Consider the following 144,179-nt stretch of genomic DNA (forward strand, 5'->3'; position numbering starts at 1 on the left):
GATTTTTTGGGGTCCGTTTACTTACCGTACCACGTACCTTTTATTTTTCACGATTCTGGAGTGTTCCGGAAGGTCTCTTTTATGTGTTCTTCCGGTGTCATAGTTTGAATAATATTACTTTCAACATTAATGGGCGTACCTGAGATGTAATGTTTTATTCATTACCCATTAACAACCTTCGGGTTAGTACCTTCGGCATTATTTATATTGATAGCTCCAGACCGATAAACCTCCTCGAAAACATATGGTCCTTCCCATTTAGAGAGTTGTTTTGCTGCAAACAATCTAAAACGAGAGTTGTACAAAAGAACATATTCTACAACTTTGAACTCACGCTTTTGGATTCTTTTGTCGTGCCATCTTTTAACTTTTTCTTTAAATAACTTAGCATTTTCATAAGCTTGGGTTCTCCATTCATCTAATGAGCTAATATCAAATAACCTCTTTTCACCGGCAAGTTTAAAATCATAGTTGAGTTCTTTGATTGCCCAATAAGCTATATGTTCTAACTCAAGAGGCAAATGACAAGCTTTTCCATAAACCATTTTATAAGGAGACATACCCATAGGATTTTTATATGCTGTTCTATAGGCCCAAAGTGCATAATCTAATTTCTTAGACCAATTCTTCCGGGACCTATTGACAGTATTTTGCACAATTAATTTTATTTCTCTATTGCTAAGTTCAACTTGACCACTAGACTGAGCATGGTAGGGTGATGCAATTCTATGGTTAACATTATACTTAGCAAGCATTTTACGGAAAGCACCATGAATAAAGTGTGAACCACCATCAGTCATTAAATACCTAGGGACTCCAAACCTTGGGAAAATAACTTCCTTAAGCATTTTAATAGAGGTGGTGTGAACAGCACTACTAGTTGGATTAGCTTCTACCCACTTAGTAACATAATCAACAGCAACTAAAATATGTGTATAGCCGTTAGAGGTGTTGGGGAACGTAGTAATTTCAAAAAAAATCCTACGCACACGCAAGATCATGGTGATACATAGCAACAAGAGGGGAGAGTGTCGTCCAGGTACCCTCGTAGACCGTAAGCAGAAGCGTTATGAGAACGCGGTTGATGTAGTCGTACGTCTTCACGATCCGACCGATCCAAGTACCGAACGCACGACACCTCCGAGTTCAGCACACGTTCAGCTCGATGACGTCCCACGAACTCCGATCCAGCAGAGCTTCGCGGGAGAGTTCCGTCAGCACGACGGCTTGATGACGGTGATGATGTTGCTATCGACGCAGGGCTTCGCCTAAGCACCGCTACGATATGATCGAGGTGGATTATGGTGGAGGGGGGCACCACACACGGCTTGGAACAATCAACTTGTGTGTCCTAGGGTGCCCCCCTGCCCCCGTATATAAAGGAGCAAGGGGGAGGCTGGCCTGGCCTTGGGGCCCGCCAAGGAGAGGGGGAGTCCTCCTAGTGGGAGTAGGACTCCCCTTTCCTAGTCCAACTAGCAGGAGGAAGGGGGAAGGAAGGAGAGGGAGAGAGGGAGGAAAGAGGGGGCGCCCCCCTCCTTGTCCAATTCAGACTCCCAAGGGGGGGCGTGGCCAGCCCTAGGCCCTCTCCTCTCTCTCCCACAAGGCCCATGTTGGCCCATTATATCCCCCGGGGGTTCCGATAACCCCCCCGCAATCCGATAAATATCCGGTGACCCCCGGAACTCATCCGGTGTCCGAATATAGTCGTCCAATATATCAATCTTTATGTCTCGACCATTTCGAGACTCCTCGTCATGTCTATGATCATATCCGGGACTCTAAACTACCTTCGGTACATCAAAACACATAAACTCATAATACCGATCGTCACCGAACGTTAAGCGTGCGGACCCTACGGGTTCGAGAACTATGTATACATGACCGAGACTCGTTTCCGGTCAATAACCAATAGCGGAACCTGGATGCTCATATTGGCTCCTACATATTCTACGAAGATCTTTTTCGGTCAAACCGCATAACAACATACGTTGTTCCCTTTGTCATCGGTATGTTACTTGCCCGAGACTCAATCATCGGTATCTCAATACCTAGTTCAATCTCGTTACCGGCAAGTCTCTTTACTCGTTCCGTAATACATCATCCCGCAACTAACTCATTAGTCGCATTGCTTGCAAGGCTTATAGTGATGTGCATTACCGAGAGGGCCCAGAGATACCTCTCCGACAATCGGAGTGACAAATCCTAATCTTGATTTATGCCAACTCAACAAGTACCATCGGAGACACCTGTAGAGCACCTTTATAATCACCCAGTTATGTTGTGACGTTTGGTAGCACACAAAGTGTTCCTCCGATATTCGGGAGTTGCATAATCTCATAGTCATAGGAACATGTATAACTCATGAAGAAAGCAATAGCAATATACTAAACGATCGTATGCTAAGCTAACGGAATGGGTCAAGTCAATCACATCATTCTCTAATGATGTGATCCCGTTAATCAAATGACAACTCATGTCTATGGCTAGGAAACTTAACCATCTTTGATTCAACGAGCTAGTCAAGTAGAGGCATACTAGTGACACTTAGTTTGTCTATGTATTCACACATGTACTAAGTTTCCAGTTAATACAATTCTAGCATGAATAATAAACATTTATCATGACATTAGGAAATATAAATAACAACTTTATTATTGCCTCTAGGGCATATTTCCTTCAAGAGGAAGGAAAAGGTCCCATGTAATCAAAACCCCAAACATCAAATGGTTCAACAGCAAGTGAATAATTCATAGGCATTTCTTGATGCTTACCGATATTACCTATTTTTTGACATTCATCACAAGATAAGACGAACTTACAAGCATCCTTGAAGAAAGTAGGCCAATAAAACCCAGATTGCAATACCTTGTGAGGAGTTCTGTCTTCCGCACGATGTCCTCCGTAAGCTTCAGAGTGACATTTCCGTAGGATTTGTCCCTGTTCATGCTCAGGTACACGACGTCTAATAATACCATCTACTCCTTCTTCATAAAGATGTGGGTCATCCCAAAAGTAATGTCTTAAATCATAGAAGATTTTTTTTGTTGGTATGTGAAACTAGGTGGTAAATATTTAGCAACAATGTAATTAGCATAGTCAGCATACCAAGGAGTGTTATGAGAAACATTTATTGCAGCTAGCTGCTCATCAGGAAAACTATCATCAATAGGTAGTGGGTCATACAGGACATTCTCCAAGCTAGACAAGTTATCAGCTACGGGGTTCTCTGCTCCTTTTCTAATAGTGATATGTAAATCAAATTCTTGTAGCAAGAGAACCCATCAAATAAGTCGAGGTATAGCATCTTTCTTTTCCATAAGATATTTTATAGCAGCATGATCATTGTGAACGACAACTTTAGAGTCAACAATGTAAGATCTAAATTTATCACAAGCAAACACCACTGCTAGAAATTCTTTTTCAGTAGTAGCATAATTTCTTTGAGCACTGTCTAGAGTTTTACTAGCATAATGAATAACATTTAGTTTCTTATCAACTCTTTGTCCTAGAACAGCACCAACAACATAATCACTAGCATCACACATAATTTTAAAAGGCAAGTTCCAGTCAGGTGGTTCAACAATAGGTGCAGAAATTAAGGCTTTCTTGAGTGTTTTAAAGGCTTCTAAACAATCATCATCAAAAACAGAAGGAACATCCTTTTGCAAAAGATTTGTAAGGGGCCTAGAAATTTTAGAAAAGTCTTTGATAAATCTCCTATAGAAACCAGCATGACCTAAGAAACTACGAATACCTTTGATATCGTTAGGACATGGCATTTTCTCAATTGCATCAACCTTAGCTTTGTCCACCTCAATACCTCTTTCAGAAATTTTATGGCCCAAAACAATACCTTTGTTTACCATAAAGTGGCACTTCTCCCAATTCAAGACAAGATTTGTTTGCTCACATCTCTGCAGAACACGATCAAGATTGCTTAAACAATCATCAAAAGACTTCCCATAAACAGAAAAGTCATCCATGAAAACCTCAACAATCTTTTCACAAAAGTCAGAGAATATAGCAGTCATACATCTTTGAAAGGTAGCAGGTGCATTGCATAAACCAAAAGGCATAGTCTATAAGCATAAGTTCCAAAGGGACAAGTGAAAGTGGTCTTTTCTTGATCAGGTTGAGAAACAGGTTTTTATGAAAAACCAGAGTATCCATCAAGGAAGCAAAAATGTGTGTGCTTAGACAATCTTTCTAGCATTTGATCAATAAAAGGCAGAGGGTAATGATCTTTTCTAGTTGCTTTGTTTAATTTTCTAAAATCAATTACCATTCGATAGTCTGTAACAATTCTTTGTGGAATAAGTTCATTCTTATCATTAGGAACAACATTAAAACCTCCTTTCTTAGGGACACAATGAATAGGACTTACCCATCTACTATCAGCTATAGGATAGATTATACCTGCTTCCAGAAGTTTTAATATTTCCATTCTTACCACCTCTTTCATCTTTGGATTTAACCGTCGTTGGTGATCAACAACGGGTTTCGTATCAGGTTCCATATTAATCTTGTGCTGACATAGAACGAGACTAATGCCCTTTAAATCATCAAGAGTATATCCAATAGCAGCTCGGTGCTTCCTTAGAACTTTCAATAATCTTTCTTCTTCATGTTCTGAAAGGTTAGCACTAATAATAACATGATATATATTATTCTCATCAAGATAAGCATATTTCAGAGTGTCTGGCAATTGTTTTAGTTCAAACACAGGATCACCTTTAGGTGGAGGAGGACCCCCTAGAGTTTCAATAGGCAAATTGTGTTTAAGCAGAGGACGTTGTTCAAAGAAAATCTTATCTATTTCATTTCTTTCATGCATATGTAAATCATTTTCATCGTCTAGCAGATATTATTCTATAGGATTAGTAGGAGGTACAACAATAGAAGCAAGACCAATTATTTCATCCTTACTAGGCAATTATTTTTTACGAAGTTTTCTACCAAACTTGGAAAAATTAAACTCATGAGACTCATCACCAAAGCTAACACCGACAGTTTGTTTCTCACAATCTATTTTAGCATTGACGGTGTTCAAGAAAGGTCTACCAAAGATAATGGGACAGAAATCATCTTGAGGGGAACCAAGAACAAGAAAATCAGTAGGGTGTTTTATTTTCCCACACAAGACTTCAACATCTCTAACAATCCCAATTGGTGAAATAGTATCTCTATTAGCAAGTTTAATAGTAACATCTATGTCTTCTATCTCTGCGGGTGCTATGTCATTCATAATTTCTTGGTATAAGGTAAAAGGAATAGCACTCACGCTAGCACCTATGTCACATAAACCATGATAACAGTGATCTCCTATCTTAACTGAGACAACAGGCATGCCAACAACGGGTCTATGTTTATCTTTTCCATCGAGTTTGGCAATTCTAGCAGCTTCTTCACAGAACTAAATAACATGCCCATCTAAATTTTCTTCCAGGAGATCCTTAACCATAGCAACACTAGGTTCTACTTTGATTTGTTCATCAGGTTTAGGTGTTCTAATATAAATTTTGTTGACCACAGTTGAAACTTTAGCATGTTCCTTCATCCTAACAGGGAAAGGTGGTTTTTCAATATAAGCAGTAGGAACAACTGGATCAACATTATAAATAACAGTTTCCTCTTTAGCTAGTACCGGTTCTTTAATTTCTTCTTTAATAGGTGGGTGATATTTAAAACACTTCTCCTTAGGGAGATCAACATGAGTAGAAAATGATTCACAAAAGGAGGCTACTATCTCAGAGTCAAGTCCATATTTAGTGCTAAACTTTTGAAAAGCATCGGTATTCATAAAAGATTAACACAATCAAACTTGAGCTTTATACCTCACTCTTTACCTTCTCGAGTTCCCAATCTTCAGAGTTGCATTTAATTCTTTCCAAAAGATCCCACCGGAATTCAATAGTCTTCTTCATAAAAGAACCAGCACAAGAAGTATCGAGCATGGATCGATCATTATGAGAAAGCCGAGCATAAAAATTCTGGATAATAATTTCTCTTGAGATCTCATGATTGGGGCATGAATATAACATTGACTTAAGCCTCCCCCAAGCTAGAGCGATACTTTCTCCTTCACGTTCCAAAAAATTGTATATATAATTTCGATCTTGATGAACTAGATGCATAGGATAAATTTTTGGTGAAACTCCAATTTCGATCGATTCCAATTCCAAGATCCAATATCATCGCATAGCCTATACCATGCCAACGATTTTCCCTTCAAAGATAAAGGGAAAACCTTCTTCTTAACTTCATCTCCGGGTAAGCCTGCAAGCTTAAACAATCCACAAATTTCTTCCACATATATCAAGTGCATATCAGGATGTTCGGTTCCATCTCCTGCATAAGGATTAGCTAGCAGTTGTTCTATCATACCCGAAGGAATTTCATATTCACTATTTCAGTAGGTGCAGTAGGTTGAGGGGTAACTAATTGTGGTTCCGGTGAAGGTGAAGATACCCCGAACAAACCCCTCAAAGGATTGTTTTCCATAGTAACAAGTGACAATAAATTTCAGCACGTAGTAATAATTTTCCTTACCAATTTCCACTTACCAAGAGCGCTTTGTCAGTGTCAAAACCGGCCGATCTCGGGTAGGGGGTCCCGAACCGTGCGTCTGAAGATCGAAGGTAACAGGAGGCAGGGGACACGATGTTTACCCAGGTTCGGGCCCTCTCGATGGAGGTAATACCCTACTTCCTGCTTGATTTACTTTGATGAGTATAGGGGTTACAAGAGTTGATCTACCTCGAGATCGTAATGGCTAAACCCTAGATGTCTAGCCTGTATGATTGTCCTTGCCTCTACGGACTAAACCCTCTGATTTATATAGACAACGGAGGGGCCTAAGGTTGTACAGAGTCGGTTTACAGAGAAAGGAATCTTCATATACGAACGCCAAGCTTGCCATCCACTCAAAGGAGAGTCCCATCCGGACACGGGGGAAAGCCTTCTATCTTGTATCTTCACGACCCACCAGTTCGGCCCACGTCACATAGCCCGGACGCCCGGGGACCCCCTAATCCAGGACTCCCTTAGTAGCCCCTGAACCAGGCTTCAATGACGATGTGTCCGGCGCGCAGATTGTCTTCAGCACTGCAAGGCGGGTTCCTCCTCCGAATATTCCAAAGTAGTTGAACAAAAGAACTATATCCGGTTCTGTATAATAGTTACAACCATGAACCACAAGGGCGAAATACTTAAACAAAAAATAGGTTATGTCTTCTGACAGCTTTTCCGGCGAGGCGTTATGTCCCGGCCTTATTATTATTTCGAACCATTTTTAGCCTCCTGCTTTGTGTTTCAAGGTGCGGTTTTCATCGACACGTCTTGTCAAAGCAGAGATCGTGTCCCCTTATTGCGGGATTCTCATCAATACGGGTTTGGGTAATCCAACCGTGCCGTTTGCATGACCCCTTGGGAATAGGCGAGTTTTAAGGCTCGTGGGGGGACACTCGATATTCACTGCCTTTATAAGAAGATAAGGATCCATCTTTTCACCCCACGCCTTCTTCCTCCTCAGCCCATCCACCCTTGAGCTCCAGCGCCCAAGTCTCAGTCCTTTCCATCCCCAGCGAACACTCCAGCCATGTCCAGATCTGGAGCGCAGGGCGAGTGGATGGCCTCCTCCGTCACAGAGGGGAACATCAATGAACTCCGGGAAGCGGGGTACTTAGCTACGGAAATCGCCCATCGGCTCCCTGCCAAAAAGCAGATCATATCCACCCCGGAGCCTAATGAGAGGGTAGTGTTCATCCCCCACTTCCTTCGCGGACTTGGGTTTCCCCTCCACCCCTTCGTCCACGGGATCATGTTCTATTACAGGCTAGATTTCCACGATCTAGCCCTAAATTCCTTCCTCAACATCTCGGCGTTCATCGTCGTGTGTGAGGTGTTCCTCTGCATTCCCCCCACTTTGGCCTGTGGCTCAAGGTCTTCAACGTGAAGCTTAAAGTGGTCGAGGGTCAACACACAGAGTGTGGCAGTGCCATGGTGAGCAAGCTCCCCAACGTCACCTGGCCCAAGGGGACCTTCGTAGAGACCTTGAAGGGATGGCAACAGGAGCGGTTCTACATCACGGAACCCCTTGACGCCACATGGGCCGCCACTCTTGAGTTCAAATCCGGTCCTCCAATGCGGCTTACATCATGGATTAACAAGGGCCTGGATTGGGCGTCGTCCGACGACGTGATGATGCTGTAGAAGCGCATCAAGAGCATGATGGAGAAGAACACCAGTCTTGCCAACATGATCCAGGTGATGCTTTTTCGCCGGATTCTCCCCTGCCAACGTCGGACTCTCCAAATGTGGGGGTTTGATCCGGCCAGTCCCCGGACCTTGCAGCGGTTCTTTGGCACAACACACGAAGATATATGGAAGCTGCTTTTCAAGGCCCAGAAGTCATGGCCGGAAACGACCGAAGACCTCGGCCTTGACTGCGCTCATCCGGCTACTCCAGTAAGTTTTTTAGATTTCTGAACATATCCTCAACTTGTAGATCTAAGGAGTATGCTAAGCCTTACCCTCCTCGTTCAGGGCTGGACTAAGAAGGCGGAGCGGATCAAGTGCCCGGCTCTACTGCCCGAAGACCCAGCTATTCCTCTTCTGACGAAGATGCTGGTTCCGGCGCCGTACCAGGCACCGGAGAAGAAGGCCAAGAAGAAGGGCAAGGAGGCCAGAAGTGGCCTTCGCCGTAAAGGTACTTCGGACGTAGCATCCGAAGATACCGGAGCTCTCTCCTCCCACGAGGGAGATGAAGACGAAGAGGAAGAGGAGGAGAGCAATTCTCCCCTTAAGGGGGGAAAGAAGAAAAAGGGGGCTTCCATAGACCTAGAGGCGGAGGCGCCCAAGAAGGGGAAGATCTCCCTTTCGGACGATTCGGAATCGGACGCTGAAGCCGTCCTTGAGTGGCACCCCAGGCCGAAGCCACTGGCCGAATCGTAAGTATTCAAAGATACTGTATATATCCAGTTTTTCATAAATTGTAGGATGACCCGTGATCTCCCTCAACAATCATCGTCCTCGGGGAATTTTCTAGCGCCGGAGATGATGGAGAATGAAACACCTCCACGAGCCTCTCCGCCTCATGCTGCGGATGATACCGAGGTGTTGTCCCAAAGGACCTCTCCGGGCCAGCGAGAGGTGCGGAAGGCCGCAGAAATGGTGCCAGAGGGTAATGCCTCGGTTGCCGAAAACATGGGGGGCACAACCTCCATGGAAACTGATGACAGGGGCCCGGACCAGTCCGCCCCCCAGCCGAATACGACTCCGGAAACCCACGTGGCTCCGGAATCGAGTGAGCAGCCCCCTTTGAAGGAGGAGGGAGCTCCGGCTCCACCGACGACCTCCATCAATCCGGAGGCGCCGGATACATTGAGGGAAGCACTTCGACGTGCTTCCATCGTGGAAGTGCACCGTACCCTAATGGGTACGGTGGTTGAGAAGGTTCAGGCCGCAAAAAGTGGGCTGAACGAAGCTTTTACCAGCCTGCTAACAGGCTTTGAGGTATGCGATTTAATATTCTTAGCCGCTTATGCATGTGTAATAATATGCCTGTGTATAGATAGTAGCCCCTGAGACTGTTTGGCTTTTTGACAAAAGGGGCCGGACAGAGGATAAAATATTTCAGAGATAACATACTTGTCTATTTTGGTGAACAGGCTTTGCTGCTAGGAGCTTCAGCCAAGGACGCGGAAGTTTCCGAACTCCAGCGGAAACTGAAGCTGGCTGATGATGAGATCGGCCGTATTAACAAGCAGTTCGATGAGGCCCAAGGTATGCTTTAAAAAGACCCCTTACAAGCCTAAATTGTAATGCAAACTCAGAGTTTAAGCTCATGCGCAACTATGTAAATGATTGTAGGCAACGGGACCGAGGTCGAGGCCCTCAAGAGTGCCCTTGCCGAAGCCAAAGAGGAGGCGAGGGCAAGCAAAGCGGCCGCAGAGAAAGCGGCTGCGGATACGGAGGCCGAAAAGGCCGCCCGCCTTCAGTATGAGGCGAGGGTGACCGAAGTAGAGCAAGCACTCCAGGAGGCCGCCAACAAGTGTGAGTCCTTGGAGGAGAGTAACAAGGCTCAAGCGGCCGAACTCTCCAAGGCTCTTCAAGAGGCGAAGGAGGCGCGGTTCCAGTCCCGGGCAGCTCGTGAGGAGATCAAGCAAGCTGAACAGATAGCGGCTGGTAAGCCTTTTCTTTTACAGAGTATATTCGGTGGTCGAAGATATGCTTTGGTAAATCGACTGTAGAGTGCTCCGGACGCTTTTGCGGATCTCCCGAGGAGTGCTCCTAATGCCGCGTAATATTTCTGGGCCCAAGACGGGAATGCGACGGAGAAGCTCTTCTGGTCGCAGTACTTGGCGCCGGAGCGACCAGCACTACTGAACAATCAGATGATGAAGCGGGCGGAGCTGCATAGGATGTCTGGTTTGGCCATGAAGGACATCATAGTCCGGCTATGGCCGGCCGGACCCATTCTGAGCAGTTACTTTGGCCTGGTTAAGCGGCTTGGCGATGCCTTGCCCCGAGTAGAGGCGGTGAACCGCTCGGCATGCATAGAAGGTGCGCGGATGGCTTTTTCCCGTGTCAAAATGCACTGGGCGAAAATGAAGGCCGCCACCGTGGCGGTTGAGGGTCTGCCTGGAGGCAAAGACCACCGCAATCCGGAGTGCTATTTCGAAGACGTCCTCGAGGGTGCCCGTTTGATAGAGGGTCAATGCTCGAAGGACATCATGTTTGAGTAGATGTATTCGGACTACCCGGACAATGTATTATAAACCAAGGCTGCGTAATATATTTTATGCATTTATCTGAGCTACTTCACTCCTGTGTGGCCGTATATTATTATTCTGAAAGTTTGCGAGTCGTCGGCTTCAGCCCCCATGTAGATACCATGGGGGTGTTCGGGATAACGTGTAGTCACTCTTGACCCAACGTCTTGGTCCGTGAAGGAGGTGATTTACGTAGTGAACCAAGAAATCAGACTATGCGGCTTTAGCACTTTCTCTTAGCCATAGGAGTGTAACAATGAGACTGTAAGGTAGCCCCTGGTATGTATGCGGCTATCCGGACTTGGATGCCTTAAGCGCGTGACTGGAAAGAGCCAGTCCTTCATGTAGTACGAAAAAAATCGCTAGAGATTTAGTAAGTCGCCGAATTGCTGACCAGCTCTCGCCGCATCATGACAGTCAGTTTTCGGCTTTCTCTATTGAGGTGCTTAACCGGACGAACCAGAAACACAATCGCAGTAGTTCTCCCATTACTATCTTAGCCGAACTAGCGGAACGTAAGGTAGCAAACACAGGAGTCGGGCAACCCTACTGTTGACCAAAGACATGATTCGGAGCCGATGCATATACTGCAGTATTCGGGACGCCGAAGTCTACTCTGAGAGTATTCGAACTTTTCTGTTTTTGCAAGTATGTATGGCTGAATAGAGCCCCTGGCGATTTAAGTCGTACCAAGGTGTATATGCCAATCTGACGTAAAAAAGGGGAAAACAGATTAAGAAATAAGCCGATACTTAAAAAGGTTGGGCGGAATTGTTTCCATTGTAGTCTGATTGATACGTCAAGACGTATTTTTACACAAGATGCCATAAGCATCGAGGCCACGTCTGCGCCCCTTTTTGCCTTGGTGTATAATCCTTCGAGAGGCTCAACAATCAAGTATGCATGAGGGGCCTAGAAAGGGGCCCTTGTTACCACCAGAAATTGATGTGGGTTGTAAAGAGTCCTGAAAAATAAAAACAAGAAGAAAAAGGTGGAAAATTATGAAGGTCCGGATGGGGTCGAACCATACCGTGGACCTTATGTTTAGCCTGCCTCCGACCTTGCCCATGGTATCTTTAGTGTGTAGTTATGTACGCGCGGTACATATGCCGCTATCAGGTTGGGGCTTTGTCGGAGGCCGAATTGGTAATCTAGCTCTGGACGAGCCGGACTGTCAATCTGCAGGGTAGACCGGACCCGTTTGACAGTGTCCGGGGGCTTGGCTGCCGATTTAGTTTTTGGCTCAATAAGGCCACCCTGTACTTCAACTGCAAGGGTCGTGGTATGCTCCTCAGTACGGAGGGAGCGCTCTGTGTTTCCATTTACTGTAATAACGCCACGGGTTCCAGGCATTTCGAGCTTTAAGTAAGCATAATGCAGGACCGCATTAAAGTGGGTGAAGGCGGTTCTTTCCCCTCGGGATCATTAAACCGTTTTGACCTTGGGGGGAATTTGTTCTGTCCTTCTGTGTTCAATGGGCGAGGCTCTTCATCATTTTCCTCGCTGGGCGGCCCTTTCCCCTTGTGTTCGGCGTTGAGCTTGTCGGCCCGCTTAAAGACCCAACAGTTCCTGTTGGTATGATTGGCAGGTTTATCGAGGGTGCCATGAATCTAGCAAAGTCGATCGAGTATTCTGTCCAAACTAGACAGACCATCTCTGTTTACTTTGAATGGCCTCTTCCGCTGACCGGGTTTAGAGCCACTGAATCCGGCGTGGACCACCGTGTCTGCAGTATCTTCGTCCTTGCTTCGACGCTTGTGCTTGTTGCGTCGTGGCTTGCCATTGTCGTCCCTGGCTTCGGAAGTGCCAGGGTCGCTGGTGCTATTGCTTCTACGAGCTAGCCAGATGTCTTCTCCCGCGCAAAAGCGGGTCATAAGTGCGGTGAGGGCTGCCATGGACTTCGGCTTTTCTTGGCCGAGGTGTCGGGCGAGCCACTCGTCTCGGACGCTGTGTTTAAAGATAGCGAGGGCTTCGGCGTCTGGACAATCCACAATTTTGTTCTTTTTTTATTAAGAACCTGGTCCAGAGTTTCCGGGCTGATTCTCCGGGTTGCTGGACTATGTGACTAAGGTCATCGGCGTCTAGAGGCCGAACATAGGTACCTTGGAAGTTGTCTCTAAAGGCATCCTCCAAGTCTTCCCAGCTGCCAATAGAATTTTCTGGGAGGCTGTTTAACCAGTGCAGTGCTGGTCCCTTTAATTTGAGCGAGAGGTATTTGATGGCATGGAGATCATCACCGTGAGCCATGTGAATGTGGAGAAGAAAATCTTCGATCCATACTGCGGGATTCGTTGTACCATCGTATGATTCTAGGTTCACGGGTTTAAACCCTTCTGGGAACTGGTGTTCCATCACCTCATCGGTGAAGCATAAGGGGTGTGCGGCGCCTCTGTATCGGGCGATGTCGCGGCGCAGTTCGGATGAAGTCCGGATGCGGTTTTCGGCCCGGGTGAGGTTGTGCTTGTTTCGCCAGGCCTGATGGCCGTCCTCTCGCGTTGGAGTGTGCCCACTTGATCCATAGATTGATCTTGTCTGACCGGCTCTATTGTTCAGGTCCTTGCGTAGGTCGTAGGTATAGCCCGGGGCCATTGCCTCCTTGCCTTGACGGCGGGGTGGCGCGGGCTTGTGTTCGACATGAGTAGCCGGTCTGTCCCGTCCGCGTGGTAGGCGGTCGGGTTCGTCAGCAGTTTTATGCTTTGGCGGTATTGGCTCAAGGGCCTCGTCGTCAAATTGTGGTAGTATCTTGCGCTTCTGGTAACTCTTAGTTGGGCGTTCGAGGCCGTATTCCTCTGCTGGCAGGACATTAGTCCATCTATCATTGAGTAAATCATGTTCAGCTTGAAGCTGTTGTCGGTGTCAAAACCGGCGGATCTCGGGTAGGGGGTCCCGAACTGTGCATCTAAGGTCGATGGTAACAGGAGACATGGGACACAATGTTTACCCAGGTTCGGGCCCTCTCTATGGAGGTAATACCCTACTTCCTGCTTGATTGATCATGATGAATATGAGTATTACAAGAGTTGATCTACCACGAGATCGTATGGCTAAACCCTAGAGGTCTAGCTTGTATGACTGTGGTAATGAGTATTTGGTCCTATAGACCTAACCCTCCGGTTTATATAGACACCGGAGGGATCTAGGGTTACATAAGGCTGGTTACAGAGAAAGGAATCTTCATGTTCGATCGCCAAGCTTTCCTTCCACGCCAAGGAGAGTCCCATCCGGACACGGGTAGAGTCTTCGGTCTTCGTATCTACACAGCCCATCAGTCCGACCCATGGCTAACAGGCCGGACGCCCGAGGACCCCTTAGTCCAGGACTCCCTCAGTAGCCCCCAAACCAGGCTTCAATGACGAGGTGCCCGGCGCGTAGATTGTCTTCGGCATTGCAAGGCGGGTTCCTCCTCCGATGACTTCAAAGTAATGTACCCGGCCTTCCATTTAATGTCGTACCCCTCGGCTTCTATGCGTCAACAGCTTCAGCTTCCACGTGTTGAGCAAATGCGAGAGGTCAGAATATTTTTGCATATAACACCCTAGCCACGATAAAAGAGCATCTATTTAAAGAGATTGGATCCCAGATCCATTCGGCACCACGCGGAAAAAATCCTCAGAGATTGCTACAAAAGGCCACCCCAACATGGCAAGCGCTCCCAGCTCCTCCTCCCGTCCTTGAAGACCAGAAAAAGGCGAGTGGGAGAGGTGCTCCATATCCCATGATCAGCTGGAGAAGCTGCAAACAGAGGGATTTCTTCCCCCCGCAGATCTAGTCCTTGTTTGAGCAGGATTGACCGTCTTCAATGGCGGGGCTTAGGCTAAAGATTTCCCCAATCCCTCCGGGGGGAACGAGTGTGTTTTGTCCCTTATCTGCTAAGAGGTGTCGGATTTCCAATTCATCCATTCCTCCGCGGGCTTCTGGAGTATTATGGCCTCCAACTGCACAACTTTACTCCGGCTTCCATCCTGCACATCGCGGGCTACATTGCCCCTTTGCGAGCTATTCCTGGGTTGTGAGGCCCATTTTGAATTATGGAGAAAGTTGTTCTGTCTCGTCCCACGCAACCACAAGGGATCAATATTTGAAGTGGGCAGAGCCGAAATATGGCGCATCGCCGGGACCGGATACCTATCCGGCACACCAAAGAAGGCACCCAAAGAGTGGTCGTCCAAATGGATCTATATTGAGGACGTCGCACTTCCAGACCCAGTTCGGAGGGGTCTCCCTGAGTTTGCAAGAGTTCCTTTGAAGAAGCGCCACAGTTGGTGAGGGAGTCCTGGATTAGGGGGGTCCTCGGACAGCCGGACTATATCCTTTGGCCGGACTGTTGGACTATGAAGATACAAGATTGAAGACTTCGTCCCGTGTCCGGATGGGACTCACCTTGGCGTGGAAGGCAAGCTTGGTGATACGGATATGTAGATCTCCTCCCTTGTAACCGACTCTCTGTAACCCTAGCCCCCTCCGGTGTCCATATAAACCGGAGGGCTTAGTCCGTAGGACAACAAGAATCATGCCATAGGCTAGCTTCTAGGGTTTAGCCTCCACGATCTCGTGGTAGATCAACTCTTGTAATACTCATATCATCAAGATCAATCAAGCAGGAAGTAGGGTATTACCTCCATCGAGAGGGCCCGAACCTGGGTAAACATTGTGTCCCCCGCCTCCTGTTACCATCCGACTTAGACGCACAGTTCGGGACGCCCTACCCGAGATCCGCCGGTTTTGACACCGACATTGGTGCTTTCATTGAGAGTTCCACAGTTCCGTCACCATAAGGTTTGATGGCTCCTTCGATCATCGGCAATGATGCGATCCAGGGTGAGGTTTTCCTCCCCGGACAGATCTTCGTATTCGGCGGCTTTGTACTGCGGGCTAACTCTCTTGGCCATCTAGAGCAGATCGATAGCTACGCCCCTGGCCATCAGGTCAGGTTTGGAAACTTGAACTATACTGCCGACATCCGCAGAGACTTGATCTTCGACGGATTCGAGCCCATGTCAGGTGCGCCGCACGATCACGACAAGCATGATTTAGCTCTACCGTCGGACAGTGTTCGGGAGATCACACCTGCAACTACTCCGGCCCTCAATCCAGAACAAATTGCGCCATCTGTGGACGGGTGGATGGACCCCGGCACGGAGGCCGCACACTCAGTGGCGATAGCGCCGAATACTGACTTCACCTCCTACGAGACCCGTGTTGCCGAATCGTTGGATTTGTCCCCGGCCACGGACTCCGAGCCGCTTGTGTCCGTGCCCATCAAATCCGATTGGGCACCGATCATGGAGTTTACCTCCGCGGATATCTTTCAGCACTCGCCTCTTGGCGACGTACTAAACTCGTTGAAGTCTCTCTCCCTGTCGGGAGATCCTTGGCCGAACTATGTCCGGCTAGAATGGGATGCGGACGACAGAGAAATTCACTCCCCACCCACCACCCACTTAGTTGCCACTGTCGACGATTTAACCGACATGCTCGACTTCGGCTCCGAAGACATCGACGGTATGGACGACGATGCAGGAGACGAACAAGAACCACCACCCATAGGGCACTGGACTGCCACCTCATCGTATGACATATACATGGTGGACACCCCCAAAGAAGGGGATGGCGATAAGACAACGGAGAATAATCACTCCAAGAAGCAACCCAAGCACCGACGTCAGCGGCGCCGCTCTAAGTCTCGCCATAGCAAAAGCAGCCATACCGGCACAAGAGACAATAACGCTCCGGATAGTGTCGAAGACGACGATAATCCCCTCCAGCCAGACCTCGAGCGGGAGGATGAACAAGCTAGCCCTCCGGAACAGGCAGTAAACGGAGAATCAGAGGATGACAATCACTTGCCTCTCTCCGAAGAGGAAGTGAGCCTCGACGACGAAGAATTTGTCGTGCCTGAGGATCCCGTCGAGCAGGACCGCTTGAAGCGCTGGCTTATAGCCACAGCAAACAGCCTGAAGAAAAAGCAACAACAGCTTCGAGCCGATCAAGATCGGCTAGCGGATAGATGGACTGAAGTCCTGGCAGCCGAGGAATACGAACTCGAGCGCCCAACCAAGAGTTACCCAGAGCGCAGGTTGCTACCTCAACTCGAGGAGGAAGCATTGAAACCTACATCACCAGCGTATGATGCGGCTGATCGGCCACCTCGTGGCCGAGATAGAGAGGCATTTCAGCCCGAAGTCCAGCCCGCACCCCGCCGCCATTCAAACAAAAATACCAAGGCCCGGGGCAACACGCGGGACCTGCGAGACGTAATGGAAAACAAAACAAAACATGCAAGGTCGATATACGAATCACGGGGTCGCACCCCAACACGTGACGATGATCGTCACGCCGGATACACTAAAAACAAATCCGGCCGGGCCGAACATAGCAGACAAGAACTGCGTCGTGATATAGCCCGGCACAGAGCCGCCGCACACCCCCTATGCTTCACTGATGAAGTAATGGACCACGAATTCCCAGAAGGGTTTAAACCCGTAAACATTGAATCATATGATGGTACTACAGACCCCGCGGTATGGATAGAAGACTTCTTCCTCCACATTCACATGGCCCGCGGGGATGACCTACATGCCATCAAGTATCTCCCGCTAAAACTCAAAGGGCCGGCTCGGCATTGGCTTAATAGCTTGCCGGCAAACTCCATCGGAAATTGGGAGAGCCTGGCAGATGCATTCTTGGACAATTTCCAGGGCACTTATGTGCGACCGCCGGATGCTGACGATTTAAGTCATATAACTCAGCAGCCAGGGGAATCGGCAAGGAAATTCTGGACCCGGTTCCTAACTAAGAAAAACCAAATTGTCGACTGTCCGGATGCAGAGGCCTTAGCGGCATTTAAACATAACATCCATGACGAATGGCCCGCCCGACACCTCGGTCAAGAGAAGCCAAAATCCATGGCAGCCCTCACGACACTTATGACCTGCTTTTGCGCGGGCGAAGATAGCTAGTTGGCTCGTAGTTACAATACAACAAGCAAGCCTGGCACATCAAAGGCCAGGGATAGCAACGGCGAACCACGACGCAACAAACAAAAGCGCCGCAAATATGGTGAAAACGCCAAAGATACGGCAGTCAATGCCGGATTCAGGGGCTCAAAGTCCGGTCAGCGGAAGGGGCCACTCAAAAATAATAATTCGGGTCCATCCAGTTTGGACCGCATACTCGCTCGCCAATGCCAAATTCATGGCACCCGAGGAGCGCCAGCCACCCATACCAATAGAGAATGCTGGATCTTCAAACAACACGGCAGGGCAAGCGCCAAAGATGGAGAAGGGGCGTCCCAAACCGATGATGGCGACGAAGAGCCCAGATCACCGAATACGGGAAGGAAAAAGAAATTTCCCCCGCATATTCAATCGGTGAATGTGCTAAATACCACCCAAATTACCAGCTCGGACCGGATATGCACCCTTAGGGATGCCGACTTAACGGAACTAGTCGTCCCACAATATAAACTAGGGCCGGTCACCTTCAACCGCACGGATCGTCCGGTTAACGCCAATCATGGCAATCCAACCGCACTGGTCCTCGACCCAATAATAGACGGGTTCCACCTCACTCGAGTCCTTATGGACGGAGGCAGCAGCCTAAATCTGCTTTACCAGGACACAGTGCGCAAGATGGGCACCGATCATTCGGTGATCAAACCCACTAAAGCCACTTTCAGAGGCATTATACCAGGTGTGGAAGCCAGCTGTACATGCTCCATTACCCTTGAGGTAGTCTTCGGATCACTAGAAAATTACCGTACCGAAGAGTTAATCTTCGAAATCGTCCCTTTCCGCAGTGATTATCAGGCACCTCGGACAAACCGCGTTCGCTCGATTCAACGCGGTGCCACATTATGCCTACCGTAAGCTCAAGATGCCCGGTCCATGCGGCGTCATCATGGTCAATGGCAAGGCTGAACCTTCCCCCGGCACAAACAAATACACCACTGCATTAGTAGCAGAAGCAACGAGCAGCACCTTGCAGCCGAACCTCGAGTCGATGTCCAGGCTCCCGAACACCGTCAAGGGACCCCGAACTGCTTCGCGGAAGGATAGCCCGGCTCGTCCAGAGCTCAATTAAACACTTCGGCGAAGGCCAGGACAGGCCGAGCTCAGCGGCTCAACCGCTCTCCGGCACGCAAATATTTCTTACATTTCCTTCGCAGGTTCACCTTTGCGCCGACCAGGACGGGCTATACGGAGGCAGCTTGATCGCGCAAGGGAATCCTTAGACATTCCCCGCAATGACCATCCGGCTATATCACGGATCCGCACTCAGCTTCTTCCCCCCTGGTCTCAGCAGGTTCCGCAATCATATTCCCTTTCTATCACATTACTTGTACTCATACGCATAGACGTACTATTCAAATACAACATGTGGATTTATATGACATTTACCTGATGTTATTTCTGATCGAAATTCTTTTGTCAAGTGGCATCCGTACACGGTGATATGCCTTAAAATAGGCCAGGGGCTTCGTTTTACCCATAACACGGCAATAAAGTCTGAACACCTTCATGGAAGTTTGGCACCCCGAACCTATAGCATTATATGCATCAGCTCCGAATCATTTCTTGGGTCAATAGTTGGGTTTGCCCAGCTCCCATGTTTTGGTACCTTACGTTCCGCTATATCGGCTAAGGTAGCACTGGGAGAACTACTGCGATTGTGTCCCGGTTCTTCCGGACGACCACCTCAGTAGAGAAAGCCGAAAACTGACTGTCATGATACGGCGAGAGCTGGTCAGCTGTTCGAGAGGTTGTAAAATCTTTAAGGATTTCTCCCGCATAATGCCATAACCAATGCAGCGTGCGATGGATCGGTTTTTTCTCCGATCAGGTGCTTACAGAGCCCCTCGTACGGTCTCCCGAACACCAGGGGCTGCGCCTACCTTACTAAAGCTCCTATGGCTAAGTGATAGTGATAAAGCCCTATAGTCCGATTTCCTGGTTCGTTGAGCTGAGCACCTCCTTCGAAGGACCCAAAACTGGGATAAAGAGTGCTCAGGTTTATCCTGAACACCCCCGTACTTCTTACGTGGGGGCAGAAGCCGACGACTGGCCAACTCTTAGATTTAACATATAAAACGGCCGCACAGGAGGGTAAACTTTTATATAACAGGAAATAAATCAATGACCTTGTTCAAACATTACAAAGGACAACATGATTTGCACTCATGGGAATATAATGTCCTTGGTACATAGCTCCGCTGCAAGGTAGGATCCTTTCCGGACACTCTCATAATACAATTCAGGCTTGCGGTGCTCCTTCCCCTCTGTCGGTCCTTCGGTCATCAGCTTTTCAGCATCCATCTTCCCACAGTGCACCTTTGCGCGGGCGAAGATCATTCGCGCACCTTCTATACAGACCGACCGCTTGATGACGTCAAGTCGAGGACAAGCGCTTACAAGCCGCTTCACGAGCCCGAAATAGCTGCTTGGAATCGGCTCGGCAGGCCATAGCCGGATAACCAAATCTTTCATGGCTAGTTCCGCCGCCTTATGCAGTTCGATCAGCTGTTTCAGTTGATCGGCAAAAGGCACCGGATAACTCAGCGCCAAATAATGCGACCAAAAGAGCTTATCTGCGGTGTTCCTTTCTTCGGCTCGGTAGAATTGGGCGGCATCTGATATGCTGCGAGGTAGCTCGACAAATACCCCTGAGAAATCCGGATTCAAAATTAGAAACATAGTTTTCCCCTCAAATACTTGCTTTACATGGAAAAAGCCTTACCCGCCGCGATCTTTCTCGCCTCTTGGATCCCCTGCAGGGCGCTTTGGGTTCCCCCCCGGGCATCGCTCATGGCCTGATGCGCCTTGGTGAGTTCGGATTCTTTCTCCGTTAAACTCTGCTCCAAGGTCTCGCATTTCCTTACGGCCTCTTGCAGCTCCTGCTCAGCTTTAATAACCCTGGCCTCGTGCTTCTCACGAAGAGTCCGCTCTGTGGCTGCCTTTTTCTCGGCCTCGGCCACGGCCTTTTTAAGGGCCCGACTTCGGTCACAATCCCTAGCACAAATTATGAAGCTTATTTCATACTGAAAATTCATTCGCAATAAACGCGAGCAAAGCTTGTGCATACCTTGTTTATCTCTCAACTGCATTCTCAATTGGCCAAGATCTTCTATGGCCCGCTCTAGACTTTGATTCAGTCCGGAGATCTCCGCAGTACGAGAGGCAACAGCCGCTACAGACGCCTGCTTATAACAGAAGAGAAATCAATATCATTCAATGAGTCTTCCTGCGATCATAAATTCGATCCCCTGTCCGGTTCTTTCTTTCACCGAACAGTGTATCAGGGGCTACTATCTATACTATGACACTCTTCGACAACTCATAAAACATACCTCAAAGCCTCTTATAAGGCTGATACAGGCTTCGTCCAGTCCACTCTCAGTTGACTGAATCTTCTCAATCACCGCACCCATAAGGGCACGGTGTTCATCAACGATGGAGGCATTTTTCAACGCCACCAACAAAGCATCCGACACTTCTGGTTGGACAGAGGTCGCCGATGGAACAGGCACGCCCCCTCCAGCCGAGCGAGGCTGCCTGCTTGATTCTGGAGCCGTATAGGTCTTTGGAATTGCATCCGGCTGGGAGCCGAAGTCAGGATCGCCCCCACCATCAGCTCCCATGGGAATCTTTTCCCCCACATGTCCGGCCCCTGAGGTTTGACCTCCAGGCGCCGCCTTCATGGTTTTTCCCTTTCCTCCTTGGCCGGGGTCCTTCTGGGACGAAGCCTCGGTGTTATGCACCTGTTTGGAGGAAGGGGCCTTTGGGGGCGTCCCGCTCTCCATAGCATTTGAGCTCAGCAAGTCTTCTGATGAGGATTGTTTGGTACGGGACCTCGCCGGACTACAAAAAATATGGCTTAGGTTAAAATACAATGCCACGATAAGTCCGGACGCTTAAAACATACTCGGATTTTATATACTTACGAGTTCACCAGGGGCTGGGCCCTGGGATCCCATGTCGGGCCGCTGTCGGCGGCGGCAGTGGACTCCTCCTAAAGAGGAGCCTTTCCCCTTTTGGGCAGCTCGGCCTCCAAATGTACGGAGGCCGTCCTCTTCTTTCTTCCCCCCGCAGCGGATTCATCTTCCTCCTCCTCCTCGTCCTCTTCGGAGGCGGAATGGGCATTGGAGCCTTCGGATATTGTGTCCGAAGTGCCGCGGCGACGAAGGCCGCCCCGGGTCTTTTTGGCCTCCTTCTCGGCCGTCTTCTTCGGCACCTTGTAAGGCGTCGGGACCAGCATCTTCGTCAGAAGTGGGATGGCCGGTTCTTCGGGCAGCGGGGCCGGACAATGGATCCGCTCTGCCTTCTTCGTCCAGCCCTGGGAGAGTTGTATAAAACACGTTAAGCACTTCCTTTGGGTTCAGCGGGTAGAAAAGTTTGATAACTCACCGAACTTACAGGGCGGGACAGTTGGTACCCGCGGTCCTCGGCGGAGTCCGGCCACGATTTGCTGGACTTGAAAAGCACCTTCCAAATATCCTTGTGCGAGGAGCCAAAAAGCTCCCATAAATTGCAAGTCCGGTGCTGACAAGGCAAGATCCGGCAAACTAACATCACCTAGACCACATTGACAAGTTCAATGTTCTTGTCTCCCATATCTTCAACGCGCGTCTGGAGCACCGACAGTTCATCGGATGAGGACCAGTCCAAGCCTTTCTTGAGCCAGGATGTAAGCCGCAGGGGGGCGCCGGATCGGAACTTGGGAGAGGCGGCCCACTCTGTGCCGCGGGGCTCGGTGATATAAAACCACTACTGTTGCCACTCCTTGACAGAATCATTAAAGGTTCCCGTTGGGCATCTTGTTCACCATGGCTCCCCCGCACTCGGTGTGCTCGCCGCCCACCACCTTGGGCTTCACATTAAAAATCTTCAGCCATAAACCGAAGTGTGGCGAAATGCGGAGAAAAGCCTCGCACACGACAATGAATGTCGATATGTTGAGGAAGGAATTAGGAGACAGATCGTGAAGATCGATCCCATAATAATACATGATGCCCCGAACGAACGGGTGGAGGGGAAACCCTAGCCCGCGGACAAAGTGAGGGAGGAATACAACCCTCTCGTGGGGTTCCGGAGTAGGGACGATTTGTCCCGCCGTCGGGAGACGGTGGCTGATTTTCTTGGCCAGGTACCCGGCCTCCCGAAGCTTTTTGATATCCTTCTCTCGGATGGTAGAGGCCATCCATTTGCCTCCTGCTCCGGATCCAGACATCTTCGGAAGACCTTTTGTGGGCAGAGAAGACGAACGCTTGGGCGCTGGAGCTTGAGCGGAAGGGAATGAATCGGGAAGTAGAAAGCATGGGTGCGAAAGGGAGTCCTTATCCCCTTATAAAGGCAGCGGGGATTCTGCGCCTTCCCACTTGCCTGGTAAAACCTCTTATTCCCCAAGCGTCGTAATTGATGGCGCGGTTGGGTTACCCACACCCGTATTGATGAGAAACCCGTGATAAGGGGACACGATCTCTGCTTCGACAAGACGTGCCAAGGAAACCGCCTTGCAATACGTGATATGGCTGGTCGTGAAAAACGGTTCGAATAATGACCGGGCCGTGGTGTGATGTCATGCTGCAAAATGCGTCAGCAGATTAGATTTGTGGAAATGTTATTCTCTCTATGGTGGTATGTGGAATTTGTTTTGCAGAGCCGGACACTGTCCTTGTGTTCAAAATCTTCTATGGAGTATTCGGAGGAGGAACCCGCCTTGCAATGCCGAAGACAATCTGCGCACCGGACTAATCATCATTGAAGCCTGGTTCACGGGATACTGAGGGAGTCCTGGATTAGGGGGTCCTCGGACAGCCGGACTATATCCTTTGGTCGGACTGTTGGACTATGAAGATATAAGATTGAAGACTTCGTCCTGTGTCCGGATGGGACTCACCTTGGCGTGGAAGGCAAGCTTGGCGATACGGATATGTAGATCTCCTCCCTTGTAACCGACTCTGTGTAACCCTAGCTGTCAGTGTCAAAACCGGCGGATCTCGGGTAGGGGGTCCCGAACTGTGCGTCTAAGGCGGATGGTAACAGGAGGCGGGGGACACAATGTTTACCCAGGTTCGGGCCCTCTCGATGGACGTAATACCCTACTTCCTGCTTGATTGATCTTGATGATATGAGTATTATAAGAGTTGATCTACCATGAGATCGTAGAGGCTAAACCCTAGAAGCTAGCCTATGGTATGATTGTTGTTGTCCTACGGACTAAACCCTCCGGTTTATATAGACACCGGAGGGGGCTAGGGTTACACAGAGTCGGTTACAAGGGAGGAGATCTACATATCCGTATTCCAAGCTTGCCTTCCACGCCAAGGAGAGTCCCATCCGGACACGGGACGAAGTCTTCAATCTTGTATCTTCATAGTCCAACAGTCCGGCCAAAGGATATAGTCCGGCTGTCCGAGGACCCCCTAATCCAGGACTCCCTTAGTAGCCCCTGAACCAGGCTTCAATGACGATGAGTCTGGCGCGCAGATTGTCTTCGGCATTGCAAGGCGGGTTCCTCCTTCGAATACTCCATAGAAGATTTTGAACACAAGGATAGTGTCTGGCTCTGCAAAACAAATTCCACATACCATCGTAGAGAGAATAACATTTCCACGAATCTAATCTGCCGACGCGTTTTGCAGCATGACATCACACCACGGCCCAATCATTATTTGAACCATTTTTCACAACCAGCCACTTCACATATTGCGAGGCGGTTTCCTTGGCACGTCTTGTCGAAGCAGAGATCGTGTCCCCTTATCACGGGATTCTCATCAATACGGTTGTGGGTAACCCAACCGCGCCATCAATTACGGCGCTTGGGGAATAAGAGGTTTTACCAGGCAAGTGGGAAGGCACAGAATCCCTGCTGCCTTTATAAGGGGATAAGGACTCCCTTTCGCACCCATGCTTCCTACTTCCCGATTCATTCCCTTCCGCTCAAGCTCCAGCGCCCAAGCGTTTGTCTTCTCTGCCCACAAAAGGTCTTCCGAAGATGTCCCAATCTGGAGCAGGAGGCAAATGGATGGCCTCTACCGTCCGAGACAAGGATATCAAAAAGCTTCGGGAGGCCGGGTACCTGGCCAAGAAAATCAGCCACCGTCTCCCGATGGTGGGACAGATCGTCCCTACTCCGGAACCCCATGAGAGGGTTGTATTCCTCCCTCACTTTGTCCGCGGGCTAGGGTTTCCCCTCCACCCGTTCGTTCGCGGCATCATGTATTATTATGGGATCGATCTTCACGATCTGTCCCCTAATTCCTTCCTCAACATCTCGACATTCATTGTCGTGTGCGAGGCTTTTCTCCGCACTTCGGTTTATGGCTGAAGATTTTTAATTTGAAGCCCAAGGTGGTGGGCGGCGAGCATGCCGAGTGCGGGGGTGCCATGGAGAGCAAGATGCCCAACATCATATGGCCAACGGGAACCTTTAATGATTCTGTCAAGGAGTGGCAACAGCAGTGGTTTTATATCACTGAGCCGCGCGGCATAGAGTGAGCCGCCTTTCCCGAGTTCTGATCCGGCGCCCCCCTGCGGCTTACATCCTGGGTCAAGAAAGGCCTGGACTGGTCTTCGTCCGACGAACTGTCGGTGCTCCAGACGCGCGTTGAAGATATGGGAGACAAGAACATTGAACTTGTCAATGTGGTCCAGGTGATGTTTGTTCGCAGGATCTTGCCTTGTCAGCACCGGACTTGCAATTTATGGAAATTTGGTCCGGCCAGGCACCAAACCTTGCGAGAGCTTTTCAGTTCCTCGCACAAGGATATTTGAAAGGTGCTTTTCAAGTCCAGCAAATCGTGGCCAGACACCGCCGAGGACCGCGGGTACCAACTTCCCGCCCTGCAAGTTCGGTGAGTTATCAAACTTTTCTACCCGCGTAACCCAAAGGAAGCGCTTACGTGTTTTATACAACTCTCGCAGGGCTGGACGAAGAAGGCGGAGCGGATCCATTATCCGGCCCCGCTGCCCGAAGAACCGGCCATGCCACTTCTGACGAAGATGCTGGTCCAGGCGCCTTACAAGGTGCCGAAGAAGACGGCCGAGAAGGAGTCAAAAAAGACCCGGGGCGGCCTTCGTCGCCGTGGCACTTCGGACACAATATCTGAAGGCTCCAATGCCTATTCTGCCTCCGAAGAGGATGAGGAGGAGGAGGAAGATGAATCCCCTGCGGGGGGAAGAAAGAAGAGGACGGCCTCCGTACACTTGGAGGTCGAGCCGCCCACAAGGGGAAAGGCTCCTCTTCCGGAGGAGTCCACTGCCGCCGCCGACAGTGGCCCGGCATGGGATCCCAGGGCCCAGCCCCTGGTGAACTCGTAAGTATATAAAATCCGAGTACGTTTTAGGCGTCCGGACTCATTGTGGCTTAGTATTTTAACCTAAGCCATATTTTTGTAGTCTGGCGAGGTCCCGTACCAAACAATCCTCATCAGAGGACTTGCTGAGCTCAAATGCTATGGAGAGCGGGACGCCCCCAAAGGCCGCTTCCTCCAAACAGGTGCATAACACCGAGGCTTCGTCCCAGAAGGACCCCGGCCAAGGAGGAAAGGGAAAAACCGTGAAGGTGGCGCCTGGAGGTCAAACCTCAGGGGTCGGACACGTGGGGGAAAAGATTCCCATGGGAGGTGACGGCAGGGGCGATCCTGAGTTCGGCTCCCAACCGGATGCGATTCCAGAGACCTATACGGCTCCAGAATCAAGCAGGCAGCCTCGCTCGGCTGGAGGGGGCGTGCCTGTTCCATCGGCGACCTCTGTCCAACCAGCAGTGTCGGATGCTTTGTTGGTGGCGTTGAAAAATGCCTCCATCGTTGATGAACACTGTGCCCTTATGGGTGCGGTGATTGAGAAGATTCAGTCAACTGAGAGTGGACTGGACGAAGCCTGTATCAGCCTTATAAGAGGCTTTGAGGTATGTTTTATGAGTTGTCGAAGAGTGTCATAGTATAGATAGTAGCCCCTGATACACTGTTCGGTGAAAGAAAGAACCGGACAGGGGATCGAATTTATGATCGCAGGAAGACTCATTGAATGATATTGATTTCTCTTCTGTTATAAGCAGGCGTCTGTAGCGGCTCCTGCCTCTCGTACTGCAGAGATCTCCGGACTGAATCAAAGTCTAGAGCGGGCCATGGAAGAACTTGGCCAATTGAGAATGCAGTTGAGAGATAAACAAGGTATGCACAAGCTTTGCTCGCGTTTATTGCGAATGAATTTTCAGTATGAAATAAGCTTCGTAATTTGTGCTAGGGATTGTGACTGAAGTCGAGGCCCTTAAAAAGGCCGTGGCCGAGGCCGAGAAAAAGGCAGCCACAGAGCGGACTCTTCATGAGAAGCACGAGGCCAGGGTTATTAAAGCTGAGTAGGAGCTGCAAGAGGCCGTAAGGAAATGCGAGACCTTGGAGCAGAGTTTAACGGAGAAAGAATCCGAACTCACCAAGGCGCATCAGGCCACCAGCGATGCCCGGGCGGAAACCCAAAGCGCCCTGCAGGGGATCCAAGAGGCAAGAAAGATCGCGGCGGGTAAGGCTATTTCCATGTAAAGCAAGTATTTGAGGGGAAAACTATGTTTCTAATTTTGAATCCGGATTTCTCAGGGGTATTTGCCGAGCTACCTCGCAGCATATCAGATGCCGCCCAATTCTACCGAGCCGAAGAAAGGAACACCGCAGATAAGCTCTTCTGGTCGCAGTATTTGGCGCCGAATTATCTGGTGCCTTTTGCCGATCAACTGAAACAGCTGATCGAACTGCATAAGGCGGCGGAACTAGCCATGAAAGATTTGGTTATCCGGCTATGGCCTGCCGAGCTGATTCCAAGTAGCTACTTCGGGCTCGTGAAGCGGCTTGTAAGCGCTTGCTCTCGACTTGACGTCATCAAGCGGTCGGTCTGTATAGAAGGTGCGCGAATGGCCTTCGCCCGCGCAAAGGTGCACTGGGGGAAGATGGATGCTGAAAAGCTGATGACCGAAGGACCGCCAGAGGGGAAGGAGCACCGCAAGCCTGAATTGTATTATGAGAGTGTCCGGAAAGGATCCTACCTTGCAGCGGAGCTATGTACCAAGGACATTATATTCCCATGAATGCAAATCATGTTGTCCTTTGTAATGTTTGAACAAGGTCATTGATTTATTTCCTGTTATATAAAAGTTTACCCTCCTGTGCGGCCGTTTTATATGTTAAATCCGAGAGTTGGCCAGTCGTCGGCTTCTGCCCCCACGTAAGAAGTACGGGGTTGTTCGGGATAAACCTGAGCACTCTTTATCCCAGTTTTGGGTCCTTCGAAGGAGGTGCTCAGCACAACGAACCAGGCAATCGGACTATAGGGCTTTATCACTTTCACTTAGCCATAGGAGCTTTAGTAAGGTAGGCGCAGCCCCTGGTGTTCGGAAGACCGTACTAGGGGCTCTGTAAGCACCTGATCGGAGAAAAAACCGATCCATCGCACGCTGCATTGGTTATGGCATTATGCAGGAGAAATCCTTAAAGATTTTATGACCTCTCGAACAGTTGACCAGCTCTCGCCGTATCATGACAGTTAGTTTTCGGCTTTCTCTACTGAGGTGGTCGTCTGGAAGAACCGGGACACAATCGCAGTAGTTCTCCCAGTGCTACCTTAGCTGATATAGCGGAACGTGAGGTACCAAAACATGGGAGCCGGGCGAACCCAACTATTGACCCAAGACATGCTTCAGAGCTGATGCATATAATGTTATAGGTTCGGGGTGCCGAACTTCCATGAAGGTGTTCGGACTTTATTGCCGTGTTACGTGTAAAACGAAGCCCCTGGCATATTTTAAGGCATATCGCTGTGTACGGATGCCACTTGACAAAAGAATTTAGATAAGAAATAACAGCAGGTAAATGTCATATAAATCCACATGTTGTATTTGAATAGTACGTCTATGCGTATGAGTACAAGTAATGCGATAGAAAGGGAATATGATTGCGGAACCTGCTGAGACCAGGGGGAAGAAGCTAAGTGCGGATCCGTGATATAGCCGGATGGTCATTGCGGGGAATGTCTAAGGATTCCCTTGCACTTTCAAGCTGCCTCCGCATAGCCCGTCCTGGTCGGCGCAAAGGTGAACCTGCGAAGGAAATGTAAGAAATATTTGCGTGCCGGAGAGCGGTTGAGCCGCTGAGCTCGGCCTGTCTTGGCCTTCGCCGGAGTGTTTAATTGAGCTCTGGACGAGCCGGGCTATCCTTCCGCGAAGCAGTTCGGAGTCCCTTGACTGTGTCCGGGAGCCTGGACGTCACCTCGAGGTTCGGCTGCCAGGTGCTGCTTGTTGCTTCTGCTGCTAATGCAGTGGTGTATTTGTTTGTGCCGGGGGAAGGTTCAGCCTTGCCATTGACCGTGATGATGCCACGTGGACCGGGCATCGTGAGCTTACGGTAGGCATAATGTGGCACCGTGTTGAATCGGGCGAACGCGGTTCGTCCGAGCAGTGCCTGACAATCACTGCGGAAAGGGACGATTTCGAAGATTAAATCTTCGGTACGGTAATTTTCTGGTGATCCGAAGACTACCTCAAGGGCAATGGAGCCTGTATAGCTGGCTTCCACACCTGGTATAATGCCTCTGAAAGTGGCTTTAGTGGGTTTGATCGCCGAATGATCGATGCCCATCTTGCGCACTGTGTCTTGGTAAAGCAGATTTAGGCTGCTGCCTCTGTCCAGAAGGACTCGAGTGAGGTGGAACCCGTCTATTATTGGGTCGAGGACCAGTGCGGTTGGATTGCCATGATTGGCGTTAACCGGACGATCCGTGCGGTTGAAGGTGACCGGCCCTAGTTTATATTGTGGGATGACTAGTTCCATTAAGTCGGCGTCCCTAAGGGTGCGTATCCGGTCCGAGTTGACAATTTGGGTGGTATTTACCACATTCACCGATTGAATATGCGGGGGAGAACTTCTTTTGCCTTCCCGTGTTCGGTGATCTGGGCTCTTCGACGCCATCATCGCTTTGGGATCCCCCTTCTCCGTTTTTGGTGCTTGCCCTGCCGTGTTGTTTGAAGACCCATCATTCTCTGTTGGTATGGGTGGCTGGCGCTCCTGGGGTGCCATGAATTTGGCATTGGCGATCGAGTATGCGGTCCAAACTGGATGGACCCGAATTATTATTTTTTAGTGGCCCCTTCCGCTGACCAGACTTTGAGCCCCTGAATCCGGCATTGACTGCCGTATCTTTGGCGTTTTCACCATATTTGCGGCGCTTGTGTTTGTTGCGTCGTGGTTCGCCGTTGCTACCCCTGGCCTTTGATGTGCCAGGTTTGCTTGTTGTATTGTTATTACGAGCCAACCAGCTATCTTCGCCCGCGCAAAAGCGGGTCATAAGTGTCGTGAGGGCTGCCATGGATTTTGGCCTCTCTTGACCGAGGTGTCAGGCGAGCCATTCGTCACGGATGTTATGTTTAAATGCCGCTAAGGCCTCTGCATCTGGACAGTCGAACATAAATCGGGTCCAGAACTTCCTGGCTGATTCCCCTGGCTGCTGAGTTATATGACTTAAATCGTCAGCATCCGGCGGTCGCACATAAGTGCCCTGGAAATTTTCCAAGAATGCATCTGCCAGGTTCTCCCAATTTCCGATGGAGTTTGCCAGCAAGCTATTAAGCCAATGCCGAGGCGGCGCTTTGAGTTTTAGCGGGAGATACTTGATGGCATGTAGGTCATCCCCGCGGGCCATGTTAATGTGGAGGAAGAAGTCTTCTATCCATACCGCGGGGTCTGTAGTACCATCGTATGATTCAATGTTTACGGGTTTAAACCCTTCTTGGAATTCGTGATCCATTACTTCATCAGTGAAGCATAGGGGGTGTGCAGCGCCTCTGTGCCGGGCTATATCACGACGCAGTTCATACGAGTCTTGTCTGCTGTGTTCGGCCCGGCCAGATTTCCTTTTAGTGTATCCGGCATGACGATCATTGTCACGTGTTGGGGCGCGACCCCGTGATCCGTAGTCGACCTTGCATGTTTTGTTTTGTTTTCCAATACGTCTCGCAGGTCCCGCGTATTGCGCCGGGCCTTGGTATTTTTGTTTGAATGGCGGCGGGGTCCGGGCTGGACTTTGGGCTGATATGCCTCTCTGTCTCGGCCACGAGGCGGCCGATCAGCCACATCATACGCTGGTGATGTAGGTTTTAATGCTTCCTCTTCGATTTGAGGTAGCAACCTGCGCTTTGGGTAACTCTTGGTTGGGCGCTCGAGTTCGTATTCGTCGGCTGCCAGGACTTCAGTCCATCTATCCGCTAGCAGATCTTGATCAGCTCGAAGCTGTTGTTGCTTTTTCTTCAGGCTGTTTGTTGTGGCTATAAGTCGGCGCTTGAAGCGCTCCTGCTCGACGGGATCCTCAGGCATGACAAATTCTTCGTTGCCGAGGCTCACTTCGTCTGCGGAGAGAGGCAAGTAATTGTCATCCTCTGATTCTCCGTTTGTTGCCTGTTCCGGAGGGCTAGCTTGTTCATCCTCCCGCTCGAGGTCTGGCTGGAGGGGATTATCGTCATCTTCGGCACTATCCGGAGCGTTATTGTCTCTTGTGCCGGTATCACTGCTTTTGCTATGGCGAGACTTAGAGCGGTGCCGCTGACGTCGGTGCTTGGGTTGCTTCTTGGAGGGATTATCCTCCGTTGTCTTATCGCCATCCCCTTCTTTGGGGGTGTCCACCATGTATATGTCATACGATGAGGTGGCAGTCCAGCGCCCTGTGGGCGATGGTTCTTGTTCGTCTCTTGCATCGTCGTCCATACCATCGGTGTCTTCGGAGCCGAAGTCGAGCGTGTCGGTTAGATCGTCGACAGTGGCTACTAAGTGGGTGGTGGGTGGGTCGTGAATTTCTTCGTCGTCCACATCCCATTCTAGCCGGACATAGTTCGGCAAAGGGTCTCCTGACAGGGAGAGAGACTTCAATGAGTTTAGTACATCGCCAAAAGGCGAGTGCTGAAAGATATCCACGGAGGTAAACTCCATGATCGGTGCCCAATCGGATTTGTTGGGCACGGACACAAGCGGCTCGGAGTCCGTGGCCGGGGACGAATCCAACGGTTCGGCAACACGGGTCTCGTAGGAGGTGAAGTTAGTATTCGGCGCTATCGCCACTGAGTGTGCGGCCTCCGTGGTGGGGTCCATCCACCCGTCCACAGGTGGCGCAATTTGTCCCGGATTGAGGGCCGGAGTAGTTGCAGGTGTGATCTCCCGAACACTGTCCGACGGTAGAGCTAAATCATGCTCGTCGTGATCGTGCGGCGCACCTGACATGGGCTCGAATCCGTCGAATATCAAGTCTCCGCGGATGTCGGTAGTATAGTTCAAGTTCCAAACCTGACCTGATGGCCAGGGGCGTAGCTATCGATCTGCTCCAGATGGCCAAGCGAGTTAGCCCGCAGTACGAAGCCGCCGAATACGAAGATCTGTCCGGGGAGGAAAACCTCACCCTGGATCGCATCGTTGCAGATGATCGAAGGAGCCATCAAACCTTATGGTGACGGCACAGTGGAACTCTCAATGAAAGCACCAATGTCGGTGTCAAAACTGGCGGATGTCGGGTAGGGGGTCCCGAACTGTGCGTCTAAGGCGGATGGTAACAGGAGGCGGGGGACACAATGTTTACCCAGGTTCGGGCCCTCTCGATGGAGGTAATACCCTACTTCCTACTTGATTGATCTTGATGATATGAGTATTACAGGAGTTGATCTACCACGAGATCGTAGAGGCTAAAACCTAGAAGCTAGCCTATGGTATGATTGTTGTTGTCCTACGGACTAAACCCTCCGGTTTATATAGACACCGGAGGGGGCTAGGGTTACACAGAGTCGGTTACAAGGGAGGAGATCTACATATCCGTATTGCCAAGCTTGCCTTCCATGCCAAGGAGAGTCCCATCCAGACACGGGACAAAGTCTTCAATCTTGTATCTTCATAGTCCAACAGTGTGGCCAAAGGATATTGTCCGGGTGTCCGAGGACCCCCTAATCTAGGACTCACTCACTAGCCCCCTCCGGTGTCTATATAAACCAGAGGGTTTAGTCCGTAGGACAACAACAATCATGCCATAGGCTAGCTTCTAGGGTTTAGCCTCCACGATCTCGTGGTAGATCAACTCTTGTAATACTTATATCATCAAGATCAATCAAGCAGGAAGTAGGGTATTACCTCCATCGAGTGGGCCCGAACCTGGGTAAACATTGTGTCCCCCGCCTCCTGTTACCATCCGCCTTAGACGCACAGTTCGGGACCCCCTACCCGAGATCTGCCGGTTTTGACATCGACAGTGGGCTCCCTCGGAGCCTCGAGGAGGAAGACAGTGTGGAAGTTCGTCAACTCATGGGCAAGATAAATACTCTCGCCCAGTCCGTATTATTAATAGCCGAAGTAATGGCGACTTCAATAGTGCGGGGGGTTCAGCCACTCCAATATCGAGGGCTTCCCTTGTGGCACTACAATGGGGAAAATGACGCCTCCCGCTGCGGCAGGAAGGGTTCGGACACCCCCGCCGCTCTGGCCAAAATATTGGCCGAACTGTAGAAAGGGGAGGAGGGGGAGTTCCTTCATATCAAGCGCAGAGATGGATATTCCATGTACAATCCACCTAGCTGGGTAAGTCTTCACCCCTTTGCTCTGTTCTGCTTACTCCCCTCCTCAAGTCATCTTTTAATGAATTTGTAATCCTCCTATTTATTATAGCACTGGCGAAAGGTCTCCGAGGGGCTTTACAGCCCCGCCCCCCAGCCGGAGGACCACAACCGGGACCTTGACCCTGGATTCGAGAGGATCCGGATATATTCGTGATGCTTGTGGACGGGACGTTTTACCAGTCGAGCTACGACGGCACGGAAGTAGCCATCATTGCCGACTACCCTGGTCTTCTTCCCGCCTCCCATGTAAGTAATCAGGAGACATTTTCCCCGAAGGAGTTTCCTCGCTCCGCCGCACCCACCGCACTATCTCGTGCTCCAAAGGGGAGGCATTCGTCGTGCCGCGCTACCCCAGGAGCGATGCCGAAAAGAGCGGCTCCTACACCGGACAAGCCTTCGAAGAGGAAGGCCAACGAAGACACGGTCGGGCCCTCATCAAAGAGGTACGGGTTTGTAAATATGTCTTTAGCAGTTGCATCCAACTGAGACTTACGTGTTCGTCCTGTATCAGGAAAAGAGTTCGCCGGACTGTGTCCAGGATCCGGCCGGATATACTACCGACAACCGGGATCCGGTCCCAACCGAAGAGACCAGGGCCGATAAGGGAGTGGCGCCGGACTGTCCTTCGGCTGAGGACTCAGAAGATATGTCTGTCACCAACTCGGAAGTGGAGAGTGCCATGAATCATCGGCACCGGAGGACCGTTTTACGCGACCCCCGCTTCTCGGAAGAGGCGTTCAATGCCTTCAGCTCGACTGATGCATACATCCGAGCTGCTCGAAATGGGCTTGGCAGAGCCACAGAGCAATATATATAAGATGTGCAGGTAAATTTACTATGTGCGGAATATGATAACCATATGCCAGTAGCCCCCGAGACTTAAAGTAGTTGGTACAACTGATTTGAGGATCGTTGTATAACCAGGTTCTTACGAAGAAGAATGACCTACTAGCTCAAGAGCTAGAAAGGTGTCGGACACAGCTAACTGTTGTTACCGCCGAACTGGAGAAATCCAAGAAGGCGTCACCTGGTAATATTCCCCTCCATCGATAAAATATACTTATATGTCAGTAATGCTAATAGTATTGCATATACCATGACATAATTGTCAGGGGAATTTAAGGAGGCACTGGAAGTCGCGCAAGCGAATGAACAAGAAGCCAAAAGGCTACATGCTGCGGGGCAAACGTGTGCTGAAACAGGTCATTAATGAGAAAAATCAACTCCAGGATTCCAAGACCCATCTGGGAGAAGAGCTGAAGGATGTGCGGGCCCAGCTAGCCGACTCCGTGAAGGAAAATAAGAGGCTGCGAGGCGGAATATTTAGTATGTGTTCAAACTTACCACCGTGTAATTCGGCGAAGAAAGGAACTGACAGAACTATGTCTGTATGTATGCTGACTGGCCGTCCTGAGGAGGAGATGTCCGGATCTTTGGGCGATCTACTACAAGAGTTGTCGCAAATGCACGAGCAAGCGCGGCAGGCGATGCAAAGTGTTGCCAAGGCCTTATGGCCGTCCGGCTCCCCTCCAGGAAGTATGGGAGAGCTTATACAGCTATTCAAGGGAGCGCGGCGGCGTTTCCGGTTATGGAAGATATCAGCCTGCCGGGAAGGTGCAAGAGAAGCCTGGGCCATGGTGAAAACACGGTATACCAAGCTTGATCCGAATCATATGGCCCGGGTCGGGCCTCTAGGGTCAGATGGGAAGGAAATTCCCATGAGTTTGGTGTATAACCAAGTAGAAGTAGCCGCCAAGTATTCCCAACAGGATTGCAAATTGGACAGCCTGCTGGACGGCATAGAACAGGAAGTTTTGAGTCTTAAATGACTATGTACTTTCCTTGGCCTATGTAACTCTAGCTGATTGTAAAACGCTTGTCATGGCAGACCTTTTCGCTTCAGCCTCTGGACCCGAGGGTGCGGATGTTGGGGATCGTAGCAGAAATTTAAAATTTTCTACGCATCACCAAGATCAATCTATGGAGTCATCTAGCAACGAGAGAGAGGAGTGCATCTACATACCCTTGTAGATCGCGAGCGGAAGCGTTCAAGTGAACGGGGTTGATGGAGTCGTACTCGTTGTGATCCAAATCACCGATGACCGAGCGCCGAACGGACGGCACCTCCGCGTTCAACACACGTACGGAGCAGCGATGTCTCCTCCTTCTTGATCCAGCAAGGGGGAAGGAGAGGTTGATGGAGATCCAACAGCACGACGGCGTGGTGGTGGAAGTATCGGGATTCCGACAGGGCTTCGCCAAGCGCTGCGAGAGGGAGAGGTGTCACGGGAGGGAGAGGGAGGCACCAGGGGATGTGGTCCAGCTGCCCTCCCTCCCCCCACTATATATAGGGCCCCTGGGGGCGCCGGCCCTGGGAGATGCAATCTCCAGGGGGGGCGGCGGCCAAGGGGGGTGGCTTCCCCCCCAAGCCAAGTAGGGCGCCCCCCACCCCCAGGGTTTCCAACCCTAGGCGCAGGGGGAGGCCCAAGGGGGGCGCACCAGCCCACCAGGGGCTGGTTCCCCTCCCACTTCAGCCCATGGGGACCTCCGGGATAGGTGGCCCCACCCGGTGGACCCCCGGGACCCTTCCGGTGGTCCCGGTACAATACCGGTAACCCCCGAAACTTTCCCGATGGCCGAAACTGGACTTCCTATATATAATTCTTCACCTCCGGACCATTCCGGAACTCCTCGTGACGTCCGGGATCTCATCCGGGACTCTGAAAAACTTTCGGATTTCCGCATACTAATATCTCTACAAGCCTAGCGTCACCGAACCTTAAGTGTGTAGACCCTACGGGTTCGGGGGACATGCAGACATGACCGAGACGAATCTCCGGTCAATAACCAACAGCGGGATCTGGATACCCATGTTGGCTCCCACATGTTCCACGATGATCTCATCGGATGAACCACGATGTCGAGGATTCAATCAATCCCGTATACAATTCCCTTTGTCAATCGGAACGTTACTTGCCCGAGATTCGATCGTCGGTATCCCAATACCTTTTTCAATCTCGTTACCGGCAAGTCACTTTACTTGTACCGCAATGCATGATCCCGTGACCAACCACTTGGTCACTTTGAGCTCATTATGATGATGCATTACCGAGTGGGCCCAGAGATACCTCTCCGTCATACGGAGTGACAAATCCTAGTCTCGATCCGTGTCAACCCAACACACACTTTCAGAGATACCTGTAGTGTACCTTTATGGTCACCCAGTCACGTTGTGACGTTTGGTCCGAAGCACTCCTACGGCATCCGGGAGTTACACCATCTCATGGTCTAAGGAAAAGATACTTGACATTGGAAAAGCTCTAGCAAACGAACTACACGATCTTTGTGCTATGCTTAGGATTAGGTCTTGTCCATCACATCATTCTCCTAATGATGTGAACCCGTTATCAATGACATCCAATGTCCATAGTCAGGAAACCATGACTATCTGTTGATCAACGAGCTAGTCAATTAGAGGCTTACTACGGACATGTTGTGGTCTATGTATTCACACATGTATTACGATTTCCGGATAACACAATTATAGCATGAACAATAGACAATTATCATGAACAAGGAAATATAATAATAACCATTTTATTATTGCCTCTAGGGCATATCGCCAACAGTCTCCCACTTGCACTAGAGTCGATAATCTAGTTACATTGCGATGAATCGAACACCCATAGAGTTCTGGTGTTGATCATGTTTTGCACTAGGGAGAGGTTTAGTCAACGGATCTGCTACATTCAGGTCCGTATGTACTTTACAAATATCTATGTCTCCATTTTGAACATTTTCATCAATGGAGTTGAAGCGGCGCTTATATGCCTGGTCTTCTTGTGAAACCTGGGCTCCTTGGCAAGGGCAATAGCTCCAGTGTTGTCACAGAAGAGAGTCATCGGGCCCGACGCATTGGGAATCACCCCTAGGTCGGTAATGAACTCCTTTATCCAGATTGCTTCTTGTGCTGCCTCTGAGGCCGCCATGTATTCCGCTTCACATGTAGATCCCGCAACCACGCTTTGCTTGCAACTGCACCAGCTGACCGCCCCACCATTAAAAATATACACGTATCCGGTTTGTGACTTAGAGTCATCCAGATCTGTGTCGAAGCTAGCATCGACGTAACCCTTTACGACGAGCTCTTCGTCACCTCCATAAACGAGAAACATATCCTTAGTCCTTTTCAGGTACTTCAGGATGTTCTTGACCGCTGTCCAGTGTTCCATGCCGGGATTACTTTGGTACCTTCCTACCAAACTTACGGCAAGGTTTACATCAGGTCTGGTACACAGCATGGCATACATAATAGACCCTATGGCCGAGGCATAGGGGACGACACTCATCTTTTCTCTATCTTCTGCCGTGGTCGGGCATTGAGCCGTGCTCAATTGCACACCTTGCAATACAGGCAAGAACCCCTTCTTGGACTGATCCATATTGAACTTCTTCAATATCTTGTCAAGGTACGTACTTTGTGAAAGACCAATGAGGCGTCTTGATCTATCTCTATAGATCTTGATGCCTAATATATAAGCAGCTTCTCCAAGGTCCTTCATTGAAAAACACTTATTCAAGTAGGCCTTTATGCTTTCCAAGAATTCTATATCATTTCCCATCAATAGTATGTCATCCACATATAATATGAGAAATGCTACAGAGCTCCCACTCACTTTCTTGTAAACACAGGCTTCTCCATAAGTCTGTGTAAACCCAAACGCTTTGATCATCTCATCAAAGCGAATGTTCCAACTCCGAGATGCTTGCACCAGCCCATAGATTGAGCGCTGGAGCTTGCATACTTTGTCAGTATTCTTAGGATCGACAAAACCTTCCGGCTGCATCATATACAATTCTTCCTTAAGAAAGCCGTTAAGGAATGCCGTTTTAACGTCCATTTGCCATATCTCATAATCATAGAATGCGGCAATTGCTAACATGATTCGGACGGACTTCAGCTTCACTACGGGTGAGAAAGTCTCATCGTAGTCAACCCCTTGAACTTGTCGATAACCCTTAGCGACAAGTCGAGCCTTATAGATGGTCACATTACCATCCGCGTCTGTCTTCTTCTTAAATATCCATTTATTTTCTATGGCTCGCCGATCGTCGGGCAAGTCAGTCAAAGTCCATACTTCGTTTTCATACATGGATCCTATCTCGAATTTCATGGCTTCTAGCAATTTGTCGGAATCTGGGCCCGCCATTGCTTCTTCATAGTTCGAAGGTTCACCGTTGTCTAACAACATGATTTCCAAGACAGGGTTGCCGTACCACTCTGGCGCGGAACGTGTCCTTGTGGACCTATGAAGTTCAGTAGTAACTTGATCCGAAGCTTCATGATCATCATCATTAACTTCCTCCCCAGTCGGTGCAGGAACCACAGGAACATCTTCCCGTGCTGCGCTACTTTCCGGTTCGGAAGGGGTGACTATCACCTCATCAAGTTCCACTTTCCTCCCACTCACTTCTTTCGAGAGAAACTCCTTCTCCAGAAAGCATCCATTCTTGGCAACAAAGACCTTGCCTTCGGATCTGAGGTAGAAGGTATACCCTATGGTTTCCTTAGGGTATCCTATGAAGACGCATTTATCCGACTTGGGTTCGAGCTTTTCAGGTTGAAGTTTCTTGACATAAGCATCGCATCCCCAAACTTTTAGAAACGACAGCTTAGGTTTCTTCCCAAACCATAATTCATACGGTGTCGTCTCAACGGATTTCGACGGAGCCCTATTTAAAGTGAATGCAACAGTCTCTAAAGCATAGCCCCAAAATGAGAGCGGTAGATCGGTAAGAGACATCATAGATCGCACCATATCCAATAGAGTGCGATTATGATGTTCGGACACACCATTTCTCTGAGGTGTTCCAGGCGGCGTGAGTTGTGAAACTATTCCACATTTCCTTAAGTGTGTGCCAAATTCGTGACTCAAATATTACCCTCCACGATCTGATCGTAAGAACTTTATTTTCCTGTCACGTTGATTCTCAACCTCACTCTGAAATTCCTTGAACTTTTCAAAGGTCTCAGACTTGTGTTTCATTAGGCAGACATACCCATATCTACTCAAGTCATCAGTGAGAGTGAGAACATAACGATAGCCACCGCGAGCCTCAACACTCATTGGACCGCACACATCGGTATGTATGATTTCCAATAAGTTGGTTGCTCGCTCCATTGTTCCGGAGAACGGAGTCTTGGTCATCTTACCCATGAGGCATGGTTCGCACGTGTCAAATGATTCGTAATCAAGAGACTCCAAAAGTCCATCTGCATGGAGCTTCTTCATGCGCTTGACACCAATGTGACCAAGGCGGCAGTGCCACAAATATGTGGGACTATCGTTATCAACTTTACATCTTTTGGTATTCACACTATGAATATGTGTAACATCACGTTCGAGATTCATTAAGAATAAACCATTGGCCAGCGGGGCATGACCATAAAACATATCTCTCATATAAATAGAACAACCAGTATTCTTGGATTTAAATGAGTAGCCATCTCGAATTAAACGAGATCCTAATACAATGTTCATGCTCAAAGCTGGCACTAAATAACAATTATTGAGGTTTAAAACTAATCTCGTACGTAAATGTCGAGGTAGCGTGCCGACGGCGATCACATCGACCTTGGAACCATTCCCGACGCGCATCGTCACCTCGTCCTTTGCCAGTCTCCGTTTATTCCGCAGCTCCTGCTTTGAGTTACAAATATGAGCAACCGCACCGGTATCAAATACCCAGGAGCTACTACGAGTGCTGGTAAGGTACACATCAATAACATGTATATCACATATACCTTTGGTGTTGCCGGCCTTCTTGTTCGCTAAGTACTTGGGGCAGTTCCGCTTCCAGTGACCACTTCCCTTGCAATAAAAGCACTCAGTCTCAGGCTTGGGTCCATTCTTTGGCTTCTTCCCGGCAACTGGCTTACCGGGCGCGGCAACTCCCTTGCCGTCCTTCTTGAAGTTCTTCTTACCCTTGCCTTTCTTGAACTTAGTGGTTTTATTCACCATCAACACTTGATGTTCCTTTTTGATCTCCACCTCCGCTGATTTCAGCATTGAATATACCTCAGGAATGGTCTTTTCCATCCCTTGCATATTGAAGTTCATCACAAAGCTCTTGTAGCTCGGTGGAAGCGACTGAAGGATTCTGTCAATGACCGCGTCATCCGGGAGATTAACTCCCAGCTGAGACAAGCGGTTGTGTAACCCAGACATTTTGAGTATGTGCTCACTGACAGAACTATTTTCCTCCATCTTACAACTGAAGAACTTGTCGGAGACTTCATATCTCTCGACTCGGGCATGAGCTTGGAAATCCATTTTCAGCTCTTCGAACATCTCATATGCTCCGTGTTGCTCAAAACGCTTTTGGAGCCCTGGTTCTAAGCTGTAAAGCATGCCGCACTGAATGAGGGAGTAATCATCAGCACGCTGCTGCCAAGCGTTCATAACGTCTTGGTTCTCTGGGATGGGTGCGTCACCTAGCGGTGCTTCTAGTACATAATATTTCTTGGCAGCTATGAGGATGATCCTCAGGTTCCGGACCCAGTCCGTATAGTTGCTGTCATCATCTTTCAGCTTGGTTTTCTCTAGGAACGCGTTGAAGTTGAGGGCAACATTAGCGTGGGCCATTTGATCTACAAGACATATTGTAAAGATTTTAGACTAAGTTCATGATAATTAAGTTCTAATCAAATTATTCAATGAACTCCCACTCAGATAGACATCCCTCCAGTCATCTAAGTGAAACATGATCCGAGTCAACTAGGCCGTGTCCGATCATCACTCGAGACGGACTAGTCAACATCGGTGAACATCTTCATGTTGATCGTATCTTCTATACGACTCATGCTCGACATTTCGGTCTTCCGTGTTCCGAGGCCATGTCTGTACATGCTAGGCTCGTCAAGTCAACCTAAGTGTATTGCGTGTGTAAATCTGGCTTACACCCGTTGTATTCGAACGTTAGAATCTATCACACCCGATCATCACGTGGTGCTTCGAAACAACGAACCTTCGCAACGGTGCACAGTTAGGGGGAACACTTTCTTGAAATTATTGCGAGGGATCACCTTATTTAAGCTACCGTCGTTCTAAGCAAATAAGATGTAAAACATGATAAACATCACATGCAATCAAATAGTGACATGATATGGCCAATATCATTTTGCTCCTTTTGATCTCCATCTTCGGGGCGCCATGATCATCTTCGTCACCGGCATGACACCATGATCTCCATTATCATGATCTCCATCATCGTGTCTTCATGAAGTTGTCACGCCAACGATTACTTCTACTTCTATGGCTAACGCGTTTAGCAATAAAGTAAAGTAATTTACATGGCGTCATTCAAGGACACGCAGGTCATACAAAAATAAAGACAACTCCTATGGCTCCTGCCGGTTGTCATACTCATCGACATGCAAGTCGTGATTCCTATTACAAGAACATGATCAATCTCATACATCACATATATTTCATTCATCACATCCTTTTGGCCATATCACATCACAAGGCATATGCTGCAAAAACAAGTTAGACGTCCTCTAATTGTTGTTGCAAGTTTTTTTACATGGCTGCTATAGGTTTCTTAGCAAGAACGTTTCTTACCTACGCCAAAACCACAACGTGATATGCCAATTTCTATTTACCCTTCATAAGGACCGTTTTCATCGAATCCGTTCCGACTAAAGTGGGAGAGACAGACACCCGCTACCACCTTATGCAACTAGTGCATGTCAGTCGGTGGAACCTGTCTCACGTAAGCGTACGTGTAAGGTCGGTCCGGGACGCTTCATCCCACGATGCCGCCGAAACAAGATAAGACTAGTAGTGGCAAGAAAATTGACAACATCTACGCCCACAACAAGTTTGTGTTCTACTCGTGCATAGAAACTACGCATAGACCTAGCTCATGATGCCACTGTTGGGGATCGTAGCAGAAATTTAAAATTTTCTACGCGTCACCAAGATCAATCTATAGAGTCATCTAGCAATGAGAGAGAGGAGTGCATCTACATACCCTTGTAGATCGCGAGCGGAAGCGTTTAAGTGAACGGGGTTGAAGGAGTCGTACTCGTCGTGATCCAAATCACCGATGACCGAGCGCCGAACGGATGGCACCTCCACGTTCAACACACGTACGGAGCAGCGATGTCTCCTCCTTCTTGATCCAGCAAGGGGGAAGGAGAGGTTGATGGAGATCCAGCAGCACGACGGCGTGGTGGTGGAAGTATCGGGATTCCGACAGGGCTTCGCCAAGCGCTGCGAGAGGGAGAGGTGTCACGGGAGGGAGAGGGAGGCACCAGGGGCTGTGGTCCTGCTGCCCTCCCTCCCCCCACTATATATAGGGCCCCTGGGGGCGCCGGCCCTGGGAGATGCAATCTCCAGGGGGGGGCGGCGGCCAAGGGGGGTGGCTTCCCCCCCAAGCCAAGTGGGGCGCCCCCCACCCCCAGGGTTTCCAACCCTAGGCGCAGGGGGAGGCCCAAGGGGGGGCGCACCAGCCCACCAGGGGCTGGTTCCCCTCCCACTTCAGCCCATGGGGCCCTCCGGGATAGGTGGCCCCACCCGGTGGACCCCCGGGACCCTTCCGGTGGTCCCGGTACAATACCGGTAACCCCCGAAACTTTCCCGATGGCCGAAACTGGACTTCCTATATATAATTCTTCACCTCCGGACCATTCCGGAACTCCTCGTGACGTCCGGGATCTCATCCGGGACTCCGAACAACTTTCGGATTTCCGCATACTAATATCTCTACAACCCTAGCATCACCGAACCTTAAGTGTGTAGACCCTACGGGTTCGGGGGACATGCAGACATGACCGAGACGAATCTCCGGTCAATAACCAACAGCGGGATCTGGATACCCATGTTGGCTCCCACATGTTCCACGATGATCTCATTAGATGAACCACGATGTCGAGAATTCAATCAATCCCGTATACAATTCCCTTTGTCAATCGGTACGTTACTTGCCCGAGATTCGATCGTCAGTATCCCAATACCTTGTTCAATCTCGTTACCGGCAAGTCACTTTACTTGTACCGCAATGCATGATCCCGTGACCAACCACTTGGTCACTTTGAGCTCATTATGATGATGCATTACCGAGTGGGCCCAGAGATACCTCTCCATCATACGGAGTGACAAATCCCAGTCTCGATCCGTGTCAACCCAACACACACTTTCAGAGATACCTGTAGTGTACCTTTATGGTCACCCAGTCACGTTGTGATGTTTGGTACACCCAAAGCACTCCTACGGCATCCGGGAGTTACACGATCTCATGGTCTAAGGAAAAGATACTTGACATTGGAAAAGCTCTAGCAAACGAACTACACGATCTTTGTGCTATGCTTAGGATTGGGTCTTATCCATCACATCATTCTCCTAATGATGTGATCCCGTTATCAATGACATCCAATGTCCATAGTCAGGAAACCATGACTATCTGTTGATCAACGAGCTAGTCAACTAGAGGCTTACTAGGGACATGTTGTGGTCTATGTGTTCACACATGTATTACGATTTCCGGATAACACAATTATAGCATGAACAATAGACAATTATCATGAACACGGAAATATAATAATAACCATTTTATTATTGCCTCTAGGGCATATCTCCAACAGCGGAGTGTTTCCGAATACCAGAGCGGCCGAGTAGACTGGGGTATGCGTGGGAACCAGGCATAGGGGTCATAGTTGCTTGAACAGACAAGTATCCGGCTAGTTATGTTATATTACATTAAAATTGTAAGAAACATCTTCCAGAGAGAATAGTTCCATTGAGGGTTCCTTTCCTTGGGTGTACATGCGTTAACGTGCATGTCCGAACTGTGATTGAAAAATCGCAGTATATATAACTTCTAGGGTTCACGATGGAGTGAGTGCAAGGACATCTTTAGTTTACCGACCGAATATTCCCTTAAGAATGCTAGCTTTCGGCTTCACCCAGTCTGAGGTACACATCTGGATGACCCGGCAGTTACAATCGCAGAGGTGCTCCCTTTCTGCCCTAGCCGAACTAACGGGAACGTAGGGCATAAGCACAGGAACCAGGCAACCCAGCTTGGCCAAAACTTAAGTCATATCGATGCATATAATGGCGAAGAAAAGGCACATATGGAAAGAAAAGCGCATATGTGATGAGCTTGATGCTCGAAAAATAACATTAATAAGCTTCTGTTAAAGAAGCCCCCAGGTATAGTGGACGTACATAGTTGAGTATGTATTTGTCGCGGGTGTACGGTCGAGCCGCACGAAAAAGCTTGAAGGCTAAAAAAGGAAAAAAGCAAAAAGAAAGAAAAAAATAGAAACAATGGGGAGAAGGAGACGAACAAAGAGTTCGGCGCTTAGGCATAGAATCTTCGGAGTTTGGCCGCGTTCCATGGGTTCGGCTCTAGGCGATTGTCTGACGCATCACACAGGCGGTACGCTCCTCCGGTGAGAACTTCGTCAATGATGAAGGGACCCTCCCACTTGGGCTTGAGTTTGTCCTTTTTCTTCTTCGGTAGGCGTAGAACCAGTTCGCCAACATTATAAGTCTTGGCCCGCACTTCTCTGCTTTGATACCTGCGAGCCTGCTGTTGACAAAATGCGGAACGGGCTTTTGCAACATCGCGCTCCTCCTCCAGGGCATCTAAGCTGTCCTGCCGATCAAGCTCGGCCTCTCTCTCTCTCTTCGTACATGCGCACTCGAGGTGAGTCATGAATAATGTCGCAGGGTAACACAGCCTCTGCACCGTACACCATGAAAAAAGGTGTATATCCAGTAGTGCGGTTGGGCGTGGTCCGCAGCCCCCAGAGTGAGTCAAGCTCCTCAACCCAGTGCTTGTCTGATTCTTTCAAAGACCGCACTAGTCTGGGTTTAATGCTGCTCATAATAAGACCGTTGGCCCTTTCGACTTAACAATTTGTTTGCGGGTGATAGACAGAGGCGTAATCGAGCTTAATGCCCAGATTAGCACACCAATTTTTCACCTTGTCGGCTGTGAAGTTGGAGCCGTTGTCGGTGATGATGCTGTGTGGAACACCATAACGGTGCACAACGCCGGTTATGAATTCTATCACTGGCCCGGCCTCGTCCATTTTAACTGGTTTGGCCTCTATCCACTTAGTGAATTTATCCACCATAACCAGCAGATACTTTGTCTTATGGCTTCCCCCTTTAAGGGGTCTGACCATATCGAGCCCCCAGACCGCGAAGGGCCAAGTGATGGGGATTGTTTGTAGGACGGTGGGTGGCATATGGCTTTGGTTGACGAAAAGCTGACATTCGACGCAACGTTGGACAAGGTCCTGTGCGTCTGCTCGGGCCGTTGACCAATAGAAACCTGTACGGAAGGCCTTGCTTACGAGGGGCCGAGCCACAGCGTGGTGACCGCCAAGACCAGCATGAATTTCAGCCAAGAGCTGCCGCCCTTCTTCCTCAGAGATACATCTTTGAAGTACTCTGGTAGCGCTTTTCTTGTAGAGTTCTCCGTCGCGAACTTTGTAGGCTTTCGAACACCGAACAATGCGGCGAGCCTCATTCTGGTGCTCGGGGAGTTCTCGCCATTAAGGTAGGCCAAGAAGGGTTCAGTCCATGGGGCAATGACTGCCATGATGAGATGGGCTGATGGTGTTATTACGGTGGCTGAGCCCCCAATGATGTCAGTGTGTTCGGAATCTGGGGATGTGGTCGGATCCGGATTGGTGTTGCCACTCTCCCCTTGCCACACCACGGAAGGCTTAAAAAGCCTTTCCAGAAAGATATTAGGTGGGACGGGGTCGCGCTTGGCGCCGATGCGGGCAATGACATCCGCCGCTTGACTGCTTTCTCGAGCCACATGATGGAACTCGAGCCCCTTGAATCGAGCTGGCATTTTGAGAACAACATTATGATAAGCTGCCATCTTTGGATCTTTGGCGTCAAAGTCTCCATTTATTTGAGATATTGCGAGGTTTGAGTCCCCGCGCACTTCCAAGCGTTGTATGCCCATGGAGACGGCCATCCGAATCCATGTAATAAGGCCTCATATTCGGCTGCGTTATTGGAGTCTGTATATAGTATTTGGAGTACGTACTGAACTACATCTCCGGTGGGCGACGTTAACACGACGCCCGCTCCTAACCCTGCCAGCATTTTGGAACCATCGAAATACATGACCCAGTTGGAATACGTGCCGTACTCTTTAGGGAGTTTGGCCTCTGTCCATTTGGCGACGAAGTCAGCTAGTACTTGGGATTTAATGGCTCGACGCGGTTTGTATGTTATGTCAAATGGAAGTAGCTCAATGGCCCATTTGGCAATCCGGCCCGTAGCATCACGGTTGTTTATTATGTTGTTGAGTGGCACTTCGGAAGCCACCGTGATCGAACACTCCTGAAAGTAGTGTTGTAGCTTCCGGGACGCCATGAAGACCGCGTATGCTATCTTTTGGTAATGAGGGTACCGGGATTTGCATGGTGTGAGGACAGTGGACACGTAGTATACTGGCTTCTGAAGCGGGAACTTGTGTCCGTCCTGCTCTCGCTCGACGACGAGCACGGCGCTCACCACCTGGTGTGTTGCCGATATGTATAACAACATGGGTTCGCTGATGTTTGGTGCGGCCAGGATTGGGTTGCTTGCCAAAAGGGCCTTTATTTCCTCCAGTCCGGCCGTTGCTGCGTCCGTCCACTCGAAGTGGTCGGTGCGTCAGAGGAGGCGGTAGAGTGGCAAGGCTTTTTCTCCCAATCTGGAGATAAAACGGCTTAAAGCTGCCACACAGCCCGCAAGCTTTTGGACCTGTTTAAGGTCTGTTGGCATAGCCAATTGTGACAAAGCTCGGATTTTGGCTGGATTTGCCTCAATTCCTCTATTGGAAACAATGAAACCCAGCAGTTTTCCGGCGGGGACGCTGAAAACACACTTTTCCGGATTGAGCTTGATGTCATATGTACGGAGGTTGTCGAATGTGAGACGTAGATCGTCTATTAGTGACTCGACATGCCTAATTTTGATGACGACGTCATCCACATATGCTTCAACTGTCTTGCCGATCTGTTTCTCCAAGCATGTTTGAATCATGCGTTGGTAGGTGGCGCCAGCGGTTTTGAGCCCGAAAGGCATAGTGTTGAAGCAGAAAGGGCAGTATGGGGTAATGAATGCCGTTGCGGCTTGATCGGACTCCTTCATTTTAATTTGATGGTATCCGGAATATGCGTCGAGGAAGCATAGTGACTCGTGTCCTGCGGTAGCATCAATGATCTGGTTGATGCGGGGGAGGGGGAAGGGATCCTTAGGGCAGGCCTTGTTGAGGTCTTTGAAATCGACGCACAGGCGCCAGGATTTATCCTTCTTTGGCACCATCACCAGGTTTGCTAGCCTGTCCGGGTGTTTTATTTCTCTGATGAATTCGGCCTCGATTAGCTTGGCTAGCTCTTCCCCCATAGCTTGACGTTTAGGTTCTGGAAAGCGCCGCAGTGTTTGCTTGACCGGTTTATATCCCTTCAATATATTGAGGTTGTGTTCTGCCAACTTGCGTGGGATTCCTGGCATATCAGAAGGGTGCCAGGCGAATATATCCCAGTTCTCGCGCAGGAACTCTCGTAGCGCGGCGTCCACCATTGGGTCTAGTTGTGCACCAATGGATGTTGTCTTCTTGGGGGTGTTGTTCTGGGGTATTCTGGTGAGGATATCTTCGCCGCTCTTGGCCACTTGCCGGAGTATCCAACATGCTCTAAGGCTGTGGGTTGGTGTGGTATCCGGTGTTGTTTGTATTTTGCATGGCCCATCGAGCCATCCTTCCAAAATGGTTCCGCGCCCCACAATGGCCTTGTATTTCTTTACTATTGGACCGGGCGTGCCACGAGGGTGTGCCCTTTTTGCCTGAACAAGAGGTTGAGTGGGGACCGATGATTCCCAGCAGGCCGCCTGAGTCTTCCAGGCGCTTTCCATTGCGATGTACTTTTGTACGATAGTTGCCAAGTCAGCGAAGTGTAATATGTGACGACGATTGATGGCGTTAAGGATTCCTTCATCCGTGCAGTTGTTGCGGAACGCTGAGATCACATCCTTGTCGCGGCAATCTTTAATCTTGTCTTTGACAAGGAGGAATCTGGCCCATAAGTGATGGACCGTTTCTGAGACTGCCGTTGTATGCTCATGAGAGCGCTCATGTTCAGGTGGGTGGGTGGATTTAAATCCGAACCCTGGCCCAATATTGGATCCGGAGTCTGAAGATCTTCCGGACATAACAGTTCGGGCTTCGAGATATCAACTAATTTTTTAGGCTTGCCATCCGATTCTATGTTCGGAGAACAAGACGTGTCTTTCTGCCGGTGGGTGTCCGGCTCTTCGAGATCGGAGATTCGAACATAGTTCGTCCTCAACGTAGAGGATGGGTTGTCCTGCTCCTCGACTACCGCTATCTGGTGGGTGATCGGCGGAGTTTTAATTTCTCTCTGGTCGGGTTTAAGCCCAATCCGATCACAGTCTGTAGCGACTCCCAAGGCGGCGATGCGATCTAGGAGTTCGTTTAAGGACGATAGCTCCGTCGGATCCATCCGTTTAGAGTGTTCAGGATCAACGCGGAGGCGATTTTCGATGACTCGAGAAGTCATCGTCGGCTAAAGGGCCGGACAGGCGGTCATGACGAAGCCGCCGAGCCGGAGGGTTTGGCATGGGGCCAGGGTTCCTCCGGAGGTGATATTTTCCTTGATGACAAGGCGAGCCATCAATCCTTTTGGCGACGACACAGTGGAACTCTCAATGAAAGCACCAATGTCGGTGTCAAAACCGGCGGATCTCGGGTAGGGGGTCCCGAACTGTGCCTCTAAGGTCGATGGTAACATGAGACAGGGGACACAATGTTTACCCAGGTTCGGGCCCTGTCTATGGAGGTAATATCCTACTTCCTGCTTGATTTATCTTGATGAATATGAGTATTACAAGAGTTGACCTACCACGAGATCGTATGGCTAAACCCTAGAGGTCTAGCTTGTATGACTATGGTAATGAGTATTCGGTCCTATAGACCTAACCCTCCAGTTTATATAGACACCAGAGGGATCTAGGTTTACATAAGGTCGGTTACAGAGAAAGAAATCTTCATGTTCGATCGCCAAGCTTGCCTTCCATGCCAAGGAGAGTCCCATCCGGACACGGGTAGAGTCTTCGGTCTTCGTATCTTCACAGCCCATCAGTCCGGCCCATGGCTAACTGTTGGGGATCGTAGCAGAATTTTAAAATTTCCTACGCATCACCAAGATCCATCTATGGAGTATACTAGCAACGAGGGGAAAGGAGTGCATCTACATACCCTTGTAGATCGCGAGCGGAAGCGTTCAAGTGAACGGGGTTGATGGAGTCGTACTCGCCGTGATCCAAATCACCGATGACCGAGTGCCGAACGGACGGCACCTCCGCGTTCAACACACGTACGGAGCAGCGACGTCTCCTCCTTCTTGATCCAGCAAGGGGAAAGTAGAGGTTGATGGAGATCCAGCAGCACGACGGCGTGGTGGTGGAAGTAGCGGGGATCTCGGCAGGGCTTCGCCAAGCTTCTGCGAGAGGGAGAGGTGTTGCAGGGGGAGAGGGAGGCGCCAGGGGCTGTGGTGTTGCTGCCCTCCCTCTCCCCCACTATTTATAGGGGTCCTGGGGGGGCGCCGGCCAACCTGGAGATCCCATCTGAGGGGGGCGGCGGCCAAGGGGGTGGCTTGCCCCCCAAGGCAAGTGGGGCGCCCCCCACCCCTAGGGTTTCCAACCCTAGGTGAAAGGGGAGGCCCAAGGGGGGCGCCCCAACCCACTAAGGGCTGGTTCCCTTCCCACTTCAGCCCATGGGGCCCTCCGGGATAGGTGGCCCCACCCGGTGGACCCCCGAGACCCTTCCGGTGGTCCCGGTACAATACCGATAACCCCCGAAACTTTCCCGGTGGCCGAAACTGGACTTCCTATATATAATTCTTCACCTCCGGACCATTCCGGAACTCCTCGTGACATCCAGGATCTCATCCGGGACTCCGAACAACTTTCGGGTTTCCGCATACTCATATCTATACAACCCTAGCGTCACCGAACCTTAAGTGTGTAGACCCTACGGGTTCGGGAGACATGCAGACATGACCGAGACGCCTCTCCGGTCAATAACCAACAGCGGGATCTGGATACCCATGTTGGCTCCCACATTTTCCACGATGATCTCATCGGATGAACCATGATGTCGAGGATTCAATCAATCCCGTATTCAATTCCCTTTGTCAATCGGTATGTTACTTGCCCGAGATTCGATCGTCGGTATCCCAATACCTTGTTCAATCTCGTTACCGGCAAGTCTCTTTACTCGTACCATAATGCATGATCCCGTGGCTAACTCCTTAGTCACATTGAGCTCATTATGATGATGCATTACCGAGTGGCCCAGAGATACCTCTCTGTCATACGGAGTGACAAATCCCAGTCTCGATCCGTGTCAACCCAACAGACACTTTCAGAGATACCCGTAGTGTACCTTTATAGTCACCCAGTTACGTTGTGACGTTTGGTACACCCAAAGCACTCCTACGGCATCCGGGAGTTACACGATCTCATGGTCTAAGGAAAAGATACTTGACATTGGAAAAAGCTCTAGCAAACGAACTACACGATCTTTTGTGCTATGCTTAGGTTTGGGTCTTGTCCATCACATCATTCTCCTAATGATGTGATCCCGTTATCAATGACATCCAATGTCCATAGTTAGGAAACCATGACTATCTGTTGATCAACGAGCTAGTCAACTAGAGGCTTACTAGGGACACGTTGTGGTCTATGTATTCACACATGTATTACGATTTCCGGATAACACAATTATAGCATGAACAATAGACAATTATCATGAACAAAGAAATATAATAATAACCATTTATTATTGCCTCTAGGGCATATTTCCAACAGTCTCCCACTTGCACTAGAGTCAATAATCTAGTTACATTGTGATGAACCGAACACCCATAGCGTTCTGGTGTTGATCATGTTTTGCTCTAGGGAGAGGTTTAGTCAACGGATCTGCTACATTCAGGTCCGTATGTACTTTACAAATATCTATGTCTCCATTCTGAACACTTTCACGAATGGAGTTGAAGCGACGCTTGATATGCCTGGTCTTCCTGTGAAACCTGGGCTCCTTGGCAAGGGCAATAGCTCCAGTGTTGTCACAGAAGAGAGTCATCGGGCCCGACGCATTGGGAATCACCCCTAGGTCGGTAATGAACTCCTTTATCCAGACTGCTTCCTGTGCTGCCTCTGAGGCCGCCATGTACTCCGCTTCATTGTAGATCCCGCCACGACGCTTTGCTTGCAACTGCACCAGCTTACTGCCCCTCCATTCAAAATATACATGTATCCGGTTTGTGACTTCGAGTCATCCAGATCTGTGTCGAAGCTAGCATCGACGTAACCCTTTATGACGAGCTCTTCGCCACCTCCATATACGAGAAACATATCCTTAGTCCTTTTCAGGTACTTCAGGATATTCTTGACCGCTGTCCAGTGTTCCATGCCGGGATTACTTTGGTACCTTCCTACCAAACTTACGGCAAGGTTTACATCAGGTCTGGTACACAACATGGCATACATAATAGACCCTATGGCCGAGGCATAGGGGATGACACTCATCTTTTCTCTATCCTCTGCCGTGGTCGGGCATTGAGCCGTGCTCAATTGCACACCTTGCAATACAGGCAAGAACCACTTTTTGGACTGATCCGTATTGAACTTCTTCAATATCTTGTCAAGGTACGTACTCTGTGAAAGACCAATGAGGCGTCTTGATCTATCTCTATAGATCTTGATACCTAATATATAAGCAGCTTCTCCAAGTGTTGGGAATCGTAGCATAATTTAAAATTTTCCTACGCTCACCAAGATGCATCTATGGAGTCTACTAGCAACGAGGGGAAGGGAGTGCATCTACATACCCTTGTAGATCGCGAGCGGAAGCGTTCCAATGAACGTGGATGACGGAGTCGTACTCGCCGTGATCCAAATCACCGATGACCGAGTGCCGAACGGACGGCACCTCCGCGTTCAACACACGTACGGTGCAGCGACGTCTCCTCCTTCTTGATCCAGCAAGGGGGGAGGAGAGGTTGATGGAGATCCAACAGCACGACGGCGTGGTGGTGGATGTAGCGGGTCTCTGGCAGGGCTTCGCCGAGCTTCTGCGAGAGAGAGAGAGAGAGGTGTTGCAGGGGAGGAGGGAGGCGCCCAAGGCTGTAGTTTGCTGCCCTCTCTCCCCCCCACTATTTATAGGACCCCTGGGGGGGCCAGCCCTTGGGAGATCAGATCTCCAAGGGGGGCGGCAGCCAAGGGGGGAAGGGGTTGCCTTGCCCCCCAAGGCAAGGGGGAAGTCCCCCCACCCTAGGGTTCCCAAACCTAGGCGCATGGGGGGAGGCCCATGGGGGGGGTGCCCAGCCCACTAGGGGCTGGTTCCCTTCCACTTTTAGCCCATGGGGCCCTCCGGGATAGGTGGCCCCACCCGGTGGACCCCCGGGACCCTTCCGGTGGTCCCGGTACAATACCGGTAGCCCCCGAAACTTTCCCGGTGGCCGAAACTGGACTTCCTATATATAATTCTTCACCTCCGGACCATTCCGGAACCTCTCGTGACGTCCGGGATCTCATTCGGGACTCCGAACAACTTTCGGGTTTCCGCATACATATATCTCTACAACCCTAGCGTCACCGGACCTTAAGTGTGTAGACCCTACGGGTTCGGGAGACATGCAGACATGACCGAGACGCCTCTCCGGTCAATAACCAACAGCGGGATCTGGATACCCATGTTGGCTCCCACATGTTCCACGATGATCTCATCGGATGAACCACGGTGTCAAGGATTCAATCAATCCATATGCAATTCCCTTTGTCAATCGGTATGTTACTTGCCCGAGATTCGATCGTCGGTATCCCAATACCTTGTTCAATCTCGTTACCAGCAAGTCTCTTTACTCGTACCGCAATGCATGATCCCGTGACTAACGCCTTAGTCACATTGAGCTCATTATGATGATGCATTACCGAGTGGGCCCAGAGATACCTCTCCGTCACACGGAGTGACAAATCCCAGTCTCGATCCGTGCCAACCCAACAGACACTTTCGGAGATACCCGTAGTGCACCTTTATAGTCACCCAGTTACGTTGTGACGTTTGGCACACCCAAAGCACTCCTACAGTATCCGGGAGTTGCACGATCTCATGGTCTAAGGAAAAGATACTTGACATTGGAAAAGCTCTAGCGAACGAAACTACACGACCTTTTATGCTATGCTTAGGATTGGGTCTTGTCCATCACATCATTCTCCTAATGATGTGATCCCGTTATCAATGACATCCAATGTCCATAGTCAGGAAACCATGACTCTCTGTTGATCAACGAGCTAGTCAACTAGAGGCTTACTAGGGACACTTTGTGGTCTATGTATTCACACATGTATTACGATTTCCGGACAATACAATTATAGCATGAACAATAGACGATTATCATGAACAAAGAAATATAATAATAACCTTTTATTATTGCCTCTAGGGCATATTTCCAATAGTCTCCCACTTGCACTAGAGTCAATAATCTAGTTACATTGTGATGAATCGAACACCCATTGCGTCCTGGTGTTGATCATGTTTTGCCCTAGGGAGAGGTTTAGTTAACGGATCTGCTACATTCAGGTCCGTATGTACTTTACAAATATCTATGTCTCCATTTTGAACACTTTCACGAATGGAGTTGAAGCGACGCTTGATATGCCTGGTCTTCATGTGAAACCTGGGCTCCTTCGCAAGGGCAATAGCTCCAGTGTTGTCACAGAAGAGAGTCATTGGGCCCGCCGCATTGGGAATCACCCCTAGGTCGGTAATGAACTCCTTCATCCAGACTGCTTCCTATGCTGCCTCCGAGGCTGCCATGTACTCCGCTTCACATGTAGATCCCGCCACGACGCTTTGCTTGCAACTGCACCAGCTTACTGCTCCTCCATTCAAAATATACACGTATCCGGTCTGTGACTTCGAGTCATCCAGATCTGTGTCGAAGCTCGCATCGACGTAACCCTTTACGACGAGCTCTTCGTCACCTCCATAAACGAGAAACATATCCTTAGTCCTCTTCAGGTACTTCAGGATATTCTTGACCGCTGTCCAGTGTTCCTTGCCGGGATTACTTTGGTACCTTCCTACCAAACTTACGACAAGGTTTACATCAGGTCTGGTACACAGCATGGCATACATAATAGACCCTATGGCCGAGGCATAGGGGATGACACTCATCTCTTCTATATCTTCTGCCGTGGTCGGGCATTGAGCCATGCTCAATTGCACACCTTGCAATACAGGCAAGAACCCCTTCTTGGACTGATCCATACTGAACTTCTTCAATATCTTGTCAAGGTATGTACTCTGTGAAAGACCAATGAGGCGTCTTGATCTATCTCTATAGATCTTGATGCCTAATATATAAGCAGCTTCTCCAAGGTCCTTCATTGAAAAACACTTATTCAAATAGGCCTTTATACTTTCCAAGAATTCTATATCATTTCCCATCAATAGTATGTCATCCACATATAATATGAGAAATGCTACAGAGCTCCCACTCACTTTCTTGTAAACACAGGCTTCTCCATAAGTCTGTGTAAACCCAAACGCTTTGATCATCTCATCAAATGTTCCAACTCCGAGATGCTTGCACCAGCCCATAGATTGAGCGCTGGAGCTTGCACACTTTGTTAGCATTCTTAGGATCGACAAAACCTTCCGGCTGCATCATATACAACTCTTCCTTAAGGAAGCCGTTAAGGAATGCCGTTTTGACGTCCATCTGCCATATCTCATAATCATAGTATGCGGCAATTGCTAACATGATTCGGACGGACTTCAGCTTCGCTACGGGTGAGAAAGTCTCATCGTAGTCAACCTCTTGAACTTGTCGATAACCCTTAGCGACAAGTCGAGCTTTGTAGATGGTCACATTACCATCTGCGTCCGTCTTCTTCTTAAAGATCCATTTGTTTTCTATGGCTCGCCGCTCATCGGGCAAGTCAGTCAAAGTCCATACTTTGTTTTCATACATGGATTCTATCTCGGATTTCATGGCTTCTAGCCATTTGTCGGAATCCGGGCCCGCCATCGCTTCTTCATAGTTCGAAGGTTCACCGTTGTCTAACAACATGATTTCCAGGACAGGGTTGTCGTACCACTCTGGTGCGGAACGTGTCCTTGTGGACCTACGAAGTTCAGTAGTAACTTGATCCGAAGCTTCATGATCATCATCATTAACTTCCTCCCCAGTCGGTGTAGGCACCACAGGAACATTTTCCCACGCTGCGCTACTTTCCGGTTCGGAAGGGGTGACTATCACCTCATCAAGTTCCACTTTCTTCCCACTCAATTCTTTCGAGAGAAACTCCTTCTCCCGAAAGGACCCGTTCTTGGCAACAAAGATCTTGCCCTCGGATCTGAGGTAGAAGGTATACCCAATAGTTTCCTTAGGGTATCCTATGAAGACGCATTTTTCCGACTTGGGTTCGAGCTTTTCAGGTTGAAGTTTCTTGACATAAGAATCGCATCCCCAAACTTTTAGAAACGACAGCTTAGGTTTCTTCCCAAACCATAATTCATACGGTGTCGTCTCAACGGATTTCGACGGAGCCCTATTTAAAGTGAATGCGGCAGTCTCTAAAGCATAGCCCCAAAATGAGAGCGGTAAATCGGTAAGAGACATCATAGATCGCACCATATCCAATAGAGTGCGATTACGACGTTCGGACACACCGTTTCTCTGAGGTGTTCCAGGCGGCGTGAGTTGTGAAACTATTCCACATTTCCTTAAGTGTGTACCAAATTCGTGACTTAAATATTCTCCACCACGATCTGATCGTAAGAATTTTATTTTCCTGTCACGTTGATTCTCGACTTCACTCTGAAATTCCTTGAACTTTTCAAAGGTTTCAGACTTGTGTTTCATTAGGTAGACATACCCATATCTACTTAAATCATCAGTGAGAGTGAGAACATAACGATATCCTCCGCGAGCCTCAACACTCATTGGACCGCACACATCGGTATGTGTGATTTCCAATAAGTTGGTTGCTCGCTCCATTGTTCCGGAGAACGGAGTCTTGGTCATCTTACCCATGAGGCATGGTTCGCACGTGTCAAATGATTCGTAATCAAGAGACTCCAAAAGTCCATCTGCATGGAGCTTCTTCATGCGCTTGACACCAATGTGACCAAGGCAGCAGTGCCACAAGTATGTGGGACTATCGTTATCAACTTTACATCTTTTGGTATTCACACTATGAACATGTGTAACATCACGTTCGAGATTCATCAAAAATAAACCATTGACCAGCGGGGCATGACCATAAAACATATCTCTCAAATAAATAGAACAACCATTATTCTTGGATTTAAATGAGTAGCCATCTCGAATTAAACGAGATCCAGATACGATGTTCATGCTCAAAGCTGGCACTAAATAACAATTATTGAGGTTTAAAACTAATCCCGTGGGTAGATGCAGAGGTAGCGTGCCGACGGCGATCACATCAACCTTGGAACCATTCCCGACACGCATCGTCACCTCGTCCTTCGCCAGTCTCCGTTTATTCCGTAGTTCCTGCTTTGAGTTACAAATATGAGCAACCGCACCGGTATCAAATACCCAGGAGCTACTACGAGTACTGGTAAGGTACACATCAATTACTTGTATATCACATATACCTTGGGTGTTGCCGACCTTCTTCTTGTCCGCTAAGTATTTGGGGCAGTTCCGCTTCCAGTGACCACTTCCCTTGCAATAAAAGCACTCAGTCTCGGGCTTGGGTCCATTCCTTGACTTCTTCCCAGTAACTGGTTTACCGGGCGCGGCAACTCCCTTGCCGTCCTTCTTGAAGTTCTTCTTACCCTTGCCCTTCTTGCACTTAGTGGTTTTATTCATCATCAACACTTGATGTTCTTTTCTGATCTCCCCTTCCGCTGATTTCAGCATTGAATATACCTCGGGAATGGTCTTTTCCATCCCCTGCATATTGTAGTTCATCACAAAGCTCTTGTTGCTTGGTGGAAGCGACTGGAGGATTCTGTCAATGACCGCGTCATCCGGGAGATTAACTCCCAGCTGAGACAAGCGGTTGTGCAACCCAGACATTTTGAGTATGTGCTCACTAACAGAACTGTTCTCCTCCATTTTACAGCTGAAGAACTTGTCAGAGACATCATATCTCTCGACCTGGGCATGAGCTTGAAAAACCAGTTTCAGCTCCTCGAACATCTCATATGCTCCATGTTTCTCAAAACACTTTTGGAGACCCGGCTCTAAGCTGTAAAGCATGCCGCACTGAACGAGGGAGTAATCATCAGCACGCTGTTGCCAAGCGTTCATAACGTCTTGGTTCTCAGGGATTAGTGCTTCACCTAGCGGTGCTTCTAAGACATAATCTTTCTTGGCTACTATGAGGATGATCCTCAGGTTCCGGACCCAGTCCGTATAGTTGCTGCCATCGTCTTTCAGCTTGGTTTTCTCTAGGAACGCGTTGAAATTGAGGACAACGTTGGCAATTAGATCTACAAGACATAGTGTAAAGATTTTAGACTAAGTTCATGATAATTAAGTTCATCTAATCAAATTATTTAATGAACTCCCACTCAGATAGACATCCCTCTCGTCATCTAAGTGAAACATGATCCGAGTTTAACTAGGCCGTGTCCGATCATCACGTGAGACGGACTAGTCAAGATCGGTGAACATCTCCATGTTGATCGTATCTTTTATACGACTCATGCTCGACCTTTCGGTCCTCCGTGTTCCGAGGCCATGTCTGTACATGCTAGGCTCGTCAAATCAACCTAAGTGTATTGCGTGTGTTCCGAGGCCATGTCTGTACATGCTAGGCTCGTCAACACCCGTTGTATTCGAACGTTAGAATCTATCACACCCGATCATCACGTGGTGCTTCGAAACAACGAACCTTCGCAACGGTGCACAGTTAGGGTGAACACTTTCTTGAAATTATTATAAGGGATCATCTTAGTTACTACCGTCGTTCTAAGCAAATAAGATGCAAAAACATGATAAACATCACATGCAATCAAATAGTGACATGATATGGCCAATATCATTATGCTCCTTTGATCTCCATCTTCGGGGCACCATGATCATCTTCGTCACCGGCATGACACCATGATCTCCATCATTGTGTCTTCATGAAGTCGTCACGCCAACGATTACTTCTACTTCTATGGCTAACGCGTTTAGCAACAAAGTAAAGTAAATTACATGGCGTTATTCAATGACACGCAGGTCATACAAAATAATAAAGACAACTCCTATGGCTCCTGCCGGTTGTCATACTCATCGACATGCAAGTCGTGATTCCTATTACAAGAATATGATCAATCTCATACATCACATATATCATTCATCACATCTTCTGGCCATATCACATCACATAGCACTTGCTGCAAAAACAAGTTAGACGTCCTCTAATTGTTGTTGCAAGTTTTTACGTGGTTTGTAGGTTTCTAGCAAGAACGTTTTCTTACCTACGTATGACCACAACGTGATTTGCCAATTTCTATTTACCCTTCATAAGGACCCTTTTCATCGAATCCGTTCCGACTAAAGTAGGAGAGACAGACACCCGCTAGCCACCTTATGCAACTAGTGCATGTCAATCGGTGGAACCTGTCTCACGTAAGCGTACGTGTAAGGTCGGTCCGGGCCGCTTCATCCTACAATGCCGCCGAAACAAGAAAAGACTAGTAGCGGCAAGAAGAATTGGCAAACTCAACGCCCACAACTGCTTTGTGTTCTACTCGTGCATAGTAACTACGCATAGGCCTGGCTCATGATGCCACTGTTGGGAATCGTAGCATAATTTAAAATTTTCCTACGCTCACCAAGATGCATCTATGGAGTCTACTAGCAACGAGGGGAAGGGAGTGCATCTACATACCCTTGTAGATCGTGAGCGGAAGCGTTCCAATGAACGTGGATGACGGAGTCGTACTCGCCGTGATCCAAATCACCGATGACCGAGTGCCGAACGGACGGCACCTCCGCGTTCAACACACGTACGGTGCAGCGACGTCTCCTCCTTCTTGATCCAGCAAGGGGGGAGGAGAGGTTGATGGAGATCCAACAGCACGACGGCGTGGTGGTGGATGTAGCGGGTCTCCGGCAGGGCTTCGCCGAGCTTTTGCGAGAGAGAGAGAGAGAGAGGTGTTGCAGGGGAGGAGGGAGGCGCCCAAGGCTGTAGTTTGCTGCCCTCCCTCCCCCCACTATTTATAGGACCCCTGGGGGGCGCCAGCCCTTGGGAGATCAGATCTCCAGGGGGGCGGCCAAGGGGGGAAGGGGTTGCCTTGCCCCCTAAGGCAAGGGGGAAGTCCCCCCACCCTAGGGTTCCCAACCCTAGGCGCATGGGGGGAGGCCCATGGGGGGGGCGCCCAGCCCACTAGGGGCTGGTTCCCTTCCACTTTTAGCCCATGGGGCCCTCCGGGATAGGTGGCCCCACCCGGTGGACCCCCGGGACCCTTTCGGTGGTCCCGGTACAATACCGGTAGCCCCCGAAACTTTCCCGGTGGCCGAAACTGGACTTCCTATATATAATTCTTCACCTCCGGACCATTCCGGAACCTCTCGTGACGTCCGGGATCTCATCCGGGACTCCGAACAACTTTCGGGTTTCCGCATACATATATCTCTACAACCCTAGCGTCACCGGACCTTAAGTGTGTAGACCCTACGGGTTCGGGAGACATGCAGACATGACCGAGACGCCTCTCCGGTCAATAACCAACAGCGGGATCTGGATACCCATGTTGGCTCCCACATGTTCCACGATGATCTCATCGGATGAACCACGGTGTCGAGGATTCAATCAATCCGTATGCAATTCCCTTTGTCAACCGGTATGTTACTTGCCCGAGATTCGATCGTCGGTATCCCAATACCTTGTTCAATCTCGTTACCGGCAAGTCTCTTTACTCGTACCGCAATGCATGATCCCGTGACTAACGCCTTAGTCACATTGAGCTCATTATGATGATGCATTACCGAGTGGGCCCAGAGATACCTCTCCGTCACACGGAGTGACAAATCCCAGTCTCGATCCGTGCCAACCCAACAGACACTTTCGGAGATACCCGTAGTGCACCTTTATAGTCACCCAGTTACGTTGTGACGTTTGGCACACCCAAAGCACTCCTACAGTATCCGGGAGTTGCACGATCTCATGGTCTAAGGAAAAGATACTTGACATTGGAAAACCTCTAGCAAACGAAACTACACGACCTTTTATGCTATGCTTAGGATTGGGTCTTGTCCATCACATCATTCTCCTAATGATGTGATCCCGTTATCAATGACATCCAATGTCCATAGTCAGGAAACCATGACTATCTGTTGATCAACGAGCTAGTCAACTAGAGGATTACTAGGGACACTTTGTGGTCTATGTATTCACACATGTATTACGATTTCCGGACAATACAATTATAGCATGAACAATAGACGATTATTATGAACAAAGAAATATAATAATAACCTTTTATTATTGCCTCTAGGGCATATTTCCAAAACCAAGGTCCTTCATTGAAAAACACTTATTCAAATAGGCATCTACACTTTCCAAGAATTCTATATCATTTCCCATCAATAGTATGTCATCCACATATAATATGAGAAATGCTACAGAGCTCCCACTCACTTTCTTGTAAACACAGGCTTCTCCATAAGTCTGTGTAAACCCAAACGCTTTGATCATCTCATCAAAGCGAATGTTCCAACTCCGAGATGCTTGCACCAGCCCATAGATTGAGCGCTGGAGCTTGCATACTTTGTTAGCATTCTTAGGATCGACAAAACCTTCCGGCTGCATCATATACAATTCTTCCTTAAGAAAGCCGTTAAGGAATGCCGTTTTGACGTCCATCTGCCATATCTCATAATCATAGTATGCGGCAATTGCTAACATGATTCGGACGGACTTCAGCTTCGCTACGGGTGAGAAAGTCTCATCATAGTAAACCCCTTGAACTTGTCGATAACCCTTAGCGACAAGTCGAGCCTTATAGATGGTCACATTACCATCCGCGTCTGTCTTCTTCTTAAAGATCCATTTATTTTCTATGGCTCGCCGATCATCGGGCAAGTCAGTCAAAGTCCATACTTCGTTTCATACATGGATCCTATCTCGGATTTCATGGCTTCTAGCCATTTGTCGGAATCCGGGCCCGCCATCGCTTCTTCATAGTTCGAAGGTTCACCGTTGTCTAACAACATGATTTCCAGGACAGGGTTGCCGTACCACTCTGGTGCGGGACGTGTCCTTGTGGACCTTCGAAGTTCAGCAGTAACTTGATCCGAAGCTTCATGATCATCATCATTAACTTCCTCCCCAATCGGTGTAGGCACCACAGGAGTATCTTCCCGCACTGCGCTACTTTCCGGTTCGGAAGGGGTGACTATCACCTCATCAAGTTCCACTTTCCTCCCACTTACTTCCTTCGAGAGAAACTCTTTCTCCAGAAAGGACCCGTTCTTGGCAACGAAGATCTTGCCTTCGGATCTGAGGTAGAAGGTATACCCAATAGTTTCCTTAGGGTATCCTATGAAGACGCATTTCTCCGACTTGGGTTCGAGCTTTTCAGGTTGCAGTTTCTTGACATAAGCATCGCATCCCCAAACTTTTAGAAATGACAGCTTAGGTTTCTTCCCAAACCATAATTCATACGGTGTCGTCTCAACGGATTTCGACGGAGCCCTATTTAAAGTGAATGCGGCAGTCTCTAAAGCATAGCCCCAAAATGAGAGCGGTAGATCGGTAAGAGACATCATAGATCGCACCATATCCAATAGAGTGCGATTACGACGTTCGGACACACCATTTCGCTGAGGTGTTCCAGGCGGCGTGAGTTGTGAAACGATTCCACATTTCTTTAAGTGCGTACAAAATTCGTGACTTAAATATTCTCCACCACGATCTGATCGTAAGAACTTTATTTTCCTGTCACGTTGATTCTCAACCTCACTCTGAAATTCCTTGAACTTTTCAAAGGTTTCAGACTTGTGTTTCATTAGGTAGACATACCCATATCTACTTAAGTCATCAGTGAGAGTGAGAACATAACGATATCCTCCGCGAGCCTCAACACTCATTGGACCACACACATCGGTATGTATGATTTCCAATAAATTGGTTGCTCGCTCCATTGTTCCGGAGAACGGAGTCTTGGTCATCTTACCCATGAGGCATGGTTCGCACGTGTCAAATGATTCGTAATCAAGAGACTCCAAAAGTCCATCTGCATGGAGCTTCTTCATGCGCTTGACACCAATGTGACCAAGGGGCAGTGCCACAAGTATGTGGGACTATCGTTATCAACTTTACATCTTTTGGTATTCACACTATGAAGATGTGTAACATCACGTTCGAGATTCATCAAGAATAAACCATTGACCAGTGGGGCATGACCATAAAACATATCTCTCATATAAATGGAACAACCATTATTCTCGGATTTAAATGAGTAGCCATCTCGAATTAAATGAGATCCAGATACAATGTTCATGCTCAAAGCTAGCACTAAATAACAATTATTGAGGTTTAAAACTAATCCCGTAGGTAAATGCAGAGGCAGCGTGCTGACGGCGATCACATCGACCTTGGAACCATTCCCGACGCGCATCGTCACCTCGTCCTTCGCCAGTCTCCATTTATTCCGCAGCTCCTGTTTTGAGTTACAAATATGAGCAACCGCACCGGTATCAAATACCCAGGAGCTACTACGAGTACTAGTAAGGTACACATCAATTACATGTATATCACATATACCTTTGGTGTTGCCGGCCTTCTTGTCCGCTAAATATTTGGGGCAGTTCCGCTTCCAGTGACCACTTCCCTTGCAATAAAAGCACTCAGTCTTAGGCTTGGGTCCATTCCTTGGCTTCTTCCCGGCAACTGGTTTACCGGGCGCGGCAACTCCCTTGCCGTCTTTCTTGAAGTTCTTCTTACCCTTGCCTTTCTTGAACTTAGTGGTTTTATTCATCATCAACACTTGATGTTCCTTTTTGATTTCCACCTCCGCTGATTTCAGCATTGAATATACCTCAGGAATGGTCTTTTCCATCCCCTGCATATTGAAGTTCATCACAAAGCTCTTGTAGCTCGGTGGAAGCGACTGAAGGATTCTGTCAATGACCGCGTCATCCGGGAGATTAACTCCCAGCTGAGACAAGCGGTTGTGTAACCCAGACATTTTGAGTATGTGCTCACTGACAGAACTATTTTCCTCCATCTTACAACTGAAGAACTTGTCGGAGACTTCATATCTCTCGACTCGGGCATGAGCTTGGAAAACCATTTTCAGCTCTTCGAACATCTCATATGCTCCGTGTTGCTCAAAACGCTTTTGGAGCCCCGGTTCTAAGCTGTAAAGCATGCCGCACTGAATGAGGGAGTAATCATCAGCACGCTGCTGCCAAGCGTTCATAACGTCTTGGTTCTCTGGGATGGGTGCGTCACCTAGCGGTGCTTCTAGGACATAATCTTTCTTGGCATCTATGAGGATGATCCTCAGGTTCCGGACCCAGTCCGTATAGTTGCTGCCATCATCTTTCAGCTTGGTTTTCTCTAGGAACGCGTTGAAGTTGAGGATAACGTGGGCCATTTGATCTACAAGACATATTGTAAAGATTTTAGACTAAGTTCATGATAATTAAGTTCATCTAATCAAATTATTCAATGAACTCCCACTCAGATAGACATCCCTCTAGTCATCTAAGTGAAACATGATCTGAGTTAACTAGGCCATGTCCGATCATCACGTGAGACGGACTAGTCAAGATCGGTGAACATCTCCATGTTGATCGTATCTTCTATACGACTCATGCTCGACCTTTCGGTCTTCCGTGTTCCGAGGCCATGTCTGTACATGCTAGGCTCGTCAAGTCAACCTAAGTGTATTGCGTGTGTTCCGAGGCCATGTCTGTACATGCTAGGCTCGTCAACACCCGTTGTATGCGAACGTTAGAATCTATCACACCCGATCATCACGTGGTGCTTCAAAACAACGAACCTTCGCAACGGTGCACAGTTAGGGGGAACACTTTCTTGAAATTATTATAAGGGATCATCTTACTTACTACCGTCGTTCTAAGCAAATAAGATGCATAACATGATAAACATCACATGTAATCAAATAGTGACACGATATGGCCAATATCATGTTGCTCCTTTGATCTCCATCTTCGGGGCGCCATGATCATCTTCGTCACCGGCATGACACCACGATCTCCATCATCATGATCTCCATCATTGTGTCTTCATGAAGTTGTCACGCCAACGATTACTTCTACTTCTATGGCTAACGTGTTTAGCAATAAAGTAAAGTAATTTACATGGCGTTATTCAATGACACGCAGGTCATACAAAATAATAAAGACAACTCCTATGGCTCCTGCCGGTTGTCATACTCATCGACATGCAAGTCGTGATTCCTATTACAAGAATATGATCAATCTCATACATCACATATATCATTCATCACATCTTTTTTTTTGGCCATATCATATCACAAGGCACATGCTGCAAAAACAAGTTAGACGTCCTCTAATTATTGTTGCAAGTTTTTACGTGGCTTCGATAGGTTTCTAGCAAGAACGTTTCTTACCTACGTAAAACCACAACGTGATATGCCAATTTCTATTTAACCTTCATAAGGACCCTTTTCATCGAATCCGTTCCGACTAAAGTGGGAGAGACAGACACCCGCTAGCCACCTTATGCAACTAGTGCATGTCAGTAAGTGGAACCTGTCTCACGTAAGCGTACGTGTAAGGTCGGTCCGGGCCGCTTCATCCCACAATACCGCCGAAACAAGATAAGACTAGTAGTGGCAAGAAAAATTGACAACATCTACGCCCACAACTGCTTTGTGTTCTACTCGTGCATAGTAACTACGCATAGGCCTGGCTCTGATACCACTGTTGGGGATCGTAGCAGAATTTTAAAATTTCCTACGCATCACCAAGATCCATCTATGGAGTATACTAGCAACGAGGGGAAAGGAGTGCATCTACATACCCTTGTAGATCGCGAGCGGAAGCGTTCAAGTGAACGGGGTTGATGGAGTCGTACTCGTCGTGATCCAAATCACCGATGACCGAGTGTCGAACGGACGGCACCTCCGCGTTCAACACACGTACGGAGCAGCGACGTCTCCTCCTTCTTGATCCAGCAAGGGGAAAGGAGAGGTTGATGGAGATCCAGCAGCACGACGGCGTGGTGGTGGAAGTAGCGGGGATCTCGGCAGGGCTTCGCCAAGCTTCTGCGAGAGGGAGAGGTGTTGCAGGGGGAGAGGGAGGCGCCAGGGGCTGTGGTGTTGCTGCCCTCCCTCCCCCCACTATTTATAGGGGTCCTGGGGGGCGCCGGCCACCCTGGAGATCCCATCTGAGGGGGGCGCCGGCCACCCTGGAGATCCCATCTGAGGGGGGGCGGCGGCCAAGGGGGTGGCTTGCCCCCCAAGGCAAGTGGGGCGCCCCCCACCCCTAGGGTTTCCAACCCTAGGCGCGGGGGAGGCCCAAGGGGGGTGCCCCAGCCCACTAAGGGCTGGCTCCCTTCCCACTTCAGCCCATGGGGCCCTCCGGGATAGGTGGCCCCACCCGGTGGACCCCCGGGACCCTTCCGGTGGTCCCGGTACAATACCGATAACCCCCGAAACTTTCCCGGTGGCCGAAACTGGACTTCCTATATATAATTCTTCACCTCCGAACCATTCCAGAACTCCTCATGACGTCCGAGATCTCATCCGGGACTCCGAACAACTTTCGGGTTTCCGCATACTCATATCTCTACAACCCTAGCGTCACCGAACCTTAAGTGTGTAGACCCTACGGGTTCGGGAGACATGCAGACATGACCGAGACGCCTCTCCGGTCAATAACCAACAGCGGGATCTGGATACCCATGTTGGCTCCCACATGTTCCACGATGATCTCATCGGAGGAACCACGATGTCGAGGATTCAATCAATCCCGTATTCAATTCCCTTTGTCAATCGGTATGTTACTTGCCCGAGATTCGATCGTCGGTATCCCAATACCTTGTTCAATCTCGTTACCGGCAAGTCTCTTTACTCGTACCGTAATGCATGATCTCGTGGCTAACTCCATAGTCACATTGAGCTCATTATGATGATGCATTACCGAGTGGGCCCAGAGATACCTCTCCGTCATACGGAGTGACAAATCCCAGTCTCAATCCGTGTCAACCCAACAGACACTTTCAGAGATACCCGTAGTGTACCTTTATAGTCACCCAGTTACGTTGTGACGTTTGGTACACCCAAAGCACTCCTACGGCATCCGGGAGTTACACGATCTCATGGTCTAAGGAAAAGATACTTGACATTGGAAAAAGCTCTAGCAAACGAACTACACGATCTTTTGTGCTATGCTTAGGTTTGGGTCTTGTCCATCACATCATTCTCCTAATGATGTGATCCCGTTATCAATGACATCCAATGTCCATAGTCAGGAAACCATGTCTATCTGTTGATCAACGAGCTAGTCAACTAGAGACTTACTAGGGACACGTTGTGGTCTATGTATTCACACATGTATTACGATTTCCGGATAACACAATTATAGCATGAACAGTAGACAATTATCATGAACAAAGAAATATAATAATAACCATTTATTATTGCCTCTAGGGCATATTTCCAACACTAACAGGCAGGACGCCCGAGGATCCCTTAGTCCAGGACTCCCTCAGCTGCTGCTGCTTCTTTTTCAGGTTTCTCGCAGTGGCGATTAGCCGGCGCTTGAAGCGCTCTTGCTCGAGGGGTTCCTCAGGCATGATGAAGTCTTCGTCGCCGAGGCTCACCTCCTCTTCGGAGATCGGTAGGTAGTTACTATCCTCCGAGTCCTCATTCCCGACTGGATCGTCGGGGTTAACTTGCCCATCCTCCCAATCATCCTGTTCGGATGTTGGCTCGACAGGGGCTTCGGGGTCTTCGGCATTCTCCGGAGTGTTATTGTCTCCGGTACCGGTATTGCTGTCTTTTTCGCGACGCGATTTTGAGCGGCGCCGCTGACGTCGACGCTTCGGAGGTGCTTCATTAGGCTTGTCCTCAATCGGATCCTTCTTGCCATCATCATCCTCTTTGGGTGTGTCTACCATGTACACGTCATATGTGGAGCTGGCCGTCCAACGTCCGGTAAACGAAGGGATTTGGCCTTGTTCGTCCCCGACATCGTCGTCCATGCCGTCGATGTCTTCGGAGGCGTAGTCCAGCTTGTCGGTTAAATCTTCGACAGTGGCTATGAAGTGGGTGGTGGGTGGGGCGTAAAATTCCCCACCCTCAACCCCTAGTTCGGGCTGGGCATAATTCGGAAGCGATTCCTCTGTAATAGCGAGGGATCGCATTAAGTCCAGAGCCTCGTTTAGGAGCGAGGTTTGGACAGAGAAGTGAGGGTCCGCAGGACAGACCGGGGTGAAAGCCTCCTGGCCATGCCCGTTTGACGCGGACCTCGAAAGTCTGGATTTGAAGTCCGAGGGAGAGTCTGGCACTCTGGTGACACGGGGATCCCGGTTCGTCTTCGGGTTTGCCGATGACGCAGTCCCCTTCGAATCTCCGGTAGCAAGTTCCATAACTGAAGACAGTCCGGCGGGCTCTGAACTCCTGTCTTCGGACCTGATAGTGTGCTCTGGATCTAAGGCCAGAGCGGCGGTCGGGGCCGCGAACCCTTCAAAGATCAAGTCTCCTCGGATATCAGCGACATAGTTCAGATTTTCGAAGCTAATCTGATGATTCGGGGCGTAGCTGTCGATCTGCTCAAGGTGGCCAGTCAAGTTGGCACGCAGTGCGAAGCCGCCGAATATGAAAATTTGGCCGGGGAGGAAAGTCTCCCTCGAGACGGCATCGTTGTGGATGATCGAACGAGCCATCGATCCTTCTGTCAACAGCACAGAGGAACTCTCAATGAAAGCACCAATGTCGGTGTCAAAACCGGCCGATCTCGGGTAGGGGGTCCCGAACTGTGCGTCTGAAGATCAAATCTAACAGGAGGCAGGGGACACGATGTTTACCCAGGTTCGGGCCCTCTCGATGGAGGTAATACCCTACTTCCTACTTGATTGACTTTGATGAGTATAGGGGTTACAAGAGTGGATCTACCTCGAGATCGTAATGGCTAAACCCTAGATGTCTAGCCTGTATGATTGTCCTTGCCTCTACGGACTAAACCCTCAGATTTATATAGACACCGGAGGGGCCTAGGGTTGTACAGAGTCGGTTTACAGAGAAAGGAATCTTCATATCCGAACGCCAAGCTTGCCATCCACGCAAAGGAGAGTCCCATCCGGACACGGGGTAAAGCCTTCTATCTTGTATCTTCACGGCCCACCAGTCCGGGCCACGTCACATAGCCCGGACGCCCGAGGACCCCCTAAACCAGGACTCCCTCACGCTTCACTCCCTGGCAACGGCGCCATAAAAGAGACTTGATGACCCACAAGTATATGGGATCAATTGTAGCATTTTCGATAAGTAAGAGTGTCGAACCCAACGAGGAGCAGAAGGAAATGACAAGTGGTTTTCAGCAAGGTAATGTCTGCAAGTGCTGAAACTGTAAGTAGCAGAGTAGTTTGATAGCAAGGTAATTTGCAACGAGCAAGTAACGGTAACGGTAACAAAAGTGCAGCAAGGTAGCCCAATCATTTTGAGGCAAAGGACAGGCCAAAACGGTCTCTTATAATAAGCAAAGCGTTCTTGAGGGTACACGGGAATTTCATCTAGTCACTTTCATCATATTGGTTTGATTTGTGTTCGTTACTCTGATAATTTGATATGTGGGTGGACCGGTGGTTAGGTGTTGTTCTTACTTGAACAAGCCTCCTACTTATGATTAACCCCCTCGCAAGCATCCGCAACTACGAGAAAAGTATTAAGAATAAATTCTAACCATAGCATTAAACTTTTGGATCCAATCGGTCCCTTACGGAATAGCGCATAAACTAGGGTTTAAGTTCTGTCACTCTCGCAACCCATCATATAATTACTACTCCACAATGCATTCCCTTAGGCCCAAATATGTTGAAGTGTCATGTAGTCGACGTACACATGACACCTCTAAGGGAATCACAACATACATACTATCAAAATATCGAACACATATCAAGTTCGCATGATTACTTGCAACAAGATTTATCCCGTGACCTCAAGAACAAAAGTAACTACTCACAAATGATAATCATGCTCAAGATCACAGGGTATTAAATAGCATATTGGATCTGAACATATAATCTTCCATCAAATAAACCATATAGTAATCAACTACAAGATGTAATCAACACTACTAGTTGTTGGGGAACGTAGCAATAATTCAAAATTTTCCTACGTGTCACCAAGATCAATCTAGGAGATGCTAGCAACGAGAGAGAGGGAGTGCATCTTCATACCCTTGAAGATCGCTAAGCGGAAGCGTTACAAGAACGCGGTTGATGGAGTCGTACTCGCGGAGATTCAAATCGCGGAAGATCCAATCTAGCGCCGAACGGACGGCGCCTCCGCGTTCAACACACGTACAGCCCGGGGACGTCTCCTCCTTCTTGATCCAGAAAGGGGAGAGGAGAAGTTGAGGGAGAACTCTAGCAGCACGACGGCGTGGTGGCAATGGAGCTCGTGGTTCTCCGGCAGGGCTTCGCCAAGCCCTACGGAGGAGGAGGAGATGTATGAGGAGGAAGGGGCTGCGCCAAGGGAAGGGTGTGGCTGCCCTCCCACCCCCTCACTATATATAGGGGGAAGGGGAGAGGGGGCCGGCCCCTCTAGATGGATCTAGAGGGGGAGGCGGCGGCCAGGGGAAACCCTAGATGGGTTTGGGCGCCCCCACCCCCTAGGAAACTTGCCCCCCAAGCCGGGAGGGGCGGCTGCCCTAGGGGTGGCGCCCCCACCTCCCCTGGTTACGTGAGAGGGGTTGGGAGGGGCGCACAGCCCCTTAGTGGGCTGGTTTGCCCCTTCCCCTTGGCCCATAAGGCCCCCAACGCTTGCCGGGGCCTCCGAAACCCCTTTCGGACATGCTGGCCATAGCCTGGTACCCCCGGAACAATTCCAAACTCCAATACCCTTCGTCCAATATACCGATCTTCACCTCCGGACCATTCCGGAGCTCCTCGTCATGTCCGGGATCTCATCCGGGACTCCGAACAACCTTCGGTAACCACATACTATTTCCCATAACAACTCTAGCGTCACCGAACCTTAAGTGTGTAGACCCTACGGGTTCGGGAACCATGCAGACATGACCGAGACGTTCTCCGGCCAATAACCAACAGCAGGATCTGGATACCCATGTTGGCTCCCACATGTTCCACGATGATCACATCGGATGAACCATGATGTCGGGGATTCAATCAATCCCGTATACAATTCCCTTTGTCTATCGGTATGTTACTTGCTCGAGATTCGATCGTCGGTATCCCAATACCTCGTTCAATCTCGTTACCGGCAAGTCTCTTTACTCGTTCCGTAACGCATGATCCCGTGGCTAACTCATTAGTCACATTGAGCTCATTATGATGATGCGTTACCGAGTGGGCCCGGAGATACCTCTCCGTCATACGGAGTGACAAATCCTAGTCTCGATTCGTGCCAACCCAACAGACACTTTCGGAGATACCTGTAGTGCACCTTTATAGCCACCCAGTTATGTTGTGACATTTGGTACACCCAAAGCATTCCTACGGTATCCGGGAGTTGCACAATCTCATGGTCTAAGGAAACGGTACTTGACATTAGAAAAGCTCTTAGCAAACGAACTACACGATCTTGTGCTATGCTTAGGATTGGGTCTTGTCCATCACATCATTCTCCTAATGATGTGATCCCGTTATCAATGACATCCAATGTCCATGGTCAGGAAACCATAACCATCTATTGATCAATGAGCTAGTCAACTAGAGGCTTACTAGGGACATGTTGTGGTCTATGTATTCACACATGTATTACGGTTTCCAGTTAATACAATTATAGCATGAACAATAGACAATTATCATGAACAAGGAAATACAATAATAACCATTTTATTATTGCCTCTAGGGCATATTTCCAACAGTCTCCCACTTGCACTAGAGTCAATAATCTAGTTCACATCACCATGTGATTAACACTCAAAGTTCACATCGCCATGTGACTAATACCCAAGAGTTTACTAGAGTCAATAATCTAGTTCACATCACCATGTGATTAACACTCAATGAGTTCTAGGGTTTGATCATGCTATGCTTACGAGAGAGGTTTTAGTCAACGGGTCTGCAACATTCAGGTCTGTGTGTGCTTTACAAATCTCTATGTCATCTTGTAGATGCAGCTACCACGCGCTACTTGGAGCTATTCCAAATAACTGATCTACTATACGAATCCGGTTTACTACTCAGAGTCATCCGGATTAGTGTCAAAGTTTGCATCGAAGTAACCCTTTATGACGAACTCCTTTTCCACCTCCATAATCGAGAAAATTCCTTAGTCCACTAGATACTAAGGATAAGTTCGACCGTTGTCATGTGATCCATTCCTAGATCACTATTGTACCCCTTGACTAACTGATGGCAAGGCACACTTCAGGTGCGGTACACAGCATAGCATACTGTAGAGCCTACATCTAAAGCATAGGGGACGACCTTCGTCCTTTCTCTCTCTTCTGCCGTGGTCAGGTCTTGAGTCTTACTCAATACTCACACCTTGTAACACAGCCAAGAACTCCTTCTTTGCTGATCTATTTTGAACTCCTTCAAAATCTTGTCACGGTATGTATTCATTTGAAAGTACTATTAAGCGTTTTTGATCTATCCTTATAGATCTTGATGCTCAATGTTCAAGTAGCTTAATCCAGGTTTTCCATTGAAAAACACTTTTCAAATAACCCTGTATGCTTTCCAGAAATTCTACATCATTTCTGATCAACAATATGTTAACAACATATACTCATCAAAAATTCTATAGTGCTCCCACTCACTTCTTTGGAAATACAAGTTTCTCATAAACTTTGTAAAACCCCAAAATCTTTGATCATCTCATCAAAGCGTACATTCCAACTCCGAGATGCTTACTCCAGTCCTTAGAAGGATTGCTGGAGCTTTGCATACTTGTTAGCATCTTTCAGGATTGACAAAACCTTCTGGTTGTATCACATACAACCTTTCCTCAAGAAAATCGTCGAGGAAACAATGTTTTCGACATCCTATCTGCAAGATTTCATACATAATGCAGTAACTGCTAATATAATTCCAACAGACTCTTAGCATCGCTACGAGTGAGAAAATCTCATCGTAGTCAACTCCTTGAACTTGTCGGAAAACATCTTAATGACAAGTCGAGCTTTCTTAATGGTGACACTTACCATCATAGTCCGTCTTCCTTTTAAAATCCATCTGCACCCAACAGCCTTACGACCATCAAGTAGTTCTTCCAAAGTCTATACTTTGTTTTTATACATGGATCCTCTCTCGGATTTTATGGCCTCGAGCCATTCGTCGGAATCTGGGCCCACCATCGCTTCTCCATAGCTCGTAGGTTCATTGTTGTCTAGCAACATGACTTCCAAGACAGGATTACGTACTACTCTGAAGTAGTACGCATCCTTGTCGTCCTACGAGGTTTGGTAGTGACTTGATCCGAAGTTTCATGATCACTATCATAAGCTTCCACTTCAATTGGTGTAGGTGCCACAGGAACAACTTCTTGTGCCCTGCTACACACTAGTTGAAGTGACGGTTCAATAACCTCATCAAGTCTCCACCATCCTCCCACTCAATTCTTTCGAGAGAAACTTTTCCTCGAGAAAGGACCCGTTTCTAGAAACAATCGCTTTTGCTTCCAGATCTGAAATAGGAGGTATACCCAACTGTTTTGGGTATTCTATGAAGATGCATTTATCCGCTTTGGGTTCGAGCTTATCAGCCTGAAACTTTTTCACATAAGCGTTGCAGCCCCAAACTTTTAAGAAATGACAGCTTAGGTTTCTCTAAACCATAGTTCATACGGTGTCGTCTCAACGGAATTGCGTGGTGCCCTATTTAAAGTGAATGCGGTTGTCTCTAATGCCTAGACCATAAACGATAGTGGTATTCGATAAGAGACATCATGGTATGCACCATATCCAATAGGGTGCAGTTATGATGTTCGGACACACCATCACACTATGGTGTTCCAGGCGGTATTAGTTGTGAAACAATTTCCACAATGTCTTAATTGTGTGCCAAACTCGTAACTCAGATATTCATCTCTATGATCATATCACAGACATTTTATCCTCTTGTCACGACGATCTTCAACTTCACTCTGAAATTACCTGAACCTTTCAATAATTCAGACTTGTGTTTCATCAAGTAAATATACTCAGCATCTACTCAAATCATCTGTGAAGTAAGAACATAATGATATCCACTGCGTGCCTCAGCACTCATTGGACTGCACACATCAAAATGTATTACTTCCAACAAGTCGCTTTCTTGTTCCATATTACTGAAAACGAGGCCTTTCAGTCATCTTGCCCATGTGGTATGATTTGCATGTCTCAAGTGATTCAAAATCAAGTGAGTCCAAACGATCCATCTGTATGTAGTTTCTTCATGCATATATACCAATAGACATGGTTCGGATGTCCCAATCTTTTCAAAAACGAGTGAGTCCAAAGATCCATCAACATGGAGCTTCTTCGTGCGTTTTATACCAATATGACTCAAATGGCAGTGCCACAAGTATGTGGTACTATCATTACTATTTTATATCTTTTGGCATGAACATGTGTATCACTACGATCGAGATTCAATAAACCATTCATTTTAGGTGCAGGACCATTGAAGGTATTATTCAAATAGACAAAGTAACCATTATTCTCCTTAAATGAATAACCGTATTGTGATAAACATAATCCAATCATGTTTATGCTCAACGCAAACACCAAATAACAATTATTTAGGTTTAACACCAATCTCGATGGTAGAGGGAGCATGCGATGCTTGATCACATCAACCTTGGAAACACTTCCAACACATATCGTCATCTCACCTTTAGCTAGTCTCTGTTTATTCCGTAGCCTTTTATTTCGAGTTACCAACACTTAGCAACCGAACCGGTATCTAATACCCTGGTGCTACTAGGAGTACTAGTAAAGTACACATTAATATAATGTATATCCAATATACTTCTGTCGACCTTGCCTGCCTTCTCATCTACCAAGTATCTAGGGTAGTTCTGCTTCAGTGACCATTCCCCTCATTACAGAAGCACTTAGTCTCGGGTTTGGGTTCAACCTTGGGTTTCTTCACTAGAGCAGCAACTGATTTGCCGTTTCATGAAGTATCCCTTCTTTCCCTTGCCCTTCTTGAAACTAGTGGTGTTACTAACCGTCAACAATTGATGCTCCTACTTGATTTCTATTTTCGCGGTGTCAAACATCGCGAATTGCTCAAGGATCATCACGTCTATCCCTGATATGTTATAGTTCATCACGAAGCTCTAATAGCTTGGTGGCAGTGACTATGGAGAACCATCACTATCTCATTAGGAAGATTAACTCCCACTCGATTCAAGCGATTGTAGTACTCAGACAATCTGAGCACATGCTCAACGATTGAGCTTTTCTCCCTTAGTTTGCAGGCTTAAGAAACTTGTCGGAGGTCTCATACCTCTTGACGTGGGCACTAGTCTGAAATCCCAATTTCAGTCTTTGGAACATCTCATATGTTCTGCGATGTTTCAAAAACGTCTTTGGCGCCTCAATTCTAAACCGTTAGCATTACGCACTGAACTATCACGTAGTCATCAAAACGTGTATGTCAGATGTTCGCAACATCCACAGACGACGCTCGAGGTTCACACACCGAGCGGTGCATTAAGGACATAAGCCTTCTGCGCAGCAATGAGAATAATCCTCAGTTTACGGACCCAGTACGCATAATTTCTACTATCAACTTTCAACTAAAATTTCTCTAGGAACATATCTTAAACAGTAGAACCAAAACGTAAGCTATGACATAATTTGCAAAGACCTTTTGACTATGTTCATGATAATTAAGTTCATCTAATCATTTAATGAACTCCCACTTAGATAGACATCCCTCTAGTCATCTAAGTGATACATGATCCGAATCGACTAGACCGTGTCCGACTATCACGTGAGACGGACTAGTCATGAACGGTGAACATCTCCATGTTGATCGCATCTACTATACGACTCATGTTCGACCTTTCGGTCTCTCGTGTTCCGAGGCCATGTATGTACATGCTAGGCTCGTCAAGTCAACCTAAGTGTTTTGCATGTGTAAATCTGGCTTACACCCGTTGTATGCGAACGTTAGAATCTATCACACCCGATCATCACGTGGTGCTTCGAAACAACGAACTTTCGCAACGGTGCATAGTTAGGGGGAACACATCTCTTGAAATTTTAGCGAGGGGTCATCTTATTTATGCTACCGTCGTGCTAAGCAAATAAGATGTAAACATGACAAACATCACATGCAAATCATAAAGTGACATGATATGGCCAGTATCATCTTGCGCCTTTTGATCTCCATCTTCGAGGCGCGGCATGATCACCTTCGTCACCGGCATGACACCATGATCTCCATCATCGTGTCTTCATGAAGTTGTCTCGCCAACTATTACTTCTACTACTATGGCTAATGGTTAGCAATAAAGTAAAGTAATTACATGGCGCTTTCAATGACACGCAGGTCATACAATAAATTAAGACAACTCCTATGGCTCCTGCCGGTTGTCATACTCATCAATATGCAAGTCGTGATTCCTATTACAAGAACATGATCAATCTCATACATCACATATATATAATTCATCACATCATTTTGGCCATATCACATCACATAGCATACCCTGCAAAAACAAGTTAGACGTCCTCTAATTGTTGTTGCATGTTTTACGTGGCTGCTATGGGTTTCTAGCAAGAACGTTTCTTACCTACGCAAAAGCCACAACGATGATATGCCAATTGCTATTTAACCTTCATAAGGACCCTCTTCATCGAATCCGATCCGACTAAAGTGGCAGAGACAGACACCCGCTAGCCACCTTATGCATCAAGTGCATGTCAGTCGGTGGAACCTGTCTCACGTAAGTGTACGTGTAAGGTCGGCCCGGGCCGCTTCATCCCACAATGCCGCCGAATCAAGATAAGACTAGTAACAGTAAGCAAATTGAACAAATCATCGCCCACAACTACTTTGTGTTCTACTCGTGCATAGAATCTACACATAACCTAGCTCATGATGCCACTGTTGGGGAACGTAGCAATAATTCAAAATTTTCCTACGTGTCACCAAGATCAATCTAGGAGATGCTAGCAACGAGAGAGAGGGAGTGCATCTTCATACCCTTGAAGATCGCTAAGCGGAAGCGTTACAAGAACGCGGTTCATGGAGTCATACTCGCGGCGATTCAAATCGCGGAAGATCCGATCTAGCGCCGAACGGACGGCGCCTCCGCGTTCAACACACGTACAGCCCGGGGATGTCTCCTCCTTCTTGATCCAGGAAGGGGAGAGGAGAAGTTGAGGGAGAACTCCAGCAGCACGACGGCATGGTGGCAATGGAGCTCGTGGTTCTCCGGCAGGGCTTCGCCAAGCACTACGGAGGAGGAGGAGGAGATGTATGAGGAGGAAGGGGCTGCGCCAAGGGAAGGGTGTGGCTGCCCTCCCACCCCCTCACTATATATAGGGGGAAGGGGAGAGGGGGCCGGCCCCTCTAGATGGATCTAGAGGAGGAGGCGGCGGCCAGGGGAAACCCTAGATGGGTTTGGGCGCCCCCACCCCCTAGGAAACTTGCCCCCCAAGCCGGGAGGGGCGGCTGCCCTAGGGGTGGCGCCCCCACCTCTCCTGGTTACGTGAGAGGGGTTGGGAGGGGCGCACAGCCCCTTAGTGGGATGGTTTGCCCCTTCCCCTTGGCCCATAAGGCCCCCCAACGCTTGCCGGGGCCTCCGAAACCCCTTCCGAACATGCTGGCCATAGCCTGGTACCCCCGAAACAATTCCGGACTCCAATACCCTTCGTCCAATGTACCGATCTTCACCTCCGGACCATTCCGAAGCTCCTCGTCATGTCCGGGATCTCATCCAGGACTCCAAACAACCTTCGGTAACCACATACTATTTCCCATAGCAACTCTAGCGTCACCGAACCTTAAGTGTGTAGACCCTACGGGTTCGGGAACCATGCAGACATGACCGAGACATTCTCCGGCCAATAACCAACAGCGGGATCTGGATACCCATGTTGGCTCCCACATGTTCCACGATGATCTCATCGGATGAACCACGATGTCGGGGATTCAATCAATCCCGTATACAATTCCCTTTGTCTATCGGTATGTTACTTGCCCGAGATTCGATCGTCGGTATCCCAATACCTCGTTCAATCTCGTTACCGGCAAGTCTCTTTACTCGTTCCGTAACGCATGATCCCGTGGCTAACTCATTAGTCACATTGAGCTCATTATGATGATGCATTACCGAGTGGGCCCAGAGATACCTCTCCGCCATACGGAGTGACAAATCCCAGTCTCGATTCGTGCCAACCCAACAGACACTTTCGGAGATACCTGTAGTGCACCTTTATAGCCACCCAGTTACGTTGTGACGTTTGGTACACCCAAAGCATTCCTACGGTATCCGGGAGTTGCACAATCTCATGGTCTAAGGAAACGATACTTGACATTAGAAAAGCTCTTAGCAAACGAACTACACGATCTTGTGCTATGCTTAGGATTGGGTCTTGTCCATCACATCATTCTCCTAATGATGTGATCCCGTTATCAATGACATGCAATGTCCATGGTCAGGAAACCATAACCATCTATTGATCAACGAGCTAGTCAACTAGAGGCTTACTAGGGACATGTTGTGGTCTATGTATTCACACATGTATTACGGTTTCCAGTTAATACAATTATAGCATGAACAATAGACAATTATCATGAACAAGGAAATACAATAATAACCATTTTATTATTGCCTCTAGGGCATATTTCCAACACTAGTCACCCACAAGTACCAACCTATAGTTCTGGTACAAAGATTGAACACAAGAGATGAACTAGGGTTTGAGAGGAGATGGTGCTGTTGAAGATGTTGATGGAGATTGCCCTCCCCAAGATGGGAGAGTTGTTGGTGATGATGATGACGATGATTTCCCCCTTCGAGAGGGAAGTTCCCCTGCGGAATCGCTCCGCCGGAGGGCAAAAGTGCTCCTGCCCAAGTTCCGCCTCGAGACGGCGGCGCTCCGTCCCGAAAGTCCTCTCCTTATTTTTTCTAGGTCAAAATAACTTATATACCAGAAGATGGGCACCGGAGGTGGGCTGGGCTAAGCACAACCCACCAGGGCGTGCCTGGGGGGGGGGGGGGGGGGGGGGGGCAGGCGCGCCCTGGTGTCTTGTGCTCACCGAGTGCCCCCCCCCCCCGGGTGGTTATTTGCTCCAATATTTCTTATTTATTCCATCAAAAATCCTCGTGAAGTTTCAGCTCATTTGGAGTTGTGCAGAATAGGTAGCCTGACGTAACTTTTTCAGGTCCAGATTTCCAGCTGTCGGAATTCTCCCTCTTTGTGTGTACCTTGCATATTATGAGAGAAAAAGCATTAGAATTACTCCAAAATGCATTATTATGGATAAAAACATCATAAATAATAGTAGGTAAACATGATGCAAAATGGACGTATCACGGACCAGCCCCCTTGTGGGCCGGTCTGTCCCATCCTTTGGCCCATAAGGCCCATATCTTGCCGGGGGGGGGGTGCTCGGAACCCCTTCCGGTGACCCGATTCCTTCCCGGTACGTCCCGAAACACTTCCGGTGTCCAAATACCATCGTACTATATATCAATCTTTACCTCTTGACCATTTCGAGACTCCTCATCATGTCCATGATCTAATTCGGGACTCCAAACTTCGGTCACCAAAACATGTAACACTATATCGTCAACGAACGTTAAGCGTGGGACCCTACGGGTTCGAGAACTATGTAGACATGACCGAGACACCTCTCCGATCAATAACCAATAGCGGAACCTGGATGCCCATATTGGCTCCTACATTTTCTACGAAGATCTTTATCGGTTGAACGGTTATGAGAACCTACGTAATTCCCTTTGTCCATCGGTATGTTACTTGCCCGAGATTCGATCGTCGGTATCTTCGTACCTAGTTCATTCTCTTTACCGGCAAGTCTCTTTACTCGCTACGTAAGACATCACCTCGTGACTAAACTCCTTAGTCATTTTCTTGCAAGCTTATGATGTGTATTACCGAGAGGGCCCAGAGATACCTCTCCGATACTCGGAGTGACAAATCCTAATCTCAATCTATGCCAACTCAACAAACACCTTCGGAGATACCTGTAGAGCATCTTTATGATCACCCATTTATGTTGTGACATTTGATAGCACACAAGGTATTCCTCCGATATCCGGGAGTTGCATAATCTCATAGTCGAAGGAATATGTATTTGACATGAATAAAGCAATAGCAATAAACTGAACGATCAATATGCTATGCTAACGGATGGGTCTTTTCCATCACATCATTCTCCTAATGATGTGATCCCGTTATCAAATGACGACACATGTCTATGGTTAGGGTACCTTAACCATCTTTGATCAACAAGTTAGTCTAGTAGAGGCTTACTAGGGACATGGTATTTGTTTATGTATTCACACATGTATTTAAGTTTCCGATCAATACAATTCTAGCATGAATAATAAACCTTTATCATGATAAGGAAATATAATATAAAATAACGACTTTATTATTGCCTCTAGGGCATATTTCCTTCAGTCTGCAGGCCTTAGCTCAAGAGGAATACGGTGAGGACTATGTGTCCTCTGAGTTGCGACTCAACCGCCTCAACCAGACGTATAGTTGATGAAGCAACTGGAACTAGTCTACCAAATTTCCAAATTCCATTGTCTTCATAGAGCCAACCTAGTTTCAAATTCCCCAACCCTCTCTTACTTTATTCCGCTGCTGACGAATTTGTGACATGTGCTCTGACAAATTTGAACTGAAGAATTTCATATCGCTATCTTTCATTTCCTCAGTTCATTTTCTTCATGTGTGTATGAATGTATGATTGCATGTTCTTCACTCTTTCGTATCCCGATTACATGTACTCTGATTCTGTGATGATTTAGTTTCCATTGCGTTTCTATTTCTTCACTCTGATCTTCGTCAAATTCATCAGAGTTTGATGAATTTCTAAAAATCTCCCATTCACCCTCCTTTGGGAGTAAACCTGCTCTTTCACATATATCGCACACACCTTGATCTGGTTGACCGTTTTTGTTGTTCTTGATGCGTATGAATCAACTGTATGTCACGTATCGCACACGCAATTCTAATCTGAATCATGCTTGATGTCTCCGCCATCGCACACAGTTCGTATTATTGGTGATGATTTTATTATGGTACCGTTTGCGATTCATGCATCACACACAGTTTGGTCGAAGGGTCTATGATTCATGTGTCGCGTTAGCAGCATCCTGCAGTAGTGAGATCCACAATAAGATGAATGATTAAACAAGTCTCAATCTCAAGATGAATACAACCAGAGGTATACACCTTAATATTACAACTTGGAACTCTTCTTCCCTATGGTGATGTCATAATGAATGGGAATGGAGACAGAAAAACGAGAAGAGATGGATCTTCGGCGATGACGGCGGCTGTGTGTCTCTCATGCTCTAGATATTGTAGAGGTGGCTTTGTCTCTATCATGATCTAGATGGTGTGGAGGCGGTTGTGTCTGTCTCATGGTATGCGTGCCTTCACAAAAGTTCTTCCTGTTGATAAGGTTGAACTAATAACATATGGTACGAGCACTTGCGCTAAGACGCCATCTTGCGCTCTTGATGCGCTGGTGCATTTTTCCCATAGAAAAGTCGCTCCATTTGGCTTTAATTGAAGGGATCTTGATTGGTTTCCTTTAAAAAGTATATTGTTCTACAAAACAAAGGCAAAACAAGTGTTCTTTTTTCTCGAAGGGTTAACGTTAGAAAGACGTGAGAAATATCGAAACCCCGATGAAAACCATATCAACCCCCTCTACTAAAAGTGAAAAAATATCAAGCCATCAGCAATCCCCTCACTCGGATGGTTGGCGGTGTCGGAACCTGGATTGGTGGCTCCGATGGTTGAGCCTCCAGTGTTGCAGTACAAGGTATTGATACATCTAAAAGTAGTCATAGATTTTAGGGACATGGAGAAGCCATGGTTCTTGGATGCTGATACGTATCGAGTGTATCTATAAATTATGTACATGCTACATTGATATGAACTACATACACTTTGGGCATACTGTTTTTTATCAGTTTTGACTAGTCTAACATATTATCCAGTGTCTAGTGCAAGAAGTCCAAGAAAAAATCAAACAAAAATAGGTTTGATGTTTCGTGCCGGAAGAGGACCAGGAGGCCAAGACCCAGCACCTAATGGGCCCCATAGGGCCTAGGCGCTCCTAGGAGGGGCGCCTAGGGGGTAATAAATGTCCATATATGTCAGGCAAGCAACCTACATTGTGAAAAAATGGTTTGTGTTATAATTTTTGCCTACTTTTTATGACCAATTTATTGGTTAACAAAATTGAACAGACCATGCAACTAAATTGTTTGGATTGTTTCTTTTGCAAACAAAGCTGGAGCATTGCTATTCCAGTGGTGCCCGCCAAATCTCGGATAACCAAAGTATGATCGAAGATCGTGAGGTCACAGTTTAAAATGCAAACATGATTTGTTTGAGTCGCAAAGAGAAACCTAGGATATAGATCTAATTCTCGTAGATCATCGCATTAAAATCAAGTTACGTGTACACAATATTTGACGACCTAGCAGAGTACTAAAAAATAAACAACCAATGGATTTTATGAAGGTATCCTCTATAACATTAAGCTCCCTAGATTTAAATAGCCCATATTCAATTGAGGTCTCCAATTAGAATTGGATCACCGATTTTGACCAGGTCAATTGTTTTGCAAAGCTCTCTTATTCAATTATTTTATACTATAGATCATGCTTTCTAATTTTTAAGGCCTCACAATTAATCGAGGTATTCAATTTAGAATTGTGTCATCCGATTTTAACCGGCTCAATAACTTCTCAAGCTCTCCCGTTCAATTCTTTTAATATACTATGTTTTCCTAATTTTGAAGCTCTTTCATTCAATTGAGGTATTCAATTTTGGATTTGGTTTACGATTTTGACCGGGCCAACAATTTTTCAAATCAATCACCAGCAACCGGCCTATAAAAACATATCAATCCCACACACCCTTCCACCACCTAGAGAAACCATGGGTCACCATGTGGTATTGTAGCATCAATATAGTATATGCAACCACTGACACAGAAATTTCTCCACATAAATATAGACTGGTTAGCGAATAAAACAGAATCACACAACGAAAGGCCCACCAAATCAACCCATTATAAATAAAAATAAACACACTCTATCATCTCCGCCATTCGCCAAACTAAATATTCCATCAGTTCCAAAAATATAAGGGGTATTAGTTTTTTAGAAAGTCAAATTTCTTTAACTTTAACCAAGTTCAGAGAAAAAAAATATCGACATCCACAATAATAAACAAACTATGCAAATTCATTTCATGATGAATCTAAAATACCAATATGGTGTTATGGATTTTGATATATTTCTCTACAAATTTGATCAAACTTAAAAGATTTGCCTTTTCAAAAAGCAATACACCTTATATTTTAAAATAGAGTGAACATTAACAACAACAACAACAACAACAACAACAACAACAACAACAACAACAACACTTCTAGTAATTACCAATCTTAAGGTAAAAAATGAACGACAGTTCCTTAGAAGGAAAAATGGTGGGAAAATTGCAACACAAAATAACGTAGAACAAAAAGGAATTTTGTTTTCAGGTTGTGCATATTTGCACCGTGTTTAACTATCATTAAATTTTCTGGATACTATATATGTCATACTCTGGTATAGTGAAGATAATATTCGACGATAATTAATGCTTGGATTTGGTATCTCTCCGTTGTTGGATCGTCGAAAACAAATAGCCACTATTTAAGATTAATTTAAACACTATGTACTGGTAATGATTAGAAGGAGATCAGTATCTTTCAATCCGTTAAACAACACTGCCTTCGAAGCCTAATCTATATATCAATATAAAAAGATAAAAATGGGCAGATCCAGTTAATCTTGGGCATCATTACTGTAAAAAAATTTAATCTTGATCATCAAACCATGTCAAATCAACGACCTAGATTGCTCGAATGACGAGGCTCAACATGTTTAGCGTGCAATTAATATCATATCAAGTCTCAAAACCTATACTAATCACATAACAAACGCATACTAATGGAAATTGTACTTAATTTTCTTTCTAATATCAACCTGCATTGCCACATTTACTAGTAGAGACGAAGAAAGACCCCCGGGTTTGCTGTTTGCGCAGCTTCAAGACCCTGCAAAAAATTCCAAGTACTTGCGATTCCTCGTCCAGGAGGCTTGGATCATAGTATCTTGCAAGCTCGGCAACCAAGCGTATACACATCAAAATGGACTAGCTCTTGCCATAGCCTAGAGTAATAGAGAAGGAGCTCCACGCCAAGGACCCCTATGTTCATGGCCCAAAGCCCCAAAGGCCAGCACAACAAACAGTACACGCGGATAGGATCCGGATGCGCCCAGCAGCGAAGGGAAGGGGGGATGCTGGTTCATCAGTCTGCTTCGTTGTTCAACTGTTCATCCCCTGCCAAAATTCAATAATACGTCAAGATAATGGTCGGAGCCCACCTGTGGTTTCCCATGATTTTGGTTTCTCAGGAACCACGCACCCGTTGATGGGCTCATCGAGCAGCCGCTGTCCGCCACACTGTTTAGGCTCTGTTTGGTACACCCTGTACGTACGGCACCGTGGGCGTACCATATCGATAAAACAGTTCGGGACAAACAAGATCGATTGAAATTTTGCTCGCAGTTTCTTGGGAAAATGCCGCGCGTCGGTGCCAAATGCCTGCTGGAGCGCGCAGTCGTTCAGACCATATCGTTCTTCGTTCTACAGTCACCGGTGACTTGGAAATATCATTGAAAACACTATAGATAAAGGTTTGAAGCTTGGTGGTATCTTTCTGTGAGCTGAGATGCTAGCTCACCTGTCGCATGCATGGCATCGCATCGCATCGACGGGCGCGACCTGATTCAGCACGCACGCAGCCGTTTCGACGTCGGGCATAATCTTGTCCCTCTGGATGTGGAACGGCGGGCAGCGCAGCATTTGATGCGGCCCGCCCGGTCTGATCCGAACCGCATAAAGCCGACGTGACAGTGAAATCTTAGCCATCAATTTGACGCGACGTGCAAATCTTAGCCGGCCGTCGCGCCTTTGCGAGGGCAAATTTGACAATTTTGACCTCGAAACGAAATAAATTCACAGAATGAACTAGGTTCGAAACTATTTCACACCCCTAACCCTTTTGTGTAGCGCCCGCCACGCCGGCGCCACACCCTACGGTGCAGCGCCTAGCTCCGCGGCGGTGCACCTCTGTCCACCGTGGCAGCCCACGGGCCCGCACCCAGCCGTGCAACGCCTCCGAGCTAGGCGCTGCATCTGTAATGTGCAGCGCCTAGCCGCTAGGCGTTGCACGTGTAATGTGCAGCGCCGAGCGGCTAGGCGCTGCACTGTGACTTATCCAGCCACTTGGCTGGGGCCCCCTCCCCCACCCCCCCCCCCCCACCACACACTCTCTCACTCTCTCCCCGAGCTTTGCCCCCTCTCCCACTCTCCCCCCCCCCCCCCTCAAATCTTCTTCCAAATCTTGCAAATTTGAAGAATTTGTCCGTGGATTTCGAAGTCAAACCCTCCCTCAAGGTAATAATCTCCGATCCCCTTGTTTTGATCGAAGTAAAGTTCTCCCATTGCTCATTTGTTGGTAGTTTGGGGAAACCCTAGTTTAGTTTGGATCTAGAGATTTGCATGGAGATGTGAGATGTTTGTTTGCCAATTTCTATGATTAGGCTTTGTTAGTATGCTAGGGTTATTCTTATGGGTGTTCTTATGTTGGTGCTAGGGTTAGGTTTAGGGCTAGGGTTATGGTTAGGGTTAGGTTTAGGGTTAGGGTTATGGTTAGGGTTAGGGTTGTTGTTTCATATATATATTAGGGTTTGTATTCGGTGTTAATCCATGGATTAGTACTCATGGAAGCAATGTTACCTTGTGTTCATTGCTTATAGGGATGGGAAGAACATGTGTGTTTGTTCATCATGGGGACAAAGACGCCTTTTTGAAAGGCAATAAAGAACCGGACCCGGATGAGCTTGACATTGTGTTTGATAGTAGTCCTAGCTATGCGGAGCTCTTGCAACAAGTTAGGAAAGATTTGAATTGGATGGACCCTAGTGATATCATTGAGTTGGAGGGAAGGCATAATGTTGGTTTTGGAATGCACATCCATTGGAAGACAATGCGTGTAAACTCGGAGCAACGTTGGGTTGCATACAAGGAGACGGTGGCCGAATCACTAGACAAGGCTCTTGAGTTATTTGCAACGAAGAAGGTTGAGTCAAGTTTGCATTTGGACTTGAACCGGAACCCCTCACCTTTGGTTGCTAGTAGCCCCCCACCCTTGAAGCAAGATGAAATTGTTGAACCTCTTTTGACCCAAGAAGTGAGGCCAACATTGAGCCCGTGTAGAAACAACCAAGATGAATCTTTGCAAGAGGACAACGATGAGTATGCGGACGATGACAATGAAGTTGATCTCCATGACAACAATGTGGGTGATCTCGACAAATATCATTTGCAAGAGACAATGGACCATTCCATCCCTTTTTCCCATGCATATGCATCGGACTCGGATGACGATGGTCCCGATGAACAAGTTGATGCGGAGGGGTTCACGATGAAGGAGGCCGAAGCTTTCGAGAAGGTATTTGGTCGGGATCATCGGACTACATTGTTCAAGGATGTTAGTCTCGCGGATGAAGCCGTGGTAGATGGTGGCCAATGTGTAGCTCTTGGGGTTAGGCCAAGCTCTCACCGTGATTTGGTAGACGACAAGAACCGGATTGCTAAAGGTTCTAAGTTCGACAGCTTGTTGGATTTGAAGATGTGGCTCGACAACTACTCGGTTACGCATTATCGTCCACACAAGGTGGTGCACTCGGACGTCAATGTGCGCTACACGGTTGCATGTGCATGTGAAGATGAAAAGGAGGTCCAACTTGGACTTAGAAGAGGCCGTGGTGGTGGTAGAGGTCGTGGAAAGGAGGTCCAACAAGGAGTGGCAAGACGCCGTGGCGGTTGTCCGTGGATTGTGCGTGCAAGACCATGGAAAGGAGGTCCTACTTGGCATGTAGTGAGTTGTGTGCCAACTCACATGTGCCAAGGCAAAAGGGTGGATGGCAAGATTGTGTTCCAAGACCACAAACAACTCACGTCCGAGTTCATCGCTTACAGGCTCTCGAACTCAATATCCACACTTCCAACAATGAGCGTCCAACATGTCATTGACCTTGTGAAAGCCATCTTTCATTACCAGGTGAAATACGGCAAGGCATGGAAGGCAAAGCAAGCCGCATTTAAGATGTTGTATGATACATGGGAGGAAGCATACAACCGAATCCCTAGGTTGTTGTTAGCCATGGCCGCAACAAACCCGGGCATGGTTCATGTGGTCGAGCCTCATGGGCACCAAACAACGGTTCATGAAGGAAGGAAAGTCAGAGTATTTGGCCGTGCTTTTTGGGCGTTCGAGCAATGTGTGAGGGCTTTCGAACATTGTAGGCCGTGCTTTGGGCAATTGCAGCTGAAAAAGAAGAGAGGGACAAGCAGATATTCATGGAGAGGGTGGTTAAGGAGGCTCACCTCATAAGAAAAAGGGAGGATGAAGAGGAAGAAGAGAGGAAGAAGAAGAAGGGAAAGGGGCCTTCCTCTACGCAATAGAGCTATGTCTCCTCTTCGATTTGGTTGTGAACTAATATGTGCCGTGAACTACTATGTCTCCTCCTCGATTTGGTTGTAAGAACTACTATGTGCGGTGAACTACTATGTGTCCTCCTTGATTTGGTTGTACGAACTACCATGTGTCGTGAAGTAGTATGTGTTATGAACTACTATGTGTCGTGAAGTACTTGGAAGCTGCAATCTACCATGTGGCGCCTAGCTGCTGTTGCTCTCTGGATAGCTAAAAAATTCACTAAGTCCAAGTCCAAGTGCCTCAAACTGTAAAGTACCTTCTGTTCTGGCTGCATAGCTACAGACCAGTGCAGCGCCTAGCTAGGAGGCGCCACACTATAGAGTGCAGCGCCTGTCCCGCAGGCGCTGCACTGTACAGTGTGGCGCCTCCTAGCTAGGCGCTGCACAAACACTTAGCAAAATTTTTGCCTGAAACTGGAGGCATACCTTCTGTTGGTTGCTGGATACCTACAGACATGTGCAGCGCCTAGCACGGAGGCGCCACACTCTATCGTGCAGCGCCTGAGCGCTAGACGTTGCACTATACAGTGCGGCGCCTCCAAGCTAGGCGCTGCACATGTCTGTAGCTATCCAGAAAAGCAACAGAAGTTTGGCTAGTTACAGACATATGCAGCGCCTAGCCCGGAGGCGCCACACTCCTCAGCATACGCCGGCTGGCATACCTCCACGCGGGTACTTGCAAGAAACCATGCGAGATAGTTGTTGAACGCGATCGGGCAGTGCTCACGAAGCTGGGCTCGTTTTCCAGCCCTTGCTTGCTCCACACTAAGAGCGAACTGCACGACATACTTCCTGTGATGGCTGGCCCAATCCTTGATCTTCCGCTGCTTTTTCCTATCCAACCTGCAAGTTAGAAACAAGATATTAGCATCATCGAAACCGTCGAGAAGCTGCTAAGTGCTCAAGGTTAATTATATCTTACGCGTGTAGCAACTTGTCCGTGTCCTCCCACTCCGGCGGGTGTGGCTGGAACAAACCAAACTGGCGGAACACCCGATGTGGCAGGTGAAGTTCAACCGCCCAGTTGCATATCAGTGGGCACCGCATATGCCAGAGATCCCTATCCCTAATGCACATCGGATTAAGCCTGAACTCTATAGGGTTACCAAAACTCTCTCCTTTTCCATACGGCTCCCATTCCACCTGCAAAATGGGATTGAATGCAAAATTGATATCGAGTGAAGATACAAGCATGATAATCACTTATGCAAGGTCGGTTCACCTGCTCAGGCGTGATCGCGTCCAGCTCGCTCTTGTACAACTTGTACATTACAGAGGGATCATCCGTCGTCTCATTTAACACATCCCACTTGTAAGCCCAAGTGGGGAGCCGTAGTGGGTCGTCTTTATCGTCCCAATCCTCGTACTTCACGGTCTTAGGTTGTCCAACCGGCAGACGCTCCCAGCTCCATATGGAAAGTGCGAGCAGACAACCACCAATACCTCCAGTGTGCCTACAACTGGCATCGTCCAACTGCACATAAAAAAGAACATGGTCAAATTTGCCGCAAGAGCGCATTGATAATGTATCAATGAAGTGAAAAGGAAACAACTTCATACCTGTCGATACAAGTAAGCTAGTGTCGCCGAAACCCAACTCCATTTGCTATCAAAGACGGTCAACGCCTTCAGCCACATCCATGGAGCATTCTTGCCTGTGCCATCAGCAAACATTGTCCTCGATACCACGTACCACATGTAGACACGAGCATAAGTCTTCACCATGTCCTCATTAGCATCATCGGGGTAATGAGCGAAGTGCGATGATATCCACGTGAAAGTAGCGCCCGCTGCGACTCTTTCCTTCTTCTTATCTTCCCTTTCTGGCTCCCGAGGCTCCGGAGGAACCATACCGATAAGGGCTTGCATCTGCGCGCGCCACCCTTCAGAATCGGTGTTCATACATAAAGGATTGCCATCGATAGGAAGACCCGTGATCATAGCGATATCCTGCAGCGTCACGGTCATCTCCCCGGTCCGAAGATGGAAAGTGTGTGTCTCCGGCCTCCAATGATCAATAAGCGCGGTGAGTGCTGCAGCATTGTTGGGTGGCGTCGACCGGCGGACCAACTCAATGAAAGGGAGAAGTCCTGCCTCCCTAACATAAGGTGTGTACCGCTCATCATAGCTCATCCCTCCAAGGCTGATCCCGTGAGACCGAAGCTTCAGAGGTGCAAGCTCCTACAAACAAACAAATCATAACATTACATATGGGGCATTTGTGTTTGAACAAACATACGAAATTCATAACACCGGCCACTTTCAGTATTACCCACTGCTGCACCGACATAGCGTATGACCGGTGTTGATGGTCCCAGTGATCATCGAGAAGCCAAACCATCCTAACAATTTCAACAAAGCATTCTTGTCAACACGATTATCTTTTCAATTCAAAAAAACTAAAGTAGGCCTACTACATGCAAGATCCAAAGCATATGGTGCTTCCCCCTACTTGGGCCTACTTCATACAAATAACATGTCAATCTATGTATCCAAACTATAACATGTCAATCTACTTCTCCATACAAATAACATGTCAATCTACTTCTCCATACAAAAAACATGTCAATCTATGTATCCAAACTATATAAATAACATGTCAACCTATCTATCCAAACCACATTCTAATCTAACAAGGGTTCCCCAAATCTAATATATGCAAGATTCAAACAAAAGTTGCCCAAATCTAATACATGCAAGATTCAAACAAGGGTTCCCCAATTCTTCAAAATATAATATTTTCTATGGATAGAACGAAGGGGATCGGAGGAGAGTACCTTCCACGATGGATTGGTGAACAAATGCACGGACCAAATCGTCGGATCGGAAGGATTTGGGAGAGGGGATTGAGAGGGGGAGTGCAGATGGCCGCCGCCCTTTTTTCTGTAACTGCCAATGGGGAGGGTGGGGGAGGAGAGGGCTGGCGCGTTTGCATATAAGTCACAGTGCAGCGCCTAGCCGCTAGGCGCTGCACATTACACGTGCAACGCCTAGCCCGCAGGCGCTGCACTGTACAGGTGCAGCGCCTAGCTCGGAGGCGTTGCACTGCTGGGTACGGGCCCGTGGGCTGCCACGGTGGACAGTGGTGCAACGCCCCGAAGCTAGGCGCTGCACCGTAGGGTGTTGCGCCGGCGTGGCGGGCGCTACACAAAAGGGTCAGAGGTGTGAAATAGTTTCGCAACTAGTTCATTCTGTGATTTGCTTTCGATTATAGGTCAAAATTGTCAAATTTGCCCTTTGCGAGGTGTGAGTCACACCGGCTGGCACTGGCGCAGCGGCAATTCTAGGAATACTTGTTGCAGTTGGCTACGTATACACGAGCTTTCTTTGGAATCTCGGCGTGCTGCTGCCTTGGGCAATCTCTCTGCTTGTCGTCGACCTCGACCTGGCGCTGTCAGAATACAAGTGAGAACGAGGGAATGAGGTGATAAAGCACAACGGCAAGTTGGAGATAGTGTGGCTTTGTCAACATGTGATGCAAGTGTGAACTCTTTTCCTGATCGGACGACTCGGACTCGCAGTGGCTATCTATCTATAGATTGCTTCGTGGTTGAGGTGAGGTGATTCCTTGGAATCTTGAGATTAGCACCGTCCTTTGGTTGTAGGCCAATGTCGTCGTGCATAGTGGGAAATGCCGAAATGATGGTATGACTATACAGGAACAGCAAGACGGCAGACGAAACCGTGCGCCGATTCAAATGAGGGTAAAAGAAGTGCATTTGCTATCAACATGCATCCCCCGGGGTAGAAAATAATCGATCAGTGACACCGGGAGAGATCGGCCGGAAGGACAGTTTGTCTGTTACTGTATTTCAACAGCAACCACATTAGTTAATGATGCCTGTCCCTTGGAACACACTCAGTGCACACTGACACCCAAGCCGTGCGTGTACGCTCGTGATCATAGGATGTTAGTCCTCCTGGTAATGTGAGTCACACGCCACCCAGCTTCTGCCGCCTTCTCGAGCACAATCTGACCGCTTCCGGCAGTAAAAAATACTGCACTGACAGAGCAGCAGCAGCCATTCGCAGGCATGCATCTTCCCCAACAGTTACACGCGCAAGTACCGAGCAGCTAGCTGCAGCAGACAGACGTCTCGCGAGTTCGCGGGGCAGTGCTTACTGCTGGATTAGGGAGGCTAATTACTTGCAGTAAATAAAAGGGGTTAGTGGTAGAAGTGGGGTGGCTGGTGCAGTCGTGCGGGCAAGTAATGTCAACACGAGCGGGCGCGCGGCGCACGTGAGGGCATGTGAAGCCCGCGCGTACCGGTGAGGAGGTTTGGTGGTGGCTTGTGAATCGGAGTCACGTCCGTCTCCACGCGTGATCACACGTACCGGTACGTTTCCTTTTTACTTGCCTCAAACGTGAACCTCCATGAAGGCTGGCTGTGCTGTGCACCGGCGCCTGTATTATACAGCCCTTTAATTGGCACGGTGCTACCTTCGACGAATGTAAAGTACTCCTTCCGCAAATACTTGTCCTAAAAATGGCTATATCTATACCCCACGTAGTTTGCTCGTGCAGTATGGGGCCATAGTTCAAATAGTTAAAAATCTATTAAACACTTTTTTTAGTGTAAGTTTGCTCGTGCACTATGGGCCATAGTTCAAGTAGTTTCAAATCTATCCCCCCATGTAGTGCATGTAACATATTCGGCAATTGGTTGCGGGGTATCGATAAATAATTTTCTGCACATATTCTTGTGGGTGCGGTTGCCTTATGCTGCACATTGGGGCTTACCAGAAATGATGTGGTTTTTAATAATAAATGTGGTTCTTCTCCTGTGCAGGTTATTCATGCATGTACGTGATGGCTCTGTACTTGGTCTATCCTGCAGAAGTCAGAGGACATAGACCTTTTTATGATGGCGTCTACACGGCTGGAGCGTACGGCCAGGGAGGTTTTCTCCCTCCATGGATGGCGGTGTAATCTCCGTACAGGATCTGCACCACCCTAGGCTGGATTGATTTATTTTTGCTGCAAAACTATGTTTATTTGATCGTTTGAACTTGTTGGCTGTGTGCATCATGTTTTGCAGAAGACGGGCATTCTTTAGATGCGGTTGTATCACCTTGGTAAATCAATTCAATGAAATGTCCGTTATCGAAAAAATATGAAATGTGCAGATGCCGAAAATGCCCATGTACATCAAATTTTCAGAAAGGAGAACTGAAGAGGCTGAGAAGGCAAAAGGCGGTGCAAAAGCTATTTCTCGCTTATTGCGAGATATACACCACACACGCCTCTAGCGTACCTACCCCTGGTTTTCTTCGTATTTGTTAGGGGTGGTCTTTGTTGTCTGCCGTTTTCTTGGACCGCTTCCTTTTGACGGTTTTTTTGGTTTTCCTTTTTACCTTTTCGCTTTTTGTTCTTTTTTTTTGGCAACATAACACATTTTTTTCTTAAAACTTGTAAACCCTTTGTAACATTTAAAAAAATACATGAATATTACTTCAAAAATATACAAGAACTTTTTAAGTTTACATGAACTATCTCTAATATGTGATCACCTTTTGCACATTGTATGAACTCTTTTAAAAAGTGCGAACAATTTTTTAAAAATAGTGCACTTTCTTAAATTTGTGTGAAAATTTATAAACATGTGAGATTTTTTTTCTTTGAATGCAAAAAAACTTTTTGAAAACTATAGAATGTGTGAATCCTTTTTTAATATACATGAACAGAATATAGAAATGCACAAAAAAGTTCTAACCTTCCATGAACATTTCTAAAAATTCATCAACACTTGTTAAAATTCCATGGAATACGGCATACTTTAAAATTCTGTGAAAATTTTAAAATTATGGACATCTTTTTTATAGCGTGATTTTCTAACTAAAAGGTAGTTTTCTAAAAGTTTGAAAATATTATTGTAAGATAACATGATAGATATCGCCATACTTTACTCAAAATGCACTACTATTTACAAACGAACAAATAAGAAAAGAAATGTGAAAAAAGAAATAGCACGACCTTTTGGGCCCATCAATGTGATATGGGCGCATGGCCGACCTTGTGCTATACCTTGCAATATGCGAGGTATTGACGCATCCAAAAAGCAGATCATCAACGTTCTTGATTGGATAGGAGCATACGTCGTGTGCTTTAACTCCTTGTGGAATTATCTTGGGAATATCTTTAGGCATAGTTGTCCAACTTGTTGGGCTTTGTTCGGCTGGTGCTCGGAATAAGACAAGCTAATTGTCAAATGATATATCTCGCTTACTATCTTCGTCTCGCTTCTAGCGATCCCAATTTTAGCACCTTCTACGCGTTTCTGTGTTTTATTATTGGCTTTCTTAAGAATTTTCCTTGTTTTCTTTCTCTATAAGTTTTCGTTTAGTTTTTATTATTAGTTTTTGTTCTTTTTCTTTTTTCTTTTTAATTTTAAGATAATTTGTCGATTATAAATCCATGGTAAACATTTTTTTTTCGTATTCAAGTAGAACATTTTTCAGATACGCATTAAATATTTTTCAAATACATGTTTAACATTTTCCAAATACATGTAGAACATTCACAAAATGCACATTGAACATTTTTAATAAACAACAAATATTTTAAGCACATGATTGAACATTACTAAAAAATGTCATGAACATTTTTACACACCAAGTGTTTTTAAGATTTGATGTGCTATTTTTATAGAATGACATGAGTCATATTTTTTAATATATGTAAAAAAATCTGAATACACGTCCAATGTTTTTTGTATACAAGTTGAACATCTTTCAGATACAAGTTGAACATTTATAAAAATACATAATGAACATTTATCAAATGTGCATCACACAATTTTTAGATACACAATGACCATTTTTAAGCAAACGTTGAACATTTTCCAAAACAATTATGAATATTATTTTAAATTGTGCGAACATGCTTTAGTGCTCTGAAAATTTTCTAAACGTCTTGAACAATTTTTTATACATTATGAACTTTATTACGACTTTCCAAGATTTTTCAAAAATATAATGAACAGTAAAATGTGTGACAAATTTTCGAAATGTCACAATCATTTTTCGAGTTGTACAATCATTTTCCTAAAACTGTGAGAACCCAATTTGAACACTCCCCGAATACTTTAATAGGCAGTTAACCTTTTCCGAAAACTAAATATAGTAAATTTTCCAAATATATATCTTTTTTTGATGCACTTTGGGAATATAATAGAAATAAGGAAAAATAAATAAAAACACTTAAATATCCCTACTGGGCTGACCCAGTCTAGGTTGTCGTTGAGGCGACCGTATGTACCATCTCGCAACAGGCGAGACAAAGACGTGCCTAGCTAATCGAGCTAAACGTAATCCTATTTAGCGATTGACGCGACAATTATGGTGCTAACCGTAGAAAGCGGTCACGCATGGGAGCTGTAGTTCGGCGACTTAAGCGCAAGTAAAGGCAAATCACACAAACAAATAACGCAAAAAAATGGCTCCTCCAGGAATCAAACTCGCAACGCCATGTCCTTGTTCGAGCTTACCTAACCACTACAGCCATTGGACATTTGTCACTGACAATAGCGCTAATAGTATAAGGACAGTGTGGCTGCGCTATTTATTTATCACTTACATTTTTTATGTATTTACAAAAAAATCATCTTTTTTTATGAGAAGTTCTGAACTAAAAAAGAGGTTCATCGATCTTGAGAAAAACATCATCATTTTCGAACAAAAATTCACAAACCCAAAAAAGTTCATCGATTTGGAAACAATTTATGCAAAAGTGAAAAAAGTTCATCCATTTTGAAAAAAAGTTTATCAACTTTGAAAAAAATTCATCGAGTTTAAAACAAGTTCATTATTTTTGAAAAAAGTTCACAAATTTGAAGAAAGTTCATCCATTTTGAAAAAAGTTCATCGAATTTGAAAAAGTTCACCAAATGTTTTTCATCAAATTTGAGAAAAGTTCACAAATTTGAAATTCTTTTGTTGAACTTTGAAAAAAGTTTACCAATATTAAATATAGTTCATGTACTTGAAAAAAGAGATCACCGAATTTGAAAAATAGTTTATCCAAATTGATAAAAAGTTCCTCGAAGTTGAAAAAAAGTTCATCAATTTAGAAAAAAATGTACGAATTTGAAATAAGTTTATCGAGCAAGGAAGAAAAAAATGGAAAATAGAAAGAAAGGAAAGCAAAAAACAGAATAAAAGAAAGAAAAGATAATATGGTAGTAAGCATATCATGTTAGCATGGCAGAGTGGTTACTGCAGTGTGCTTTGCCAATGGTTCCTCTGTCCCGGTCTTGCACCACTCTCATATCCATCAATCAATTTCATAGATAGTTACTATGGTTGTTTCTTCCTCTATTCACTAAAGCAAATGGAGCCTTTCCCTCCTCGAGTCAGCAAGCCAACTCGAGCGTTTTACCCTCGTGTCACTAGCGCAACACGAGCCATTCAAAAAAAAGTCTTGGAACTGAAGAGAAATCCATCTCTATATAAACTCTGTATGTTCTTGATATTGACTGAGTTACGAGAATGAAGAAGCGTAGCACACCTTTTCTCTCAATTCAAGTTTCCATTCAATAAGTGCACATTAAGTATTTCGTATAGAAGAAAAGGAACCACTTCTATTCCCTTAAGTATATGAAAAATAGCTTTTTGGTCCCTTTCGTCCAGAGGTTAGGACATCGTCTTCTCATGTCGAAGACACGGGTTCGATTCCCGTAAGGGATAGGTACTTATTCCTGGCCGGCAGTATCAAGAACCCGAATAGTCAGTAGGAAACTCCAATCTACAAGCTGAACAACAAGTTTAGAAGGCACGTTCTTGAAAGAGCAGGCTGACTATGAGACTCATATAAGGCTCACAATCGAGTGCATTGTTGACTCGGGGGCGGTTCCATAGGCGGCTACTCTAAGACGGATCAAGTTGGGCTATATATTATGGCAAGTTGACCCTACTTTCCAATTTCGTAGATAGAACAGTTCTAGTAGAAGGTTACCCGGGCCTTCCTAAGAGTACTAGGTTAAAGGGGAGACCTCTAAAGCCCAGAAAAAACTATCCTATCCCTTTAGGAATCCAAAAGCGCCGTATATGTGGATCACTGACGGCTATACCCAATGAGCACAATAGAAAGAGCCTAGGAAAATGCATCTTCTCACTATTTAGTCAGCAGTTGTCCATCGACTAGTCTTACTTACCGCACCACCCGGCGAAAAGGGATTTCTCAGTGATAGACCCACGAGAGCGTGTGTGCCAGTGACAAAATAAGTGCGAGACGATCTGGGAAGTGAGGGATGCCCTTCCTGGGTATCACGAGCGGTGAGGCAGGTATGGTTGGAGAAAAAGCAAGGCAACAGGGTGCTAGGTTTAAGCAAGTATTGTCCATCCGATCATTGGAATCGGCTTAGCTGAAAAAGGCCGATCTAGTTGAACTAGTAGGAAGAACACCCTTCTAAGGTGAAGGTATTCCATTTCTAAGAAGGAAGTTCTATATATTCGAACTAGAGAGAAGCTCTAAAATGGAAATCGAAAAGGAACCCCTTGTCTGTCCAGGTACTCACCCCGCTGGAACTCGCAATCAAGCATAGGGTTAGCAAACTAGGAAGGCACAGAAAAGAAGGCAGTTGCAAAGGCGAGCAAGGTATTTTTGAATTTCCTCAAATTGATGAATCAATGAAGTAGTTGAATTGAAGTAAATGTGCCTACGAAAGAAGAGTTTCTGATATGGATATGCGAACAGGAAGAAAGCAAGCATATATTACTATTGCATTGGCAACGAACACCGTCAAACAAAGATAGCTGTTGAGGAGTGATGTCTACTACGCAACCTTTCTTCTTGTAGACGTTGTTGGGCCTCCAAGTGCAGAGTTTTGTAGGACAGTAGCAATTTTCCCTGAAGTGGATGACCTAAGGTTTATCAATCTGTGGGAGGCATAGGATGAAGATGGTCTCTCTCTTAAACAACCCTGCAACCAAATAACAAAGAGTCTCTTGTGTCCCCAACACACCCAATACAATGGTAAATTGTATAGGCGCACTAGTTTGGCGAAGAGATGGTGATACAAGTGTACTATGGATAGTAGATATAGGTTTTTGTAATATGAAAATATAAACACAACAAGGTAGCTAGTAACAAAAGTGAGCAAAAATGGTATTGCAATGCTTGAAAACAAGGCCTAGGGTTCATACTTTCACTAGTGCAAATTCTCTCAACAATGATAACATAATTGGATCATATAACCATCCCTCAACGTGCAACAAAGAATCACTCCAAAGTTTCTATCGGAGAACGTAGAACGAAAACGTGCATCAACCCCTATGCATAGATTACCCCAATGTCACCTCGGGAATCCGCGAGTTGAGTGCCAAAACATACATCAAGTGAACCAATAGAACATCCCATTGTCACCACAGATATCCCATTGCAAGACATACATCAAGTGTTCTCAAATCCAATACTCAATCCAACATAACGAAACCTCAAAGAGCAAGACTAAATTCATCACAAGAAGGTAGAGGGGGAGAAACACCATATGATCAAACTATAATAACAAAGCTCGCGGTACATCAAGATCATGCCAAATCAAGAACAAAAGAGAGAGAGAGAGAGAGAGAGAGAGAGAGAGCAAACACATAGCTACTGGTACATACCCTCAGCCTTGAGGGTGAACTACTCCCTCCTCGTCATGGAGACCGCCGGGATGATGAAGATGGCCTCCGGTGATGGTTTCCCCCTCCGGCAGGGTGCCGGAACGGGCTCCCGATTGGGTTTTCGTGGCTACAGAGGCTTGCGGCGGCGGAACTTCCGATCTAGGGTTCTTTCTGGAGGTTTCTATATTTATAAGAATTTTTCGCGTAGGAAACAAGTCAAGGAGGTGCCCGAGGGGCCCACAAGCCCTCAGGGCGCGCCCCCTGGCTTGTGGTCCCCTCGGGACTCTTCTGGTCCAGCTCCGGTGCTTCAGGGGTCTCTTTTGATCCATAAAAAGTCACCGTAAATTTTCAGCTCGTTTGGACTCCGTTTGATATTACTTTTTTGTAAAACTCAAAAACAAGGAAAAAACAAAAAACTGGCATTGGGCTCTAGGTTAATAGGTTAGTCCCAAAATAATATAAAATAGCATATTAATGCATATAAAACATCCAAAACACATAATATAATAGATGGAACAATAAAAAATTATAGATATGTTGGAGACGTATCAAGCATCCCCAAGCTTAATTCCTGCTCGTCCTCGAGTAGGTAAATGATAAAAAACAGAATTTTTGATGTAGAATGCTACCTAACATATTTATCAATGTAATCTTCTTTATTGTGGCATGAATATTCAGAACCATAAGATTCAAAACAAAAGTTTAATATTGACATAAAAACAATAATACTTCAAGCATACTAATAAAGCAATCATGTCTTCTCAAAATATCATGGCCAAAGAAAGTTATCCCTACAAAATCATATAGTATGGCTATGCTCTATCTTCATCACACAAAATATTTCATTATGCACAACCCCGATGACAAGCCAAACAATTGTTTCATGCTTTTAATGTTCTCAAGCCTTTTCAACTTGCACACAATGCATGAGCGTGAGCCATGGATATAGCACTATAAGTGGAATAGAGTATGGTGGAAGTTGTGAGGAGAAGACAAAAAGTAGAAAGTCTCACATCAAATAGGCAAATTAATGGGCTATGGAGATGCCCATCAATTGATATCGATGCAAGTGAGTAGGAATTGCCATGCAACAGATGCACTAGAGCTATAAGTGTATGAAAGCTCAAAAAAGAAATTAAGTGGGTGTGCATCCAACTTGCTTGCTCATGAAGACCTAGGGTAATTTGAGGAAGCCCATCATTGGAATATACAAGCCAAGTTCTATAATGAAAAATTCCCACTAGTATATGAAAGTGATAAAATAGGAGACTCTCTATCACGAAGAACATGGTGCTACTTTGAAGCACAAGTGTGGTAAAAGGATAGTAATAGTCCCTTCTCTCTTTTCTATCATTTTTTTTATTTTGGGCTCTTTGGCCTCTTATTTTTCTTTTTTTCTCCTTTTTTTCTTTGGGCTACTTGTGGCCTCTTTTATTTATTTTTAAAGTCTGGAGACTCATCCCAACTTGTGAGGGAATAATAGCTTCCATCATCCTTTCCTCACATGGGATAATGCTCTAATAATGATGATCATCACACTTTTTATTACTTTATAACTCAAGAATTACAACTCGATACTAGAACAAATATATGACTCTATATGAATGCCTCCGGCGGTGTACCGGGATGTGCAATGATCAAGAGTGACATGTATAAAAAATAGTAACAGTGGCTTTGCCACAAATACTATGCCAACTACATGATCATGCAAAGCAATATGACAATGATGAAGCGTGTCATAATAAACGAAACGGTGGAAGTTGCATGGCAATATATCTCGGAATGGCTATGGAAATGCCATAATAGGTAGGTATGGTGGCTGTTTTGAGGAAAGGTATATGATGGGTTTAATGCACCAGCGAAAGTTGCGCGGTACTAGAAAGGCTAGCAATGGTGGAAGGGTGAGAGTGCGTATAATCCGTGGACTCAACATTAGTCATAAAGAACTCACATACTTATTGCAAAAGTATATTAGTCATCGAAACAAAGTACTACACGCATGCTCCTAGGGGATAGAATTGTAGGAAAATACCATCGCTCGTCCCCCGCCACTCATAAGGAAGACAATAAAAAAATAAATCATGCTCCGACTTCATCACATAACGGTTCACCATACATGCATGCTACGGGAATCACAAACTTTAAAATAAGTATTTCTACCAATCCACAATTACTCACTAGCATGACTCTAATATCACCATCTTTATATCTCAAAACAAATGCAAGGAATCAAACTTCTCATATATTCAATGCTCTTTGTATGAATTTTTTTATTATATCCCTCTTGGATGCACATCATATTAGGACTAAATTCATAAACTAAGCAAATTACCATGCTGTTTAAGACTCTCAAAATAATATACGTGAAGCATGAGAGTTCATCAATTTCTATAAAATAAAGCCACCGCCGAGCTCTAAAAAGATATAAGTGAAGCACTAGAGCAAATTGCCTAGCTCAAAAGATATAAGTGAAGCACATAGAGTATTATAATAAATCACGATTCATGCGTGTCCCTCTCAAAAGGTGTGTACAGCAAGGATGATTGTGGTAAACTAAAAAGCAAAGACTCACATCATACAAGACGCTCCAAGCAAAACACATATCATGTGGTGAATAAAAATATAGCCTCGAGTAAATTTACCGATGGATTGAAGACAAAAGAGGGGATGCCATCCGGGGCATACCCAAGCTTAGATGCTTGGTTTTCCTTGAATATTACCTTGGGGTGCCGTGGGCATCCGCAAGCTTAGGCTCTTGCCACTCCTTATTCCGTTGTCCATCAAAACTTTACCCAAAACTTGGAAACTTCACAACACAAAACTCGACAGAAAACTCGTAAGATCCGTCAGTATGATAAATCAAATCACCACTTAGGTACTGTTGTGAACTCATTCTAAATTCATATTGGTGTTATATCTACTGTATTCCAACTTCTCCATGGTTCATACCCTCCGATACTACTCATATATTCATCAAAATAAGCAAACAATACATGAAAAATAGTTGCTACAATCATCCTCTGTGAATTTCTAAAATTCTGGAAATGAGCGCAAAAGTTGCTGTTTTTGCACAGAATCAAGTCAACTATCATCCACACTATCCCAAAGGCTTTACTTGGGACTTTATTGAAACAAAATCTATAAAACATGATTACTACAATAGCTTAATCATGTTAACACATAAAAACAGTATGGGTAACTGTTGGGTTGTCTCTCAACAAGCGCTTTTCTTTAATGCCTTTTTAGCTAGGCATGATGATTTCAATGATGCTCGCATAAAAGATAAGAATTGAAACATAATGGGAGCATCATGAAGTATATGACTAGCACATTTAAGTCTAACCCACTTCCTATGCATAGGTATTTTGTGAGCAAACAATTTATGGGAACAAGAATCAACTAGCATAGGAAGGAAAAACAAGCATGACTTCAAAACTTTCAACACATAGAGAGGAAACTTGATATTATTGCAATATGTAAAGGCATATGTTCCCCTCTCATAGTAATTTTCAGTAGCATCATGAATGAATTCAAAAATATAACTATCACATAAAGCACTCTTTTCATGATGCATAAGCATATAAATTTTATTACTCTCATAAGCAAATTTATTCTCCTTCGTAATAGTGGGAGCAAACTCAACAAAATAATTATCATGTGAGGCATAATCAAATTGAAAATTAAAATCATGATGACAATTTTCATGGTTATCATTATTCTTTATAGCATACATGTCATCACAATAATCATCATAAATAGCAACTTTTTTATCATAGTCAATTGGAACCTCTTCCAAAATAGTGGATTCATCACTAAATAAAGTTATGACCTCTGCAAATCCACTTTTATCAATATTGTGAAAAGATTCAACACCCTCCAAAATAGTGGGATCATTATTTCCTAGAGTTGACACTCTTCCAAACCCACTGTCATCAACATAATCGTCATAAATAGGAGGCATGCTATCATCATAATAAATTTTCTCATCAAAACTTGGGGGACTAAAAATATCATCTTCATCAAACATAGCACCCCCAAGCTTATGGCTTTGCATATCATTAGCATCATGGACATTCAAAGAAATTCATACTAACAAAATTGCAATCATGATCATCATTCAAAGATTTAGTGCCAAACATTCTATTGACTTCTTCTTCTAACACTTTGCACAATTTTCCTTTCCATCATTTTCATGGAAGACATTAAAAAGATGAAGCATATGAGGCAACCTCAATTCCAATTTTTTGTAGTTTTCTTTTATAGACTAAACTAGTGATAAAACAAGAAACTAAAAGATTTGATTGCAAGATCTAAAGATATACCTTCAAGCACTCACCTCCCTGCAACAGCGCCAGAAAAGAGCTTGATGTCTACTACGCAACCTTTCCTCTTGTAGACGTTGTTGGGCCTCCAAGTGCAGAGTTTTGTAGGACAGTAGCAATTTTCCCTCAAGTGGATGACCTAAGGTTTATCAATCCGTGGGAGGCGTAGGATGAAGATGGTCTCTCTCAAACAACCCTGCAACCAAATAACAAAGAGTCTCTTGTGTCCCCAACACATCCAATACAATGGTAAATTGTATAGGTGCACTAGTTCGGTGAAGACATGGTGATACAAGTGTAATATGGATAGTAGATATAGGTTTTTGTAATCTGAAAATATAAAAACAGCAAGGTAGGTAGTAACAGAAGTGAGCAAAAACGATATCGCAATGCTTGAAAACAAGGCCTAGGGTTCATACTTTCACTAGTGAAAATTCTCTCAACAATGATAACATAATTGGATCATATAACCATCGCTCAACATGCAACAAAGAATCACTCCAAAGTTTCTATCGGAGAACGTAGGACAAAAACGTGCATCAACCCCTATGCATAGATTACCCCAATGTCACATCGGGAATCCACGATTTGAGTGCCAAAACATACATCAAGTGAACCAATAGAACATCCCATTGTCACCACAGATATGCCATCGCAAGACATACATCAAGTGTTCTCAAATCCAATACTCAATCCAACATAACGAAACCTCAAAGAGCAAGACTCAATTCATCACAAGAAGGTAGAGGGGGAGAAACACCATATGATCCAGCTATAATAACAAAGCTCGCGGTACATCAAGATCATGCCAAATCAAGAACCCGAGAGAGAGAGAGATCAAACACATAGCTACTGGTACATACCCTCAGCCCCGAGGGTGAACTACTCCCTCCTCGTCATGGAGACTGCCGGGATGATGAAGATGGCCTCCGGTGATGGTTTCCCCCTCTGGCAGGGTGCCGGAACAGGCTCCCGATTGGGTTTTCCTGGCTACAGAGGCTTGCGGCAGCGAAACTTCTGATCTAGGGTTCTTTTTGGAGGTTTCTATATTTATAAGAATTTTTGGCGTCTGAAACAAGTCAAGGAGGTGTTCGAGGGGCCCCAAGCCCTTAGGGCGCGCCTAGGGGGTAGGTGAAGGAAATTTGCCCTAGAGGTAATAATAAAGTTGTTATTTTATATTTCCTTATTCATGATAAAGGTTTATTATTCATGCTATAATTGTATTGATCGGAAACTTAAATACATGTGTGAATACATAAACAAATACCGTGTCCCTTGTAAGCCTCTACTAGACTAGCTCATTGATCAAAGATGGTTAAGGTTTCTTAACCATAGACATGTGTTGCCATTTGATAACAGGATCACATCATTAGGAGAATGATGTGATGGACAAGACCCATCTATTAGCTTGGCATAATGATCTTTCAGTTTATTGCTATTGCTTTCTTCATGTCAAATACATATTCCTTCGACTATGAGATTATGCAACTCCCGAATACTGGAGGAATGCGTTGTGTGCTATCAAACGTCACAACGTAACTGGAAGATCATAAAGATGTTCTACAGGTATCTCCGAAGGTGTTTGTTGAGTTGGCATAGATCAAGATTAGGATTTGTCACTCCGAGTATCGGAGAGGTATCTCTGGGCCCTCTCGGTAATACACATCATAAGAAGCCTTGCAAACAAATGACTAATAAGTTAGTTACGAGATGTTGTATTACGGAACGATTAAAGAGACTTGCCGGTAACGAGATTGAACTAGGTATAGAGATACCGATGATCGAATCTCGGGCAAGTAACATACCGATGGACAAAGGGAATTACGTATGTTGTCATAACGGTTCGACCGATAAAGATCTTCGTAGAATATGTAGGAGCCAATATGGGCATCCAGGTTCCGCTATTGGTTATTGACCGGAGAGGTGTTTCGGTCATGTCTACATAGTTCTCGAACCCGTAGGGTCCGCACGCTTAACGTTCGTTGACGATATAGTGTTATATGAGTTACATGTTTTGGTGACCGAATGTTGTTCGGAGTCCAGGATGAGATATGACGAGGAGTCTCGAAATGGTCGAGAGGTAAATATTGATATATAGGACGATGGTATTTGGACACCAGAAGTGTTTCAGGACGTACCCGTAAAGAATCGGGTCACCGGAAGGGGTTCTGGGCAACCCCCGGCAAGTTATGGGCCTTATGGGCCAAAGTAGGAGGCAGACCAGCCCACAAGGGGACTGGTGCGCCCCCTCCCTTGTTTGGCCCGCCCTAGGGAAGGAAAAGGGGGAGGGCTAGCCCCTCCCGCCTTTCCCTCTCATGGGAGAAAGGAAGGGGGGCGCCACCCTCCCCTGCCTTTCCCCGCACTCCAAATAAGGAAAGGGGGGCGGCTTGGGAGGGACCCCAAGTAGGATTCCTCCTACTTGGGCGCCTCCTTTGGATGCTCCTCCCTCCCTCCCACCTATATATATGTGGGAGGGGGCGCCTAGCACACAACAGACAATTGCCTAGCCGTGCGCGGTGCCCCCCTCCACCGTTTACACCTCCGGTCATATTTTCGTAGTGCTTAGGCGAAACCCCGCGAAGATCACTTCACCATCACCACGCCGTCATGCTGCCGGAACTCGTCTACTACCTCGCCATCTTGCTGAAGGAAATTTGCCCTAGAGGTAATAATAAAATTGTTATTTATATTTCCTTATATCATGATAAATGTTTATTATTCATGCTAGAATTGTATTAACCAGAAACTTAGTACATGTGTGAATCCATAGACAAACAAAGTGTCACTAGTATGCCTCTACTTGACTAGCTTGTTGAATAAAAGATGGTTGAGTTTCCTAGCCATACACATGAGTTATCATTTGATTAACGGGATCACATCATTAGAGAAGGATGTGATTGACTTGACCCATTCCGTTAGCTTAGCACTTGATCGTTTAGTATGTTGCTATTGCTTTCTTCATGACTTATACATGTTCCTGTGACTATGAGATTATGCAACTCCCGAATACCAGATGAACACTTTGTGTGCTACCAAACGTCACAACGTAACTGGGTGATTATAAAGGTGCTCTACAAGTGTCTCTGATGGTGTTTGTTGAGTTGGCATAGATCGAGATTAGGATTTGTCACTCTGATTGTCGGAGAGGTATCTCTGGGCCCTCTCGGTAATGCACATCACTATAAGCCTAGCAAGCAATGTGATGATGACCCACAAGTGTAGGGGATCTATCGTAGTCCTTTCGATAAGTAAGAGTGTCGAACCCAACGAGGGGCAGAAGGAAATGGTAAGCAGTTTTTAGTAAGGTATTCTCTGCATGCACTGAAATTATTGGTAACAGATAGTTTTGTGATAAGGTAATTCGTAACGGGTAGCAAGTAATAAAAGTAAACAAGGTGCAGCAAGGTGGCCCAATCCTTTTTGTAGCAAAGGACAAGCCTGGACAAACTCTTATATAAAGGGAAGCGCTCCCGAGGACACATGGGAATTATCGTCAAGCTAGTTTTCATCATGCTCATATGATTCGCGTTCGTTACTTTGATAATTTGATATGTGGGTGGACCGGTGCTTGGGTACTGCCCTTCCTTTGACAAGCATCCCACTTATGATTAACTACTCTCGCAAGCATCCGCAACTACGAAAGAAGAATTAAGGTAAACCTAACCATAGCATGAAACATATGGATCCAAATCAGCCCCTTACGAAGCAAGACATAAACTAGGGTTTAAGCTTCTGTCACTCTAGCAACCCATCATCTACTTATTACTTCCTAGTGCCTTCCTCTAGGCCCAAATAATGGTGAAGTTTCATGTAGTCGACATTCACATGACACCACTAGAGGAAAGACAACATACATCTTATCAAGATATCGAACGAATACCAAATTCAGATGACTACTTATAACAAGACTTCTCCCATGTCCTCAGGAACAAACATAACTACTCACAAATCATATTCATGTTCATAATCAGAGGGGTATTAATATGCATAAAGGATCTGAACATATGATCTTCCACCGAATAAACCAACTAGCATCAACTACAAGGAGTAATCAACACTACTAGCAACCCACAGGTACCAATCTGAGGTTTTGAGACAAAGATCGGATACAAGAGATGAACTAGGGTTTCAGAGGAGATGGTGCTGGTGAAGATGTTGATGGAGATTGACCCCCTCCCGGTGAGAGGATCGTTGTGATGACGATGGTGACGATTTCCCCCTCCCGGAGGGATGTTTCCCCGGCAGAACAGCTCCGCCGGAGCCCTAGATTGGTTCCGCCAAGGTTCCGCCTCGAGACGGCGGCACTTCGTCCCGAAAGCTTCCTTCTGATTTTTTCCAGGGAAAAAGACACCTTATACCAGAAGATGGGCATCGGGGGGCTTCCAGGTGGCCCACGAGGCAGGGGGCGCGCCCAGGGGGTAGGGCGCGCCCCCACCCTCGTGGCCAGGGTGTGGGCCCCCTTCGGTTGATTCTTTCGCCAGTATTTTTTATTAATTCCAAAAAGTGCCTCCGTAAAGTTTCAGGACTTTTGGAGTTGTGTAGAATAGGTCTCTAATATTTGCTCCTTTTCCAGCCCAGAATTCCAGCTGCCGACATTCTCCCTCTTCATGTAAACCTTGTAAAATAAGAGAGAAAAGGCATAAGTATTGTGACATAATGTGTAATAACAGCCCATAATGCAATAAATATCGATGTCAAAGCATGATGCAAAATGGACGTATCAACTCCCCCAAGCTTTGACCTCGCTTGTCCTCAAGCGGAAGCCAATATCGAAAAATATGTCCACGTGTTTAGAGATAGAGGTGTCGATAAAATAAAATACGGACATGAGGGCATCATGAGCATTCTTAGAATAGCAACATATATATATATATATTGTCATATGATTTCTTATGCTGAAGTAACAATCTATTCACAATGCAAAGTATGAATCAGAAACTTCATTGAAAACTAACAAACTATAATCTCGGTCATTGAAGCAATTGCAATTTATCATAACATCGAAAAGAGTCAATATAAGAGCTTTTCAGCAAGTCCACATACTAAACTATCATTTAGTCTTTCACAATTGCTAACACTCACGCAATACTTATGGGTATGAAGTTTTAATCGGACACCGAGAAAGATAGGGGCTTATAGTGTTGCCTCCCAACCTTTTACCTCAAGGGTAATGTCAACAATAATAGTTTATGATAACTTACATCCAATTGGATATATATATATCAGGATCTTTCCAACACAGTGTGCTTGCCAAAAGATAAAGTGTAAAAAGGAAAGGTGAAGATCACCGCGACTCTTGTATGAAGGCATAAGACAAAAATAAAAGATAGGCCCTTCGCAGAGGGAATCAGAGGTTGTCATGTGCTTTTAGGGTTGGATGCACAAAATCTTAATGTGAAAGAACGTCACTTTATATTGCCACTTGTGATAGGGACCTTTATTATGCAGTCCGTCGCTTTTATTACTTCCATATCACAAGATCGTATAAAGCTTATTTTCTCCACACTAATAAATCATACATATTTAGAGAGCAATTTTTATTGCTTGCAACAATGACAACTTACTTGAAGGATCTTACTCAATCCATAGGTAGGTAAGGTGGACACTCATGGCAAACCTGAGTTTAAGGATATTCAAAAGCACAAGTAGTATCTCTACTTGGTCCAAAGAATTTGGCTAGCATGAGGGGGAAAGGCAAGCTCAACATGTTGGATGATCCATGACAATATACTTTATTTCGGATATAAGAAAACATAACCCATTACGTTGTCTTCCTTGTCCAACATCAACTTTTTAGCATGTCATATTTTAATGAGTGCTCACAATCATAAAAGATGTCCAAGATAGTATATTTATATGTGAAAACATCTCTTTCTTTATTACTTCCTATTAATTTCAACGATGACCAAAACTATGTTTGTCAACTCTCAACAACTTTTATTCATCATACTCTTTATATGTGAAGTCATTACTCTCCATAAGATCAATATGATCTTTTTATTTCTTTTTATTCTTTCTTTTTCTTATTATTCCCTCAAGATCATAGCAAGATAACCGAGCCCTCGACTCAAGACTAATCTTTATTATATATAGCTCACGGACTCGATTACATAGAGGAATCATAAAGCAAAACTCAAAACTAAATCATACTAAAAACTTTACTCTGCTAGATCAAGATATTACCAAAAGGATCGAACTAAGAAAAAGGGTAAAGATAGGAGTGTGATGGTGATACGATACCGGTGCACCTCCCCAAAGCTTGGCAGTTGCCAAGGGGATGTGATTATGTCTCTTTCTTCAGAGGTGGTGACGTGATATTCTTGGCGATGATGCCCCTTAGGATATGATTCTCTTCCTCGAGCTTATTAACTTGCTGCTTGAGATCCATTATTTCCTAACGGAGCTTACCCGTGACGGTTAAATCTCCTTTCACACATGGATGTTGCATAGCTGCGGGAGAACAAGTAACACTCTTTTTCATATTTTCATAAGAAAGGAATCTAGCATTGGAAGGGATGACCGAGTTTGGAAATGCTGAGCTCTGAAGTTCCTCCATCGTGAATCTGGCTTGGAGACGAGAGGTAACTTCTTGATCCTCCTTCATGTCATCTATCCTTTTCAAGCCGGCCTCCATCTCTTCCTCAGTGGATGGCCCAAAGTGATCGGCATCGCTGTTTGCTTTTGGCCACGGTGTCGGGTGAGATACCCGGCTCTCCCCGACTGACTCTTGAGAAGACATCTTGATCTAATCTGCGGCAGAAACAAGTCAAAACCAAAACAGAGGATTTTGTCGTGGTACCGTGGTCAAAACCTTCGGGAGATTATATAATGAATTTTTACCGACCAAAAGAAGTATCGTGCAAGAAAACTGAGTCCAGAGGGCACACGAGGTGCCCACGAGGTAGGGGGCGCGCCCTCCACCCTCGTGGATGTCTCGTGTCCCTTTCGGACTACTTCTTATTTTCCTAATTTTTTAAATATTCCAAAACGGAGAAAAATTGCCATTAGAACTGTTTTGGAGTCGGTTTACTTACCGTACCACATACCTATTCCTTTTCGGGGTCCGAAACGTTCTGGAAAGTGTCCCTTATGTATTCCTCCGGGGTTACGGTTTCAATAACATTGGTTTCAACATTTATGGGATTACCTGAGATATAATGTTTGATTCTTTGACCGTTCACCACCTTCGGATTTGTGCCTTCGAAGTTGTTGATTTTTATGGCACCGGAACGATAGACCTCCTCGATAACGTAAGGACCTTCCCATTTAGAGAGAAGTTTTCCTGCAAAAAATCTTAAACGAGAGATGTATAGCAAAACATAATCACCTACATTAAACTCACGCTTTCGTATCCTTTTGTCATGCCATCTTTTAACTTTTTCTTTAAACAGTTTGGCATTCTCATAGGCCTGGGTTCTCCACTCATCAAGTGAGCTAATGTCAAATAGTCTCTTCTCACCGGCAAGTTTGAAATCATAATTGAGCTCTTTAATGGCCCAATATGCCTTATGTTCTAGTTCGAGAGGTAAGTGACATGCTTTTCCATAAACCATTTTATACGGAGACATACCCATAGGATTTTTATATGCATTTCTATAGGCCCATAACGCATCATCAAGTTTCTTGGACCAATTTTTTCTAGATCTATTAACGGTCTTTTGCAAAATTAATTTAAGCTCTCTATTACTCAATTCTACTTGACCGGTAGACTGTGGGTGGTATGGAGATGCAATTCTATGGTTAACATCATACTTAGTGAGCACTTTACAGAAAGCACCATGAATAAAATGTGAACCACCATCAGTCATTAGGTATCTAGGGACTCCAAACCTCGGAAAAATAACTTCTTTAAGCATCTTAATAGAAGTGTTATGATCAGCACTACTAGTTGGAATAGCTTCTACCCACTCAGTAACGTAATCAACAGCAACTAAAATATGTGTATAGCCATTGGAGGAATGAAACGGCCCCATATAATCAAAGCCCCAAACATCAAATGGTTCAATAACAAGTGAATAGTTCATAGGCATTTCTTGACGTCTACTAATATTACCAACCCTTTGAAATTCATCACAAGACAAGACAAACTTACGGGCATCTTTGAAGAAAGTAGGCCAATAAAACCGGATTGCAATACCTTATGTGCAGTTCTATCTCCAGCGTGGTGTCCTCCATAAGCCTCGGAGTGACACTTGCATAAGATCTGTTCCTATTCATGCTCAGGTACACAACGTCTAATAACACCATCTACTCCTTCTTTATAAAGGTGTGGGTCATCCCAGAAGTAATGTGTTAAATCATAGAAAAACTTTTTCTTTTGCTGGTATGTGAAACTAGGTGGTATAAGTTTAGCAACAATGTAATTAGTATAATCAGCATACCATGGAGCAGTACGAGAAGCATTTATGATAGCTAATTGTTCATCAGGAAAGCTATCATCAATAGGGAGTGGGTCATCAAGAACATTCTCTAACCTAGACAAGTTGTCTGCAACGGGGTTCTCAGCTCCCTTTCTATCTATAATTGGCAAATCAAATTCTTGTAGCAAGAGAACCCATCTAATAAGTCTAGGTTTATCATCTTTCTTTTCCATGAGGTATTTAATAGCAGCATGATCAGTGTGAATAGTTACTTTAGAATCAACAATATAAGGTCTGAACTTATCACAAGCAAATACAATTGCTAAAAATTCTTTTTCAGTGGTAGCATAATTTCTCTGGGCGCTGTCTAGAGTTTTACTAGCATATTGGATAACATTTAATTTCTTATCAACTCTTTGTCATAGAACAGCACCTACAGCATAATCACTAGCATCGCACATAATTTCGAAGGGTAAATTCCAATCAGGTGGCTGAACAATAGGTGCAGAAATCAAAGCTTTCCTAAGTATTTCAAATGCTTCTACAGTATCGTCATCAAAGACAAAAGGAACATATTTTTGTAAGAGATTAGTCAGAGGCCTAGAAATTTTTGAGAAGTCTTTAATGAATCTCCTATAAAAAACTGGTATGACCAAGGAAACTTCTTATACCTTTGATGTCTTTGGGACACGACATCTTTTCAATAGCATCAACTTTAGCTTTATCAACTTCAATACCTCTTTCAGAAATTTTATGCCCCAAGACAATACCTTCATTAACCATAAAGTGGCACTTCTCCCAATTCAAGACAAGATTAGTTTCTTCACATCTCTGCAAAACTCGATCAAGGTTGCTCAAGCAATCATCAAAAGAAGTTCCGTAAACGGAAAAATCATCCATGAAAACTTCAACAATCTTTTCACAAAAATCAGAGAATATAGCCATCATGCATCTTTGAAAGGTAGCAGGTGCATTACATAAACCAAAAGGCATACGTCTATAAGCAAAGGTACCGAAAGGGCAAGTAAAAGTGTTTTTTTCTTGATCCTCTTTTGACACAGGTATTTGAGAGAAACCAGAATAGCCATCTAGAAAGCAAAAATGTGTGTGTTTGGATAATATTTCTAGCATTGATCAATAAAAGGTAAAGGGTAATGATCCTTTTTAGTAGCTTTATTTAATTTGTGGAAATCAGTTACCATCCTATAACCTGTAACAATTCTTTGTGGGATCAATTCATCTTTATCATTAGGGACACAATGGACGGGACTTACCCACTGACTATTAGCAACATGATAAATTATACCTGCCTCTAGAAGCTTCACTATTTATTTTCTTACCACTTCTTTCATCTTAGGATTTAACCATCGTTGGTGATCAACAACTGGTTTAGCGTCTTTCTCCAATTTTATCTTGTGCTGGCATAGAGTGGGACTAATGCCCTTAAGATCATCAAGAGTATATCCAATAGCAGCACGGTGTTTCTTCAGAGTTTTCAATAATTTCTCCTCTTCCCGCTCTGAAAGGTTAGCACCAATAATAACAGGATATATCTTCTTTTCACCGAGATAAGCATATTTAAGAGTATCAGGTAATGGTTTAAGCTCAAACACGGGATCACCCTTGGGTGGAGGAGGATCCCCTAGAATTTCAACAAGCAAGTTGTGTTTCAAGATAGGTCCCTGTTTAAAGAATACTTCATCTATTTCCCTTCTTTCATTCATAAACATATTTCATGGTCTAGCAAATATTGTTCTAAAGGATCATTAGGGGGCACGACAATAGAAGCAAGACCAATAATTTCATCTTTACTAGGCAATTCTTTATCATGGGGTTGTCTATGAAATTTAGCAAAATTAAAGTCATGAGACATATCCCCTAAACCAATAGTAACAATATCGCCTTTTTGCAGTCTATCTTAGCATTAACAGTATTCAAGAAGGGTCTACCAAATATAATGGGACAAAAGTCATCTTGTGGGGAACCAAGAACAAGAAAATCAGTAGGATATTTAACTTTCCCACACAAGACTTCAACATCTCTAACAATCCCCACTGGTGAAATAGTATCTCTATTGGCAAGCTTAATTGTAACATCAATACCTTCTAACTCAGCAGGTGCAATGTGATGCATAATTTCTTCATATAAAGAATGAGGTATTGCACTCGCACTAGCACCCATATCACATAAGCCATGATAGCAATGATCTCCTATTTTAACAGAAGTAACAGGCATGCCTACAACAGGTCTATGTTTATTTTTAGTATCGGGTCTAGCAATCCTAGCAGCCTCATCACAGAAGTAAATAACATGCCCATCAATATTATCGGTCACGAGATCTTTAACCATAGCAATACTAGTTCAACTTTAATTTGCTCAGGGGGTGTAGGTGTTTTAATATTAATTTTGTTGACCACAGTTGAGGCTTTAGCATGATCCTTTATTCTAACAGGGAAAGGTGATTTCTCAATATAAGCAGTAGGAACAATAGGATCAACATTATAGGTGATAGTCTTTTCTTCAACTTTAATAGGTTCAACTACTTTTACTTCAAAGGGAGGATGATATTTAAACCACTTCTCCTTAGGGAGATCAACATGAGTAGCAAATGATTCACAGAGAGAAGCTACTACCTCAGAGTCAAGTCCATATTTAGTGCTAAATTCACGAAAAGCATCGGTATCCATAAAAGATTTAACACAATCAAAATTAGGTGTTATACCTGACTCCTTACCTTCGTCGAGATCCCAATCTTCAGAGTTGCGTTTAATTCTTTCCAATAAATCCCATCTGAATTCAATAGTCTTCATCATAAAAGAACCAGTACAAGAAGTATCGAGCATGGAGCGATTGTTGAGAGAAAGCCGAGCATAAAAATTTTGAATAATAATTTCTCTTGAGAGCTCATGATTGGGGCATGAATATAACATTGACTTAAGCCTCCCCCAAGCTTGAGCGATGCTTTCTCCTTCGCGAGGCCAAAAATTATATATATAATTACGATCGTGATGAACCTGATGCATAGGATAAAACTTCTGATGAAATTCCAATTTCAATCGGTTGTAGTTCCATGATCCAATATCATCGCATAACCTAAACCATGTCAATGCCTTTCCCTTCAAAGATAAAGGGAAGACCTTCTTCTTGATAACATCCTCGGGCATACCTGCAAGCTTAAATAATCCACAAACTTCATCCACATAGATTAGGTGCAAATCAGGCTGCAATGTTCCATCTCCTGTAAAGGGATTAGCTAGCAGTTTCCCTATCATACCCGAAGGAATTTCAAAGTAAACATTTTCAGTAGGTTCAGTAGGTTGAGGAGCAACTATTTGCTCTACTGGTCGGGGTGAAGATACCCTGAACAAGCCCCTCAAAGGATTACTTTCCATAGTAACAAGTGACAGTAAATTTCAGCACACTATATAAATCTTTCCTTACCAAATTCCACCTATCAAAGGCGCTTCACTCCCCGGCAACGGCGCCAGAAAAGAGTCTTGATGACCCAAAAGTGTAGGGGATCTATCATAGTCCTTTCGATAAGTAAGAGTGTCGAACCCAACGAGGAGCAGAAGGAAATGATAAGCAGTTTTCAGTAAGGTATTCTCTGCAAGCACTGAAATTATCGGTAACAGATAGTTTTGTGATAAGGTAATTCGTAACGGGTAACAAGTAATAAAAGTAAACAAGGTGCAGCAAGGTGGCCCAATCCTTTTTGTAGCAAAGGACAAGCCTGGACAAACTCTTATATAAAGGAAAGCGCTCCCGAGGACACATGGGAATTATCGTCAAGCTAGTTTTCATCATGCTCATATGATTCGCGTTCGTTACTTTGATAATTTGATATGTGGGTGGACCGGTGCTTGGGTACTGCCCTTCCTTGGACAAGCATCCCACTTATGATTAACTACTCTCGCAAGCATCCGCAACTACGAAAGAAGAATTAAGGTAAACCTAACCATAACATGAAACATATGGATCCAAATCAGCCCCTTACGAAGCAACTCATAGACTAGGTTTAAGCTTCTATCTCTATAGCAACCCATCATCTACTTTTTACTTCCCAATGCCTTCCTCTAGGCCCAAATAATGGTGAAGTGTCAGGTATTCGACGTTCACATGACACCACTAGAGGAAAGACAACATACATCTTATCAAAATATCGAACGAATACCAAATTCACATGACTACTTATAACAAGACTTCTCCCATGTCTTCAGGAACAAACGTAACTACTCACAAATCATATTCATGTTCATAATCAGAGGGGTATTAATATGCATAAAGGATCTGAACATATGATCTTCCACCGAATAAACCAACTAGCATCAACTACAAGGTGTAATCAACACCACTAGCAACCGACAGGTACCAATCTGAGGTTTTGAGACAAAGATCGGATACAAGAGATGAACTAGGGTTTCAGAGGAGATGGTGCTGGTGAAGATGTTGATGGAGATTGACCCCCTCCCAATGAGAGGATCGATTGTGATGACGATGGTGACGATTTCCCCCTCCCGGAGGGATGTTTCCCCGGCAGAACAGCTCCGCCGGAGCCCTAGATTGGTTCCGCCAAGGTTCCGCCTCGAGACGGCGGCGCTTCGTCCCGAAAGCTTCCTTCTGATTTTTTCCAGGGCAAAAGACACCTTATACCAGAAGATGGGCATCGGGGGGCTTCCAGGTGGCCCACGAGGCAGGGGGCGCGCCCCCACCCTCATGGCCAGGGTGTGGGCCTCCTTCGATTGATTCTTTCGCCAGTATTTTTTATTAATTCCAAAAAGTGCCTCCGTAAAGTTTCAGGACTTTTGGAGCTGGGCAACATAGGTTTCTAATATTTGCTCCTTTTCTAGCCTAGAATTCCAGCTGCCGGCATTCTCCCTCTTCATGTAAATCTTGTAAAATAAGAGAGAAAATGCATAAGTATTGTGACATAATGTGTAATAACAGCCCATAATGCAATAAATATCGATGTCAAAGCATGATGCAAAATGGATGTATCATGTGACTAATGAGTTAGTTGCGGGATGATGCATTACGGAACGAGTAAAGAGACTTGCCGGTAACGAGATTGAACTAGGTATTGAGATACCGACGATCGAATCTTGGGCAAGTAACATACCGATAACAAAGGGAACAATGTATGTTGTTATGCGGTTTTACCGATAAAGATCTTCGTAGAATATGTAGGAACCAATATGAGCATCCAGGTTCCGCTATTGGTTATTGACCGAAGATGAGTCTCGGTCATGTCTACATAGTTCTCGAACCCGTAGGGTCCGCACGCTTAAAGTTCTCTGACGCGGTATTATGAGTTTATGTGTTTTGATGTACCGAAGGTTGTTCGGAGTCCCGGATGTGATCACGGACATGACGAGGAGTCTCGAAATGGTCGAGACCTAAAGATCAATATATTGGATGGCTATCTTTGGACATCGGAATGGTTCCGGATGAGTTCGGTCATTTACCGAAGTACCGGGAGGTTACCGGAACCCCCCGGGGAGTGTATGGGCCTTATTGGGCCTTAGTGGGAGAGAGGAGGAGGCGTCCTAGGAGGCCCCCCAAGCCCAATCCGAATTGGGAGGGGGGCCGGCCCCCTTTCCTTCCTCCCTCTCTCCTCCTTCCTTCCTCTCCTACTCCTACTTGGAAGGGGGGGATCCTACTCCCGGTGGGAGTAGGACTCCCCTTGGGGCACGCCATGAGAGGGCTGACCCTCCCCCTCCTCCACTCCTTTATATACGGGGGAAGGGGGCACCCCATAGACACACAAGTTGATCATTGTCTTAGCTGTGTGCGGTGCCCCCCTCCACATATTCCACCTCGGTCATATCATTGTAGTGCTTAGGCGAAGCCCTGCGTCGGCAACTTCATCAACACCGTCATCATGCCGTCGTACTAACGAAGCTCTCCCTCGACACTCAGCTGGATCAAGAGTTCGTGGGACGTCACCGAGCTGAACGTGTGCAGAACACGGAGGTGCCGTGCCTTTGGTACTAAGGATCGGTTGAATTGTGAAGACGTTCGACTACATCAACCACGTCACTTGACGCTTCCGCTTATGGCCTACGAGGGTACGTGGACAACACTCTCCCCTCTCGTTGCTATGCATCACATAGATCTTGCGTGATCGTAGGAATTTTTTTGAAATTACCGCGTTCCCCAACAGTGGCATCCGAGCCAGGTTTATGCGTAGATGTTATATGCACGAGTAGAACACAAATGAGTTGTGGACGATAATAGTCATACTGCTTACCAGCATGTCATACTTTGATTCGGTGGTATTATTGGATGAAGCGGCCCGGACCGACATTACGCGTACACTTACGCGAGACTAGTTCTACCGACGTGCTTCACACACAGGTGGCTGGCGGGTGCCAGTTTCTCCAACTTTAGTTGAATCAAGTGTGTCTATGCCGGGTCCTTGTTGAAGGTTAAAACAACACACTTGACGAAAAATCGTTGTGGTTTTGATGCGTAGGTAAGAACGGTTCTTACTCAGCCCGCAGCAGCCACGTAAAACTTGCAACAACAAAGTAGAGAACGTCTAACTTGTTTTTGCAGGGCATGTTGTGATGTGCTATGGTCAAGACATGATGCTAAATTTTATTGTATGAGATGATCATGTTTTGTAACAGAGTTATCGGCAACTGGCAGGAGCCATATAGTTGTCGCTTTATTATATGCAATGCAATCGCCTTGTAATAGTTTTTACTTTATCACTAAGCGGTAGCGATAGTCGTAGAAACAATAGTTCGTGAGACGACAACGATGCTACGATGGAGATCAAGGTGTCGCGCCGGTGACGATGGTGAGCATGACGGTGCTTTGGGGATGGAGATCAAAGGCACAAGATGATGATGGCCATATCATATCACTTATATTGATTGCATTTGATGTTTATCCTTTATGCATCTTATTTTGCTTTGATTGACGGTAGCATTATAAGATGATCTCTCACTGAATTTCAAGGTACAAGTGTTCTCCCTGAGTATGCACCGTTGCGAAAGTTCGTCGTGCCGAGACACCACGTGATGATCGGGTGTGATAAGCTCTACGTTCACATACAACGGGTGCAAGCCAGTTTTGCACACGCAGAATACTCGGGTTAAACTTGACGAGCCTAGCATATGCAGATATGGCCTCAGAACACTGAGACCGAAAGGTCGAGCGTCAATCATATAGTAGATATGATCAACATAGTGATGTTCACCATTGAAAACTACTCCATCTCACGTGATGATCAGACATGGTTTAGTTGATTTGGATCACGTGATCACTTAGATGATTAGAGGGATGTCTATCTAAGTGGGAGTTCTTAAGTAATATGATTAATTGAACTTTAATTTATCATGAACTTAGTACCTGATAGTATTTTGCATGTCCATGTTGTTGTAGATCAATGGCCCGTGCTACTGTTCCTTTGAATTTTAATGCATTCCTAGAGAAAGCAAAGTTGAAAGATGATGGTAGCAATTACACGGACTGGGTCCGTAACTTGAGGATTATCCTCATTGCTGCACAGAAGAATTACATCCTGGAAGCACCGCTAGGTGCAAGACCCGCTGCAGGAGCAACACCGGACGTTTTGAACGTCTGGCAGAGCAAAGCTGGTGACTACTCGATAGTTCAGTGTGCCATGCTTTACGGCTTAGAACCGGGACTTCAACGACGTTTTAAACGTCATGGAGCATATGAGATGTTCCAGGAGTTGAAGTTAATATTTCAAGCAAATGCCCGGATTGAGAGATATGAAGTCTCTAATAAGTTCTACAGCTGCAAGATGGAGGAGAATAGTTCTGTTAGTGAGCATATACTCAAAAGGTCTGGGTATAAACATCACTTGATTCAACTGGGAATTAATCTTCCTGATGATAGTGTCATTGACAGAATTCTTCAATCACTGCCACCAAGCTACAAGAGCTTCGTGATGAACTATAATATGCAAGGGATGAACAAGACAATTCCCGAGCTCTTCGCGATGCTAAAGGCCGCGGAGGTAAAAATCAAGAAGGAGCATCAAGTGTTGATGGTCAACAAGACCACCAGTCTCAAGAAAAAGGGTAAAGGGAAGAAGGGGAACTTCAAGAAGAACGACAAACAAGTTGCTGCTCAAGTGAAGAAGCCCAAGTCTGGACCTAAGCCTGAGACTGAGTGCTTCTACTGCAAAGGGACTGGTCACTGGAAGCGGAATTGCCCCAAGTATTTGACGGATAAGAAGGATGGCAAGGTGAACAAAGGTATATGTGATATACATGTTATTGATGTGTACCTTACTAATGCTCGCAGTAGTGCCTGGGTATTTGGTACTGGTTCTGTTGCTAATATTTGCAACTCAAAATAGGGACTACGGATTAAGCGAAGATTGGCTAAGGACGAGGTGACGATGCGCGTGGGAAATGGTTCCAAAGTCGATGTGATCGCCGTCGGCACGCTACCTCTACATCTACCTTGGGGATTAGTTTTAGACCTGAATAATTGTTATTTGGTGCCAGCGTTGAGCATGAACATTATATCTGGATCTTGTTTGATGCGAGACGGTTATTCATTTAAATCTGAGAATAATGGTTGTTCTATTTATATGAGTAATATCTTTTATGGTCATGCACCCTTGAAGAGTGGTCTATTTTTGTTGAATCTCGATAGTAGTGACACACATATTCATAATATTGAAGCCAAAAGATGCAGAGTTGATAATGATAGTGAAACTTATTTGTGGCACTGCCGTTTGGGTCATATTGGTGTAAAGCGCATGAAGAAACTCCATTCTGATGGACTTTTGGAATCACTTGATTATGAATCACTTGGTACTTGTGAACCATGCCTCATGGGCAAGATGACTAAAACTCCGTTCTCCGGAACAATGGAGCGAGCAATAGATTTGTTGGAAATCATACATACTGATGTATGTGGTCCGATGAATATTGAGGCTCGCGGCGGGTATCGTTATTTTCTCACCTTCACAGATGATTTGAGCAGATATGGGTATATCTACTTAATGAGACATAAGTCTGAAACATTTGAGAAGTTCAAAGAATTTCAGAGTGAAGTGGAAAATCATCGTACAAGAAAATAAAGTTTCTGCGATCTGATCATGGAGGAGAATATTTGAGTTACGAGTTTGGTCTTCATTTGAAACAATGCGGAATAGTTTTGCAACTCACGCCACCCGGAACACCACAGCGTAATGGTGTGTCCGAACGTCGTAACCGCACTTTATTATATATGGTGCGATCTATGATGTCTCTTACTGATTTACCGCTATCGTTTTGGGGTTATGCTTTAGAGACGGCTGCATTCACGTTAAATAGGGAACCATCTAAATCCATTGAGACGACACCTTATGAACTTTGGTTTAGCAAGAAACCAAAGTTGTCGTTTCTTAAAGTTTGGGGTTGCGATGCTTATGTGAAAAAGCTTCAACCTGATAAGCTCGAACCCAAATCAGAGAAATGTGTCTTCATAGGATACCAAAGGAGACTGTTGGGTACACCTTCTATCACAGATCCGAAGGCAAGGCATTCGTTGCTAAGAATGGATCCTTTCTAGAGAAGGAGTTTCTCTCGAAAGAAGTGAGTGGGAGGAAAGTAGAACTTGATGAGGTAACTGTACCTACTCCCTCATTGGAAAGTAGTTCATCACAGAAATCTGTTCATGTGATCCCTACACCAATTAGTGAGGAAGCTAATGATGATGATCATGAAACTTCAGATCAAGTTACTACCGAACCTCACAGGTCAACCAGAGTAAGATCCGCACCAGAGTGGTACGGTAATCCCGTTCTGGAGGTCATGTTACTTGACCATGACGAACCTATGAACTATGAGGAAGCGATGATGAGCCCAGATTCTGCGAAATGGCTTGAGGCCATGAAATCTGAGATGGGATCCATGTATTAGAACAAAGTGTGGACTTTGGTTGACTTGCCCGATGATCGGCAAGCCATCGAGAATAAATGGATCTTTAAGAAGAAGACTGACGCTGACGGTAATGTTACTGTCTACAAAGCTTGACTTGTTGCAAAAGGTTTTCGACAAGTTCAAGGAGTTGGCTACGATGAGGCCTTCTCTCCCGTAGCGATGCTTAAGTATGTCCGAATCATGTTAGCAATTGCTGCATTTTATGATTATGAAATTTGGCAAATGGATGCAAAGACTGTATTCCTGAATGGATTTCTGGAAGAAGAGTTGTATATGATGCAACCTGAAGGTTTTATCAATCCAAAGGATGCTAACAAAGTGTGCAAGCTCCAGCGATCCATTTATGGATTGGTGCAAGCATCTTGGAGTTGGAATAAACGTTTTGATAGTGTGATAAAAGCATATGGTTTTATACAGACTTTTGGAGAAGCTTGTATTTACAAGAAAGTGAGTGGGAGCTCTGTAGCATTTCTAATATTATATGTGGATGACATATTGTTGATTGGAAATGATATAGAATTTCTGGATAGCATAAAAGGATACTTGAACAAGAGTTTTTCAATGAAAGACCTCGGTGAAGCTGCTTATATATTGGGCATCAAGATCTATAGAGATAGATCAAGACGCTTAATTGGACTTTCACAAAGCACATACCTTGATAAAGTTTTGAAGAAGTTCAAAATGGATCAAGCAAAGAAAGGGTTCTTGCCTGTGTTACAAGGTGTGAAGTTGAGTCAGACTCAATGCCCGACCACTGCAGAAGATAGAGAGAAAATGAAAGTCATTCCCTATGCTTCAGCCATAGGTTCTATCATGTATGCAATGTTGTGTACCAGACCTGATGTGTGCCTTGCTATTAGTTTAGCAGGGAGGTACCAAAGTAATCCAGGAGTGGATCACTGGACAACGGTAAAGAACATCCTGAAATACCTGAAAAGGACTAAGGATATGTTTCTCGTTTATGGAGATGACAAAGAGCTCGTCGTAAATGGTTACGTCGATGCAAGCTTTGACACTGATCCGGATGACTCTAAGTCACAAACCGGATACGTATTTATATTGAACGGTGGAGCTGTCAGTTGGTGCAGTTCTAAGCAAAGCGTCCTGGCGGGATCTACGTGTGAAGCGGAGTACATAGCTGCTTCGGAAGCAACAAATGAAGGAGTCTGGATGAAGGAGTTCATATCCGATCTAGGTGTCATACCTAGTGCATCGGGTCCAATGAAAATCTTTTGTGACAATACTGGTGCAATTGCCTTGGCAAAGGAATCCAGATTTCACAAGAGAACCAAACACATCAAGAGACACTTCAATTCCATCTGTGATCAAGTCAAGGAGGGAGACATAGAGATTTGCAAGATACATACGGATCTGAGTGTTGCAGACCCGTTGACTAAGCCTCTCTCGTGAGCAAAACATGATCAGCACCAAGACTCCATGGGTGTTAGAATCATTACTGTGTAATCCATATTATTAACTCTAGTGCAAGTGGGAGACTGAAGGAAATATGCCCTAAAGGAAATAATAAAGTTGTTATTTATATTTCCTTATATCATGATAAATGTTTATTATTCATGCTAGAATTGCATCAACCGGAAACTTAGTACATGTGTGAATACATAGACAAACCGAGTGTCACTAGTATGCCTCTACTTGACTAGCTCGTTGAATCAAAGATGGTTGAGTTTCCTAGCCATAGACATGAGTTGTCATTTGATTAACGGCATCACATCATTAGAGAATGATGTGATTGACTTGACCCATTTCATTAGCTTAGCACTTGATCGTTTAGTATGTTGCTATTGCTTTCTTCATGACTTATACATGTTCCTATGACTATGAGATTATGCAACTCCCGAATACCGGAGGAACACTTTGTGTGCTACCAAACATCACAACTTAACTGGGTGATTATAAAGGTGCTCTACAGGTGTCTCTGATGGTGTTTGTTGAGTTGGCATAGATCGGGATTAGGATTTGTCACTCTGATTGTTGGAGAGGTATCTCTGGGCCCTCTCGGTAATGCACATCACTATAAGCCTTGCAAGCAATGTGACTAATGAGTTAGTTGCGAGATGATGCATTACAGAACGAGTAAAGAGACTTGCCGGTAACGAGATTGAACTAGGTATTGAGATACCAACGATCGAATCTCGGGCAAGTAACATACCGATGACAAAGGGAACAACGTATGTTGTTATGCGGTTTGACCGATAAAGATCTTCGTAGAATATGTAGGAACCAATATGAGCATACATGTTCCGCTATTGGTTATTGACCGGAGATGAGTCTCGGTCATGTCTACATAGTTCTCGAACCCGTAGGGTCCGCACGCTTAACGTTCTGTGGCGATCGGTATTATGAGTTTATGTGTTTTGATGTACCGAAGGTTGTTCGGAGTCCCGGATGTGATCACGGACATGACGAGGAGTCTCGAAATGGTCGAGACATAAAGATCGGTATATTGGATGGCTATGTTTGGACATCGGAATGGTTCCGGATGAGTTCAGGCATTTACCGGAGTACCGGGAGGTTACCGGAACACCCTGGGGAGTGTATGGGCCTTATTGGGCGTTAGTGGGAGAGAGGAGGAGGCGGCCTAGGAGGGGGCGTGCCCTCCAAGCCCAATCCGAATTGGGAGGGGGGCCGGCCCCCCTTTCCTTCCTCCCTCTCTCCTCCTTCCTTCCTCTCCTACTCCTACTTGGAAGGGGGGGGGGAATCCTACTCCCCGTGGGAGTAGGACTCCCCTTGGGGTGCGCCGTGAGAGGGCCGACCCTCCCCCTCCTCCACTCCTTTATATACGGGGGAAGGGGGCACCCCATAGACACACAAGTTGATCATTATCTTAGCCGTGTGCGGTGCTCCCCTCCACATATTCCACCTCGGTCATATCGTTGTAGTGCTTAGGCGAAGCCCTGCGTTGGTAACTTCATCAACACCGTCATCATGCTGTCGTGCTGACGAAGCTCTCCCTCGACACTCAGCTGGATCAAGAGTTCGTGGGACATCACCGAGCTGAACGTGTGCAGATCGTGGAGGTGCCGTGCTTTCGGTACTAAGGATCGGTTGAATTGTGAAGACGTTCGACTACATCAACCACGTCACTTGACGCTTCCGCTTACGGTCTACGAGGGTACGTAGACAACACTCTCCCCTCTCGTTGCTATGCATCACATAGATCTTGCGTGATCATAGGATTTTTTTTGAAATTACCACGTTCCCCAACACTTGCTGGATCAAGAATGCAGAGGACGTCACCGAGCTGAACGTCTGCAGAACACGGAGGTGTCGTACGTTCGGTACTTGATCGGTTGGAGCGCGAAGAAGTTCGACTACATCAACCGCGTTGTTAAACGCTTCCACTTACGGTCTACGAGGGTACGTAGACACACTCTCCTCCTCGTTGCTATGCATCTCCATGGATAGATCATTGCGTGTGCGTAGATTTTTTTGTTTGTTTTCCATGCAACGTTTCCCATCAGTGGCATCATGAGCCAGGTCTATGCGTAGATGATGAGCACGAGTAGAACACAAAGAGTTGTGTGCGGTGATGGTCATACTGCTTACCACCAACGTCTTATTTTGATTCGACGGTATTGTGGGACGAAGCGGCCCGGACCAACCTTACATGTCCACGTACATGAGACTGGTTCCACCGACAGACATGCAACTTGTTTTCCATAAAGGTGGTTGGCGGGTGTATGTTTCTCCTACTTTAGTTGAATCGAATTTGACTGTGGCTGGTCCTTGAAGAAGGTTAAAACAACAAACTTGATGAATCACCGTTGTGGTTTTTGCCGTAGGTAAGAATGGTTCTTTCTAGAAGCCCGTAGCAGCCACGTAAAACTTGCAACAACAAAGTAGAGGACGTCTAACTTGTTTTTGCAGGGCATGTTGTGATGTGATATGGTCAAGACATGATGTGATATACGTTGTTGTATGAGATGATCATGTTTTGTAAATTCATCGGCAACCGGCAGGAGCCTTATGGTTGTCTCTTTATTGTATGAAATGCAAACGCCATGTAATTGCTTTACTTTATTGCTATGAGTTAGCAATAGTTAACGAGACAACCACGACGCAACGATGGAGATCAATGTTTCGAGCCGATGACGATGGAGATCATGACGATGCTTTGGAGATGGAGATCAAAAGCACGAGATGATGATGGCCATATCATGTCATATATTTTGATTGCATGTGATGTTTATCTTATATGCATCTTATTTTGCTTAGAACGACGGTAGCATTATAAGATGATCCCTTCACTAAATTTCAAGGTAAAAGTGTTCTCCCTGAGTATGCACCGTTGCTACAGTTCGTCGTTTCGAGACATCATGTGATGATCGGGTGTGACAGACTCTACGTTCACATACAGCGGGTGTAAGACAGTTTTTACACATGCAGAATACTTGGGTTAAACTTGACAAGCCTAGCATGTATAGACATGGCCTCAGAACACTAAAGACCGAAAGGTCGAACGTGAATCATATAGTAGATATGATCAACTGTAACATCCCAAATTTTCAATTTGGAATGTTATACATTAGATCATCATTGCATACCATATTTTATTGCATTTTGGTTGATCCTAGAAATTCTACACAACTCAAGGACCCATGGAGAGAGTTGGGGATTTCGTTATTTTCATATTCGAGTTTTTCTCGAATTTTGAAAAGAGGATCTTTGATTTTAATTATTTTTCTCTGAAATATTTCTTTTATAAAAAAATGAAAGAGAGAGGATTAAATGACTTCCTCAAAATAAAGAAATATCAGAGATTTAATATTAAAATCAAATAAGATTTTTATTCGGAGTTTTATCGCTATTTTATTTGAATTAGGAAAAATATGCGTTTTTAAAAATTGCATTTTAGGCCCAAATAAATGTTCACCTTGTCCGGCCTATTTTTAGAGGACGAGGAAATTTTATTTCGGGATTTTTAGAGTCCGTTTAGTATTTCTTTTCTTTCTTTTTCTGCACGTCAGAATTATTAAAAAAAAAGTCAAACCTACTTCGGGCCGTACCCGGCCAGGACTCTTCGGGCCGGCCCCTTTATAAGCCGCTGCCCGCACCCCGCAGCCCACCAGCCCCGCCACCCAAAACCCTAACCCTAGCCGCCCGCCGCCCACGCCGCCACCCCGCGCCGCCGCGCCGCCCTTCGCCGCCGACCGCCGCCGCCGCCCGCCAGAGTTCGAGGTAGCCACCGGTTTTTTTAAACCGATCGGTTTTATTTCGTAAACCCTAGTTTTCGTTTGGTTCGGTTTATTTTTATTGGTTTAGTTATATAGCGAACGCTCGTTCGTTCGTTCGTTTTAACGAACGGTTTTCACCGTTTAACCGCAGACAGCGAACGCTCGCTCGTTAGCCTGTACGTCAGTTTTTCTTTTTCTCGGATTTTCCGCGATTATTTTCGATCGCGATTTCTGATCCGATTTTCGTTCTAGTATAACTTGTCGCTCGTTTATCGCAATCAGGCGATTCAAACGCCTAGAGTTTTGTCTCGAAACCCTCTTTCTGTTTAACCAACTTGAACAAGATTTTGCTGCTGTAAAATTTGACTTTAGTTCAAATTAGTAAACGAAGCTTGTTTCTTTCGCCGTTTGAGTTTTGTTGCTTCGTTTGATTTGATTCTTTTTGCGAACCGGAGTTCTTAAGTTGAACTTTCTGGTTAGATCTCTTGTTTGAGTTTTACTCGTGCCCTTGCTTGATTGCTTATTGTATGCTTGTTTGTTTGCGATAGAGTACCCGGAGTGTGAAGCGTGCTACTTCGAGTCTCTAGGTTTCACGGATCATCAGCAAGGCAAGTAACACTTTGATCATACCTCTTACTACCCAGTTTTATTGCATTAGATCAATCCTCAAACAATTGCATGGTTAGGATCTGAATTAAATTGTGGGTTGGGAAGTAGATGAGGTAGTACCTATTCACCTGTTTATTATCAAACCTTGGGAGTTACTTCTATGCTATGCTTATATTGCTATGCTATGCTCGTAGACGTGGATTGGGTTTGAGTGTATCAATGACAGTTGTGAGATTGTTAATTAATGGTTCAACTTAAGGTGGCAACTTAAATACACATCTGGGTGGATTGAGGCACCTGGGGAATCCAGTGATTGCCTGTATTTTTTTGGAAATCCCGGGGTACCGTGTGATTCTCCTATGGAATGCCACCCAGGCTCAAAGGGATCATGAGATTATTCATACTAGAAACTTCCGTGTGCAGCCACAACCTATTATGGGCTCTAGCATAGTTGATTAAGTCGTGTGAACTCTTACAGTGGTATACTAGCAGATGTAGGGGATGTAGGTGGTACGGTCTACCCATCGTAAGGTGCTAACGCCTCTGAAAGACTGTGTCTCGGTCATCCGTTTCTCAAACACCATGTAGTGCGAGAAATTCAATGGAGGAGATCGAGTCTTGTGGGGAAAAGTGCACAAACCTCTGCAGAGTGTATAAACTAATCATGGTTAGCCGTGTCCCCGGTTATGGACATCTTGAGTATCTGGTTCTTGGATTATCATGTTGATCTCATCACTACTAAATTAATTTGATTGGGTTGTTAATGATTACTTTTAATTGGGATTGAGAGGGGGTTTACCTTCTCAATGTTTTCAACAAACTTTGTAGTTAAGTAAAATATATTCCTTTGCAGTAGGGAAAAATTGGCTTTCCGCAAAACACAATAACCATACAGCCTCCACCAGCCATATATGCATGTAGTGATAGCTTTATTCTGTTTACTACTCTCTTGTGTTACATTGCCAGCATATTCCATGTGCTGACCCGTTTTCGGGCTGCAACGTATCATGTTGCAGACTTTTCAGATGACGAGTAAGGAGCCTTAGGTCGTGGTCTTTCACTCAGTGATGCCGTTGGAGTTGATGGACTCACTTTATCTTCCAAGCCTTCCGTTGTTATCATTTTAGATGGCCTTAAGCCATATTTATTGTAATAAGTTCTCTTTTGAGACATTCGATGTAATAAGTGTGTGATTGCTACTCTGTTATAAATCCTCCAAGAACCGTGTGTGTCAGCATTACCGATCTAGGGATGACACTTATGCACAGAGATCAGACTGTTTGAGGTCTGGTCGCTACAAAGATGGTATCAGAGCACACACTGACTGTAGGACACGACCACTAAGCTAAAGCCCTAGATCACTACTCTCTTCTCATTTCTAACTCCTCTCCATTTTCTACTCTTTAGGATGGCGGATGCGAGGATTAAGTTCATGCAACAGGATGAAGACACCCCATTTGGACGCCACTTGAAGGAAGTTACTAAGTACCTGAACATTGGAATACCAAGCTTCACCGGAACCTACAACGCCACTTTACCAGAAGAGGAGCGCTGGATGATTCAAGTTCAAGTTCCAGGAAGGACGTTCATGCCAGTCACTGAGCCCATAGAGTTTTCTTTCGATGCACCAACCTGGAGTCTAGGAAAGAGTATGGCAGCTCACATTACCATGGGACGCATTGGAGAAGTTTACCACAATGACCTCAAGGATACAATCTACCAGATTTGTGGGCACCGAGATGAGCAATGGGAGATGATCAGTACCAGGAAGGATAGATCGATTGCCTCTTTCATCCAGGAGTTAAACCAGCACATTCGACGCCAGGAGAACCAGATGTGCGCATGCATGGCAGATTTGAAGAAGGCAATGACAAGGATCACGTAGCTGGAGGAAGAACTTAAGGCTACACGCGAGGATTATATGGAGGAAATCGTCACACTAGTAGAGAAGAATGGTGACCTGACAAAGAAGCTAGGAGTTTTCATGGGAGACCCTGCGCCAGGAGGAGAAGATGACAGTTCCACTTGCCTGGAGAACTATATCATCATCGACGACACCGACTCGGACCCTGACGATAGCGATGATGACTATGTTGATGAAGCTGGAGCAGATATCATGGAGTCTTCGACTGATCAATTTTTCTAATCGACCACCATATCAGTAGTAGTATTCCACCATGTATATAGTATAGTCCAAACACTTGTAACGATAGTTCTAGAACGATTGTATGCCCTTGTTTGATTGATTGAGTGATATGTTTGTGTTTGTCTCATGTGCATATGGGTAGTGTTTTCCCTCTAGACCTCATTCTATTCTGTTTTCTCTTCTTTTCTAAACCCAGCATATGCCTCCGAGACGCGACAATGGATTTGCTTTCCCACCGGAGCTCACTCAGTTGATCCAGCAGCAGAATGCATTGATGTAGATACTAGTCCAGAATCAGAACCAGGGGAACAACAACAACAACCCACCACCACCCCCACCAGTTGACCACTTAGCCTGTTTTCTTAGGCTGAATCCGCCGGTGTTCTCCAGTAGCACCGAGCCGATTGTTGCAGATGATTGGCTTCGCAAGATTGATAGGGAGTTGACCACTACAGGATGCACAGATGCGGAGAGAGTGCGTTTTACCGCACATCCGCTTGATGGACCCGCAACATCTTGGTGGGAGAATTTCATAGTCACTTACCCTATTGACACTGTGACATGGGACCATTTCCAGCAGGCTTTTCGCACTGCCCATGTTTCAGCAGGAGCTATGGCCACGAAAAAGCGTGAGTTTCACAACTTACGCCAAGGAGGGCGCACTGTTGGCCAATATGTGGATGACTTTAGTAAGTTACACGTTATGCCCCAGATGACGTCGCTACAGATGCAGCTAAGAAGGAGAAGTTTCTGGAAGGACTGAATGATGAGCTGAGCATGCAGTTGATGGTGGCAAATTTCAATAACTACCAGGAGTTGGTGGATAGAGCTCTCATGCTTAAAGGGAAACAACAACAGATTGACAGTCGCAAGAGGAAGTATGGACAAGGGAAGTATAATTCTGGAGCCCAGCAGAGACCCCGTTACACCCCGAACCCGGGAGGACTTGTTCATAACCATGGAGGCCACACTCATAATGGAGGAAGTTCACACAATCATGGTGGCCCCAAGAACGGTAATGGTAATGGAGGAAGCAGCGGACAAAACCTTTCCAACCCGGCAACACCCGCCAAGAAAGATCTAAGCCACGTGACTTGCTACAAATGCCAGAAGACCGGACATTACGCCAATGAGTGTCCTGAAGCCAAGAATGGAAATGGCAATGGAAGCTCTGGGAAGAAGCCCAACCCTTTCAACAGAGGACAAATGAATAAGGTTAACGTGGAGGAGGTTGAAGCCCAGCCAGATGCAGTAATAGGTAAGTTTTTGGTTAAGTCATTTACTGCAGTCGTACTTTTTGATACTGGTGCATCGCATTCATACATATCAAGGGGATTCGTGGATAAGTTTAAACTGCCAACCCAAGTCCTTAGGTCACCTATGTTAGTAACCTCGCCAGGAGCAGAGTATATGGCTAGCCTATGGTGTGATCAGTTACCATTAAGGATTGGTAACTACCTGTTTCCCTCGGACCTAATAGTATTGGAGTCACAAGGACTGGATGTGATATTAGGCATGGATTGGTTATCGAAGTATGGAGGGAACATTGACTGCGCCAGTAAGTCGATTTTGCTTACCACCCAGAAGGAAGAAGGATCAAGTATGTATCCCGGCATGTGCCGAATAGAACCCAAGTAAATTCCTTCTCAGGAGTTGTACAGGAGGAAGTACCAGTGGTGAAGGATTTTCCAGATGTAGTTCCAGAAGAGTTGCCAGGCATGCCACCGGATAGAGACATTGAGTTTTTGATTGAACTTTTGCCAGGCACAGGGCCAATATCTAAGAGACCGTACAGAATGCCCACAAAGGATTTGGAGGAAATTAAGAAGCAGATTAAGGAGTTACTGGATAAGGGATATATTCGCCCAAGTTCGTCACCTTGGGGATCACCAGTACTTCTTGTGGAGAAGAAGGATGGATCGTTAAGGATGGTTGTTGACTATCGTGGATTGAATGAGGTGACGATCAAGAACAAGTACCCACTGCAGATGATCAATGATTTATTTGACCAGTTGCAAGGAGCTAAAGTGTTTTCTAAGATCGATCTGCGATCAAGGTACCACCAGCTGAAGATTCGAGAGCAGGATATACCTAAGACAGCTTTTACAACGAGGTACGGGCTGTATGAGTACACCGTTATGTCATTTGGTCTGACTAACGCACCTGCCTATTTTATGAACATGATGAACAAGGTGTTTATGGAGTTTTTGGATAAGTTCGTCGTGGTGTTCATTGATGATATTCTGGTCTACTCTAAGAATGAAGAGGAACATAAAGAGCATTTGCGTTTGGTACTTGGGAAGCTCAGGGAACATCAGCTATACGCCAAGTTCAGCAAGTGTGAGTTTTGGCTGAAGGAAGTCGGATTCCTTGGACATGTTATATCCGGGGAAGGAATAGCAGTAGACCCCACCAAAGTTGTCACTGTGACAAATTGGGAGTCACCCACGACAGTTGGAGAGATCCGGAGTTTTCTTGGACTCGCAGGATACTACCGGAGTTCATTGAGAATTTCTCAAAGATTGCAAAGCCTATGACGGAATTGTTGAAGAAGGACACCAAATTCAATTGGACTGAGGAATGTGAGGCCAGTTTTCAGGAGTTGAAGAGACGCTTGGTTACATCACCAGTGTTGATTCTGCCAGATCAACGAATAAATTATGAAGTGTATTGCGACGCTTCTCGTCGAGGACTTGGAGCCGTACTTATGCAGGAAGGAAGAGTTGTTTCATATGCCTCACGACAGCTTAAACCCCATGAGTTAAATTATGCTACACATGATTTGGAGTTAGCAGCCGTAGTACATGCGTTGAAGACATGGAGACATTTTCTCATCGGAAACCATTGTGAGGTATACACGGATCACAAGAGTTTGAAGTATATCTTCACGCAGAAGGAGTTGAATCTCAGGTAGAGGAGATGGTTAGAGCTAATAAAGGATTATGATATGAGGTTACATTATCATCCCGGAAAGTCTAACGTAGTAGCCGATGCGTTAAGCCGAAAAATTCATGTCAACACACTCATGACCGGAGAGTTACCCAAGGAGTTAGCAGAAGACCTTCGCGAGCTGTGTTTGGAGATAGTTCCAAGAGGTTATGTAGCAGCCTTGGAAATTCAGTCTACCTTGATGGATAAGATCAGAGAAGCTCAGAACACGGACAAGGAGATTGCCGAGATAAAGGAAAGGATGAGTAAAGGAAAGGCTAAAGGATTTCGTGAGGATGAGCACGATACCTTATGGTTTGAGGACCGCGTATATGTGCCCAATGATCAGGAGATCAGGAAGTTGATTCTGCAAGAGGCCCATGATTCACCATATTCGATTCACCCAGGAAATACCAAGATGTATTTGGATTTGAAGGATAGTTCTGGTGGACCGGAATGAAGAAGGATATTGCGGAGTATGTAGCAGTTTGTGATGTATGTCAGAGAGTGAAGGCAGAACATCAGAAGCCAGTAGGATTGCTACAGCCATTGCCTATACCCAAATGGAAGTGGGATAAACTAGGCATGGATTTTATCACGGGATTACCCAGGACTCATTCAGGCTATGACTCGATATGGGTTGTAGTCGATCGTTTGACGAAAGTAGCTCATTTCATCCCCGTGAAGACCACTTACACCAGTGCTAAGTTGGCAAAGATATACATGACCAAGATCGTATGTCTGCATGGAGTTCCGAGGACCGTTGTATCAGATAGAGGAACCCAGTTTACTTCAAAGTTTTGGAATCAGTTGCATGAAACTTTGGGAACCAGACTAGTGTTCAGTACAGCTTTTCACCCACAAACAGATGGATAGACTGAAAGAGTAAATCAGATTCTGGAGGACATGTTGAGAGCTTGTGCGCTAGACTATGGATCTAGTTGGGACGATAATTTGCCTTATGCAGAGTTCTCTTATAACAACAGTTATCAAGCCAGTTTGAAGATGGCCCCTTTCAAAGCGTTGTACGGAAGGAGGTGCAGAACACCGTTGTTGTGGGACGAAGTTGGAGACCGACAATTGTTTGGACCAAATTTGATTAAAGAGTCTGAAGAGAAGGTTAAGATGATTCGCGATAGACTCAAGGTAGCCCAATCCAGGCAGAAGAGTTACGCGAATTCTAAACGCAAGGAGACAGTCTACGAAGTCGGAGACAGAGCGTAATTCGAGTATCACCACTTCGAGGAGTGAAGCGCTTTGGAGTTAAGGGAAAGTTAACACCACGTTTTGTGGGACCATACAGAGTTTTGGAACGTATGTGAGAAGTTGCCTACAAGTTGGAATTACCCGAAGGATTGTCCGGAGTTCACGATGTCTTCCACGTTTCTCAGTTGAAGAAGTGTCACGCGGAGATGGCTGATATTCCTCTAGGAGATACAGTGCCGCTAGAAGCGATACAGTTGGATAGTGATTTGACATATGAAGAGAAACCAGTCAAGATACTCGAGTTTGCCAGCCGAGTTACACGCAAAAAAGTAATCAAGTTCTGCAAAGTTCAGTGGAGTCACCATACAGAGGATGAAGCCACTTGGGAACGAGAGGAAGACCTACGGAAGGATCACTCTCACCTATTTTCTAGCCAACCCGAATCTCGAGGGCGAGATTCATCTTAAGGGGGGTAGGTTTGTAACATCCCAAATTTTCAATTTGGAATGTTATACATTAGATCATCATTGCATACCATATTTTATTGCATTTTGGTTGATCCTAGTAATTCTACGCAACTCAAGGACCCACGGAGAGAGTTGGGGATTTCGTTATTTTCATATTCGAGTTTTTCTCGAATTTTGAAAAGAGGATCTTTGATTTTAATTATTTTTCTCTGAAATATTTCTTTTATAAAAAAATAAAAGAGAGAGGATAAAATGACTTCCTCAAAATAAAGAAATATCAGAGATTTAATATTAAAATCAAATAAGATTTTTATTCGGAGTTTTATCGCTATTTTATTTGAATTAGGAAAAATATGCGTTTTACAAAATTGCATTTTAGGCCCAAATAAATGTTCACCTTGTCCGGCCTATTTTTAGAGGACGGGGAAAATTTATTTCGGGATTTTTGGAGTCTGTTTAGTATTTCTTTTCTTTCTTTTTCTGCATGTTGGAATTATTTAAAAAAAAGTCAACCCGACTTCGGGCCGTACCCGGCCAGGACTCTTCGGGCCGGCCCCTTTATAAGCCGCCGCCCGCACCCCGCAGCCCACCAGCCCCGCCACCCAAAACCCTAACCCTAGCCGCCCGCCGCCCGCACCGCCACCCCGCGCCACCCCGCCGCCCTTTGCCGCCGGAGCCGCCGCGCCATCGCCCACCGGAGTTCGAGGTAGCCGCCGGTTAAAAAAAAATGATCGGTTTTATTTCGTAAACACTAGTTTTCGTTCGGTTCGGTTTATTTTTATTGGTTTAGTTATATAGCGAACGCTCGTTCGTTCATTCATTTTAACGAACGGTTTTCACCGTTTAACCGCAGACATCGAACGCTCGTTCGTTAGCCTGTACATCAGTTTTTCTTTTTCTCGGATTTTCTGCGATTATTTTCGATCGCGACTTCTGATCCGATTTTCTTCTAGTATAACTTTTCGCTCGTTTATCGGAATCAGGCGATTCAGACGCCTAGAGTTTTGTCTCGAAACCCTCTTTTTGTTTAACCAACTTGAACAAGATTTTGCTACTGTAAAATTTGACTTTAGTTCAAATTAGTAAACGAAGCTTGTTTCTTCCGCCGTTTGAGTTTTGTTGCTTCGTTTGATTTGATTCTTTTTGCGAACCGGAGTTCTTAAGTTGAACTTTCTGGTTAGATCTCTTATTTGAGTTTTACTCGTGCCCTTGCTTGATTGCTTATTGTATGCTTGTTTGTTTGCGATAGAGTACCCGGAGTGTGAAGCGTGCTACTTCGAGTCTCTAGGTTTCGCGGATCATCAGCAAGGCAAGTAACACTTTGATCATACCTCTTACTACCCAGTTTTATTGCATTAGATCAATCCTCAAACAATTGCATGGTTAGGATCTGAATTAAATTGTGGGTTTGGGAAGTAGATCTCACGACCGGTTTTTCAATAAAATATTTATTGAGAGACCAATCCCTTTTACGGATCAGTAAAGAAGAATTCCTTCTCACTGGTAGACAATATCTTGGTCACAGAAGAAAAATACCAGGGGTACTGAATATAATACAAGGTTGAGCGGGGACTGCTCAACAATTTATTACATGCACGCCGAATAGACATAACGGCGGATAGGGTGGCATAACTACTAACTCATGATAACAACGGTGGTGGAAAAATCACAGCGGAGCGGGTGATATGACTCCTGCAAACTATAGCTCTTCGAGCGTCGGGGTGAAGCTCGAGGAGGTTTATTGCGGGTGGCGGAAGCGTATATAATACAAGTGACCAATATCCAGGATCGCACAGGACTGACTGGGATTCCTCTAGGCGTCGGACTCACTATCAAACTCTTCATCCAAGAGATCGCCTTCGTCAACATCTGGCCAAATCAACAAGCCAGGTGAGTACTATGAAAGTACTCGCAAGACAGTTCGGACATAAGATATAACAAATGTAAACATGAAGCATAAGAACAGAATAACAAGTGCGTTCAGACATAGAGACAATAATGCATGGGGAAATAACAGAGAAGTCGGGCGGTAGTCCTCCCGAAATGCAAAAATAAATACTGGGTGCCAAACGAGGGTCTGAATGACTCCTCGAGAGGAAACTGCAAGAATAATAATGCCGCAGTCGGGCGTCGGGGCGACACACATAAAGGGCTTATAACAGAAAATGAAAGACAGTGCGTGCCACAGTCGGACGTCTGAGCGACATCACATAAAGGGCTTATATTGAAAGTAAGAGACAAACATGCCACAGTCGGACGTCTGAGCGACATCACATAAAGGGCTTATATTGAAAGTAAGAGACAAACATGCCACAGTCGGACGTCTGAGCGACATCACATAAAGGGCTTATATTGAAAGTAAGAGACAAACAACAGGGTTAGTCCATCCACAGGAATAACGTTCAGCCAAGATTTCTACTCTAACTCACTTACCGGAAATAAGAATATACCACGAGGTTACGACATAGACATGGATACGCTGATCACGATACTTGACCTTGGATACGATGACTCGGAAGGATTTGACTCTGCAGAGTTGTACTTTAACCACAGCCAACGGATTTCAGTAGTCACGGGGACTAGTTCCGTTTACGGTGTTTTGGAAGAAACACATCTAACCAGTACACACCCATTCAACAATCCGAAGCCAGGAATCACCCTCGGCAACGTTCAAGAAAAACTTTGAGACGGGGAGGCTACAACCTCGCGTAGCATGGGATCAAATTTCTATACGCGCGCTCTAAGGGGTGCCCCCCTCTCGGTCCCAACCGGAAACACCCATGCCCCCTGACCGGATGACTGGCTTTAATCCAGGGCCATGGAACCATCATCCCGGCCCCTCTGTTTGGTGTGTACTCGGAAAGAGGTTACCAACTTACTAAACCGCATTCTGGCAGAAAACAAGTGGTAGCACGGAAGGGGGAAGAATGATAACGTGACTCCGTCCACGTTAACGTCGGAATTTATCGGATGACGGAAGGCTGGCATGCTACAACAGTACCACCTTTCTGCCCTTCATGTCACCACATGACTAGGCCATCTCTCATCAGAGATCACAGTAACTTTGGAACACACGGGTAGTTGCCTCACAAGCAACGAGATACTCACCGATACTCATATGCCACGCACAACCTTTCACGCAAACATGCAAAACACCTATCATATCAAAGGTTCAAACATGCTTGCCTGGTTCGGAGAAGTCGGAGTCTAGCTCGGCGAAGTTCGCAGCTCCGTCACCTCTTCCGGAACCTACGGTATAGCGAAAAGGCATACTAACGTGAAAACCAACGCGTGCATAAAAGTTGTTCCAAATTTTTTCCAAATAAATCCCATAAAAAACTAGACAAAATTATAAGATTGTCAGAAAAAGAATCACTCAAAAAATCACTTTTTATCAAAAAGTTATAAGGGTTTCTGTCCAGGGACTCATCTGTAATGAAACAGAGAAGTTCCAGGGACTTAACTGAGAAAACAGAAAATGGTTCGAATAGAAACGCGCCAGCCCACAGAGAAAACGTACTCTGCCCGAAGGCGCCATCAGAAAACGCTTCGGGGGTGAAATAAGAGAGGCTGACGTGGGGGGGTCCACATGTCAGGTTTGAAAAACCTTGCCGGCGCCCGAAGGCTGCGGAGGTCGCCGGCGTCGAACCATGGCGAGTCAGGGAGATCGGAGTGTACCAAGAGTATCAGCGTGCCCTTCCGCGTTGGTGGGTGGTGGACTTGGGTGTCGGGGAGCACCGCGTCGATGGCGACACTTTCTTCGGCGGACGGCGGCTCGGGCGATGGTGGGGAACTCCGGTGGTGTGCTTCAAACTTCGAATTGAAGTGCGGGTCAGAAGGAGGGATGTACTAGAGAGCTACTGGCAAGAGATGGGAGGCAGAGGTGCATGCACGGGAGCGAATCGAGCTGGATCCCGTGGCGGGTCGCGGCGGCCGGAGTCGAGGAAGGAGACTCCCTCGGGGCTCTTCCAGTTGCTAGGCAGGGTCTTTGTGGAGTGCAGAGGTGGTGTGGGTACTAGCTGGAGCTCGGGGCCTCTATTTATAGGCGGCTCGAGGGGGTGGCCGTGAACGGGGTTGCTCCGGCGAGCAATTACGGCGAGGCAGTGGCTTGGCAGGGAGTTTAGGTGGCCAGGCAGCATCAGTGAGGTGTACTGGTGCCGTTCCCCCGCTAATCCCGGTCGGTCTTGGCGTAATGGCGCCGGTCCACGGTGGGGTGGCCGCACGGGCATGACGGCAACAGAGAGCGCGCTCCGCGCCCAGCGGTTCACGACGAGGGTGGCAGCGCACACTGGGGAGTGGAAGACCACGCGGCGATCTCCGGTGGCTTGGGCGGCGCTGGGTGGCGCCGTCTGTGCTGCGCCTCTCTCTGGCGGCCGCAAAGCCGCCGCTGGCGTCGGTCACGGGGCGGCGCACCTCCTCCAGCTCGTCGCCGACGCCCGCAAGCATCCAGGCGCTCGTGCGGTGCAGAGGACAAGGGGGAGGGGACAGGAAACACGGCAATGCCGGGCACTGGCGAGATCGACAACAGACACTGAAGAAAACGACAGTGATTCAGACACTGTTAACTGAATTTGACTGAACCTTATAGAAACAGTGTCCAGTAGGTGTTCGACGAAATGATTTGGTATGAAGAAAATTTTTCCTGGGGCTGGGACTTAGTGAGGTGACCTCTCAATGCACCCAGGGGCTGCCTGATTTTTCTCAGAATTTTTGGAGAGGGATTTGAATGAATTTCATCAAATTTGGCAAAACTGGTCCAAACTTGCAGCAAGTATAGTTTGAAAAATTTGAACTGAAGACCAGTGGATCTTCATGGATCTTGGTTGAGGGTTCAAAGGACTAGGAAGGGAAATTGGTTTGGGGGCAAAAATAAAAACAGAAATGGTAGCTCCTTTGTAAATCTCCAAGGGCTAGAATAGAAGGCAGAATTTTTTTTGATAAGATTTAAATGGAAAATAAATATATGGGGAGGTTCAACTTGCTGGATTTGATGCAAATCATGATCCAAAGATGAGGAAAGGTTTATGAGAGTGGATTTGCACTAAGGTCATGGCAAGAGAGATTTGTTGAAAGGGGCAAAGAATCATTCCAAAAGCCATAGGGCAATTTCAAAGGAATTTTCAAAAGGCATTTTTCCCAAGTGAAAAGCATTTTGGTTTGAGTCCAAATAAAAAGAAAGAACCTCCAAGACCAACATCAAGTCTTGGGTGAATCCAAATAAAACCCTTGCCAAAAAAAATATTTTGAAAGGGAGGGTTCTTTTGAAGACAAATTTAAAACACCTCCCTCAAGTCAAGTAAATTTTTTGAAAAGGCCAAATAAAATTTTGGGTGTCACAACACCTACCCCCTTAGGAATAATCTCGTCCTCGAGATTTCAGCTGATCCTCGAATAGATATGGATATTCTGCCTGAAGGAAATCTTCCCTTTCCCATGTAGCTTCATCCTCAGTGTGGTTGCTCCACTGAACTCTGAAATTTTTTGTCGTTTTCTGACGGGTCCTCCGTTCAGACACTTCCAATATCTTTACTGGCCTCTCTCTGTAGGTGAGGTCTGGTTGTGTATCAATGCTCTCATGAGATACATGCTTCTCCGGGTTACTTACACATTTTCTCAATTGTGAGACGTGGAATACGTCATGGACGTCTGACAGCTCCTTGGGTAGGTCTAGTTGGTAGGCTACCGTGCCTCTTCGTGCAATTATACAGAATGGTCCAATAAATCTCGGGGCTAGCTTCCCCTTAATTTTGAACCGCTGCAGGCCCCTCATAGGAGACACTCGTAGGTATACGAAATCACCGGGTTCAAAGCTGACCTCACGATGTTTTTGATCGTAGTAGCTCTTTTGTCGGCTCTGTGCTGTCTTGAGTCTGTCCCTGATCTGTTTAACTTTCTCCTCGGCCTCCTTGAGCATGTCTGGGCAGAAGATACGACTGTCACCTGTTTCTGACCAATTCAGTGGGGTACGACACCTCCGTCCGTACAATGATTCAAAGGGTGCCATTTGCAAGCTGGCTTGGTAACTGTTGTTGTAAGCAAACTCGGCATACGGCAAACTCTCTTCCCAACTGGATCCATAGGTGAGCATATAGGCTCTCAGCATATCCTCTAGGATTTGGTTCACATGTTCCGTTTGTCCATCAGTCTGAGGGTGGTACGCTGTACTGAAAGCTAGTTGCGTGCCCAGAGCTTGTTGTAGGTAATCCCAAAATTTGGAGACAAATTGGGTGCCTCGGTCGGATATTATAGTCCTTGGGAGTCCATGCAAACAAACTATACGAGAGAGATAAAGCTTGGCCAGCCTTTGTGTGGAGTAGGTAGTCTTCACGGGAATGAAATGAGCAACCTTGGTTAGTCGGTCTGTGATGACCCATATGGCGTCATTTCCGCGTTGTGATCGAGGTAGTCCGATAATGAAGTCCATCCCTATTTCATCCCATTTCCACTCCGGTATCCTGTTTGGCTGGAGTAGCCCTGCTAGCTTTTGATGCTCGGCCTTGATGCGCTGACATGAATCGCAATAAGCAATAAATGTGGCTATATCCCTTTTCATACCGTGCCACCAAAATCTTTCCTGAATGTCCTTGTACATTTTGGTTCCTCCAGGGTGGATCGAGTATGGAGCGGTGTGGCTTTCGGTTAAGATTTGTTGCTTGAGTTCCTCAATGTTAGGTACGCAAAGTCTGTCTCCGTACCATAATATTCCTTTGCTGTCTGTGACGAACGCCGAAGCCTTACCGAGGTTCATTTTCTTTCTTATACCTTCGATGCTGGGATGTCCCTGTTGAGCCTTCTTAATTTGTTCCACTAGGGTGGGTCGTATCTCCAGATTTGATATGGTGCCCTCAGAGACTAACACCATGTTGAGCCTAGCAAACTCTTGCTGAAACTCAGGCCTCAAGTTTTGGGGACCATCGTTGTCCGGGCTGGGGTTTCGACTAAGGGCATCGGCCACTACATTTGCTTTCCCTGGATGGTAGTGAATACCGACATCATAGTCCTTGACCAATTCCAACCAGCGTCGTTGGCGCAAGTTTAGCTCTGGTCGAGTGAAAATATATTTAAGGCTCTTATGGTCCGTATATATTTCACAGCGATTTCCCAACAGAAAGTGCCTCCACTCCTTGAGTGCATGTATGACTGCTGCTAGCTCCAAGTCATGTGTTGGGTAATTTTCCTCATGTTTTCGCAACTGCCTGGAGGCATACGCGACAATTTTGCCATCCTGCATTAGTACACACCCGAGACCCTTTCGGGACGCGTCACAATACACTTCAAAACTCTTGTGTATGTCTGGCACAGTTAAGACCGGTGCGGTTGTTAGTTTCTTCTTGAGTTCTTGGAAGCTTTTCTCGCATGCTTCCGTCCATACAAATTTCTTGTCTTTCTTGAGCAACTGTGTTATTGGTTTTGCCACAGTGGAGAATCCTTCAATAAATCTTCTGTAATATCCGGCCATTCCCAGGAAACTCCGCACATCTGTCACGTTGGCGGGTGGCTTCCAGTCAAGTATGGCTTTGACTTTCTCTGGGTCTACGGCCACGCCTTCTTGGTTTAATATGTGGCCTAGGAAACCAACTTGTCTTAGCCAAAATTCACACTTGCTAAATTTGGCATACAACTGATGTTTCCTCAATTCTCCCAAAACGATTCTGAGATGCTCAGCATGCTCTTCCGGTGTCCTTGAGTAAACCAGAATATCGTCAATGAACACCACAACAAATTTGTCCATGAATTTCATGAACACTTTGTTCATGAGGTGGACGAAATATGCGGGGGCGTTCGTTAGTCCAAAAGGCATCACTGTGAACTCATATAACCCATATCTGGAAGTGAATGCTGTCTTGGGGATATCTTCTGTCCGTACTTTCAATTGGTGATATCTCGATCTCAAATCAATTTTTGAGAACACCTTGGCTTGTGCGAGCTGGTCAAACAAATCATTTATCCGTGGCATCGGATATTTGTTTTTGATGGTGACCATATTGAGGGCTCGATAGTCTATACACAGTATCAGTGTCCCATCCTTTTTCTTGGCGAATAATGCTGGCGAACCCCATGGTGAGGAGCTGGCTCGAATAAATCCTTTGTCCAATAATTCCTTTATCTGCTTTTTCAACTCCACCAATTCTGAGGGTGCCATTCTATAAGGTTTCTTATAGATGGGAGCGGTGCCAGGTGCTAGTTCGATGCTGAACTCTATCTCTCGGTCTGGTGGCATGCCTGGTAGTTCTTCAGGAAATACATCAGGGAACTCGCATACCACTGGAACTTTTCTCAGTTCTGAAATGTCCACTTTGTTCAGCTTTGGTTGCCGTGACCGTGGCCTTTCTTGAGCTGTAACCTTTATTGTCTTGCCGTGATGGTGAGTGAGAATCACGGTCCGATTGAAACAGTCAATGAATCCTTTGTTGGTGGTCAACCAGTCCATCCCTAAAATGACATCCAGTCCTTTATTTTCCAACACGATGAGATTGGCTTGGAACTGTAGTCCTTCGAATTCAATGATCACTCCTTGGCAGTAACTCTGAGTGATTTGCTTATTCCCGGGGGACTTGATGATCATAGATTTTTCCAAGGGAAGTATCGAAAAACCATGTTGCAAAACAAAACTCTTCGAAACGAACGAATGGGAAGCTCCAGAATCAAACAAAACCGTGGCAGGTACTGTGTTGACAGGGAACATACCGAGCACGATGTCTGGGGCATTCTGCGCTTCTTCCCTGGTCACATGGTTCAGGTGACCCTTCCTGTGATTGTTGTTGGGATTGAAATTGTTGCGCTTGGGGGCTAGATTGTTTCCACCATTGTTCAGCTTGGGGGCCGAGTTCCTCGGTTTTGGGCACTGTTTAGCATAGTGCCCTTCTTCTCCACAAGCATAGCATGTGACCCCTGGATGGTACGTGAACTCCTTGTCCCTGGCATGAAACTGTCTGACGGGCCTTATATCAGTAGTCGTGGATTTCCTTGCTCCTGTCCTTGGAACCTCAGTCTTGCTTCGGTTGTTGCGAGCGAGGGTCGTCTTGTCCCTTTTCCGCTTACGGATATCCTCCAGGCTGCGGCGCTCATTCTCCAAGGTAATGGCCTTGTCAACCAGGGTTTTAAAATCCGGGAAAGTGTGTACCACCAGTTGGCATCTTAGGGCTGGTGCCAGGCCGTCCAGGAATTTTTCCATCTTCTTGTTCGCTGTCATGTGCTCGTCGTAGGCATAACGAGATAGCTGGGTAAACTGACCGTTGTATTCTGTCACTGACATGCCTCTTTGCTTGAGATCGTCAAATTCTCTCTTCTTGATTTTTATGATGCTCCTGGGGATGTGTGCCCCACGAAAGCCTTCCTTGAATTCTTCCCAGGTGATGTTGTGTTCACTGGGATGCATGTGTAGGAAGTTTTCCCACCATGCTGCAGCTGCTCCAGTAAGGTAGTGTGGTGCATAAAGCACCTTCTCATGATCTGAACACTGAGCAATAATCAGCTTCCTTTCGATGTCACGAAGCCAATCGTCGGCTTCTAGCGGCCTATCGGTGTGAGCAAACGTTGAAGGGCGAGTCTTCTGTAACTCAGATAACTTGGAATGAGGTTGATAGGGTTCACGGTGGTTTCCCATATTGATGACGTGATTCATCATCTCTTGGTGTTGTTGCTGGCTTTGTTCGAAGAGACGGCATACTTGAGACAGGGCTGCTTCGCTGTCCTGTTGACTGGACTGACCCGGAGTGAAGTTGTTGCTAGTCTGTGTCCCATAAACTTCTTCTGGCTGATTGGGCATGGAACGAGTCCACGGACGAGACATTTTTCCAGTCTGGGGTATTATTTTGCAAAACTCATGAGAAGAACTGTGTGGTACAAGAAAAATCTTGTGAAGGCACAAACTTAAAAGACCTCAAGATTTTTCAAGAAAGCATAAACGATTTTGCATGGAGACGAACTGCTTAACCCAAATCTTACACGCGAAAAGCAAACACACGATACAACACTCAGGATGTGCGTACACAATCCTGACATGTTATTTAGACTAGCATACTCCTCCGGAGAGCAGCGAACACACTAATACAAACTAGCGTACAGTTAAAACACATCATACAAGCAGACATAACGCGCGGCTACTCGGCGCTCTCAGTCGGAGATGGTGACGATGTCCTTTCCCTTGCCGAGGGCAAGACTCAGCGGTGCAGGGGATTCAACCTCCACCTCCTCTCTAGTAGGTTCCTGGCGCGTAGCACTGCGCTGCGGTGATGGTACGGGGGCGACAGGCGGCAGAGCGGGTGCGGCAGGCGGTGCAGCTCTGACTGGAGTAGGAGCGATGACTCGGTCGAACTCCTCAGTGGTAGGCAGACGGCGAGCAGTGGCCAAAACGGCCGGTGCATAAGAGGCTGAAGACGAGACGAATGTCAGAGGCGGTGCTGTGAGGAGAAGCTCCTTCCTGCTGGCAGGACCGCCCCGGACTAAGTCCATGCGGGCAGCCACAAGATCGTCCACGAGGTTGTCGAAAGACTCCTCTAGAGCCTTGAGATACTCCACAACCATCTCGATGGCTTCATCTCGTTCTCCCCGATGGCAGGCGAATGCATAGTGACAAGTGTATGGCACATGGCATGGGAGGTAGCGGTAGCGACGAGTCTTCATCATAGGAAGGATATCCCGGAGGCGAGCTATCGCCTCACGGGCAGCCATCTGCATGGCATGCCTCTCCGTAGGCATGGCCCTTCCCACAAAACGGAAGTGGCGAGACGCAGAACGTCCTCCCTTGAATTGCACCACGGCTTGGTGCATAGACACGTCGTCGCTGAGCTTGTGCTAGTAAAGTGTGAACTCCGGGCGAGTTGCTGGCCCGATCGCGAGCTTGGTGATGGAGACGAGGAGTTTGACAAACCCCTCGGGCACGTTCGTGAACACTCGAGTCTCGCAGTTGCTGCCAGCCATCTACAAAAGTAGGCAAAAGTTCTGAGTAGTCCATGTCATAAATTTATGATGACCAACCGA

The sequence above is a fragment of the Aegilops tauschii genome, chromosome 5, assembly GCF_002575655.3.
Source record: "Aegilops tauschii subsp. strangulata cultivar AL8/78 chromosome 5, Aet v6.0, whole genome shotgun sequence".
In the NCBI taxonomy this organism is placed as follows: domain Eukaryota; kingdom Viridiplantae; phylum Streptophyta; class Magnoliopsida; order Poales; family Poaceae; genus Aegilops; species Aegilops tauschii.